Here is a 121896-nt window from a genome sequence, read left to right on the forward strand (position 1 = left end):
ATTCACCAGCTGGGGGAACATTCTATCTACCCATCACACCCTATAGAACTTTGTAAGTTTCAATGAGATTACCTCTCATTCTTCAAAAGAATACAGGCCAAACTTCCTCAATTTCCCCTCAAGACAATCCTGACATCCCAGGGATTAGCCCAATGAACCTCCATTGCAAGTATATCCTTCCTTAGATAAGGAGACCAAAACTGTACACAATACCCCTGGTGTAGTCTCACCAAGTCTCTATACAATTACAGCAAGGCATCTTTACTCTTCTACTCAAATCCGCTTGCAATGAAGGCCAACATACCATTTACCTTCCTGATAACCTGCTGCACCTGCATGCTAGTTTTTAGTGACTTATGAACAAGGACACCCAAGTCCCTTTGCACACAACACTTCCCAACATCTCACCATTTAAGAAATATTCTGCCTCAGTTTTTTTTCTACAAAAGCAGATAACTTCACACTTATTCCCATTATATTCCATCAGCCATTTTCTTGTCCATTCATTTAGCCCGTCCAAGTCCCCTTGAAGCCTTCTTGCATCTTCAACTCTCATTCCCAACTGGTTTTGTCTCATCAGCAAATTTGGAAATACAATATTTGTTTCTCACATCCAAAACAATTATATACATTGTGAACACTGTTGCCCCAGCACTGATGCTTTCAGTACCCCACTAGTCACAGCCTGCCATGACCCATTTACTCCTACTGTTTTCTGTCACTAAATCTATTTCCTAAATCACTGCATCACTACACTTGGGGATTAAAAGCTCCTTTTACTTCTCTCATTTTCATAAGTTAACAAAAGACTTTGTTACATTAAAAGTGTTTTTTAAAATTTTTTTAACTGATTTATCTTATTTGCATATAACCTTGCAATAAATAATTTATGGCTTAGCCTGGAACATATTACTTGTTTTTCTGCCAGTTGGAAAGATCAAGAATATATGGAAGACATCAGGTATACATGTTACCTTATATTGCTAGTATAATTCAAAAAAGGTACAGGTTTAATCCTGAGGCAAACAACAAAACACAAGTTGGTTTCAGTTCATAAAAAGACTGCTTATGGAACCTGCTCTTCAGCGTTCAGCAGTAATACTTAATTGCAGCAGAGGTGGAGAGGAGGAAGTAGGCTGTTAAAGCAGGGGTAGAGGGTCAAGTTCAGCATTGTTAGCCATACATGTGAAAACTTGCTTGCTGCTTACGATTAGTGTTGCAGACAGGAAGTTCTGGTGTGAATAAAACAACAACCAAGGATGGAACCCTGGCTGTGCAAGTGCAGGAGAAGCAGCCTTTCCAGGCGATCCACTAGCTACTTTGAGACAGGCATGGATCCAAATCACGTTAGCATTATGTAAATGAACAATAGGTATTGTATTCCTGATCACCATTTAGTTGTACAATAAGAGAGAGGTAGCAGTTTATTTCCACATTTGATTCAAAGCCTTCTGGACCAAGTATTGAGTGAAAGCACACAATCAGACAACACAGAATAGCATTATTGCTCCTTATTCTCTCACTTCAGGGTCAACACCACTCCTTTCACTTCTGGATAGGAAAAACTTTTCACTCCTGTACAGATGCCAAGGTACACATCTATAAATCTTGATCATGATTGGATCATGAATTAAAGCTAAGCAACATTTTTCCAAATTCTTGTTAGCTATAAGTTGCAATACATTTCATCCACATGCCCATACCTAAACCTCTATCTTCTGAAGTTTTATTCTTGGATGCGCTCCATCAATTATCCAGAAAATGATTTCTCTGTAAATGGGAAATTTTTTTCGTCACCGATCTCGCTCCATAAACCCAGGCAAATCTCCTGCTCCTCCAAATGCTGGAGCTTGTAAATGCATTTAAATTTCCATTCTTACAGCTTCAATCTCCCATGTTACCCTTCAATAGACAGCTTTTTTGAAAACCATCTCTACATCCCCAAATTTTTGATTTGGTGTTAGAGTGGGCTAAAACTGATGAACTGTCAAATTAGGTGCGATGTCAAGAAACAAAGTGTGTATTGATATTAATGTAATGGAGACCAGCAGCAGAGATTTATTCAAGAGCCAGTTGTGTAACATGGTGGAATCATGAAGCTTTTTTTTCACTGAATGAAAAAGATAGTTTGAATAGTCTCCTTTCCTGTATTTGCCTTGCAAAACTAACTTCATGAATATCCTTTCGGTTAAGTTTCTTGCACCAAAATCTGGACACCTATCCACAACCAACTCCCAAACAACGGAGGGTGCTTTTTGTATTTTGGGATTTTTGCTCATTTTTCCATCGAAAAATGTTATGTATTTTGTTTTAAAAGTAAAAAGGAGTTCATATGGGTTTAACTTTCAATTACAGTAACAGCTTAAATATCGGAATCTGGCCTCATCATGCTCAGGTAAAACTCAGTCCACCTGCTGAAAGAGGTAGCATAATTTGCAAGAGAAGGTATCTAGTTCAAATCACATGGAACACCTCTTGTGGTTCAGATGACATTATATGAATTAGATATTAGATAGCATTGGCAAAGACTTGGAACACAAATTGCAGAGGCTGCTTACAGGAGTGACAGGTGCCATCAAACCCAAGAGGCAAACTCAAAATGTGGAACAATAATCAACACTTAGGAGGAGGAAGAATGCCACTCCCATTTAGATTTGTAAAAAATCAAAAATAGACTTACCCACATGAATCTCTCAAAGAGGATCCATTCTGCACTGGAGATCCAAAACATCAGATCTCAGCAAAACATTTATGCCAGAGGAAGAGAACACATTTTGAGCCAGGGAGGGACATTTTCTGCTACTTCAAGGATCAAAAGTATTTTCCCCAAACCACTGTAGTATTTCCCTTCAAGTGTTTCTTTCCCGTTTGCACATTTTTCCAATTTGTCATTTCCTCCATTTCTTTAAATATTAGCTTTAATGCAATCTTAGGTTTCCTATTTAACCCATATATTACCATACAACGCAACTATTTAGAATCTATAATGTTAGATAGCACTTGGTTTATCCTGACTGTAACGTTCCTTCAACGCTCAATCTTGTTCGAAAATGGCATTAAGCTAATGATGGAGTAGCAATTTGGTTCTTTTTTTTAATAAATTGATCAGAATACATTGTCCATTGTTGCTTTGAAATGCTGGATACTGTTCCATCATACTGTACTCCAAAATATGTAGCTGTTGTAAAATGTAATATTTTCATCCATCCACACATCTCACCACTGCTATTTACCCCTTCTCACGCCAGTCTTCCTCCAACCCAAAATCACTCTGGGCAGGTTAATTTTGGACACCATTGCTTCTAAACCCCAGTCTACCAAGTGGAAGAAATCCACAGCATCATTTGCTGAGATATTTTGGTAACGACAAATTTCTGAACCCTACTGAATTTCAGATTTCATGGCAAACTTCCTCACTGCACTAAAGAACAAAGTGACCATTTCATAGAAAAACAAGATGCAAATGAGATTTTATTTTTTCCCTCATTTTTACATAGGACTTATTTACAGTTCATAACTTTTTATTAAAATGGCAGCTCCTTAAATGTAAATAGTTTCAATTCTACTTTAAAGAAAACAGTAAAATATCAAAGCAGCATCAATTTGAACTGTTTACCCCTTTTCTCCCCCCCATAAACCATTTTTTTTAAACTAGCAGCTTGGGTATGTAGCCACAAATGCCTCCAATGCACCACAGGTCAACTGTATTTCAAGCCCACTGAACAGAAAAACAGTTTGTACCATTAAGTCAGCAATAACTGAATATTCAACATTTATTGTAGAATGTTACTATTCAACCCTCAAAAAGGGACATGTATAGTAATCAACTGACATACTGCTGTCTACATTAACATTTCATCAGGCCACACAGCAGTAAAAACAGTAGTGCTTTACTGAATGAAGCTTCAGTCTTTTGGCTGAGAAACAAGCATCCCTTTATTTAGATTAACTCTTAGAAAATTCTTCAGATTTTCTATGTTAGCGACAACATGGAGTGTTTAATGCTGAAAATTAACAGATTACCCCAAAAGTCTAATTTTAAACCCAAAAGTAAATGTGCCACTAGAATTATTTTTAGCTCCTGGTTCTGCCCAAATTATATTTGCTGGTAGTCAACATTGGCATTTAGCAAAAAATTTAAATAATTTCTTTGCGTTTAGGAATGTACAGACAGGATACCATGTTTTATAAAACTAAAAACTTTCAAGCCGCCTACAATATTTTTTGAATCAGTAGTTTAATCCAATATTTAAAAAAAAACACAAAAGTAAAGCTCTATTCAGTGTTTGACAATTAAGAAGGGCGAAAAACATAAATAAGGCTTAGATTTGGCAAATCAAGGTGCAAACCATAGCACCATCTTCAAACAGAAGCTCCTTCCTTCAGCACTTCAGTTACCTAAAAAGCAAATGAAAATAGGATCTTAGCAGTTACTTCTTAAAGTTTTACAGGACAATTTTACAGGACGCATGATATGTCAATAAAGCAGCAGACTCAACCCATGACTTAATAGAGGTGAAGTGTCAAAGCATTGATTTCACAATTATTACTGGGGACAGAGTGCAAAAACCCACCACCATATTTAAAATTTCTAAATAAATTCACTAGACAGGTTCATCCAATAAGGAGTGTATACTCCTGTCACATTGGAAGTTGCCCCATTTATCCAAGTCCAGAGAACTTGGCACAAATGAGCTAGAGACAAGGCTTAGGAACAGGCTTAAGTGGAGATACTGTTAAAGACATTAGCTAGCAAAACCACAGTCTACCAACAGAGTACTGTTAAGTTTTCTGTCAGTTGACCAGCCAATTCACTTGTCGGATTACCAGGAGTTATAAGGGTCTCAGCCCCAGTGACAGTTTTATTACTCCAGATTCCATAGGTGAGCCAGGCTGCTGGTCAATTATCAAAGGACTCCAGATCTCCCCATTTCAGGTATCAGATTACAGAGCTTGCCCCCAAGGGTTAACTTTATTCCAAACATCCATCATCAATGTGTCATCTTGGACCACTGCAACCCGAAAGAAACTTCTTTTCCTCTTCCCTCCCCCCCAAACCATAGTCCCCGATTTGGTCATGAGGAACCAAAAGCATGGGTTTGAGCACTCATTAGGTATACAAGTATCAGCAGCTCACAAAGCAGTACAATTCACCATCTGACCCCAACATAGAAAAATCTGTTCCATTTTATAAGCAGAAAAGGAATTCCAGTCAAGATAAATTTCAATTACTCTCCAAAGGGAAGTTCTCCACATAAAATAGGTTTTGGTAATTAACACATGGTAGGCTCATGACTACAGCACGTTGAGTGCGTGGCTCAAAGATTGGTGTGGAAAAAAAATGGGGCACTGCTACCAGTATTGGGCAAAGTAGCAGCTGTTGGGAGGAGCTTCACCAGAAACATGCTGGCAAATCATGTAACTCGGGCTGTGGAGAGCATTTTAAAATAAATAGGTTGGGTGGGGTTGGGGAGGTTTCATGTTAAAGGGAGATTTGGAAAATTAAAGAGAAAGGACAAAGTAATTGTGCAGGGTAGCGATATGGGTAATAATAACCAGAAGTGACAGGAAGGACAGAACCTACAAAACAGAGTGCACCAGCAAATAAGGTAGCTGTAGGGAAAAATGTAAAAAGACAGAACTTTAAACAAACAATCACTAGAGAAGTGCAAGGAAAACTAAAAACACTAAAGGCTGAAAAGTCCCCTGAAGCTGATGGCCTGCATCTTAGAGTCTTAAAGGAAGTGACTGCAGACGTGCTGGGTTCATTGGCTGTATTCTGCCAAATTTCCCTAGAATTTGGAAAGGTCCCAGCTATTTATCTGAACTTTCGGAGCATTTGTAACCAGATGGATTAATTGATAGCACAAATAGAAATAAATGAATATATATATGATAGCCAGAGACATGGTTGCAAAATGACCACTACTGAAAATGACCACTTGAATATTCAAGGGTACCTGACATTTTGGAAAGACAGGAAGAAAGGAAAATGAGGTAAGATAGCTCTGTTCATCAAGGATGAGATTAGTACAATGGTGAGAAATGATCTTTATTCGGAGGACCAAAATGTAAAACCAGTTTGGGTGGAGACAACAGCACAGGGAAATAGGTCATTGGTGGGATGGTTCATAGGCCACCTGATAGTATCTACACTGTGTAGAATATTATTCAAGAAATAATGGGATTTTGTAAGCAAGGTATTGGGAAATTTCAATCTTAATGTAGATTGTAAACAACTCCTCCAGGCTACTTTTGCCAATTTGATTTGTCCAGAGTGTATCCAGGGCAATTTCTTAGAATCATATGTTCTGGAACCAACCAGGGAACAGGCTATTTTAGACCTGGTAACACCTAATGAGACAGGATTAATTAATGGCCTCATACTGGACCCTCTAGGTAAGAGTGATCATAAACTGAATGTGAAATTCGTCATGTTGAAGGTGAGAAATTTGGGTCTGAAACTAGTGTCATAAAGGTAATTACAAAGGTGTAAGATTGAGTTGGCTAAAATGGACTGGGTAAATAGGTTAGAAGTTAATGCAGCAGAGAAATAGTGACAGACAATGAATGAGTGTTTCATGACACTCAAATTTCATTAAGAAAGGATGCACCATCCATGGTTAACTAAGGAAGTTAAGGATAGTATCAAATTTAAATAAAAGATGTCCAATGCTGCAAATACTGATAGCCCAGAAGATTAGGAAATATTTTTAGAAACCAGCAAAGGATACCTAAATAAGAATAAAGAAGGGAGAAACTGGAGCATGAGAGAAAACTAGCAAGAAATATAAAAGACAGTAAAAGTTTCTACAAGTATATAAAAAGAAAGAAAATGGCAAAAATAGAAAATTAGTGAATGAGGCTATGGGATTAATAATGGGAAACAAGGGCAGAAACTTTGAATAAGTATCTTGTATCCATCCTCAGTATAAGACACAGAAAGCATCCCAAGAACAGTAGAAAATCAAGAAACAAAAAAATGGGAGGAACTTAAAACAATCACAATCACTTCAGAAAACATGCAAGGAAAACTAATGGGACTAAAGGTTGACAAGTCCTTGGGACCTGATGGCCTGCATCCTATGGTCTTAAAGCAAGTGATTGCAGAGATCATAGATGCATTGGTTACAATCTTCCAAAATTGAGTGGATTATGGTCCCAGTGGATTGTAAAATTGCAAATTTAATACCACTACTCAAGGAGGGAGACAGACAAAGTAGGAAACTATAGACTGGCCTAACATGTATCGTTAGAAAAATGCTGGAATCCATTATTAAGAAAGGAATAGCAGGACATCTAGAACATTACAATAAAATCAAGCAGAGACAACATGGTTTTGTGAATGGGAAATTGTTTTTGACAAAATTTATTAGAGCTCGAGGATGTAACAGTCAGGGTGGATAAAGGGAAACCAGCAAATGTAATGTATTTGCATTTCCAAAAGACATTCGATAAGGTGCCACATAAAAAGGTTACGGTGTTGGGGCAATATATTAGCATGAATAGAGAATTGGCTAACAAACAGGTAACAGTCGGCAGAAATGGGTCATTTTCAGGGTGACAAACTGACCAGTGGAGTGCCACAGGGGTCAGCCTCAATTATTTACTATCTATACTAATGACTTGGATAAGCCAACTGTATTCTAGCCAAAAGCAAAATACTGCAGATGCTGGAAATCTGAAACAAAAACAGAAAATGCTAGAAGAACTCAGCAGGTCTGACAGCATGTGGAGAGAGAAACAGAGTTGATGTTTTGAGTCCATATGATCCTTCTTCAGAGCCTTCAACTCTGTTTCTCTTGCCACAGATGCTGTCAGACCTGAGTTTTTCCAGCATTTTCTGTTTTTGTATTGTAGCCAAACTTGCTGACGATACAAAGATAAATAGGAAAGCAAATTGTGAGGAGGATACAAAAAGCCTGCAAAGGAATATAGATAAGTTAACTGAGTGGGAAAAAAACTGGCAGATGAAGCATAATGTTGGAAAATGTGAGGTTCTTCACTTTGGCAGGAAGGAAAAAGCAGGTTGTTTAAATGGAAAGACTACAGAATGTTGCACTACAGAAGAATCTCTGCAGGGTGCACAAGGAGACAGGCAAGTGGGACAGAGAGTGGGTGAGCAGCGAATTCACATAGGAATTCAGTGCACTGTGGAAAGAGAATAATTCCAATGTATACCACATCTAGGTTAATTGAGTAATTTAATTAAATTAATTAAATAACATAAGTAGCAATGGCAGGACAGGTGTTATGCTGAAGCTGTGGAATGTGGGGCCTTTTGGACACCAAGACAATCCAGGACAAAACACATCTACAGAAAGTGTAAGCAGCCTGAGGAATTCAGGATCAGGATTATTGATCTGAAAGCCGAACTGCAGACACTGTACAACATAAGGGATGGGGAAAAATACTTGGGACACTTTGTTGCAGAAGATGGTCACACCTCTTAAAATATGGTCATCTGTTCTGCTTAGCAGTGAGGGACAGGAGGATGTGGCCGTGAGTGAGACAGGTAATGGAACCGAGCAGATAGTGCAGGAGCCTCAGAGTTTGCAAATGTCAAACAATTTTGAAGTGCTCACAAACTTTGTGGACAAAAGCAAGATCTGCAAGATGGATGAGCAGGTTTGTCATAGCACCATGGTACAAAAAGCCATTCAAGTAGGGGAAGCAAACAAGAATGTAGTAGTAGGGGATGGTTTAGTGAGAGGGATTGACACTCTTCTCTGCAGCAAAGAGCAAGAGTTCAGAAGGCTGTGTTGCCTGCCTGCTACCAGGGTTCAGGACATCTGCTCAGGACTGGAAAGGATTATAAGGATTGGGTACTGAACATTGAGGGGTATATGACATTCAAGAAGAATAGGAAGCTAAGTAAAAGGCAGAGGGGTAGCACTGTTCATCAACAATGGCATTTGTGCAATAGTTAGAGATACCTTGGTTCAGGAGATCAGGATGTAGAATTGGTTTGGGTGGAGATGAGGAATAATAGGGGAAAGAAGTCACTAGTATGAGTGGTCTACAGGCCCCCTAACAGTAACCACAACTTAGGACAAAATGCACATAAAATATTGGGTGCTTGTGACAAAGGGACAGCAATAATCATGGATAACTTTAATCTAGATATAAATTCGAAAAATCAGATTGGCAGTAGCTTGGATGAGGAGTTCATAGAATGTTTTTGAGGCAGTTTCTTAGAACAGCACATTCTGGAACCAGAGGGCAGGTTATATTAGACTTGTGACTGAATTTTGCGCTTGTCAGACGGGAGTGATTGGCAGGCCTTGGAGCAGATGGGAAACGGGCCCCTGACTGCGATCGGTCCCCCGACCATGATTTCACGCTGGCTGGCCAATTAATAGCCAGCCAGCATGAAACGCACCAAGGCAGGCTCAGCACTGCCAGTGGGGCAGGAAGAGGGCAGGCGCCAACCTCACCACAGGTACTGGCGAGTGCTTCCACCGAGCTCCCCGAAGGCAGGTGGCTGCAGGCCTCCAAATAATAAAAGAAAGCACAAAAATGCTGCAAAAAAAATGTCCATGCAGCACAATCAAGCACCTGAAACCATACCTCAAAAATGCTGCTCCTAGGTATTTCTTTTTATTTTATATCCTAATGGAGATTTCATCCCGCCCTGGGATGAGGAAAGGATTAAAATGTGAATTCTGCCCACCTGTTTTGCCTGTGCGATGAGCCAAAAATCGCACGGGGATTGTAAAATTACAGTCAATAGGTTTTTTAATAATCTTAATTGGCCCTTTAATTGTCGACAGGCGCTGCTCCCGACTCCCAGGCCTGCCTACTAACATCAATATTGCACACGTGTGCGATGACGTCAGGACACACGCCTGACATCCTTTCATGCAATCTTACGTGCATTTGGGTCAGGCATGCAGCTGGCCTCAGGACACAAGATTCAGGCCTTGACATTGTGTAATGTGACAGTATTAATTAATGACCTCAGTGTAAAGGCACCCGTGACCACAATATGATTGAATTTTACATCCAGTTTGAAAGGGAGAAGAGTGGGTCTAAGACTAGTACTTTAAACTTAGTTGTCCTTATTTATGAAAACTGAGCTAGCTGAAGTGAACTGGGATGCTAGACTGGGGGAATAGATCGATGGAGAAGCAATTAAGGGGATATTTCCGAATACTCAGAATAAGTATACTACTGTAAAGAGAAAAATTCTAAAGGGAGGACCCACCATCCGTGGTTAACTAAAGTAATTAAGGAAAGCACCAAACTTAAGGAAAAAGCATATAACTGCACATCAAAGGATATTGTAGAAAATAAATGCTCATGGTGTAGGAGTAACGTATTAGCTGGCTGACAGAAAACAGTACATATATGGGTCTTTTTCTGATTGGCAGGATGTAGCGCATGAAGTCCGCAGGGGTCTGTGCTGGGGCCTCAATTTTTCACAATTTACATCAATGACTTAGATAAAGGGAGTGAAGGCATGATAGCTAAATTTGCTGATGACACAAAGATAGGTAGGAAAGTATGTTGTGAAGAGGACATAAGGAGGTTGCAGACAGATATAGATAGGTTCAGTGACTGGGCAAAGATCTGACAGATGGAGTATAACGTGGGAAAATGTGAAGTTGTTCACTTTGGCAGGAAGAATAAAAAAAGCAGAGTATTACTTAAACGGAGAACAGCTGTAGAATTCGGAGTTACAGATGGATCAGTGTGCAAGTGCATGAGTCACAAAAGGTTAGTATGCAGGTACAGCCTGTAATCAAGGCAGCTAATGGAATGCTATCCTTTATTACGAGAGGTATTGAACATAAAAGTAAGGATGTTACGCTTGTTATACAGGGCATTGGTGAGGCCACATCTCAAACACTGCAATTTTGGTCTCCTTACTTAAGGAAGGGTGTAAATGCGTTAGAGGCGGTTCAGGTGATTTATTAGATTAATACCTGGAATGAGCGGGTTGTCTTATGAGGAAAGGTTAGACAGACTGGCTTGTTTCCACTAGAGTTTAGGGTGACTTGATTTTTAAAAAATTCATTCATGGGATGTGGGCTTCGCTGGCTGGGCCAGCATTTATTGCCCATCCCTAGTTGCCCTTGATAAGGTAGTGGTGAGCTGTCTTCTTGAACCGCTGCAGTCCATGTGGTGTAGGTACACCCATAGTTTTGTTAGGAAGGAAATTCCAGGATTTTGACCCAGCAACAGTGAAGGAACAGCAATATGTTTCCAAGTCAGGATGAGGAGTGACTTGAAGAACTTCTAGGTGGTCGTGTTCCCATCTATCTGCTGCCCTTGCCCTGATGGTAGTGGTCGTGGGTTTGGAGGGAGCTGTCGAAGGAGCCTGAATTCCTGCAGTGCATCTTGTAGATGGTACACATTGCTGCTACTGTGCATCAGTGGTGGAGGAAGAGAATATTTGTGGATGTGGTGCCAATCAAGCAGGCTGCTTTGTCCTGGATGGTGTCAAGCTCCTCGAGTGTTGTGGGAGCTGCGCTCATCCAGGCAAGTGGGGAGTATTCCATCACACTCCTGACTTGTGCCTTGTAGATGGTAGACAGGCTTTGGGGAGTCAAGTGGAGAGTTACTCATCACACGATTCCTAGCCTCTGATCTGTTCTTATAATCACAATATTTATATGGCTAGTCTAGTTCAGTTTCTGGTCAATGGTAACGCTCAGGGTGTTGATAGTGGGGAATTCAGTGATGGTAATGTCATTAAACACCAAGAAGCAATGGGTCGATTGTGTCTTGTTGGAGATGGTCATTGCGTGACACTTGCATAGCGCGAATGTTACTTGCCACTGTCAGCCCAAGCCTGGATATTGTCCAGGTCTTGCTGCAATTGGACATGGACTGCTTCAGTATCTGAGGAGTTGTGAATGGTGCTGTACATTGTACAATCATCAGCAAACATCCCCATTTCTGACCTTTTGATGGAAGGAAGATCATTGATGAAGCAGCTGAAGATGGTTGGCCGAGGGCACTACCCTGAGGATCTCCTGCAGTGATGTCCTGGAGCTGAGCTGATTGACCTCCAACAACCACAACCATCTTCCTTTGTGCTAGGTATGACTCCAATCAGTGGAGAGTTTTCCCCGATTTCCATAGACTCCAATTTTTCTAGGAGGGCTCCTTGATGCCGCACTCTGTCAAATGCTGCCTTTATGTCAAGGGCAATCACTCTCACCTTAAGTATGAGGTTTAGAAGATCCTGAACAGTACTGACAAGGTATAAAAAGGCCATTTCTTTTTGTGGGTGAGTCCAGAACTAGGGGGCACTGTTTTAAATTTAGGGCTTGCCCTTATAGGACAGGTGGAGAAATTTCTGAGGGTTGTGCAACTTTGGAACACTGCCTTAGATGGTAGTGGAGGCAGGGTCATTGAATATTTTTAAGGCAGAGGTGGATAGTTAGGCAAGGGAATCATAGGTCATTGGGGGTAAATGGGAATGTGGAATTCGAAACACAAACAGATCAGCTGTGATCTTAATGAATGGCAAAGCAGGCTCGAGGGGCTGAATGGCCTACTTCTAGTCCTATATCATGTAAGTTAGCATGGAGGTACAGCAGGTAATTAAAATGATAAATGGAATATTAGCCTTTATTGCAAGGAAGATGGAGTATAAAAGTAGGGAAGTCTTGCTACATCTGTATCGGGGCAATGGCGAGACGGGACTTGGAGTACTGTGCACAGTTGTGGTCTCCTTACTTCAGGGATGGATCTATTTATATTGGAGGCAGTTCAGAGAAGGTTCACTAGGCTAATTCCTGGGATGAAGGGGTTGCCTTTTGAGGAAAGGTTTAACAGGGTGGCCCTATGTTCATTGAATTTTAAAAGAAATGAGGGGTGGTCTTATTGAAACATACAAGATCCTGAGGGGTCTTGACAAGGTAGATGCTGGGAGGGTGATTTCTCTCATGGGGGAATCTACAACGAGGGGGACACAACTTAAAAATAAGTCACCTATTTAAGATGGAAATGAAGAGGAATTTCTTCTCTCAAATGATCCTTATCTCTTCGCCAAAGAGCAGTGGAGACTGGACCATTCAATATATTCAAAACTGAGTTAGACAGATTTTTGATCTACAAGGGAGTCAAGGGTTATGGGAGCAGGCAGGAAAGTAGAGGTAAGGCCACAATCAGATCAATCATGACCTTACTGAACATCAGGGCAGGCTTGATTGGCCATATGGCCTGCTCCTGCTCTTATTTCTTATGAAATTATAAGTCTGCAGCTGGATAGCAAATTTGGTAAAGCAAAAAATGAAGCAGAAAGAAAGAGAGTAGTTAATCAGATTGGAGGAATATAGTTGTGGAACAGCACTTTCTATCAGAACTGGGACGACTGTTATTCATAATTTACATCAATAATTTGGATTTGGGAATTATTAAACTGGAGGGTATAGCTAAAACAGAGGAAGAATGCAATATAATCCAAGACAACATTAGAAAAATTGCATACTGGGCAGTTAAATAGCAAAATGAACTTTAATAGCTACATTTGAGATGATGCATTTTGGCAGAACAGACATCACAAACAGGAAATTTTTAAAAATGAGTGGGGTGGAAAAGCAAAAAGATCTGAGAAATGGTTGAACAAATCATCAAAAGCAACTTTGCAGAGCAGCAAAACAATTAAAATGTGAACAAAACTAAAATTTATTTCTATGAGCATTAAATTTAAAAGTAGCAGAGTTTTGGTCAATTTGTATGGGACCCTGGTCAGGCTATAATTACAGAGTACAGAGTAGAGTTCTGGTCTCCACAGCATAAGCAAGACAGAATTGCTGGAAAAAATGCAGAAAGATTTACAAGGATAGTATCAGAAGTGAGAGATTAATGCTGTTGGAAAAGCTTGAACAGTTTGGGGCTTTTTTACTTTAGAAAAGGAACGACCCAATAGAGGGCTTTAAAATTATCAATGGGTTGGATCAGATGTGAAGAGAATATTTTCATTCATGGGAGAAGCAAAACTAGGGTCATAGATACAACATCATTATTAATAAACACAATACAGAAATAAGGAAAAACGTCTTTACTGAGTGGAACTCACCAACACAAGCAGTTGAAGAAACAGCATAGATGCTTTCAAATAGAAACTAAACATGTTCGTGAGCAAAAGGAAATAAAAAGACATGCTGAAAAAATGAGGGGGGAATGAGAGGTTTGCATGGATTATAAATACCAGCACAGACTAGTCAGGCTGAATGGTCTATTGCTGTGCTGTTTAATCTATGCAATAAATTAAGAGAATTTTTTAAAGCAACTTTCATAAGTTTCCACGACTATGTTCAGGCATCTTAATCACATTATCTGGTTTATTTTCTTCTAGCAGAGATGATCACTAACACAAAAGGATCATGTATTTCAGCAAAAGATAAAACATTTGCATAATTCTATTGCTGAATAGAAAATCGACAATTGAGCGCCCAATGATATCCGAAGCAATAGAAGGTGAAACAGCACTGGGAAAATTAAGCTGTAACACTAAGATTAATTGCAGTGTATAGTATATGAACTCAAGCACTATACCAGGATTGCTAAAACTTGCAACAATAGCACCCACTTCTTACCCAGTGCTCCCAATTAAACCAATTCCTAAAATAGAAATAAATGCGCTCTTAAGGGGCTGTCCATTGAAGCAGAGTAGCTTACGTTAGATTGCAAAAATTGCCACATAGGCATGACGTTTAAGTACTTTCTAACAGAGGCTGCCAAAAGCACCCAATGCAATGGATCTGGCAGTACTTGATTAAATAAAAAAGGTCCTAAATCAAAGAAACAGCTTCAAAAGGGAAGTTAATTTGCTGTTTTATAACGTTGTTGCCGTAAGCTCAGCTACTAAGTGCCAGAACACAGAAATTTTTTGACAAGGTTATCTTCAATCGTGTTTGAAGAGGTGAATAATTTTGTTTAATTTCCATGAGACCATGAAAATATGAATTGAAACATGAAGTCACATTCTTTAATTAGTAAAAGTGATGCTCAAGAGTCCAGATGAGAACAGATGTTATACTTCAAATAAAGCAACGGAAATAAAATTGAAGAAAACACAACAGCCACAATTCTCTTTTTGCTGTAGGAAGGGGAAATGAAAGAGAATACAGTGATGATTAGGTATCCTTAAAAAGGTACTGCTCAAACATGAAACAATTGGTTGGCTGCATTTGATAGACATGGTTGGAATCATAAAAAAGAAAAGAACAAGTTTTATTCAGGGTGCAAGTATAAGCTTGGAAAAACACTGGTTAGGCCTCACTGGCATACTGTGCCTGGTTCTGGGTGCCAGACTAATCTCTAATACCTTCACATTTTTCCTAGAATTTAGAAAATATCCACAAGAATGGTTCTGGGGATGGGGAACTTCAGTTTCGAAGATAGATTGGAAAAGCTGGGGGTGTTTTCCTTGAAGAGAAGACTGGGAGGTGATTTGATAAAGGTTATTCAAACTCATGAGGTGTGTGGACAGAGTAGATAGAGAAAAGCTGTTCCCACTGGCAGTAGGGTCATGACCAAGAGGACACAGATATAAGGTAATTGGCAAAAGCAACGGACACATAAGGAGAAACTTTCATGTAGCAGGTGGTTAAGATCTGGAATGAACTGTCTGATAGTGTGGAGACTGGTTCAATCGAAGCATTCAATAGGGAATTGGATTATCATTTGAAAAGCAAGAATGTGCAGGGTTACAGGGAGAAGGCAGGGAAATGGCATTAGGTGAATTCCTCATTTGAAGAGCTGGTATAGATACAATGAGCCGAATGGCCTCCTTCTGTGCTGTAGGCAACATGATTCCATGAAGCAAGGTTTGAAATAGTATACAACAGACTAAAGGCAGCACAAAGGAGGAGCTAAAAAATGTAGGCCACTTGATCCTCGAGCATTCTACATAATCGTAGCTGATCATCTAATTGAACTCAGCTTTTCTATACCAACCCCCTATTTCTTTATTCCTTTAAGTCCAAAAATCTACTGAATTCAGTCTTGAATAGAGTCAATGACTATGCATCCCCAGACTCTGTGATTAGGGCTTTCTAAAGATACACAACACTTAAGTGAAGAAATGTCATCTTGGTCTTAAATAATTGACACCTTATCCTGAGACAATGAGCCCTAGGTCGAGATTCTCCAGTCAAAGGAAACAAAGTCTCATCATCTACCCTATAGAGCCCAACAATTCTATATGTTTCAACTTGATCACCTCTCTTTTCTTCTAAGCACAAGAAAATATACAACCTCTCCTCACAGGACTACCCTCGAATCCCAGGAATCAAGCTCGTGAATCTTTGTTGCGACCCCTCTAAAGGCAAGTGTATCCCTCTTTACGTAAAAACACCAAACTGTACACACTACTTCTGTTGTCTCGCCGAAGGACTACATAATGGCAGCAAGATTTCCTTAGTCTTACACTTCAGCCCCCTTGCAATAAAGGCTAACATTCTATTTGCCTTGCTAATTGCTCGCTTTGTGTGCATGTTGTGTTTGTATAAAGGAGCCCAGGATCCCTCTGAATAACAAACTTACTAACGTAACATTTAAAAAAAAAATTTGCTTTGCCATTTATCCTATCAAAGTGGATAATTTCACATTTCCCTGCAATAGAATCCATCTGTCACTTTCTCGCCCACTCACTTAAAGTTGCCTATATCCCTTCGCAGCCCTCATTGCTGCTTATTTTCCCACCTAGCTTTGTATTGTCAGAAAAATTTGAGACGTTACACTCGGTCCCTTCATTTAACATAGTGATGTAGATTGTGTGAAGATGGATGTTATTATGTTAATATTTTTGGGAATATGGCAGTGTTCTGCAAAGGAAGCAGTATGTGTCTATGATTAAGCAAACTGGGGCAGGTGAGTAGTGGGGGGGTATTGGTTAGTAAAGACAGTTTGTCTGTGGGAACTGAGAGATGAAAGGTAAAGGTGCTTGATGCATACATTTGTAATGAGAAGCTATGGTGAAGTTGGACTTTCAAGTGACTTGGTTGGGTTTTAAACATTTGCATTAGGTGATGGGTAGGCACTTGGCTTTTCAGCTATTAAATTTCAAAAGGGAGTTTAGAAGTGACAAGATGCTTCCACAACTTACAAAGATTACATAATTAAACAAAGGAAGGTTGTTAAATATTATATGACCCAAAAGTAGAGGCAATAGGAAGACATGAAAGATTTTTATATTCGGAATAGTTGAGTTAAAAGAGGTGTTTGAGAACAATGGAATCTAAGATGAAAGGGGAAAAGATATTTAAGAAAAGGTGCTTAGTTGAGTTGGGTTGGCTGTGTGAGGGGAGATGTCCTGAGACCAGCTCTGTGCTGAGGAAAAGGTGTGAAATCAGAAGCAACCATCCAGTTTTAAGCCAGAAAAGTCTGTTTCAGAAAGCACGTTGTTTGAATTTTTTGAATTTCCACAGCAGACTGGAAGAGTATGAGAAGTCATGTGGTATATCTTTTGCAAGAGTGACATCAGTTTTTGCCTTGGGTAATATTACTGGATTTTTTTATGGTTAAAAATCTAAGGGAGCTGTTGCTAAGTGCTTTACTTGTGTATTTCAAAACATTCCCAGAAACAATGTTTTAACTGTAACTCTAATCTTGTGTGGTTCATTTTTTTTTTCCTTCTTGTTATAATTTTAAAATCCTAAAACTGCTCCTGGGATTCTCTGCTTCTAGGTTCTTTCCTTCGTTTTCAAAATCCAAAAAAAAAGTCATGATCACTAAGACAAGTTTCCCTCTGGAATTTGGCTTGCTCAGCAAACAACAGTGGCTATGGGTGTAACAATTAATAGCTGAGGCCCAAGAACAGACATCATTGCACCCCAACTAATTACAACCTGCCAACCCAAAAATGACCGATTTATTCTTAATCCATGTTCAGTCCAAACTAATCTATTACCCATTTCATGAACCTAATCCTGTGCAACAACTTTGTGTGGCACCTTGCTGAATACCTTTTGCAAATTCAAATATACTCCATCCAACCAGTCTTCCTAATCTACCCTGCTAATTACAACCTCAAAAACTCGAATTGTGACACACTGCTTCCCTTTCATCGAACTATTGACTCTGCCTAATCATATGATTTTCTAAGTGCTTTATTAGCATGCACCTTATAACAGATTGCACCATTATCCCTACAATTGATGTCAGGCTGACTGGTCTATAAATTCCCTGTTTGACTAGCAGGATTATATTTGCTACTTTCATATCCATTGGGACCACAATTGAATCTATAGACTCCTGAATAATCAAAATCATATCCACTAACTCTGTCACCACCTCTTAAAATCCTCAGATGCAGGTCATCAGGTCCAGGAATTCTGTTTTTATAACAAAGTGCTGGAAAGATTCAGCAGATCTGGCAGCACCTGTGCAGAAAGAAACACGGCTAAATTTTCCAAGTCTGATATGACTCTTCTTTGGAAGATTTCCAGTTCCAAAGAGGAGTTATATTAATTTTGAAACCTTAACTCTGTTTCTCTCTCCACAGATGCTGCCAGACCTGCTGAATCTTTCCAGCACTTTGTTTTTATTTCAGATCTCCAGTATCAACAGTATTTTGCTTTTGTTCCAAGGAATTGGTGGCCTTTAAGCCTATTAATTTGTTTTGTTTACTCGATTAATGTAGTTCCTTACTCATTAGATCCTTAATTCTCCACTATTTCTGTTATGGTTTTTGTTTTTTTTACCATGACGACAGATAAAATATTTAACATCTCTGCCATTTCCTTATCACCCATTATAATTTCTTCTGTGTCTGCCTCTAACTGATTCACATTTACTTTTGTTAATCACTCCATTTTTACATTTTGTAGAAGCTCTTACAACTTTAACAATTATTTCTTGCTAATTTACTCATGGTTTTCCTGCTCTTATTAGGAAATATAGATAGCTTAAGTTATATTGGTATTTGTGGGTGCTAAACATTAAAGCGAAAACTCATTCCTAAGTTTGATTTGTATTTCTGCATCTGTGTGTTAAGAAAGGTCAAATGGAGTACTAGTTTCACTTTAAAAGGTACCTGCATTTCTAATGAGAGTTTACAACTGTAAGAGAAGTTAAGCAAACACAAGAGTAGAAAAACTGGGCTAGCATTAGGGGTCCAGAGCTGCAAGTTCCTCCCACAGACAAAAAGAAACAGCAGTTTGATTTGAAAGCTTTTGAGTTAGTTGGTTTTGAGGGCAGATGCAGCCTAGAAGGCTCAGATAACCAGTTCCAAGCTAAGGTTGACTGAAAGGAGCTGCCAGGAAGAGACTAAGCAAAGGGGACAGTTAGCCAATCCCAAACTAAAGAAGAAAGTTCCCAAAAATCCAGGAGAGTGGAAGGGGAGAAAGTCCCAAGACAACCTTCTAGTCAAAGCAAGACAGGAACCTGGAAAAGGTCCTGTTATGTGGAAGTGAAAATAAGGAGCAGAGAGAAAGGGTCCAAGCTTCAACCTTAAAAACAGATAAAAGCTTGTGAAAAGTCAGAAGGTCCAAAGAGACAACTGAAGGCCTGTAACTTTGTGCTACGGACATGTGAAGCAGTGGTGTCCTGTTGGCAGCAGAGTCAGTGAGAGTGCGTGGAAGAAAGCTTGAATGTGGTGACCCAAGGGAGAAGAACACCGGAAAAGAGTTCAAAAACCCTGGAGCTGAAACCTTGCAAGTGTCTGAGAGAAAGCATTGGTTTGGGAGAATATTCTAAAGCGAGTTCTTGGTGTGAAAGACAGAGTTCAGTGAGGCTGGTTAGCTCACAGTGGGACAAACATCTGGAGCTGGGTGGAGGATGGAGTTTAGGAGTGATACATAACATCTAACTGGGGTAGCATCTCCCACTTGGTTTCAGAGTGTGGTGTGCCTGATCACGACTCACCTAGTGGTTTACATGGACTTTGTAGTTACTGTGGGCATTAGTGTATAAGATAGCTTTTGTAACTTGTTTTATCCTTACAAATTTGTATTTATCAGTAAAGGTATAGTTGTGGGTGAAGGGGTATTCTAACATAGTTCATCATTTTGTGTTTAATAAATGTTTTTTGTTAAAACCTCATTAGCTGACTCCAGTGACTCTGTTCTTCAGCCACTCTCCACGTAGCCAAACAATCAAACAAAAATTTTAAAAAGTTAGAATCTATCAAGCTGGGTTCCACCCTGGGATCAGGCTTGTCCAGGGGAAGCCTCAGCTAGGGATCAAAACACTATCAATATCTTATAATTTCTAAACCCTTGTAATTTTGAGGCTTACTACTCTTCTTTGGCTATATTGGAGGCATCTTCTTTTAATCAAATGCTATCCTTAATTTCTCCAATTAGCCATTGTTGGACCACTTTTCCCATGGAGTATTTATTCCTCAAAAGATTACAAGTCTATTGAGAATTATTTCTTTAAATATTCACCATTGTTTATCTACCATCATGTCTTTTAATCTAATTTATCGATCTACCTTGGCCAACTTGCCCCTTATTTACATAATTTACTTTGTTAAAACTAAGACCCTAGTTTTGGACCAGCAACACTTTCAAACTTGATATGAAATACTGTATAATGACGCTTGCCCAGAAGATTGTTTGTGATAAAAAGGTAATTATTTAACCCTGTTTCATTACACAATACTAGATCTCAAAATAACCTGCCCCCCTAGTAGTTTGTAAATCAATATGTTGAGAAACTCTCTCGCATTGCATGAACCTGTCTGCCAAACTACTTATGCCAATTTGGTTTGTCCAGTTTATAGTATTTGATCTTTCTGTTCAATTAAACCATCTTTAGCCAAACGTAAATGTGTTTTCTGACTATTCAATTATAAATGTTGACTGAGTGAATTTATACATGTTGAGCCCTTTGAAGCAATGTTAGAAGATAACGGAACAAAATTTTACTGTTTGATACACAAATTAATTTAAGCTCACATTATTGACTCAGAGAAAAAAATAAGATAGGTGGTCATTCAGCCCTTCAAGCCTGCTCCACCATTCAGTACTGATCCTCCACTCAACGCCATACTCCCGCTCTTTCCCCATACCCCTCGACTCCTTTAGTGTCTAGAAATCTATTTCCTTTTCCAATATATTCAGTGACTTGGCCTCCATAATCTTCTGTGGTAGAGAATTCCACAGGTTCACCACCCTCCGAGGGAAGAAGTTTCTCCTCATCTCAGTCTTAAATGGCTTACCCCATATCCTGAGATTGTGACCCCTTGTTCTAGAATCCCAGCCAGAGAAAACATGATAAAAACAAAAAACTGCGGATGCTGGAAATCCAGAACAAAAACAGAATTACCTGGAAAAACTCAGCAGGTCTGGCAGCATTGGCGGAGAAGAAAAGAGTTGACATTTCGAGTCCTCATGACCCTTCAGCAGAACATCATGCCTGCATCCAATCTGTCCAGCCCTGTCAGAATTTTATACGTTTCAATGAGACCCCCTCTCATTCTTCTAAACTCCAGTGTATACAGGCCTAGTTAATCCAATCTCTCTTCATACAATAATCCTGCCATCCCAGAAACCTTCATTGCATTCCCTCTATGGCAAGTACATCCTTTCTTAAGAGGCCAAAATTGCACACAATACTACAGGTGTAGTTTCAACAAGGCCCTGTGCAACTGCGGTAAGACATCCTTGCCTGTGCTCAAGTCCTCTTGCAATGAAGCCAACATACCATTTGCCTTCCTAATTGCTCACAGCACCTGCATGCTTGTTTTCAGTGACTGGCATACAAGAACACCGAGGTCCCTTTGTACATCAACATTTCCCAAAATCTCACCATTTAAATAAAACTCTGCCATTCTGTTTTTCCTACCCAAGTGGATAACTTCACACTTATTCACACTACACTGTATCTGCCATGTATTTGCTCGCTCACTCAACTTGTCTAAATCATCTTGAATTCTCTTAATATCCTCGTCACCACTCACATACCCACTAAGTTTCATGTCATCAGCAAACTTCCAAATGTTACATTTGGTTCCCTCATCCAAATCATTGATATATATTGTGAATATCTGGGGCCCAAACATAATCCCTATGGGATTATGCCACTCTAAAAAAGATCCATTTATTTCTACTTTATGTTTGGTCTGTTAGTCAATTCTCAATCCATGCCAATTTATTACCCTAGTCCCATGTGCTTTAATTTTGCACACTAACCTCGTGTGGGACTTTATCAAAAGCTTTCTGAAAAACCAAACACATCATATCCAGGGGTTCTCCCTTATCTATTCTGCTAGTTATGTCCTCAAAAAACTCCAGTAGGTTTGTGAAACATGATTTCCCTTTCATAAATCCATGTTGACTTGGTCTAATCCCGTTGGTATTTTCTAAGTGTCCTGTTATCTTATCCTTTATAATACTCGAGCATTTTCCCTACAACTGATGTTAGGCTAACCAATCTGTAATTCACTGATTTCTCTCTCCCTCCATTTTTAAATAGAGAGGTTACATTTGCCACCCTCCAACCTGCCAGGACTGTACCAGAAAATATAGAATTTTGGAAGATGACAACACATCCACTATTTCCACGGCCACTCCTTTTATGTCCTGGGATGTAGGTCATCAAGCTTTAATTTCTCCAGCACTGCTTTTTTTTTAGTACTATTAGTTTCTTTCAATTCCTTCTTCTCACAAGACCTTTGGCTCCCTAGCATATCTGGGAAGTTATTTGTTTTTTCCTCTGAAAGCACAGAACTAAAGTAGCTGTTTAATTGCTCTGTCATTTCCTTCTTCTCCATTATCAATTCTCCCATTTCGGACTGTAAGGGATCTACATTTGTCTTCACTAATACTATTCTTTTTACATACTTATTGAAACTTTTACGTTCCTTGCAAGTTACCCTCTTACTCCATCTTCCCCTCTTACTCCATCTTCCCCTCTTACTCCATCTTCCCCTCTTACTCCATCTTCCCCTCTTACTCCATCTTCCCCTCTTACTCCATCTTCCCCTCTTACTCCATCTTCCCCTCTTACTCCATCTCTTGATCCTCCTTTGCTGAATTCTAAGCTGCTCCCAATCCTTAAGTGTGCTACTTTTTCTAGCAACTTTATATGACTCCTCTTTGGATCTAATACTATCCTGAATTTCTTTTGTTAGCCATGGTTGGGCTGCTTTTCCTGTTGTATTTTTGCACCAAATAGGAAGTATAACGATGCATTCGTTCTTTAAACATTAGCCATTGCCTATCCACCGTCATGCTTTTTAATGAAGGTCCCCAATCTATCTCAGCCAACTCACTCCTCATACCTTCGTAGTTTCCTTTGTTTAGATTTAGGACCCTAGCTTCGGATTGGACTACTTCACATTCCATCCTAAAGAAGAATTCTATCATATTATGGTCACTGTTCCCTAAAGGACCTGCACAACAAGATTAACTAACCCCATCTCATTGCACAATACCAAATCTAGGATAGCCTGTGGCCTAGTTGGTTGCTCAACGTACTGGTCTAAAAAAAAAAAATAATAATCTCGTACATACTTCAGGGATTCATCTGCTACAGTATTACTACTAACTTGGTTTGCCCTGTCTATATGTAGATTAAAGTCACCCATGATTACTGTAGCACCCTTGTTACATGCATCTCTAATTTTCTGTTTAATGCCATCCCCTACCTTATCACTATTCTTTGGAGGCCTATAGACATTTCCCACTAATGTTTTATGCCCCTTACTGTCTCTTAGCTGTACCCAGACTAATTCTACATCTAGATTTTGAGCCAATATCCTCTCACTAATGCACTGATTTCATCCTTAACTAAAATGCCAACTGACCACCTTTTCCTTTTTTCCTGTCCTTCCTAAATATCGAATACCCTTAGATATTGAGTTCCCAGCCTCGGTAGCCCTGCAGCCATGTCTCCGTAATCACAATCATATCCCACTCATTTACATCTGTGTATATCTTATTGAGAATGCTCTGTGCATTCCGATACAGTGCCTTTAGGCTTGTATTTTTAGTGCTTTTACATTTTTTTTTGTACTATAGCCCTATTTGTTGCAATCCTTCGTTTCCTCTGCCTTCCACTTTTGCTTTCTGCTTTTCCTCCCCGACAGTACGAGCAAATACCCCTGCGAGGATATTGGTCCTGATCCTGCTGGGGTGCAACCCGTCCAGCTCCAGTACAGGTCCCATCTTTCCCAGAATTAGTCCAAATGCCTCAGGAATCTAAATCACTCAATGCTAGACCATCTCTCCAGCTACACATTCATCTGCTCTATTCTCCTATTCCTGATCTCACTAGCACATGACACTGGAAGTAATCCTGAGATTACCACCTTTGAGGTCCTGCTTCTTAATTTATTTCCGAGCTCCCTATATTCTGCTTTCAGGACCTCACCCTCTTTTACTTATGTCATTGGTAGCATTACGGACCAGTTCTCGGCTGTTCACCTTCTTCCTTCAGAATGTCCTGCAGCCACTCTGACATCCTTGACCCTAGCACCAGGGAGGCAACATATCATCTTGGTGTCACGTCTGCAGCCAAAGAAACGCCTCTGTTCACCTTACATAGAATCACCCATTACAATTGCTCTCTCTTTTTTTCCCTCCCTCCATGCAGCTGAGCCACTTGTGGTGCCACAGACTTGGCTCTTGCTGCATTCCCCTGAGAAACCTTAGACTTGGCATTTCTTCAAGTACAGATGCACTGAATATTTTTTCTGCCCTCTTATCCTCCATGTCATTGAGGCACCCAAAGTTAAAGGAAACTATCTTGGCTCCTCCTTGGTATGCTAAAAAATAATAATTGAGGAGAAAAAAGGCCATCAAGTTGGCGGGCTTGAAAACCAAGTCAGAAAATGTAAGGAATTCAATATTTATATTGTACCTGTTGCTCAAGCTGCAAAGTAACATGTTGAGAGTTTTCCCTTCCTTTTGAGAGCTGAAGAATCAGAGTTTTTAGTAGTTGTTGCAGTTGAATTATATTCTGATCGAGATCCACAGATGTTTTCTTAGTATCTATCTGTTCCAGTAAAAAGTTATAATTAGCAAAGAGTTATTAAACTATGAGTACACAATAGGTTCATTTCCAGTCAAATATTCCTGGTTATTCTGATATTCAAGATCTATAACAGTACAAAAGAAAGCCCACATTCTAGCAAGGTAACATGGGCTGGATACTAACACAACGAGTGAAACTCAGTTGTATAAACTCAAAAGTTAACTATTATTGTTACACAAAATTTATCATCATAGTTACTGTTAATTACAAACAGAAATTTTTCCTGCCCTTTTACCACCAAATGGCCTCCACCAAATGGAATGTAACAATTCTGGTTTTGTGATTACTATTAGGAAAAAAACCAAAATGTCCACTTACTTATAAAACACTTAAAAAGATCAGACCCAAATAAGACAGTTCAGCAGAAACTAATAATTGTTCAATTAACACCAACACTATGCTTTTTTGGTACAATATAATTGTTACAAATATATTTTCTGCATAGGATACTAAACAGATACTTTAAATGATCAATAGTTAATTTAGTTAACTCTGAATACGACTGCTTTCTAAGAATTAAACAATACTGATGTCAACTAAGAAATGAGGCCAGGGAAGTTACCGCTGACAAACACAGCTTCGTTATCCATAAAAGCAAACAATGAAATGCCAGCAGCAAAGATCAGCCATAGGAAAATCTTGATGTGAAGTATAAGCAACAAAACTTTCACAAGGCATGAGCTTAACTCGAATTCAGTTCTGAGGAGGATCAACTTGGCTAGTCACCTGTTAGCTTTACCAACGGTACTGACCTAAAAACAAAACTGCACCACTGTCTTTTATGCCATTCATCTGGTATGTTAAGCAAGTGTCATTTTGTTTTAATCATACATACCTTCACTTCTGAAATGTCACTATTATCTATGGCATTGCCATCTCTTCGGGTTCTTGCTATTTCTGCCTGAATAACTTTCAGTGATTCGTCAGCCTGTGAAATAGAACTTCTAAAACTTTAATAAAAGAAAGCTCTGAACATTTTTCTTTTTTTTTAAACCAATGTTAAAAAGGAAGAGGTGTTAGTACAGAATGTGAATAAGATTAGCCTGTTCAGTTACACATGTCATGTTTTCAGTCCACCAGAGTTCTGAAAGACTTGAATTGTTGGGAAAATTTCTGCTACAGCGCATCTGCAGTGAGATATAGAAAACAGAAGTGCTCTAATAAATCATCCCTCCTGCTTTGTCACTTCAAGTTGTGTTAATAAATGCTCTCTATGTAGAATTTATAGCAGAAACAGGTCATTTAGCCCAATTGGTCTGGCCAGTGTACATACCTCAGACAAGCCTGCTCCCACTCTACTTCATCCAACTCTTATTTGTATGTCCATCTCTTCCTTTCTTCCTCGTGTACTTATTCAGGTGCCTCTTAAAGGGATCTATGCTATTTACCTCAACTACTCATATCCTGAGAGCAAGTAACATTCTAATCCCAAGAGGTTTCACCTGAATTCTTTACTGGATTTACTATTTATTGCCACCGGTTTTGGCTCTCCCACAAACCATCTTTACATCTACCTTGGAAAGCCCTTTCATAATTTTTAATGACGTCAATTAGATCACCCATCTCTCGAGAAGAGCACAAAGCATGATCAGTCTTTTCTAATAGTTATCTCAGTTTTAGTACCATCCTCCTAAATCTGTTTTGCACCATCGCCAGTGTTTCTATGACTTTTTTTGTAATATGGAGACCAGAGCTAAACTCATTTGGCCTAAACAAGGTTTTACACAAGTTTAACAATTTCCCTGTTTTTCCAATCTATCCCTCTAGAAACAAGCCATGGTGATGGTGCTTTGTTTGTATATTTTCTCTTATTTAAATGTTACTTCAGTTGCATCAAAGATCACAGTTTAGGAACATATGATAAAACTGCAGACTAAATAGAAAAAAAATAAACATTTGGGTAGGCTCAAGAAAAATGCTTATAATTTGAAGTATGCGGGAGGAGGTTTGTCTTAATTACATACAATATATTTGATGCAGCAAATACAGTATTTTACCTTAAACAGATTGGAAACCACATTCTGTGCCTCATTCTGTTCAGTCTTCAGTTTCACTAATGTTTCAGCTAACTGAGTTTTAAGCTGTAAATAAAAACAAGACAAATTTAATTTGGCTAATTTGTTTCAGTTTCTGACAATTTTCTCCCTTTTCCTGCCTGAAGGCATTGACCCCTTGCTGAAGGAAGGTCTCTGGGTGCCCAGCAACATTCAGTACTTCAGGTGACCATTCTTCTTGTGTGACCCTAGACAGCAATTGCCAGTTTATTGAGGCTAGGGGAAAACATCAAAACAAACCTAGTTTGCTCCTCATGCTGTTCCACTTGTGTACTTCAAACAGAAGTTCCTAAAAAGCAGAAGTAATGGAAACCTTGTCTAATTTTCCCCACAGTAACTCAAGAAAAACTAAACAGATATACTATTATCCACCCCCAATAGATTTGGAGATCAAAATCAGACAGACTCCCTTCCTAACACCACTGTCGGTGTATCTACACCACAGACTGCAGCAGCTCACTACTGCCTTTTCGTGGACAGAGATGTGCAATAAATGCTGGCTTAGCCAGCAATGCCCACTTCCCATGAACAAATAAAAAATAGGTTAGTAAGATAATTGAAATTGGGGCCTTTCTGCTGTGTATGACTCCAACTACAGCTTTTAAAAAGCAAAGCCACAACGGGGAGCAAGCTTAAGGAGGCATCCAAGAGAAGCAGTTATGTTATGCTTAATCAATTACAGAAGCCTATTGAATTTATTAACGCCACATTTAGCAAAATATTTTTTTTTTTAAAAAAAACAGCATTAATTAATGCTAATTGCGCAATTCTTAAATTCTAGTCATACTTCAGAATGAATTGTTGAACCCGAGAGCAATGCAACTTCATTTCTGTCCAGGCTTAATAATCCTTTAAATTGATTGCTAAATTCTACTTTACTTTGAAGTTCACTCAATTATCTTCTCCATACCAAAACAAAAACTTTAATTTTGCTTAAACTGACGTTGTATTACATCTTGATTATATTAAATGCATTAATTTGAGAGAAAATTAGAGGTGTTAAGTGATGTGAAGCTTGCTTCCATTAAAAAAAAAGTTTACACAGATGTCACAGGTTAATGTCTTGAAGCCTCATGAATTATAATACAAATTTATTCTAGAAGTTAGAAACGGTGAAAACACATTGGTCATTGATGTATTAATTGAGGCAAGTTAGTACAGGACACACTGCACACTATTGGCTGCTATAAAATTTAATAAGCGTCTTTTGGAAAAAGTACGAACAACAGTTGCAAGGAATTTCTTACCAAATTTAGTTCTTCATTCTGCTTTATTGCTTCAGCACAAGAATCATCAAGTTTTTTCTGTAATTCAGTCAACAGAACTTTAAGCTGAAATGAAGTTTAAAATCCAATTTAAACTGTTCTTGGTACTGTTACGCAAGTGTTTAAATTAGGCTAATAAATTGTTGAAGGCTTAAGACTTCCTGATTGTTGTGTGTTGGAAGTAACTTCTGAACAAAACCTTTTCTGAAAATCTAAGGCCACCACTCATTTGGTTTGGTTTACTTTCCACAACTGCAACCCATAATTTTAAAGGATTGTTGCAAAGTTGTGAAAAATGTCAGAACTCTAAGATAGCCAATTAAAATAAGACATACTTCTCTGACTTCAGTTACACAAGTGGCTCTTTCCGATTCCACCTTTTCCAACTCAGATGCAAGATGAGTGCTTCGTTTTCTAAGCTGCAAAAAGTAAATTAAATTGGTTTCAGTAAGGACAGCATGCATTTTAGGAATGTTTACTTACAGCAGGAGTGCAGAGTGGTCAATACCACATAACTTTTGTGGTAGTTCAGTTTACTGCAAAATAGGTTTTTAATTACAAAAGGTATAATTGTCTTGAAAACCATATGTTAAACAAAGAACTGAGAACTAATGTTGAGGGCAAACTGCCTGAGCCCGACTGAAGCTAATGGGCAAGGAATCAAATTATTTCAGGTCATTGAAATCAGGAACCTTCAGATGATGATACATCTGAATAGCACAGGATGAGGCCTTTCAGTCCATCAAATTCATGTCAGCTCTCTGTTGGAGAATCCAGTCAGTCTCATTCCCCTTGTCTAGCCCTGTAGCTCAACAAAAATCCAAACAAAAAAATACAGCAACCAGAATAGGAAATTTATCCCAATCCTTTTGTATTGATCATGAGTGCATTTATCTGCCTATCCATTTACATTCCTCAATCCTCCCTCAAACTCATTTAGGCTCAGCTTCACAAGAGCACAAATTCTTCATCGGGCTTGATGTTTAAGTCAGCCTCAAATGTTGCACCAAAGTTTTGTGACAGAGATCAATATATACATCTCACCATACAATGCCATTTTGTTACCTAGTCCACTGGACACATGGTACAACTACATTTTTAGTTGCTCTGTTCATCATTGCTTTGACTACAGGATTCTGGCAGAGTTTGAGTTTATTGTTCAAACTCCAAGCACTCATTGTATTTTGCCAAGCTCTCTTTTAACCACTGCATAATTTCTAAATTAAAGAGCAACTCAATGTTTCTGCTACTCAGTTCATTTAATACAGACCCAATGAGTTCTACAAAAACTTCTATTTTGAAAGTACATTAGTCTCTTCCATCAACATACTCTCCACAATTTCCTCCGTCTTCCTTCTGAATCTCCATCTTTTTCTACCACCTTTTATTTCTCCCCTGATAAAATGCCCCAGTAACTCTTTCCTCAATCTACTACTGTCTTTTTGTATTCCTACTCTTCAGCCACTGTCCTAAGCTTAGGTTCACAATTCTAGGTTTGGATTCCCACTTCAGTAAAGTCACAACCATACTCTGTGCTCTGCCATCATTCACCAAAAGAAAAATCATCACTGCCTCCTTAAAAGTAGAAAACCCAACTGCCTTATCCCTCTTATTGACCTTCCCATCCGATATACCCATTGGGCTATACTTTATACCAACTACCCAGCCCATGCCGCTGCAGTGACAGTGGGGCTATTACCAAACCATACCTTGGTCTCTTTCTTTATTGCTCTCTGACCTGCTCTGAGAGCACCTAACTTACCTCCACAACTCTTCTTTAAAACCCTCATTTCCTACCACCAACTTTCAAACCATATTCTCAAATTTCCGATATCCTATATCCTTTCCTGTGTCAGCAATGGGCAACTTCTACCTAGTGATGTCAATTTCCGATTAAACTGACTTCTCTCCTGCAGATTTTACTGCCTTCTGCCCTCCCTCATCCTCTCCCTCCGTAAGGTTTCTTATCCATATTCATGGCCATCCCTTTGACTTTGCCTTCTGACACTGCCTCGCTATGTACATCCGATCCTAGAAAAAACTATTTGACCCCTACATTGTATCCCTCATCTACATCCCTCTAACCCCAATTCTTTCTGAACCTGCCCCTAGAATAAAATCCCCTCAAAAATCATTTAGTTATGTTTACAAACTCAACCGTCTGTCATATGTATGCGATTGACATACTGCTGCAGTCATCAATTTCCTCAACCACGCCCTCACCTCCATCTTTGATGACCTTGTCCCCTGTAAAACCCCGATTCTCTCGGTACCTTATAAGGCCCAGAAGATGATACCTCCACATACAAGAATTCAATGTGGACAACAGCTTTTGTTTCTTATGCATACAATAGCAATTCACCTACACTTTCAGCTTCTGTGCTTTCACGTTTCACCCTTTCCAATTCTTGTTCCAGCGTGCGAGCTGATGACTGCATCTGGAATGTAATATACAGAACATTAAAAACTATGAGGGGAAACACATATTTCTAAAGAATGTGTTCAGTGCTCTTTTACTTGCATAATTGAAAGACAAATTTCGTGTACAGGTAAATAAGAGCACAATCCTCAGCATTGTTTTGTTTTCCAGATTCTCTTGTGGGTTCCTGAAATCTATCCCAATGATTTTCATTGAGTCCTAGTAAAAATTAAACAACTAGTATGTTTACAGCAAAATAACACTGGTCATTAGGTAATCTTATCCATTCTGGTCCTGCTTCCTGAACTGCTTGCATTGTTCTGGCAGAGATGCAGGGACATTTGCAGATCCACTTAGTCCTGTTGGGAAAAACTTACTTTCCTTCTAGGCTTCTCTTTCCCCTCCAAAAAAAAAATCCCAGATTTTGAAACAAGGAATTAACATGTCCATATGCTATGTATGGGTAGAAGAAATATGGATATTAAAATTTAAGACAGGCTGCAGTACTTAAAAAGGCTTTCAACAATAGATGGGGAAAAGCACCAAAGTTTTATTGAAAGGGACTACTCTATTTAGTTGAAATGGAGAAAATTACATGGTACAGCCTGACAATTTGCATTCACTTTCTTGGCTATAGTGCTTTCCTATTCCTATGAGCAGCACATGAAGACTGACCTACTATTAATTGTGTACTACAGGCTTAACCCAAGGATCAGTGTGTAAAGTAACTCAAAACATTTTACCCAATTTATTAATTCTTCTCTCCAGTGAGAGAATTGCATAAACTGGCTACCTGCATCAATGCCTGCTGGGATTCTTCTAGTTTCAATTTCCATTTGCCTTCCTCCTCTTCAACACTGCTTTGCAATCTCTGTAAAATTCCTTCCTGTGGGTAATACCATTAGGAATGTTATTTTTGGGGGAAAAAAAACATCCAGGACCAAACTCTGCTGGGGGAAAAAAACTAAGTAAAACTTACTGTTTCGGCAAGTACTGTCTTGTACTTTTCACACTCTAACTGCAACATTGCATGCATTTCCTCACCATCTTTTTCTTTGTGTTCCATGACCTAGATTTTGAAGACAACCAAATAACAGCAATAATTTACATTTTACATACACCTTTAAACAGAAATATTTTAAGGTGCTTCAAATAGATGTGAGGAAAGACAGATACCGAGCAAGAGGAGGAGAAATTAGGAGGGGGTGGTGGTGGGGGGGGGACCAAAAGCTTGATCTAAAATGTGGGTTTTAAAAAGGGTATTGAAAAGGTGAGCAGAGAGGGGTGTTTAGGGAGGAATTTCCCCAAGAGTGGACCTGAATAACTTTTTAACCTGTTGAAAGTATAGGTAAAAATTAAAAGGGAAAGGCACAAAATGACACACTTAGGGTTGTGGGGTTTTTAAGTCAGTGCATGGAGTACAGATCTAATGATGAAATATAATGGCTTCAGTCTTCCCAATTTTTAGCTGATGAAATTAAGAATTATCCAAGTTTGAATGTTGAATAAACAGACCATCAGCAGAAGGGTTAAGAAAGGAGATGCCCAATGTCTGCAGGTGCCACCATGAAGCAACATGGAAAAAAGAGGAAGGGGGCAAGGATGGAGCACTGTAAGGCTCCAAAGGTAATGGTGGCAAGTGGAAAGAGAAGCTATTGCTTACTTAATTCTCTAGCTACAATTCAATAGTTAAGAGTGAAACCAAGCAAGGGAGTACCTGTCTTGTATCAAGGAGCTGGTTAATGAAGGGATGACAGTGGAGAAGGATTGTGGGGTTAACTCCGTCTAATGTTGCAAAGGAGTCAAAACTGGGATAACACATCATGAAAATTTAACTAAATTCTGGCAGTAAATGTCATCAGACTTCCCAACACCACAGAGCACTATGGCAGATGAAATTTAATTTGTAACACTACCAATTTTCTCTATAAAACACACATTCTTATTTCTACCATCTTTTGTGATAAGGCTAGGGTGGAATACATACTTCATTTTCACCTAGCAGAAATCAATAAAATATATGTAGCAACCCACTAGGCATTAAGCTAGTAGTTTGTGTTCACATATTTGAAAATACGTCCACTTCAGCTTTAATTTTTTGTTGCACTCAAGGTAACTTTGTTATGCCAGAGCCAGCCACTGCCTGAAATGTGCCTTGGCTCTAACTTCAGTGCAATGCCCATTACAATACATCAGCTTGGCTCAATTGGCAGCATTATGATCTGAGCCAAAAGATTTCACCACTCCAAGACTTAAGGAAATGCACTGTCTCAGGTGCCAGTCTTTGAAAGAGTGTGTTCCAGTTTGCTTGTTCTGCTAGTTCAGATGCTGTCAAGATCTCATGGCATTATTCGAAAAAAGGCAGGTAATTTTCCCATGTCTTGATAGCATGCCATTTGGCACATTTGGGTTGTTAAAGGTATAAGGGAACTAAACAGTTCCTAATCACACCAGCAAAGTTTCATTATGTTATAGTGACCCAAATGAATTCTCATTCTAGTTGAAAGATAAATAACCTCACTGAACTACTGATCAAGTTCCTTTCTGTTCATAGCTTTTAAGAAATGTATAATCAGTCAGGGAGCTTCATTAATGCAACTAGCATTTTACTGGCTTGTCAGTTAGCACTTGCTGAATAGGAGAAGGGGCTATTCTCCACAAGCCTCATAACTGTCCCCCATTTCTACCAGATGTAATTTTGCTGCATCAGATCACTATATTGCTTACTTGAAAGGTATTTGACAGTGCTCCACAGAAGCAGTCAGGCTAACAATTTAAAAATGCTTGAGAAATTAAACTAATTCCAAATGCCAGTGAATGAATTTGCACAGTTCTCATATACCCCTTTAACAAATATCCAGGTAACACAATAGTTCCATCATTCAAGTTCATATTTTCTACACAAATTTTGCCATGACCTTTACCACACAGTTCAAATTTCTAACTCAACTGCTGGCCAGAAAACTTGAGGGGTAATGTGAAGAAAGAAAATCAACCAAATTAATGAAAAGCATATTTTGCTATAATACAACAGCCTTTCCCAGAATAATTTAAAAAAAATATACAAACCTTTGTTTGTTCTGCTAGCAATGAAGACAAAGTTTTTTGTGCTGCAATCTCAAACTCCTGCAACCACTCTGAATATTCCTATAAACATAAAGAACAGCTGCTTTTCATATTGGGGAGAAAGTAATTTTTCTGCTTCACAAAGCACAAATCAGAATTCATGCTGAAGTTGAAGACACTCAGTTTTTCTATTTATAAACTTTACTTCACAAGGCTGACTAGTTTTGAGTACGGTCTTGAATTTGCCTTAACATAGAAACTTTTATTTAGTTGCATTCTAAATCAAGACAGGAAACAAATAATGGTGCTTAAAAATTACCAATGTTTCAAGGCAAAACAGTATTTCTTTACAACTCATTGAAGAACATACAAAGTACTATGTCAGAACCAAAATGTCCTAAAGAAGCTCAAAAAAGAGAAATACAAAACAAAAACAAAAAAAAAATCACAAACCACCAAAATACTATTTAAGTCAAATTATTTTTGCTCATTTGGCAAAAGCTGCATTTGCTGCCAACACCATACATAAGCAGTTCAAGTGTGTTACACCATGAGGCCACTGCAAGCAACATAGATGACAGACGCCAGGACCAAAGATGGCGCTGCTCAAATCATCACACCCGATTTAGGTGGCGGCATCCTTTATGACTCCATAAAGTTAACAACAGTTCTAAATCCACTGGGCGAAGAAAATACCTAAAAAACCTGTGAACATGCATTCAACCAATTTTTTAAAATCACAGCACCACAGTTTTAATCCCCAGTGGGACAGAGGTGGATCAAATAGACAATTTGGAGAAAAGTCTCAGATTGTAACCTGTTTCATTAAATGTGATATTTTTCCTGTATATGAACTTTCTCCAGTTTCAAAATGCATGTGCTGTATTTATACAATAATATAGTTTCACTGTGCCTCTGAAGACGATGCGTATGCGCAGAGGTACTGGCAGGCTGGGGCTGGGCACAGCGGAGTAACGTCATTGGTTTTTTGCACATGTGCGGACCAGTTGTCAGGGGACAAACATTGACAAAAGCACAAGTAGTTTTATACAAGTTAGATAAAGAACAATTACCGAGGTAGAAGCCACCAGCACCCTGGGAAACAGTTTTTTCAGAACATCTCTGGTCAATGACTGTACAGCAACAACTTGTTGATCTTTCTCCTGTTCCAAAAGATAAATACATTTCGAAGTTACATAATAATTCATTAAATTATGTGCCTTAAGTGGCTAACAAGCAAGCAAGCAGTGGCACAGCACACCGGTATACCAATACACCATGCCACAATGACAGGGGTGCTATTTTCACCCTTGATTTTTTTTTCCTCAGCTGTGCACTGGGGATGTATTTTGGGGAGACGTTTTCCCAGTGAGAGGAAAGGGAACAAAAAGCACAGCAGTCTCCTTCAGACACCTCCAAGCAGCCAGTTACAGAGCAATATTGGCAGAGGTCTGGAAGCACGCTCGCTAGCTGACTGTCTTAGGATGATGGGGCAGCAGAAGGGGAGAATGAGGAAAAGAAAAAAAGTAAGAATGAGCCCAAGGAGGGCAACAAATAAAAACTGGCAAGCAAACAGCATAAGATCCTATATGTTAAATTTAAAACTAGACCAACAAAACAGACATGCAGACATGAAATCAAAGGTCCAGGAAAGGAACAGAACAAGCAGAGTGTGGAATGGTTAGGTACAAGTGTCTTTAAATTTAAAGTTATTTTGATTTTCAGATTGCAGCAGAAATTATCTACTGTAAAAATTTTCACATTTATTACAACCTTGGCTGTCTTGTTCACTTTGTCCTGCAACATTTTTTCAGTTGATGTCAATGCTTCCATTGCTTTCCAGTTTTTCTCCCGCAGTTCCTAATTATTTTTAGAAAGAACTATTTCAGTTCAGCCAAGAAATTTTGTAATGATTAGACTTTTTAAAAAAGATCTGGGGATTAACAATTGCGAATTTATAAAGTAAACTGCTAAATGCATATGAAGTACTTTGCACCATTCATCAGAAAGACAAAGCTGGAAAAAAACACTTGATATCTACTCTTGAAAGATTGTTAAAAATGAAGGAAACAGATTTTCACAATGTTACTTAAATGTTAGCTAAATCCAAGACAACAGGACTGCAGCACAGAACAGAATAGAAAAACAAAACTGCAAAAATGCTAGAATTACTCTCAAGCATCTGAAAGACATGTTAACATTTCATCTATCTTTCTCTTTCAGAAGCCAACCAACCTTTGCATTTCCAGCATTACAGTTTTATTTCAAGATGAAAATGGAATAAGTACAGTAATTAAGTTAGGAAAAAGTATCAAAAGAATCCACAGTAGACCTGCGAAAGAATGCATAACTAGGGAGTCAGCCGATGGTTCCCTGCAGCAAGGTGAAAGACTGGTAAAAGACTCATTCTGTGATCAAAGGTCATCCAAAGTGTTGCTGGAATGTTTATAAAACATTAAATGCTAACAAGTTTATTATGGCAACAGTTTAAGAAAACAAACCACTTCAATTTCCACTCCCCCCCCGCCATCCTCCTGAAGGAACGTAGTCTTGTTGAGAATACAATCAGCTCTTCAGTACCTCTCTAAAATGGCCATTATTTATGTGTAAACCACAATGGGAGGATAGTCAACCTTGGTGAGGCAGATCCTATGGCAGGAGTACACGGATAATGTTCAGAATTGAAACCCCAAGCAAATTTCTCCTTCCAAATCCTGGATGCCACTTCCAAATGTAGCCCTGGCTAAAATCAATACACACAGAGATCGAACCAAAAGTGTTCTTCATCTACACAACTTGATTACACATGAAACCATTCGTATAGGTAGAATTTACAAGATGGAAACTGAACATTTGGCCAAAACATCCATATCAGTACTTAATCTCCAATGGTCATATTCATATTTAATTGCTCTGTTCTTGAATCACATTATCCCTTTTAATTCATCCATCTATCCAATCTAATCTCAAATGCTCATAGTTCCTGTCTCAACAATTAAGTCAGGAAATGGGTTTCTCCCCTCAGCTGCATGTCTTGCATTTAGTCTATCTACAGTTCCCCATTCTTGACCATGAAACTTTTGGAAGCTGTCTGCTTCACTTTACCAGTCTTACCTCTTCAAATTTAAACACTACCATCATAATGTTGGGTTTTTCTAACAAACAGACCCAACTTTCAAGTCTTTGTTCATTTGTTTTCCCACACCAGACAGCATCTTAGCGAATGGTTTTACAGAGGGTACAACGCAATGTTCTTCCTATAGTTTGAAATCAATATTGCACACAGTCCTCCAATTAAGGTCAAAAGCATTCTAGAGGTTCATTAACTCCTGGGTTTTACTCCATAGCTTGTGACGAAACCTAGAATTTCATTATTTTTTTCGGTTACAGCCTTACCAACTCAAGGCGTTATCATGTCATGGAAACCTGTATTCCCAAACCCTTCAGCTCTTCCACAGCACTGCACCCACTTCCAATTAAGAGTATGATTACCGCATCTTTTAAAAAGTCGCTATTACCTCACACAGTGACAATGAATTCCACCTGCCATTTTCTAACCCATTCTAGTATCTAATCAATATCCCTTTGGTCTAATAAAGAATCAACCATATTTTCTACTTTGATATCATCTGCAAACTTTACATGCACTTCCTGTAGGTCTATATCCAAAGCACTAATATGCACATTGAACTAAAGTGGTCCCAGAACTCAGTTGTGTGACTTCCCACCACACAAAAAAAACCCCTCAATTCTTATTGTTTTCTGCCTTCCAACTCATTTTTAAACCCAGTTTTGTATCCTCCTCTTAATTACCTTAACTTCAACCATGAGTTCCATTGAATTTTTTAAAATTGTATTTAAAATCTTATTAAATTGTGGCCATCACACCCACATTTAGCTGGCCTATTTAATTTCTCATATCCAGCTTCATTATCTCCACCTCTCTAGGTCTACCAATATACTATGAATAAGCAGCCCTATGTATTTTTAATGAAATCTCTTCATTTACTCTCTGTCCCAATATGTGGGTAGTTATAACTTCTGATTATTCCTACATGTTTGACTGTAGGTTTCCTTATCTAATTCCTTCCAGAAATTGGAGGTCATTCATACACTTGCGTTAAAGTACCAAGCCAGTTCTAACCTTTGTGCTCCATCCCTATTGATCTTTTGTAGCCCTTCCTTGTCTATCTCAAACCCTCGCTGCTTCATGTAATCTCTTGTGTCAATACTGCCACACCATCACCTAGTTTCATACAGGATATACTTACTTTCTAATCTTGACCAGCTTGCAGTAAGGTTTCTGTTCATGCTAGTCTAGGTCTCTCAAAGAATGGCTTCCAGTTTCTCTAGTTTACTATGTATACTCTGCATACTGCAATAGCTGCATTTTAATCTTTGCTTTTTTTTATTCGAAGGGTAGTTTTTCTCCATTTGATTGCCTTCCATCTAAGCTATCAGCCATTACATCAGTTTTTGCTCCATTAAAACCCAGCCCATTTGATTTTGTTTCTCAACTTCATATCGCTCATGCTATATTTTTCTGCATCAATATTAGCCTTTTCTAATTTTACCTTCTGATGCAGTTGATCAAAAATTGGTTCCATTTTCCTCATCGCCCCCTTCCTTCCTAGTTTAAGAACCTTACCACCAACATATATTGATTTGTCCCATCCTCCTTATTTAGATGTAGATCATCCTTGCAGAAGTTTGTCAGCCCAAGAACTGGAGCTAATGCCTAAAATGCAGTTTCTCATCCTTATTTAATATCTTTAGCCATGCATTGATTTCCCTCATCTTATCCTCCCTATTCTAATGCACGCTGACAAAGTAATCTTGAGATTACCAACCATGAAGTACTGCTCCTTGAGAATTTTCCTAATCTCAAATTCATGTTAAAAGAGTTCAGATCTTAACTATGTTACTGGCTCCCACACTGACCACAATGACTGATTTTCCATTCCCTACAAGTTATTTTACACTATGCGAGATGATCCTTAACCTAGCACCTGGGAAGCAACAGAACACCTGGGTCAATCTGGTCTGCAAAAGATTGCATCAATCCCTTTAACAACTGAATTCCTAGTTATCTTTGATACATGCAGGTACAACAGCAGAGAAGGAAAGAAAATAAAGCAAATCCTGTAGTCCAGACCCCACTACCTCATCAGATGTCCTGCCTCACATGCCAAAAGATCTCAGGTCAAGAATGTGCCTGCTCAGTCACACAAAGATGCATGTCAGAAATCCTGAGTGGATGTCATCCTCTAATAGAGGCAGCCGACAATGACTCATTAAATATTGAGAGCCATTTGTTAGTTTCTGTTATTGTAAAACCTTACACTTCATGTTAAGTTTAACTTTTCAGGAAATGCCAAGTTAATTAAAATTTACATATCTGCAAAACCAGAATATACTGCGTGTGGAAATGACCATCTTTTCTAAATAAGGTGAAGTTAAGAAACTTAATTCATTGAGGTGAGCAATTATTCCTCCAAGCCCAACAGTAGCATACCAAACTCCCACTTCCGTTTGTTAGAGGAAGGCGCCATGTCTGCATTACTCCACAAAACATGACACTCCCATAAACTTTCAGTGGATGGTTACAACCAATATTATATCAGGTTGAACTTTCTTGTCCTACTATTGTACATCCCAATCTTTGCAATGAGGTCAATCAATTTTAATGAAAAAATAAGAAATCACTTGAGGGAACAAGGTTTTCAAAGTAATTCTGAATCCAAATTGCTCAGAACCAATTCAAACCTTAAATACTTATCTGTACTCAGAAGTTTAGAGGATTGTGGTGTTATTTATGTCTTTTTGTTTCTTTCCTTTACATAAGGCTTTATAAAAATTAACTTGCTCAGAACTCATGACATCTCCCATCAACCATCCCCATAACCCCACCTGTAGTCTCTGCAGTGATTTACAATAAATCATTTTGAGGTAGGTTTTTTTGTCCTTCTCCTGCTATCTGGTCGATGGTTTAGTATCTTAAGATAAACTCCTCAATAAAAGTCATTTTTCCTCACCAAGAGTACTTCAGCTGGCTTAAGCTCTTCAACATCAAGGCAATAACAATGACACTGCGCTGATGCTGGTTATACCTGAGGTAGCTTCAATGTTTACAATATATACCTCCATATGAAAAAGCTGAACTGCACTGAATACTTCTGAGCTATAGAACATTGTCTCAGTGTTCAGAAAGTTGGCCCTCCACTGCCTTTCAATTGTCCAAATTGCTGGAGATATTGCTGGTTGACACTTTGGCCATACTGAATGCAAGGGTCCAGTCTCCTCTTCTGAGGATATGTCTTTTGAGTAAGTCACAGAACAAATGGGTCTATTGAATTGAGCTCAATGTAAAATGCCCTGCTATTCATTTGGAGGGCGTGCAGTGTTTGACATTGATAGGAGTGGGTAGGGGAAAAAAAAAATAATTGTTTAGCGGACATACATGAACATGGGCATTATTAATTGTATCAGCAATTCCTAACCAGAAATGGTCATCTTTCTTTCACTTGTTCTATTTCTCCTCAACTCTATCCTGAAGAACACAAGAAATATGGTCCATTTTATGCTCAATGACAAATATTTAATATGATTTGCCTTTACAATGAACACATTCACCAATTCATGATCAAAGTACTTAATGCCGTCAACAGAAGTTGACAAATCATACAATATGATTATGTTAACTAATATTGTTAATGGTGCTCTCACTTCAGGTGTTGCCCCTCTCTCCTTTAAACCTGCTATCACCCCTCTCAAAAAACCAACACTTGACCCCACAGTACTTGCAAGCTACCACCCCATCCCCAACCTGCCCTTCTCTAAAAGGTGCTTATATGTTTTCATGTCCCAAATCTGTGCTCATCTTTCTTGGAACTCCATGCTTGAATCCCTCTGATAAGAACTGCTTTGGTACCGTGGCATGGGGAAAACCTGATTAAAGTCACAAATTACATCCTACGTGATTGTGACAGAAGTAAACTATTCCCCCTCGTCCTTTTGATCAGTGTGGCCTTTTGGCACAGTTGGCCACATCATCTTCCTCCAACACCTCTCCACTATCATCGAGCTGGGTAAGGCTGCTCTCAATTAGGTAAGAATGGACTAGGTATCAGGATATCACTTGCAATGGCTTCACATCCCATTCCCAGATCATAGCCCAAGGATGTTTCCTTGGCTCCCCCTCCTATTTCTCAACCACATACTACCCTTTGACAACATCTGAAAGCACAAGCTGATGACACCCAGCTCTACCTTACACAAATACACAATTTAAGAGTAGGCCACTCAGCCCCTCGAGCCTACTCTGCCATTCAATAAGATCATTACTGATCTAATTGCAACCTCCCAGCTACCTTTTACCCCCTTATCAATAACCTACCCACCTCTGGCTTAAAAATATTCAAAGACTCTGCTTCCACTGCCTTTTGAGGAAACGCGTTTCAAAGACTCACAAACCTCAGAAAAATTTTTTATCCCCATCGCAATTCTAAATGAGCGACCCATTATGTTTAAACTTCTCCACCACCTCGACTCCAGTGTTGCTAAAATAAGTCAGCTTATCTAGCATCCAGTGCTCGATGAGCAGAAATTTTCAATTAAATAGTGGGAAGACTGAAACTATTGTTTTCAACCCTGACACCAAACAGCATCATCTAGTGAGTAACTCCATCCCTCTCCCTGAAAATAGTCAGACTAAACCAGTCTGTTCACAAACTTGGTGTCATATTTGACCCCAATATGAGTTTCCAATAACATATGTACAACAGCAAGACAACTTATTTCCACCTCCATGACACTGCAGCCTCACTTTGCCCTTATTTCAGCCCACGTGTTGCAGAAATCCTCATTGATGCCTTTGTGCCCTCTAGAATCAACTATTTCAATGTACTCCCAGCTGGTCTCCCACATTCTAGCCTCTAAGTTTGAGGTCATTTAAAACTTTGCTGCTGGTGCCTTAACTCGCACCAAGTCCTGTTCTCCTGTCACCCGTGCTCGCTGATTTATATTGCAAGACGAGTCTTGATTTAAAAAAATTCATCCTTGTTTTCAAATCCCTCCATGGCCTCGCCTCTCCCCATCCCCTCCAGCCCCACAACCCTAAGATATCTGCACTCATCTAATTCTGCCCTCTTGAGCATCCTTGACTTTAATCACTCCGAGTGGCCATGCCTACAACTGCCTAGGTCTTAAGCTCTGTTTCCCTTCCACCTCACTTTCCTCCTTTAAGAAACTCTTTAAAACCTACCTCTCTGACCAAGTTTTTGACCACCTGACCTATCATCTTGTGGCTCGGTTTTATTTTGCTTTAGAAGCACTTTGCGATGTTTATATTCAAGAACAGGCCAGTTAAAGAAAAAAGGGATTACTACTACTGAAGCTCCAATTTTCTGTCTTACGTTTGTTTGCTTTGCCAGCTTTTGCAGCTCTATTTGGTGGATGATCATTGGCATGTGCTCCAGGAAAAGAACAACTTGCAGCTATAAGCAAATTCTGAGCACCAATATTACTTTATTCTTAAAAAGGACAGCGCTGTTTGGTTATTCATTCTGGAGGTTCATTCTGATGATTGGTATAGATGCCTCAATTCCAAGGACAAAAGCGAGAAAGCAAGGACAACCCAGGAGGCCCACTGCCTTCCTCTGCAAAGACTGCCAAGCCAATGTGTTGAGAAGGTGCATGATTCGCTGGCCTAATTCTCTGGGCCCTCTTCTTGGCCACTTGAGCTTTTCGTTCTACTCACCTCTTCCAATGCTCTTCCCAACAGTCAACCTCCAAAGATCATGGCAGTCAGCAACTATCTCCCAGTTGTCAGTGCCAATATCCACCATCTTCATATCTCACTTGCAGGTGTCCTTGTAGCAAATGTACAGATGCCCAGGAGGTCGTAACCCTAAAGCCAGCTCACCGTTCAGACTGCTGTCCATTCGAAGAACCTGGCCGAGCCAATGCTAATGTTGTTGACATAGCAATGAATGTATGCTGATGGAATTATCCCACTACAGGACCTCAGAGTTGGTGCCAAGAGATGCCGAGGACATGACTGGGACAGTGAAGATATAAACTGTTCTCCTTTCCTCCTGCCTAAGATATGTTGTCCATGTCTCACGACTGCAGAGGAATGTGCTGAGGCTGCAATCAGGTTCCTACTGTTCCACTCTTTCCCAGCTTGGACATACAGCTGCAGCTTTTGCTGCACGCACATTGATTTTAGCATCAAAGGTCAGATTACTTGTGATTGTGGAGCCTAAATATGTAAAACTATCAAAGCCTCCAGTTTCACATGGTCAATGCTGATAGGTGGTGGCATGGCAACATCCTCAACCATGACATTTGTCTTCCTGATATGGATAATCAAACCAAACTCTTTAGAGGCATGAGGGAGTCTATCCATTTGCTGCTCAAGGCGTTCATTGGCATGGAATGCTAGTGCATAGTCCGCACAGGGAGACTGAGTACTTCGTATGCCTTTATCTTGAACCTCCGGTGAGCAAGGCTGAACAGCTTGTCAGTCAGTTCTGGTACGTAAGCAGACATCCTCCGTAGATGACCTAAAGACCTATATATTGCTATATACCTATATACACAGTGCTTGCAATAGATACAACTGTAACATGGTAAAACTGTTAAATTACAGGAGGATAAATCATGAACAGCCATATGGCAAATTATGACCATGAAGGTGAACAAATTTTTTTTTTTTAATTCCACAAGTTTTACTCCTCTTTCAATGAGCAATAATGCCTGCTGTTCACAGAATCAAATTGTGCCGCATGTATTGTAATTCATGTTTTTGGAAGGCAAAAACAATAGCTCCCAGTCAGGAATATTAGATCTGTCATTCAAAGAACTATCACATATTACTTAAAGTTACACTTACATTGTTTTTCTTCCTTTGCTGATTAACCGCTGCCTTTAGTGACTCCATTTCTCGATGCAAAGAATCAATCTCCTGGTCTTTTCCCGAAAGTCTAAAGATAATTACAATTAAAATGTTGGCATAAAATTCCATCCCTTCTCCAAATGATTGTTCACATTCAGTACTGTAGAGTGTCATGTTTTTACATTTAACTTCAATGTAGTACCACCAGCTCCTTCAATTAACCTATTAAGCACTGAAACAAATGAAGAATATATCAATTTGTGAAAAAAACCCTTCAACTGACAAGACTACGCAACCTAATTACACAAATGTAGTGTGCTATTAAGTCGTGCATTATTTAATTAGGACACATTCCGCCATCTGTTAGCATTTAGCACATGCATGGAAAAAACTAAGCTAGTGTCTGAAGAAAAGGTAAAAATACTAAGTGCCGGAAAAACTCTGGGTCTGGCAGAAAGAGAGTTATGAAGCATCATATTCTATTTAAAAAAATAACTTTTTCCATCTCCACAGATGCTGCCAGATAAGAATTTTTCCAGCATTGTTTTCTTACATCCAATTTCCAACATCTGCAATATTGTGCCTTCACTATATGAAAAGGTGGCTATTGAAAACTGATATTAACTTATCAGCTTTCTTTATGCTAAATAAAAATTGATGAACAGGGAAAAAATAAAATTGCGCCTGATGGTTCACTTACACATTCAGCAATACTTCACTCTTGAGCAGTGCAGAGTCCTGTTTCAAGGCAATAAAAGTGGTTTAAAATAAAAATATTAACGTATATGTACAAGGTACAACGTACCTCCAAAATGCATCAGTAACTTTCATATCAGAACAAATATTTGATAAAAGCAACATAACCTGCATATAATTTGCTTGTGTTCATACTCGAATTAATAATATTTTTAAATAAACTTACATTAAGTAAAATATAAATTTAGTCACTATACAATGCTATCAAATACATTTGCACTTTAGGCTATCAGCCCAGATATGTACAAGTTGGAGCAGTATGCCATTTTTTTGGGGGCATGTATGTGTGGAATGGAGCACTTCAAAAAAGACAAATATTCTTCTTTGGGCATGGGACTGAGATACCGTAGGCATTAAGGATTAATGGTTTATCAATTTGATCAGCAATTATAGCCAAGTAGGAAAATGGAAATATCAAGATTCTCAATACTTCAAACTCATTGTGCAAACATAAAATGATAAAAAGATACACAAGGGAGACAAATAAAACTTACTACCATCTTGTCTAAAACCTTACCTGTTCATTGGTTTTATCGTACAACTGTTGAATTTGAATTTTTAGTCCTGCGTTTTCATGCTGAAGATCCTTTTTTTTTCAGAAAAGGGAAATTCAATTAGAGAAATACAAACTTGTAAGTTCATATACTCTAAAATACAGTCATTGAAAAGTGCTCCGATTACCTGCAATTTTGTAACAAAGATAGCAACTTCCTCTCTGCTGTTGCAAAGTGTAGCCTTCAAGTTATTAATTTCTTGTTCTTTACTTTCAATTCTGTAAGTAAAATCAAGGTCAGATAGCCTGTATATTACTTTCGAAAAATTAACAATTTTGAAATATACTTACATAATTTGAGATTCCTTTATCAGATTTGTTTTAGTGGAAACCTAAAGATGCAAAAATTCACAAAATACATGTTGAAATATCACTAATATGGACAATCTTCCTAGGTCAGAAAATAACAATTATCCTCGGAAGGTTTTACAAACTAAAATAAGGGAGCGACATTCAAAGATCAAAATACATTTGCCTGACCTCCAACGGTTTCCATCAAGAATTTAAACAGTATTAATCTGCATGACATGCAATACCATATCACAAGTTGTTTAAAAACATTTGCTATCCCTATTTATTTTTACTACAACGTATATGAAACAGACCTCAGATTTCTAAAAATTCAGTAACAAATACGAATGAATAAAACAATGAAAAATTTTACTTGTCTTAAACTTGGGCAGAAACAAATTGATGAAACATATTCAGAAATAATTAAAGCTTAATTATTAAAGAATGGTCCAGATTTAGTTGGAATATGTCCGCTTAGACTTGCTAATGTTTTTTGCCCACAAAGTTGCTGCAAGTGCAAACTGACAGTGAGGGCAATACTGCATCTGGGACCTTTGTGAACACTGGGACAAACAACCTATCTCCTTAATCTATGTGAAATAAACGGGAGGATTGGGATGCAAGGAATTAGAGTAAGTGAATCCGATGTCAAATCAGCTACAAAAAAAGAAGGAAGAAGATAGATTATATTGAGACACAGAAGCACAAGAGTGTAAAAATGTATATTTGGAACTTTACATTGTTAAAGTCTAAAATAATTCGCTACCTGAAAAGAATCAAACTCCACACTTTTATTGCCCACTTCTTTAATAAGACAAGGCTGATTGGCAAATAAACACGACAAGAAAAGAATACTTGCGCTGTTAACTACTAGACCCAACTGTCCCTCAAGTGTGCTACAAAGTTAACATGCAAATGCAGCACCTTCATGAAAGTCACAAGGAGGTCAAGGGTGTGATGCTGTTCCTGCAAAACTAACAAAGGGGCACAAATCAGCCAGCAACTTGTAGCGAGGAAGAGACTCCATGACATGAGTATTGCTTCCTCTCTACAAGTTGCTGGCCGAATTGCACACTAATCAGTGTGTGTTGCTCACACGCAGTTATTCTTCTAGCAAATTCTGGGCCATTATTTCTAGTTTACGCCCATTAACGTTTGTACGCATGCCCTCATATTAGCAATACTTTAAAAAACCATCAAAAACAAAATAAGTTAATTTCTGGAATAGGGCCCCAAAGTAAATAAGGAACTAGAATAACATAAATGGCTTAAAGAAAAATGACTATCCTGATTCCAAATAAGTTTTTTTTTAAAGATACAAAGATTTTATTAAATAGACCAGTAATTATTTTTCCTAGATAATAAAGCCCATCTAGATATGCAGTATCCAGGGTATAACTATAAGAGAATAAATGCATCATGTTCCATGTCAGCTACTTCAATAGGGACAATTTAAACAGATGTTTCATTCCATTGGATGCTGACCCAGTAACAGCAGTCTAAACTCGTATAGAATTCGAAAACAGCAAAACATCCCCATGGCCCTTCACTAGGCTGTGGAATGAACTGAGCAATTATAGAACATGACTGCAAATCAGAGTGACTGATAGCCAAAGGTAAGCCTCAAGGCGATTTTTGATGATAGGGAGTGATGTAGCCAGCTGAAACTATCCAGAGAGCATTGCAAAATTCAGCGGTTTGACAACTAGAAGTTCACCACTGATGGTAAAACAGAGGCAGGAGACAGACAGAGTCACTAGGATAGAGAGTGCAATCTGAGAGTGTAGGTTTGGTCTTCTAGCGCTATTATAAAGCCTCAAAGCTCTGCTAAATATAAACATCAAGAAAGCAAATTTCATTTTTATAATTGGCTAATTACCTGCTCCGCTGTTTGAAGCTGGACATTTTCTACTTGCTTCTTCAGCAAGTTGTGATCTTCTTGCAAATCCTTTACATAATGACAAATGGTAGGAATGAACCACAGTAAAACATAAAAGACCTAAATAACACATAACTTGAAGGCACATATACAGCACTACACGTTTAAAAATAATGCAACATGACATACGTAAGTCAACGAGAAAAATTCATATACCTGAAATTTTTGCTCATTATTTTCTAACTTAAGCAGCTCCTTTTCCAACTGGTCTTCAACTTTTTTGATCTCTCTAGCCTTGTCAGCAAGTCTGTAGAAGTAGAAATTGCTGTTAGTAATCATGTTTTTTTTTAAAAAAAAACTTCCTTAAATTATTCTAATATAGGACTTACGCTTTCTGGAGTTCTGCCACCATGGATACAGAATCAGCCTAAACAAACAAAAAACAAATAAAACCAATTTTCTCAAAATTGGATACTACAGTAATATTCTTCATATTATAAAAGACAAGAAATTTAGGACATAAGGTGCAATGATCAATTCAGCAAATGAAAAATATTTACTTACACATATAGCAAAATGTAATATTCAGGGTGAGGGTTAGAAACAGCATTTTCTAAGGCATCAAAATAGGTCAATTTTGGCAAAGTCTTCAGCCTACAGTTTATGCTCTTGATCATTTAGTGATTTCTGTTGAAATCTGTACATGTAGGCTGGGGGAGGAGGTGGAGGGTGGAAATCAAGGGGAGAAAGGATAGTGTTTCTCTGGGAGCACGCCCACTGTGAATAACTGCAAATACATGCTGCCATGGCTCATATTAACAATGGTTACTTGCGCAAGGTATTAACATGCATTATACCCAAGTAGTCAACACCTTAAGGAATAAAGGAAATTGGCACACAAAAGTGTAAGAACCTAAAAAAAAACTCGCACCATTTTTTCAGACATATTCACCATTCTGCTGAAATCATGAAATTTAATTTGCAGAAAATTGGAGTCTATTTTATTATTGTGGGATGATTATTAATTTCCACATTTAGTCCAGGCAATTCTCCCTAAGTACTAAATATTGAAGATACAATTCTCAATTGCAATCAGCTGTAAAATATGTTGACCCATACTCAAGTAGCGATATGTGGATTTATCCACATGGTTAGTGTTCAGAGAAGCAGTTCACAGCTATATCTGATACTTCAGTTCAGACACACTGAAGTGGAATCCTATTGTATATTCCTGTTTGTGCCTATCCAATAGGCCAGGGCATTCGAACCTTTTCAACATTAAAAGTTTAGCATCTTCACAATTGAATGGGGAAGCTGAAAATTTCCCACAAGATTTATTTTCCCAAGAAATGAGACCGATAACTTCAAAACTTTTACCCTTTGGATTCAGTGTTTCCTTTTGTTCTTCTTTAAAACCAGGTCCTACATTGTTATCAGGGTGTTGACTTTTTAAACTCAGTCTTTGGATCATCATCTTCAAATTTGACCTTTAGATCTCCATTCACTTTCAGAGCTGTATGTTTTTTAATGCTCAAATTTGAAAAAAGTCTCAGCTAGCCAACCACCCAAGTTGTCTTTCTCCTGTTTAAAGGTAGGATTAAGTTTCGCCTGCTTTTAAGAATATCATTCAGGTTTCATCGATGTTTTGATTTTAAAAAATTATTTTTTAAAAAATTTAAATTTTTGTCTGCCCACTTAGCACAAGCTCTGTCCAATTCCTTCCGAGCAAGAGACACAGCTTCTTCATTTTGAAGTTTTATTTTCCACTGTAGGATTCTAATCCGTCCTTGTAGTTTCATTGTAACAGCGGCAGTTAGAGCCAAGTCATTTTCGTTTAAAGCACCATCTCTCTTTCATTTGCCTATTAGCCTAGAATTCTGCTGCTATAGTCTATTTTGACAACTGTGACTAAGATTATTCAGGTAAGTTTAATTGAGACAGATCCAACTTCCAGCTTGTTTCAACACTTTGCTGTCAGTCTGAGGCTTCAGTACCTTTTTGATTTCAGAGCTTTGAGCTTTTGACTCTTCAGGCACCCCTCGAGTAAAATCATTGGTCTTTTGGAATAAATTCACAGGCAAGTATGTTTTTCAAAGCCCACTGATCTGGCTGTTACATCCTTATCTTAGCGCACTTCAACAGATTTTGTGGAAACGTATGGACACAGGGCAAGATCTCCAGCAAGATCATTCCCCAAGATGAGATTATTAATAGGTCTTTTGGACTCCACTCCCGCACTGACAGACCCACTGGCTGAAGCACAGTTTAAATTCATTCCACACAATGAAACACGTAAACAATTTCCATCAATGCCCTGAATATACTTTTATTTAATTAACTCTCTGGAGGGAAATTCACGTCTTTTGCTAACATCAAGCTTTGCGCCAACCCCATATCCATCACCATGGCTCCTTTATCAGACAAAAATATGTCACCCTCAAACATAAAACTCCCATAATCTATGTTCCAATTTAAAACTACTGTAAATATGTCAGATGCTTTCAGTTTGTCACAAGCTTCACTCATTGGTACAGCATTTTCTGAAGAAACACTAGACACTCCAACAAAAGCTTCGGTCTTAATTTGCAACTTCCAGCAGTCTGCCTTCACATGCCCTGTCTTATGGCAATTGTAACATGTTGATCTCCTTGAATCAGATTCATCTTCCCCACTGTCTCTTTCACTGCTTGAGAAGCAACTTTCATTTCTACTCTCCCCTTCATTGTAATTAAGAGTTCTGTTCACTATTATTTCTCTTACCTCTCCAGTTTGCAAACATTTGTCTGCAAACGCATACAATGCATTTGTGGGATAATTCGTAACCATCAGCAAAACACAGCTGCCTCCCCTGTTTTACAAACTTTACAGTCTTCTAGGTGGGATTTGATTCCTAAAGGAACACTTTTTAAAATCCTCTATTAACAGCACTTCTCTAAGTTTTTCAAAATCTTGATCCAGCTTCACAGCATTATACCACTAATCAAACCATTTATTTTTCTCTAACAAATTCCACAAAAGTAAGATTCTCTTTCAGATTTCTAAATTTTTGTCTAAGCTTCTGGAATTAACTCATATGCCTTAAGCACAGCAGTTTTAACTGTATCAAAGTTACAGACAGTTCATCAGAGAGTAAATTTCGAGCACTTTTCCTACCAAAACACGAATAAAATTGCCCAACTTTTTTCTAGGCTATTACAAATTTGTAGTAATTTTCCCCAAGAGACAAAATACATTTTAACTCCCTCCTCACTGGATTTAGCCACTATGCGAATATCCCTTGCCAAAACAATACCAAGAGTTAAATATCATCCATCGCCAGAGAGGTGGGAGGGGGAAGTGGACATAAAGTTAATTCAAAATTAGTTAACTATTAAGGGATTTGGGGACAGGGGTAAAACAAGCTTAGGTTTCTATGCAACGTTGAGCCAAAACCCCTCCATATACACTAATCTTTGAGAGGTTCATCATCGAGCGCATCAGAATTCCAGAAGGTACTGATAAAATACTTACTTGTTTATTGATTTCTGAATGTAACTGGTGTACCTGCAATTTCAATTCATCATTTTCTTGCAAGACATCCTATTAAAACCAAAAATAAAATTTAAAACCAAAAGCAATAAAAATTCCTGGCAAAATGCACACAAACTTCATGAACTAACAAGGACCACTGCACTATTTTGAAGTCAAGTTCTTGAACCAAGCAGGATAGAATTCATATGCACAGTGACAACATAATTTGGGTTGTAAACCTAAAGTGAGACGAATTAATAAATGATATTTTGTTTCCAGGTATACAACTTCCCCAAAAGCAGTCTTCCCTCCTACTGAGGGATGGACAAATAAAGCCAAATGAGAAGTATAAGGCCTGAATTATTAAGGGCATAAATATTTAAATGTCAGTGAACAAAATAAATTGAGCTAAGTTCATACAATAATTAATATTTACAACTTTCAAAACAATTTTTATGTAGTATGAAACATCTTGAAAGACACTAACTTGACAGCATTTCAAAACTTTAATAATTTTTTTTTAAAAATCAAGCTTGCAATAAAATATTGAATGTAAAATACCTAGTTAAGAATATATAAACAATCCACTTAACAACGTATAAACAAGTTTATATGGTTTCTATATTGTCCATTGAAAGAATGAAGGCAGAGAAAATTTTAACTTTTCTTCAAAAAAGCAAAGACTGAGGTCAATGTGGTGAGGTGCGACACTGAAGAACCAGTATGCTGCATTAGAGGTTTGCACAGAAACTTTCTGCTTATAAAGTTCCTAACCTCTGAATAATGTTTGGATTCTCCCTAAAGGAAGCATGGATATGATGAAGTCATCATATTATTGCATGCAAGTTAAAAGGCCAATGTCACAGACACCATATTACTTCTCTCAGTTCTGATGAGAATAGGAAAGAACAAATGAAGATATTTGTTCTGTCCTGCTTTGTAGTTTCTTTTTTAAAAATAAAAGCATAGAAGCCAGAAATCAGATGGTCACTGGTTCTGTCATAATGAATTCAGGTTACCTGAATTTCAGACATCTTCTTAGCAGCTGCTTCTCTACTGTCTACCAATGCAGCTTTCAAAGAGTCAACTTCTTGTTCTTGCATTCTAATTCTTTAAGCAAAAGAAAACTCAAGTCAGAGAACCTATATTATTTATGAATTAATGCTTCAACATACCGAAAAAAAAACTTACGTTTCCTCAAGATTTTCCAGTTTTGCTGCAGTAGAAACCTATGGATTCAGAATGAAGTTACATCAAAATTCAGTGTCAAAATCTTGGAAAGGTTTTTCTTAAATGCAAATTCACATCACAGCAATCTTCCCAAACAAAATGCAAATTCACATCATTGCAATCTTCCTAAACAAGAAAATAAGAAAATATTTAACTGGAGGCAACACCACTAAATGCAGCTTAAATTGCCACATTTTTAAGTACATTATTGGACACAAAGAGCATTTATGCAAGACTTTGGTGTATCATGGCTACTTTAATATCCATCTTACTGGAAATCTGCAACAAAAAATGACCAAAGCATAGAACATTGAGGAAATTCATTACCTGTTGAGCATTTTTTGCTTGCTCTCTGAGCACATCATTGTCATTTTTTAAAGCCTTTGAAGACAAAAACATTTTTTATTTAACCAATAGTGCTGCATTAACAACATGTGAAAACTTGGAAAAACACGGTACAGGGAAATTACAAGAACATTTGGAATGCATTATGGCTGAGGTCAGTGGTGGCAGAAATTTAGAGATGGAAATTAAGCAACAGATTAGCTCGGACTGGAGTAATTGGAATAAGAAGTGCAGTGGAGCATTATCTGATAGAAAAGTATCATTGAAACTGAAAGGAAGAATCCACAACGCAGATGTGAGACCGGCCTTGTTATGTAACGATGAAACTTGGGCAACATCAAGAAGAAAGGAACAACGACCGGATAATAATATGAGATGCAGATAATGAGATGGATGGGTGGAGTAACGAGAAAGGACAAAATCAGGAACCAGCACATCAGGGGGATCAGTGAAGATCGAGAGCATATCAAAGAAAGTACCTGAAAAGAGATTGCAATAGTATGGCCATCTGTTGCAGAAAGAAAGAGGGGAAATGTGGTGAGGAGAGGAATGGAGATGGAATTGCCAGGGAGGAGGAGAAGACAGCAACCTAAGACCAGATGGAAAGATGCGAGAGATTTAAACACAGCGAGCCTGGAAGAGGAATGGGTGACTGACAGGAGGCAGAGAAGAAATTAGTTGATACAAAACACTTTTCAAATAAGTTAAAAGACAGAGTACCTGCATTGTTTTGTCATTATTTTCAATTGCACACAACTGTGACTGCAACACACTTTCAATAGAGTCAATTTTTTCATTCTTCTCATGAATTCTATAGTTGAAGAAATAGGAATGAGCATGTTAAAAAAAAACAGCCCTGAAGTATATTGTGACTGCTCAATAACATAGTACTTACGTTTTCTGAAGTTCTGCCACCATGGATGCAGAAGCAACCTAAAAAGTTCAAGGTAGCAAAACAAATGCTGCATTATTTCACAGTAAAATTAAACCTATTACTAATAGTCAACATCTTGGGCAAACAGATATATTGCTCAAATAAATTCACCTAAAGGATGGGGCAAATAAAAAATGCAAAGGTGAGGGAAAATCCTCATGCAGAAGCTTTAGAAAGCTAACTGACTTCTCCATCATGGATCTAGGTAATTTTACTACTTAAACGATATTTGCTTGATATAATCTGGGAACACCGCAAGGAACACAACCTCTGCATTTTAAAAAAAACCTTAATTCCAGTAATCACTTGAAGAGTCCCTAAATTGTTTCAGCATCCCTGAAAACAATGGGAAAAATATTTAAAGCAGTTAAGTGTATTTAACTACCACAAAAGCCTGTTTCCAACCAGTATTGGAACACTGCTTTTCTTTCTGCTGAGGCAGGGTTCCCAAAAGGGTCCCATGACAGATGAGGAATATCCTATTAGAGTTCAGGGCACCAGCTGTGGAAGTTGATGGTACAGGGAGTCAGATGAGACAAGAGACCAAGTGGTTCTTAGGTGGTGAACAAAGCACCAGATAAATTGGAGATAGGAGGGCAAAAAAGGTAAACAAAGATAGGTATATTCCTGATAAGACAAGGAAAGACAAAAATGGTTCCAGAAAAAATAATTAAAGATGATTAAAATGGAAGTGCAATCATGAGATTTTTTTTGTATATCCTTTGTCAAAGAAGCCCGCTTTGTGGCATTGCCTACAAAAAGATGTCAATGCAGTTTGCCTGCCAACCAACCAACCAGTCAGTGGCTCGTTCACTGCTATTTGCACAGCAAATTTAAAGCAACATAACTTACAATGAACTAAAATAATATTGCATACCTTACTAGCATTGAAAAATAGCTTGATATATAAATACTAGTTGTTTTTTTTTTTACAGAGCAGTCTGTAACATCAAGTTACAAGCAACTATGTTCATCACTTAAAGACCTCAGTATATATTTGTATTGTGTGGGATGAACTTATTGGAAATGTTTTGATCAAGAAATGGTCATTACAAATTCAATTATATAATTGTGTTCTCCAATGAAATTTCAGTGCATACTTGCCAGAGTGAAAAAAATTCACAGCTCAAATTAGCACAAGTGATTTGATTGCTTTGTGGTAGCTTTTGGTTCAATTGAAAAAAATAAATGAGAGATTGCACAAATAGCTGGTTCACAATTAGTTTTTATTGTGCGTATATTAACTCATGATTGGCAACAAGTGAAACAGTATGAATAACGATGGTTATTTGAGTTATTGTGACTGACACCTGCCTAATATGTTTTAACAGTGCTATATTTGAAATTGCCAAGAAAATAAATTACACTTCACCTGTTCAGCATTTGTCATTTGAAGCTCTTGAATCTTTTGGTTTAAAGTTTTATTTTCTTCCCTCAAGTCCTTGAAAATGGAGTGTAAAATACAAAATAGAGAATTTAGTCAGTTCATGTGTCCAGTTCAGAATTACAACAATCAGAAATTTCTGGGTTCAAGCAATACGTATCAATTACCTATTGAAATAATTTCCACAATGAAGGATACTCTCAAGAATGGTGCACTCAACCCATTTATCCCACAAAGATTCAACAAAAGTGCATCAATTTCATCATATATTGCCAGTAAAATCAAATGAGGTTACCACAGCAATAAAGAAATGCAATATCCTTGGGCCACTTCATTTCACAATAATGCCAAAAAATAAAAGTTTTTGTTTCAACCTTTGAGAGTTTGGGCCACGAATAGTTGAGCCAACAATCTAGATTCTATGCTGAATTAGCTATCAGACAGAAAACAAAGCTCCACGGTAGCAAATAATGTTTTTTAAATTATTGGCCTTGTATGCTTTCCAGTGACCCTGCAAGGAATAAGGGGCAAGGATAGGAAGCCTTTTATTTGCCTGGGAATAGTCAGAATCTAGATTCAAGAGTAGGCCATTTAGCTCCTTGGGCCTGTTTGCCAGTGAGATCATGGCTGAGCTGAGGCTGAACTCCATCTACCTGCATTTGTCCTATATCCTTAACAACTTTGGACAACAAAAATATATTAAATCAATTAGAATTTTAAAATTAACAATTGACCTATCAATTGTCAAAGAGTCCCAAACTTCTATCACCCTTCATGAAGTGTTTCTTAATTTCACTCCTAAAAGATCTATCCGCTCATAAATTCAGTATCTTGTAGTCTTCAATAAAATCATCCCTTAACCTACTAAATTCTGAATTATAGTTCGTGTAATCGAGCCTTGTAATTTATCCCTTAGAGCGCAGACATCATTCTGGTAAATGCTAACGCATGAAAATGCTCAACATGGGTAAAACTAATTTTGCAAAGCAGATGGAGAAGGGGGATGAAAATTGGCAAAGGAAAAAATAAAACATTGACTATAGCAGCTTTTGTTGTTAGCTTTTAATTCAGTATAAAATGACTTCTCAATGAACAGATGGGTGCTTACACAAGTTTGACAAATTTATTTTTTCTTCACTTCCACAATTTCACACAGGCATAAGTAGCGTGTATCATCGAACTAATCTGCATAGTTAGCTCCACAACAAAAAAGGACATGTATTAATACTAAAGGTGCCTGTTACCACCCAAGGACCTTTATTAGCTGGAACTTTGTAATGTAAGAAACAGGGCAGCCAATTGGCACACAGCAAGGTTGCACGAATAGCAATGACCAGTATTTGTGACACTGGGCAAGGGATAAACATTGGCCTGGGCACCAGACCTCTTCTGCCCATCTTTGAATAATGCCACAGTAACTTTTAATTCCGTTTGAGAGGGTAGACAAGGCCCCTGTTTAATGTTTCATCTGAAAGGAGGCACCTTAGACGATTCAACACTCCAACAGGACAAACGTCAGCCTGGAATGGATTATGTGCATAAAGCCCTGGAATGGGACTTGAATCAAGGTCAAGATGCCACTACTGAGCCAAGGTTAATGCCATTAAGTAATTTAATGCAGTTCATTGTGTTTTTGGTTAAGAAACTGTTTCCCTGTTCAGGTCAGGGAATGGTTGAGAACTTCACGACAAATGTTGTTTATTTTGAATGGGAGCGAGAGAGCTCAACGCAGCAGGATACAAATGTACTGATTACTCCTAGAATGGCATAAAGCACATTTCTACTATGATTAACTTACTAGGCATGGGCAGATACTAACAGATACCACTTGCTCCTTTTATTGCTGGTTTAAGAGTATCACAGAAGTTTAAATTAACTCATAGCAATTGTATTGGTCAGAAAACATCTTTTCTCCTCTTGGTTCTCTCTCCTCTGCCTCTACCATGTCGCCACCCCGTACACTAATTATATTTATAACCTGAGTCCAAACCACAAGGCGTCTCAAGTTTTAGTAGTTAATGTTACTTCTATCATCCAAGCAACCAAGGCTAATTGGGTTATATTCTCATGTCTGAAATTAAAGCTGCTTAAATCCTAAATAAGTTTGTAAAAGGGGTCATATTCAAGATACAACAAAAGGTGCAGATTAAAGCATACAAGGTGAACTCTCAAAGCTGGCATGCAAGTAACAATAGGACCATAATTGATACTTGACTTAACTAATCACTCATTAACTTCACAAAGAAAAATTCAACAAAGAAACCAGACTTCTTAAATTACAACTGAAGTGTTGTTCTCTGTCATGGGTAATTTGAAATACTTGGCCTACCTCAATTTCTTCCCTTTTGTTTGCCACTTGAATAAGTCCAGTTTCTAATAGCTCTTCAACTGTTTTTATTTTTTCATCCCGTTCTTGAAGACTGGTTAAAAAGACATATCAAACTGATGCAAGTGTAACAAAACAATGCTGGTTTAAACTAAACGACAAAGGTGACTCACCCTTTTTGCATCTGTTCCAACATGCATAAAGCTGAAGCCTGCATACAAAAAAAATGTAATATGAATTGGCGTTTAAGAAAAATCTCCAAAACATGCAAAAGTGAGTAATTACATTGATTGGCGTCTTATATAATAGTGGGAAATTTTTCAATATACTTGCTTCTTCAAACTAATATGCTTAATTCCACATGCTACATTTTAAATAAGTTTTCTTTTAAGGAGTTGTTTTTCTGAATGTAAAGTAAGTCTATCAACACTATTTGCATATTTTGCTGTTCTGGAATAAAATATATAACATAGGCAATTCTGAACTATAACTCCAGAATTTTGTTCATTGGTCTGAGACCACTCTAGCGATAGGAAAATATGAACACAGGAATAAACACAAAAACCCCACACCCTCCAGTGACAAACAAAGAATCTAAAATGGGGCACTTAGGATGTGAGTAATGGCAATCATTTGTTTATTATTCATTGCTTGATCCCGAGAATATCAGCAATAAACCACAAGAGACTGTATTGATATTGTTACCCAGGTTGGGAAGGGGTGGCAGATTCCCTTCCTTGAACCATGGATTATTCGTTCAATCTGACAGTTTTAATAGATATTTTCCCAGGTTTACTTATTATCTGAACTCTCAAACTCTAGGTGCCGGTCCATTACCATAACAATTATACTACCATACTATTCCAAAATCAGGCTAGTTAAACTAATTCAAATAAAATTTGGAGAAACTCCAAATTTTAGAACTCAAGTTAAAATATATCTTACCTGTTCAGATGTCTGAACCTGCAACTTTTGCACTTCAGCTGTTAAAGTCTTTTTCTCTTTCTGCAAACTCTAAGTATTAAAGAAAATAAAAGCATAGTATATTATTAGTTTATGAACATTCCTTTCCCCATCCTGTGTAAAGGTAAGTGAAAAAGATGGAATATTTATTTTCAAATGCGACAGGTGAATGTTGGGAAAATACACTATTCCACTGATAATACCCAGAATTACATAATATGTAAGCAAGGTCCACCTGCTTGCCCTCAATGCGTCCTACCATCAAGAGCGTCAATTCCACAAGGAGTCAAATTAACAGTTTGAAACTAATTTTCCTCAGGTCCTTTTTATCATTATAGGTCAGGCAAGTTTTCTAATTTGGGATTTAGAAACATAAGAGAACTCATAGACATGGTCTCACCAACACCCTGTACAGCTGTAGCAAAACATCTCTACTTTTATATTCCATTTGCTTTGCAATAACCAACATTCCTTTTGCCTTCCGAAACACTTGCAGTACCTGCATACTAGCTTTTGTGATTCATGGACACCCAGATCCCTCTGTACTGCAGAGTTCTGAAATCCCTCGCTATTAAAATAATATACTGCTTTTTTTATTCTTCCTGCCAAAGTGGACAAGTTCACATTTTCCCACATAATACTGCATCTGCCAAATTTTTGCCCACTCACTTAGCCTAGCTATATCCCTTTCCAAACTCATGTCTATTTCACAACTTACATTCCAATCACTTTATGGGTCATCAGAAAATTTAGCAACCATACATTCAGTCCTGTCATCTACATCATTGATATAGATTGTAAATAGTTGAGACCCAGGGTGATGCTCTGGGCACACCGGTTTGGGTCCTAACACAGCAGATGGAGGGGTTTGAATTCAATAGAAAATCTGGAATTAGAAAAAGGGGTCTGATGATGGCCATAAAACCATTGTTGGTTGTTGTGGGGGCCCATCTGGTTCGCCGGTTTCCTTGAGGAAGAAATTCTGCCGTCCTCGCCTGGTCTGGCCTACCTGTGGTTCTGGACCCATGACGGTGTGATTGGCTCTTGGATGCCTTCGGGGGCAGCCTGGCAGGCCATTCAATTCTTGGGGACAATTGAGGATGGGCAGTGGATGCTGGCCTGGCCAACAGATACTGGCATGGCCAGTGACACCCCCATCCCACAAATGAATAAAAAAGATTTTGTTTCTGTCTTCACTACAGGTGATACAAAAGGCATTCCAGGAATACCTGTCAATCGGGAGGTGGAAAGGAGGGGAATTTTGTGAAATTACAATTACTAGGGAAGCAGTACTCAACAAACTGATGGAGCTGCAGGCTGAAAAGTCTCCCGGTCCGGATGGACTTCATCCAAGGGTCTTAAAAGAGGTGACTAATGATAGTAGATGTGTTGGTGTTAATTTTCCCAAATTCACTAGATTCTAGGAAGGTTCCATCAGATTGGAAAGTAGTAAATATAACCCCTCTATTCAAGAGGGATGGGAGACAGAAAGCAGTAAACCATAGGCCAGTTAGCTTGACATCTGTCATGGGAAAGGCATTAGAATCGATTCAAGAGGTTATAGCAGGGCACTTAGAAAAATTCAAGGCAATAGAGGAGAGTCAGCATGATGATTTTGTGAAAGGGAAATCATGTTTACCCAATTTATTAGAGTTCTTTGAAGTAGTAACATGTGTTGTGGATAAAGGGGAGCCTTTTGTACTGTACTGTTGCATATACTGTATTTGGTTTTCCAGAAGGCATTTGTTAAGGTGCCACATCAAAGGTTATTGCAGAAAATAAAAGCTCATGGTATTGGGGGTAACATATTAATATGGATAGAAGATTGACTGGCTGGCAGAAAGCAGAGAGTTTGCATAAATGGCTCTTTATCTAATTGGCAGGAAGAGAGGAATGGAGTCCCACAGGGGTCTGTGCTGGGGCCTCAACTTTTTACAACTTACATCAATGACTTAGATAAGGGTAGCAAGGCATGGTAGATAAATTTGCAGATGACACAAAGGTAGGTAGGAAAGTGTGTGAGAAGACAACAAAGAGTTTGCAGGTGGATTTAGATAGAGTGAGTGGTCAAAAATCCAGTAGATGGAGTATAATGTTGGAAAATGTGAAGTTGTTCACTTTGGCAGGAAAAATAAAAAAGCAGAGTAGTACTTAAACAGAGAACGACTGCAGAATTCTGAGGTGCAGAGGGATCTAGGTGTTCTAGTGCATGAGTCACAAAAAGTTAGTAAGCAGATACAGCGCATAACCAAGACAGCTAACGGAATGCTATCCTTTATTACAAGGGGAATTGAACATAAAAGTAAGGAAGTTATGTTTCAGTTATACAGGGGATTGGTGAGACCATATGTTGAATAGTGCGTGCAGTTTTGGTCTCATTTCAGAAAGGATGCAAATGCATTGGGGGAAATTCAGGAGGTTTACTATATTGATACCTGGAATAAGCAGATTGTCTTATGAGGATAGGTTAGACAGGCTAAGCTTGTTTCCACTGGAATTTAGGAGAGTGAGGGGTGACTTGATTGAAGTATAAGATCCTGAATGATCTTGACAAGGTGGATGCAGAAAGGATGTTTTCTCTTGTCGCTAAGTCTAGAACTAGGGCGCAGTGTTTTAAAATTAGAGGTTGCCCTTATAGGGCAAAAATGAGGAGAATTTTTTTTTCTGAGAGTTGAGACAGTTTGGAACTCTGTCTCAGAAGGCAGTGGAAGCAGGGTCATTGGGTTTTTTTTAGGCAGAGCTAGATAAATTAGGCAAGGGTTATCAGGGGTTAATGGGAATGTGGAATTCGAAACACAAACTTATCAGCCATGATGTTATTGAATGGCAGAGCAGGCTCAAGGGCCAAATGGCCTACTTCAGCTCTTATTTTGATGTATTCAGGCCTCAGCAATGATCCCTGTGGTACTCCAGTCATTACATCTTGCCAACCCGAAAATGATCTATTTTCCTGTTAGCTAACCAATCCTCTCTCCTTGCTAATGTGTTACCCCCTACAGCACGAGCTCTTATTTTGATGTGGCATCCTGTAAAATGCCTTCTGGAAATCTAAATACACAACATCCACAGGTTCCCCTTTATCCATATTGCTTGTTACCTCCTCAAAGTCTAATAAATTAACCAAACATCACTTCCCTTTCACAAAACCATGTTGATTCTGTCTGATTACATTGAGATTTAAGTGCCCTGCTACAACCTCATTAAAAACAGATTGCAGCATTTTCCCTATGACAGGTATTAAGCTATATGGCCTGTAGTTTCTTGCTTACTGTCTCCCTACTATCTTTAATAGAGGAGTTACATTCACTATTCTCCAATCTAATGGGACCTTTACAGAATCTAAGGAATTTTAGAAAAAACCAATGCATCCACTTCTTTTAAAACTTTAGGATGAAGTCCATCAGGACCTGGAGACTTACCAGTTTTTAGCCTTAATAATTTTCAGTACTCTTTCCCTGGTGGCTAATTATTTTAAGTTTCTCCCTGCCTTTCACCTTTTGATACACATTTATTTCTGGGATGTTAATTGTATCCTCTACTGTGAACACAGATGCGAAATAACTGTTCAACTCGTGCACCATTTCCTTGTTTTCCATGATTAATTCCTCAGGCTCTCTCTAGAGGGCCAACGTTCACTTTACTTATTCTTTTCCTTTTTAAATTCCTGTCTGTTTCATTTTTCTAGCTAGCTTTCTCTTGTACTCTAATTTCTCCCTTATTATTTTTAGCCATTCTTTGCTTTTTAAAAAAGCAAATTCGGTCCATCTACTGACCTACCAATAATCTTAACGGAAATGTACACTTTTTCTTTCAATTTGATACTATCTTTAACTTCCTTAGTTAGCCACAGAAGCAAAGTTCTTCCCCTAGAATCTCTCTCACTGGAAGGCATATTTGCTGAGTGTTATGAAATATCTCCTTAAATATCTGCCACTGCATCTCTGCTGACTTATCCCTTAACCTAATTTCTCAGTTCACTTGAGCCAGTGTTGACTTCATACCCTCATAATTGCCCTCAAGTTCAAAACACAAGTCTTAAACCCACTTTTCTGTCTCTCTCGCAAATTGAATGTGAAATTCAATCATGTTATGATCACTGCTACCTCGGAACACCTTTACAGAGGTTATTACCTAATCCTGTCTCATCGCACACTGGAATAACCTGCTCTCTGGTTGACTCTCGTACATGCTGCTCTAAGAAATTGTCCCAAAAACACACTATGAACTCATCTTCCAGGCTGCCTTTGCCAAACTGAATCACTCAATCTATACATAAATAAATAGCCCATGATTAGCACTGTACCTTTCTCGTAAGTTCCCATTATTTCTTCCTGTATACTCTGTCCTACAGCACGGTTACTGTTAGGGAGCCTATAAACTACTCCCACAAATGCCTAACTTTACTATTTCTTATCTCTACACAAACTGATTCTACATCTTGTTCTTTAGAACTAAGGTCATCTTTCTCTATCCTAACGTCATCCTTAGTTAACAGAGCAAACCCTCCATCTATTCATGGCTCTCTGTCCTTCCAAATGTCGTGTACCCCTTGAATATTCAAGTACCAGCCTGAGTTATCTTGCAGCCACGTCTCTGTAATGACTCATCAGTTTTGTTACAATGCTATGTGAATTAAAATAGAGAGCCTAGAGTTATATTTTCACTAATCACTGGCACACAAGTTTGTATCCCTTCCTGCTGCACTCTGATTATCACTTCTCTTATTGCTACCTTGCTCTTTTGCCTGGTCTTCTCTATTTATTACCTCTTCCCACACTTGATTCCCCTGCTTCAGAAGCATCCAAAACTGAAAATTTAGCTAACTGTAAAATTTCTCTTTCCTTTTTCATCTCAACCTTTCTGCAGCATACCCTTATTATGCAAGCTGCTAAATATTTTCATTCAATCTTTGTTCCTGTTACAACTATTCAGGCCTCTATTAAAATGGAGCGATCAGAGATGTAGTCCACTTACTCAAATGACTGACTACAGGAGCAGCCACACAGGAGGACAAAAACCCCCCAAAGTGGTTCATCTGTATTTGGGGCCAAACATGAAGTTCAACTTTTGTTTAAAAAAAAAAAATTCTGTAATGACCTACAGGAACTTGAAATCAGTGTTCCACTATTTATTACCTGATGCTAGTGGAACACTAATTTTACCAGAAGATGTTCCCCAGACATTTTCCTTACTCTTCAATTTGATCAGTAGGCTTCAAATTAATGAAACATAGGAATGATGTCTTGAAAAGAAAACCTATTTGCACATGACCAAAGAAATGCTGCAGTCATTGAGCATTAGGGGACCAGAGAAGAGAGAGTACCTCCATCTGGCTGATCTGACCAAGGTCATTTGAGGTCACTATTCATTTCCTTCTGGATATTAATTTCTTAGATCAACTTCTTTCACAGATCATGATACTGATGGTATTTGATCTTTGCTGGCTAATTGAAAAGAAATAGAATTTTACATATACATTCTAACTTTAAGAAAGCACTAGCTTTTAGCAACTTAAAAATAACATGTAAACTGTACAAGCACTATTTCTGCGTAAACATTCTGACAAAATATCAAACACATTCCCAAACTGATCAGATTTTATAACATACAGGTAGGAAATAAATGTTCTGACAAGTCCAACCAGAAATATCAATGGAACTTTTAGGCAGAAAAGTCACAGATTTCTTAAAGCACAAGCATTAATTCTTTCCCAATTTTTCCCTATTGGCTGAAAGGAGCGTACTTCTCTTAGTTGATAAATGGAATTCAAGCCTCTATTATTTTCAGATTACAATAAGGCCACAAAAAGGTACCAACAGCGAGAAACAAATCTGATGGAAGCCATTTTGTTTATTTGTTCATCAGATAACTATAATCATTGTTCTAACAACTCCAGCTCCCAGGTCAAATCTCTACCAAGGTGACCTACCCTTTTCAAATATTACTGCAGAACACAATGTCACTTGACTCACTGCATCCTTGAATTTTTCTTCACAAAAAGAATGTAAAGATGAAGGGCTAGAGAGGTTTGATAAGGTAGATGCAAAATTTCATGATTTAAAGAGATCATTTTTATTTATGTAAAAGGGACAGACTGCTGAACTGATCAGATAAACCTACACAATAATGCACACTGAGGAACTAGTTTTTTTTTTAAACAAAATATTTACTTGTATATCTTGTTCTTTGCTTGTAACATGAAGATGTCTGTCTTCTAAAGATTCCTCCATCATCTTTATTTGTTTTTCTTTCTCTGCGATCCTTTAAATTGAAAAATTACATTAATGATTCATTAATTATACATGAAGTGACAAATTAACCTCTCAGGTTCTCATTGGCATCGATCGCTGCAGCAACAGCAGCCAAATCTGTGAACTTGAATTACCTTACTGGCTTTGCAGTCAGTAAACCAAAGAAGCCAGAATAAGGAAAGGCTGATCAAGTTAGAACAATGAACACAACCAGGCTAATCTTTTTTTTTCCCCCAAGGCACTGGCACTTGACTCTATTGGACCAATAAGTTAACCCTCCAGTACCTCACACCAGTTACCATTCTCCATTTAATGAACCCTGCAACAGGACCCCAAACAAGCCCATCCTGCCCCTCAACAAATATCCATCCCAGTTAAGATTGATTAACAAACACACAGAGACTGAACCGGGAATTTTCCTGGTCTGTATGGTTTAGTATCATAACATACTCACTTACAGCATCAGGCTTGCTTACACTGAAATTTTAATGCCCAATAACAATACTAGCTGTAAGTCAGGTTTTGAATCTGGTGGTTCCAGCTTTCGAATAAATAGCAGGCCAGTACAGGCAAACAACCACTAGTATCAAAACCAGAAGGAAAAGTAAATATCGATTAGAAATACATATTAAACTTAAAATCGACAGGAAAAAAATTAAGCACTGCTGAGTAGAACAGATTTACATTTAATACTTCTTTTAAAATGTACACGTACCCAAGGTTCCCAGGAGAAAAAAGTGTTTGGGAGAGGAATTTAAGTCAAATGATCGAGGCAGTGTATTATGTTTTAGTCTCTAGGGATCAGTTAAACCCGGAAATAGGTTAGAGGCAACCCTGCTTACCAATGGTCATGTTAAATTGCTGCCCTTCATGATTCCTAGCTGAATTGCTGTGCTAGGGGAGGGGGAGGTTTGTGCTAAGTGAGCCTTCAAGGAAGAAGCCTCACACAAGAAATGTTATTTCTCCAGTTCCACCAAAATCCAAACCCCACTCTTGGATCAGGATATGTCCCACATGTTTGTGGAGAGAACTGCACTTGACCACAGAAGGGGATGTAACTTCCAAAGGACTCCCCAGCCATCTGGTGGCCATGTCTAACAAGCAAAAGCAGGGTCCTCTGTAATTGAAAAGGTCAGTTGTGTATGCTATTTTTAAATAAGTATGAGACTAACAATAAAGAGTTAACTAGACTTACGTTTTCTGCAACTCGTCCACTACACATACTGCAGAAGCCTACATATTAAAACAAGATGATGATGTATAATTTGGCAGATTGCATTTTTGATCACAACCTGAATAATTGAGCACACATAATAAATTGAAATTCATTCTGAATATTGATTTTCTACAGAGAGCAAGACAAAAACATGAATAAATGCAAAAGTTATATTAATATGTATACACTGAAATTGCTATGTAAATGGCTTAAAATATTTTTTTAGAAAAGTTGTTTTACTCAAAAGTACTTTGCAGATGAATGTTAGAAGTTTGTAACATACAAGCAATGCAAGCACTCCTAATTAAAGAAATATGAATTGAATTACAAAGATGTAAAAATTACCACAGGAACAAAGTGGATTTTTTCCATTAGAAGTGAAAGTTCAGATTTAATATTTTAATCTCAAAATTTAGTGCACAACAGTTTTTTCTTAAATAGTGAGAGTGGATAATCATAAAACTAACTTAAAACGTACAACAGCATTTCCACTGGCAAAATGAACATCCATTAAATGTTACTATTAAGAAACAGATCCATAACCATGGAATGTCTGCCCCAAATCTTGGTTGATCACATACTTTTTCCATAAACTTAACATCCCTCTGTAGGATAGTGTCAAAGTTTTGCAGGTGAATGTCAGCTAACATCCATAATGTGTTAGATGCTTGGGCAGCATATCTCCCCCACCATCAACTCCTCCCCTCAACACCCCCAGAATTTTCTCTCCCTCTCCTGAAGGCAACAGGTCATGTTCCAGAAAGCTGTCAAAAGCTTTCAAGTACGTTACCCAAGAGGAGACAAGATTTTAGGTAATCAATATCAGTATACAACTATGGAAGCATCACAACCTAACTAACCTCTTTACCCTCCAACATCCAAGTGTATACACTTTTCAGGCATAATCGACAGATTCAGCACACGATAGGCCAAATGGCCATCTTCTGTGCTGTACGATTCCTTAGATGTGACCAGAAATAAGAAATCTGGTCAACTTCACTCAGCAAAGCAACTTCATTGGATCATAAGAGCCCTAGTTTGCTGACTATTAACTACTGTAATGTAACAAAGGTTAACAGCAAATGTGTGGAGTTTAGCATAGGTTATTTAACTAAGTCTGATTCTTTTTTAAACTTTTAAAGCTTCAAAGACAATTCATTTTTAGATCTTGATAAACTAAAATTCATACCTTCAAAAAGATCACTATACCTGTGATGCCATTTGGGCATGAAGATTTTGTATCTGAGCTGTCATGGCTTGTTTCTGTTCCAAAAGATCCTATTATTTTAAATTAAGTGCAGCAGAGAGAAAAATAAGTGAAAAAGTAATGACAAAAGAAAAATGCAAAACTTCATGAAAATAATTAAATATATAACCAGTTTTAATGCCCCCTCCTGAACATGTTGATTATGTTCATCCCTGCACTGAACATTATTTCCTAATTCTTATTCTATTTTCAGCAGGTGCAGGGCTCCTCCTGCACTTTCCCTGCCAATTTACATCCAAAATCCTCAAAGACATGAATTTTGGTTAGATTAGGCAAACACTTTTTTCCAGGATGGGGAAAAAGTGTCACACAAGATATGGCATATTCATAATTTAAAAAACAAACCTTATGGAATGTGGGCATTGATCAGAGAAGCTGTTCAAAATATTGGTTTAAAAGGTTATTGCTTCCACAAAATGGTCATTGAACATCAGGAAATACTGCTGTGTGGATTCCATTACCCAGTCAGGGAACTGACTCTGTCTCAAGGACAAAAAAATGCATTCCAGCCAAAACGGCATTAATTACACATAACCTGAAAAATCCTCGGAAGGCATTACTGAATTGGATGGGTCTTTTGAAAAAAAATGATTGTTTTAACCCATCAAGGTATATGTCTTAATCAATGGAACATTAATCCAGAAACAATAAAGCAGAATATGACTCAGTCTAAGAATGCCACCTTATCTAGTGAAGAAACCACAGCTGCAAGGTGGAACAACCATGTTTGTCCTTTTGAATCTTTAAAGAAGAAATGCTGTTTGCAGCAGAGAGAAACAAAAAAGGCAATAATACTGGGGATATTGACCATAGCCCCCAAGCCTGTGCTTTCTCCAGACTGTGCAATGGACCATTGCCTACCTTGACATCAACCAACACAAGCACTGTTCATCAATTAAAGAAGCAACCAGAAACCAACCTCATTCCTTTAGGAGAACTCCACAAACCTCTTCAAACCGCAATTGCTGAAATCCTTTAACCGACTTTTCAATTAAAGACAACCCCTCCTCAGGCCTGCAACCTTGATCTTCAAATTACATCAGACAAGGGGGAAATTAACATTTCTTTTTTTCCTTACAAGTTGGAACTTTTTTTTTTAAAACCCCTGTAACTTTTCCAGAGTGTGTATGACAATATGAATGGGATTGAGTGAAGTAGCATTCACTGTTGGATTAGTGTTTAAAAATAAACATGTTGAAAAAAAGAAATTTCCAAAATTCTGCTGCTGTATAATTTCTTGACTACCCATTCAGGAGGTTAAAACAAATACATACACCATTCCTATTCTTTAAATTCACTGATCACAGGCAGTTTGAAATGGCGTTAGAGAATGTCAGCAGTTCCCTTTCAAACTGACCATGACACAGAAGGGTTGAGATCTAACAAGATCAATAAAGTATAGACAGGGCAGAAAAATGAGTTTGCAGTTTTCTTAATGCAGACAAAGTTGCTTTTCCACACACTATAAACCAAATTTCTGAATACAAAAGATACATCTTAGTTGCTAAGTGTTTTATAACAAGGTAAACACAGGTACACAAGAGGAGGATAGTAGAAATCAGTTCTATTCCGGCTAGCTTTCGATTTTCCTCCCACGTAAAATTTATTTTAAAAATTCCTTCAGAATTGAAGCATAAAAGCACAGCTTGTGGAAATGAAACACTGTTCAAAAATTTACTCCTTCCAGCAATTGCTCCAAATTGTATTATTTTTCTAAAAAAATGTCAGGTGTTGGTGCTGCATGCACCTGGCAAAGGTTCCCTGCTCATCAGCAAAGTGCATTCAATTTATTTCTGACTAGATTTCTTTTTGGTTAAGAGATCTACTAGACTATAGAAGTTCTTCCAACTAAACAGCAATAACTTCCTATACAAATGCCAAGATGAACAGTTAAACATGAATGCATTACAATGTATAACATACATTTCACATTAAAAGTATTATCTCTTCAGGATTCTGTTCATTTGCCAAAAAAGCTGTATAGTGACATTTATTTTACTTAATGGAAGTCAAGTTTTACATCAGTTAATAAAGATTAAATTGTCCCAAGTTATTTTAGAAAACCATGAAAGCTTGCTGGAAAATAAAAATTTGTGTATAGGATGAGGGGAAGCAGGGGATTACAAACCCACAATGCATCATTCCTGCCCAAAAAAGGCACCAAGTAATTATTTGGCCTCTGTCAATATTGTTCCCATTCTCAAATTTGAACCAAACTCCAATTCTTCTCTTACGCAACTTCAGGCAACTGGAACAGCACATCAAATATCATAGGAACAAGTTCTGAATTCTCCACATCATAAAAAACAGATGATGTTTTCATTATTTTTAATCTATATGGACTAGATAGGAAATCTCTGCTTTAGAAAAAAACTCACTAAGAATCACTGTTCAAGTACAGTCACTTACAACAGCTTGAGAAAAATTTTCATGCTGTATTCTGTATTTGTTTTGTGGGTGGTGGGGGTATATGGGAAGCGTGGAGACAGAATGTGAAAACACAAATGGTCTCTGGAAGGAAAAGAAAATCTAAACAACCTCAAATATGATTTTGCCACCTAGATCCAGGAGTGCCAATACCTGCACTTGCTTCTTCAAGGTCTCATCTGCAGTAGCTCGCTTTTGCTCTGCCGTTACCATCTGCATAATCTTTTGTTCGAGTTGTTGTCTGGATACCATGGTATCAGTGAGTTTGCTGTGCAAGCTCTGGACTTCTTTGGTTTTATTACCAATTTCATTTTCGGCAACCAGAAGTTTACTTTGTAAATCTATAAGAAAATATAACAATATAGCCACAATTAAAATTTAAGATATACTTTTGTTTGAGCTGGTACAAAGCACTAATTCAAAGGCATTTTCTCATTACTTGCAGTAGTGCCAGACTGTTTCCTAGCTGCCTAGTTTAATATCTGTACAAAGTGCTAGCACACACTTCTTCAGCTGAAATATATGGGTCACTAATTTAGCTATCTGCAAATTTATAGCAATATTTATATCGTAGAACCCCAGGCGTTATAACAAGCAATCGTTGTCTCCATTGCTAACTGATGTACAACTTAGCATTGTCAGGTGCACAGAGAATACAATGGCCCGGTTTTGCATGTGAAGATAATGGAGAGGCTACCAGCATCATAAAGTGACTGGGACAGTAACATGCACTGTCTGCACACACATGGTTAAACGCAGAAATCAGGAACCTGCCGCTTGGTTTGTCCTGCACCTCCACAAACATAACACCAACACCTTGAAGAGATTTAACATTCAAGCACACAAAGAATGAGGAGTCATGATATTTACCCACCAGATATCTAGTAAATATGCTAGAAAAAAGTTAGGCTTTGTCCATGCAATTGTAGGTGACTTTTAAATTCTGTGGTGAACTTTAAATTACTATGAAATATCCTCTCTGGCACAAAAATCTTTTTTTAGTGTGGAGTACCATTATCAGATTTTAGTTATCATTAGATATATAAAGCAGCAAAAAATGAACTTGTCTCTTCTCTCAATTCCACTGTCACAGACAGAATATGTTCCTTTTTATTGCCTGCGATCAATTTGTCTGAATGCAAAAGATGTTTAAGGTGTTTTCTTATACTCAGTTATTGTACCAATTTAAATAATCCCAGCCAAAAGCCTCAAGAGCTTTTTTAAAAAGGTTATTTGTTCCAGTTATTTAAAAAGTGATGTCTCACTCACATGAATCTCACAATATCACACAAAGATTAGATACAAATGAAGGTAAAACAATACAATTACAATTTATGATCTTCTCAGTCTCTTTTGTGACAGGCCTGTAGTTTTAGATGAGTTGATCCTTTAATTGAAGAGAAAGTCTTGTAAAGCAGAGAATTCTCAGTAAGCTATGATGCTTCCTGTATTCAAATTTCCAGGAAGTTGGTTTTCAGGTGACCTCCAAGTTGGAATGGGGGTGGGGGGGTGTGTGCAGGGCGAGTCCCTTTCCAAGTTATTGCTGTTTATTGCCTGGGCTGAAATTACTTGGACTGGTTGGATGGCTGATGGAGCTCTGCATCAAAATAGCTTCTTGCTGTTATTTTAAAAGTAGACAACAAAATGGGGTTTCCTCACCATGTGATTTGTACAAGTTCAAAGTCCTTTTTCCAAAAGTGGGTGGGTTGATTATGCATCATGTTGTCATTCAACACCTCAAAATTCACCCAGTATAGTTTGGATAGGGACCATCATAACTCAATGGAAGATTGATAGGATCCATCACATTTGTCTAACACATTGAGCTTTGATGTTTTTGTTCACAATGAAATAGAAAAACAAGCCAGCTGATGGTCCATCCTTAAAAGGGATATGCAAATTCCCCAGATGTCCATATTTAATTATGCATTTGCTTGAGACTCAGGACCTCTGGAGTTTGTAATGCCAAAGGTCACATGACTTGCTGTGGCCATTTTTAATTGTTTGTGGTCAACATTTTAAAGCATTGGCTGAAAATTCACAAAATGCTAGAACATGACAGCATCTTGCCCTCGCTCTCTCATTCTGTACATGATTTTACATTGAATTAAACAGTCTAACTTACTACATTCCTGGTTCAGACTCTTCAACCAATCAGATTGAACAATCTTTACTGAAGCATGGTGGCACACTGTTGCTTGATCTGTTTACACAAGTCCCAGATTCCCTGCATAGAGGGAGCTGCGCTGTATTGTCATACAAAAGCTCACTAAAACTCCACAGACAGCTGCAAGTGTAATACACAGCAAATGTTGTTCATTCACAATTGACCACAAAATCCAGACCATTATGTTGAATCTAGAGTTAACAATATAGATTAAAATCTGCATGAATTTTAAGAAAAAGATACATAAAACTTGGTTTGGGCTGAGAAATACAGAAACAACACCTTTAATGGAGTGGGAATCACAAACTGATTGATTGTTCCTGACCCCTCCCTTACCCAACCTAACATGACTTACTAACATGAGTCAATAAGTTGACTGGACTGTATTGTTTCTTAAACAGTTGGAGTGTGGGTGCAGTACTATGCAACAGTGACAATATAAATCAATGAAGAAGATGATGATAACAAACACTGTCTGAAAGAATGGTGGAAGCAGACTCAATACTAACTTTCAAAATTGGATAAATATTGAAGGGGAAAAATTTTGCAAGGCTGAGAGTCTAATCAGATAGCTCTTTCAAAGAGCCAGCACAAGCACAAAGGGCCAACTGGCCTCCTCCTATGCTCTATAACCCTGACACTTCAAAAGTATTTCAGCAATCCCTAACATTTTGGAAAAGATTAGATGAAAAAGGAACGTACTTTCTTGAATATACTGACCAAAGAAAATTAGAAGCATAGGAATTTCTGAATGTGTGCAATTTGATTCTTCTGCAGTAGTTGATGTCTAGACTGCTGGATTTGGAGAAAAAAATTGTGACTTGATGAAGTGGTTTTTCAAAAAGCCCATACTTCGGATTGGTTACGAAACCTCACTCTACTTGGTTACATGGTAGACTGGATACTCAAGTACAACACATGCTAATTTTATATGAAACAGGGAAGATGCTGTTTGTTCAAAATGTTAAAAAAAGTACAAATCCCAAAAAGGTATATGTGACCTGTAGAATCCATCAGCCAATGGACAGAAGTCCATAATCACCAACTGCTGGAAACTGCGTGCTCAGCTTAACTGGGTGAAAGGATCAAAAGGTGATTCTACATGCATTAAAAAAAATCAATTGTAAAATAATAGGATGCAGAAATACAACAGAAAAATAATCTGGTACAGGGTGTGGAGAAAAATACATTATTGGACACATAAGGGTACCACAGCAAAACGTGGAGCCACCCCAGATTACCAATCACCCAATTTCTGCCTTCTCCAAGGTATCCAGTTAAGGAACAGCACCTCAGTCCTTCCCCAAGAAACTAACCCAAAACATCCAGCACAACAAACAGCAGGCTTCACATTTCCAGGTGGAATTCAAACAAAGCAACACCCAAAATAATCTCCCTAAACCTAAAAGGGGCCCAGCCATCCAATATTGACATGCCTCAAAGAACAAGCAGACATAACATTTCTTCTGCAGCCGAGTCTCTGTGATCCACTTAACCCTTGCATAATACGCGAAGCTCATAGGAGTCGAGTGGTACAGACCCCAGTTGCCATGTGAGGGGGAATAGGAAGATGACTGGCGATCTACATGAACAGATCCATTTCCTTCACCTGACAGACTGGCCACCCCCATAATGGGCTGCACAGCAAGGGAATAGATTACAATGGTAAACGCCTACAGCCTGAATACAGACATTTCTGCAGCAGCTACTTTCCTGACGCACATCCTCATGTCCCACACGAATCTAGGTGTGCAATCATCAGATGCTGTTCCACACCTGTTGTACAGCTCTGCTGTACGCCCTAAAGATAAATCGTTAAAATATCTATTCACATGTATACCTTGATGGACTGATATGGTACTGGATAGTGACCAGCAACCAGGGATCTATACTGCTGCAGAGTTGCCTCTCAAGGAGAACAGAGAAAATTTAGAGAAGGCATGAAAGGGATTAAATGATACTCCCAAAGAGTATCAAATAAGTGTTTCAGACAATTACCTTGTTTTGCACCCTGAACTTCTGTTAGCCTTTTCTCATGCTCTGTTGTTATGTTCCTGAGAAATTTCTGCATATCCTCTTGTCTCCTTTCAACTTCCTCCTGCAGCTGAGTCTGTGAATAAAAGCAGAAACTGTCAATGTAGCTTTTATCTCTTATAAAAATATAAATAGAGAAATTAGACAAAAAATATTTTTAAAGAGGCTTTTGATATGATAAACACATTACACAACATAGCACATTATAAAATCAGCAGAAAGGATTGATGGATTTCAAAGTCACATTTAATCTGCTAAGTCAAATGTGAATGCATTTGCCCCATTGCTTACCACAATGCAGTACTCCATTTATCTATAGAACAAGAATGAGGGGCACAGGATATCTTGCCCCAGAACTTGAAATACGTCTCAGTTTCTTATGCCACATTTGATTGTATTTACTTTGATACTTTCACTAATTAATTTGTAAATAGAAAATTTTGGAATGTTCATTGGGTAGATAAAAGGGCAGATTAAAAATACAGGGTTTCCTTTTGAGAGGAAAAAGAACACATGCACAAAAGTATTGCTGAAACAGAAATTTTGTCGAAGCTTTTTATCTTGCACTCAACAGGACAATCGTAAGAATATGAATGTCAGGGGAAGCAACAACTTTATACTTTATGAGGAGTGGGTGCTGATTGGTCAGCAAGTGGACTCTGATTGGTAGAGGCATTGCTATTGAGAATGCACCAGTTAATGGTGACTGAGCAAACTGCCAAATATTATCAATGACTGTTTCAGTGCCGCTTCATGCTCTCATCTGGGCCAGGAAAAATTATCAATTTTGCTTCTAATTTCCACCCCTCCATCACCTTCACATGGTACATCTCTGACACTTCCCTTCCCTTCCTTTACCTCTGTCTCAATTTCTGGTGATGGACTGTCCACCAACATTCATTATAAGCCCACTGACTCCCATGGCTACCTCGACCACAGCTCCTCACACCCTGTTTCCTGTAAGGGTTCCATCCCATTCTCTCAGTTCCTCCACCTCCGTCGCATCTGTTCTGATGATGCCACTTTCCAAAACGGCACTTCTGACATGTTTTCCTTCTTCCTTAACCGAGGTTTCCCACCTACGGTGGTTAACAGTGCCCTCAACCGTGTCCGACCCATCTCCTGCGCCTCCGCCCTCACACTTTCCTCTCCCTCCCAGGATCATGATAAGGTCCTTCTTGACCTCACTTTTCACCCCATCAGCCTCCACATTCAAAGGATCATCCTCTGCTATTTCCACTAATTCCAGCATGATGCCAGCACCAAACCAATCTTCCCCTCACCACCATCACCCCTACATCCTATTACCACATTCTTTCTTACCTTAATGCTACTATCAACACCTCCTTTAGCCCACACCACTACCCTTAACACCCCCTTTGTCCTTTTGTTCATGACATCTTTGTCAATCTCTCCTTTGCCCCCACCTATCGCTGGCTTTCTATCCAGCTTCACCTGCTTCCACCACCCTGAAAAAGTATAAATGTCATCACATTTTTACTTCTCTTTAGCTCTGAAGAACAGTAATATAGACTCAAAGTGTTAACTTTGTTTTTCTCTTCACAGATGCTGTTGGCCTGCTGAGTTTTTCAGCATTTCCCGTTTTTGTTGTCACGCTGCTGTGTAGTAGCAACACGAGTGGTATTTGCCACTAACATCCTGCCGTCGAGCCAAAAAGACGCTCTGCCTTTCTCACAAATGAGTAATGTGGTATATGAATTTCATTGCCAGTGTGATGCTAGATATATAGGCTGAGAGTCCCAAAGACGGGCAGATCATATCAATCAGCACGTCCCTTCCACTGCTCGCAATGGGCAAGGTACAGACTTACCCGACTAGCCTCACTTACAACAGTATCCAACATTAGACGTGATTCTGTGATTGGACAACATTTGCTAAATAATCCTCAGTATGCTAAAAATTAGGCTGACAACCAATTTGAGATAGTCAGTCGGGCTCACTGTGGTGCATCGGCATATACTGGAAGCTACAAATATTAATACACAGGGTCCTGTTCTTTGCAGGCAGAAAGAACATGTACACACATTGCACCTGTTTCAGTAGTGATAACCATTCACTGGTTCATTCCTCAGGGCAATGCCTTGACCAGAATCAAGCTGCTTGATTTAAAATTTCAAACAATGCTTGGCAGTTAACTGTCAGTCACCATTAACTGATGCATTCTCCATGGCAACACCTCTACCAGAGGAGTCCACTTGCCAACCAATCAGCACCCCTCTCACACAATATAAAGTTGTTGTTTTCCCTGACATTGGTAGTCTTGCAGTTGTGATGACTACAAAATGAAACGCTTCAACAAAATGTCTTTTTTTTTTAAGCAATACTCAAGTTTAGTACTACCAAACAAATACATATATACAAAATTTAAAAACTGCTTTTCAAAGTAAGGGACAGAAAAGACTTTAGGGGTTCAGGTACACAACTGAGAACAAGTTGATAAAGCTTTAAAAATGCATATTTACATTCTTAGCTTTATAATTTAGGTCACTCAGTATTAAAGCAAAGAGAATGTTAAATACATGGAAATAATTCGTTAGGTTTCCACTCAATGATTGCTTCTTGTTTTGGACATTCTACTTGAGGAAGGACGACAAGGCTATGGAGAAAAGAGTCACTAGTTAATGCAAGCAATGTGACACTTATTCATTAGGAGAAATGAGAGAAACCGAGTCAATATTCAACAGAGTAGGAGGGTCAAGAGGAGACCAATGGTGTTTAAAATTACAAGGGATTTTGATGAAAAGGTTAATCCAACTCCACCATGATGCCACCACCAAACACATCTTCCCCTCACCACCCCACCCCTGTCAGCATTCCGTAGGGACCGCTCCCTCTGACACCTTGGTCCACTCCTCCATCAGCCCCAACTCCTCATCCCCTCCCCATGCAATCGCAGAGAGAGCAACGCTTGTCCCTTTACCTCTTGCCTCCTCACTGTTCAAGGCCCCAAACACACTTTTCAGGTGAAGCAGCACTTCACTTGCACCTCCTTCAATTTGGTCTACTGTATTCTCTGCTACCAATGTGGTTTCCTCTACAGTGGGGAGATTAAATGCAGGCTGGGTAACTGCTTTGCGGAACACCTTCGCTCAGTCCGCAAGCATGACCCATACTTTCCTGTTACTTCCCAATTCAACTCACCATCTTGCTCTCATGCCCACATGTCCATCCTTGGCCTGTTGCAATGTTCCAGCGAAACCCAACACAAACTGGAGGATTGGGCACTTTCCGGCCTTTCAACTTAATATTGAGTTCAACAACTTCAGACTCTCTCCATCGTGACCCCTTTTTTAATCCAATTTTTATTTTTGTTTTACTCTTATTTATTTGTTTTTAATATCCTTGTTCCCCAGCACTCCTCCCTCATAGGGCCATCTGTCACTTGTTTCTATATTGTACTTTCAGAAAGCACCAAACCTTGTTCTGCTATTAACACCCTCTGCTATATTATCTTTATGCCACTATCAGCACCTCCTTTACTCTTCATCACCATTAACACTCCCTTTGTCTCATGTCCATGACATTTTTGTCAATCTCTCCTTAACTATCACCTTTCCCTATCTTGCTCCACCCCCTAAACAGTATAAAAATCCATCATATTTCTATTTCCCTTTAGCTCTGAACACTCATACAGACTCAAAAGGTTAACTGCTGCTCTCTCCACAGATGCTGCCAGGCCGGCTGAGTTTTACCAGCATTTTCTGTTCTTATTTCAGATTTTCAGCATTCCCAGTATTTTGCTTTTATATATGATAAATTATTCCTACTGATCAGTGAGTCAGATATGAAAGGGCATGAACTTAATGACGAAAAAAGCAAGTGGAGAGCTTAGGAGATATACTTTATGCAGCAACCTATTGCAGCATGGAATTTCCCAGCAATCACAATGGAAGCAGAAATCATTTTTAAAATCTTTAAATGTGAAAGGGATAAATATTTGAAGAAAAAGGAAACTTCACAGGACAAATGGGACTAGGTGGATGGCTCTTTCAATAAGTCAGTACAGGCACAAATGGGTTGAATGACTTCCTGTAAAAGAGGAGTTAGGCAATCTTTACAGCTAGGTTACAATGGGTTTGATAACAGCAAGTCAACATAAGATAAAAACAATTTATAATGCACCTTTATAACTGAATAAAACATCCCAAGAAGCTTTTCAGGAGAACATAATAGGACACTAAGCCAGATAATGAGATTAGGTCAAATGTCCAAAAGCTAAGTCAAAGAGGTAAGTTTTTTTTTAAAAAAAGGAGTGTCTTAAAGGTGAAAACCGAGGTAGAGACATTAGGGCTGAGGCAACTGAAGGTGTGGCCTCCACCAGTGGAGTAGTTTAAAAAAAACACAATCAGGGATGCTCAAGAAGCCAGATTTAGAGGTGTGCAGATATCCGTGAGACGGAAGAGATTAGGGGGATAGGAAGTGGCACGATCATGAAGGGATTTGTAAACAAGGATGAAATTTTTTGTTTTAAAAAAAAAGTCAAGGCATTGAGTCCTATTCAAACAATGTAGGTCATTGAGCACAGAGGTGATAGGGGATAAGAACCTGCTGCAATTTAAGACATGGGTAGGGTTTTATATGACCTCAGTACGGAGTGTAGAAGGTGGGAGATCAGCCAGGAGTATGTTGGAAGAATGAAGTTTAAAGGTAGCAAAGATACAAATGAAGGCTGCAGCCGCAGGAGTGGGGAAAGGGGTAAAGTCAGGTGATGTTATGGAGGTGAAAATAGGTGGTCTTACTGAAGGCACGAGTAAGTTGCTGGAAGCTCACCTTTAAGTGTGACATGAACATTGCAAACATACTGCTTCAGTTTCAGACCATCACCATGGAGGGGGGTGGAGCTGGTAGCTGGAGAACAGTGTTTGGAGCAGGGACTGAAACATTGGAAGGACTGAAGCCATTGTTTTAATTGGATGAAATTTCCACTCATCCAGGACTGGATGTCAAATAAACAGTCTGATAATTTGGCAAGTGGAGGAGTCAACAGTGATGGCAATGAGGTAGAGCTGTCATGCATGCAGATACACGTGAAAACTAACACTATGTTTTTGAATGATGTTGCTAAGGAGTGGCACATAGATGAGAAATAGGAGACGGGGGGGTAAGGATGGATCCTTGGGGGACACCGGAGGTAACGATACAGGAATAGAAAGAGAAGCCATTCCAAGTGACATTCTAGATACAATTACATAGCCAAGAACGGTGCCAACATAGATAGCCGCCAGTACAGAGGTATTAGATGAGGATGGTGTGGACAACTGTGTCAGAGGCTACAGATAGGTCGAGAAGGGACATGGAGGGAAACTTTACCTTTGTCACAGTCACACAGGATGTCATTTGTGACTTTGATAAGGATTGTTTTTACTGTAGCAAGGGTAGAAGCCTGATTTGAGGATTTCAATGGCAAAGATGGCAAGCATTCAAGGACTTGATAGGAACAGAAGGTTGGAAATGAGACGGCAGTTTACAAGAATAGTACGGCCAAGCATAGTTTTTTTGAAGAGAGGGTGATGACAGCAGATTTAAAGTGTAGGGAGACAACACCTGAAGAGAGAACTGTGAACAATATCGGCTGCCACGGAGACCAGGAGGGAGAGTTGGGTGCTCAGCAGTTTAATGGATACAGGGTCAGGGAGCATGAGGGGGGTCTCAGACAAAAGTAGTGGGTTAGAGTATGAGGGGAGATGGAAGAGAAACAAGATTTCTACATAAATTGCACAGGAGGCATAAGACTGCAACTGAAAAATTTCTGGTATAAGCTATAAAAGACAAGCTTCAGCAATGCTTGAAGTTATCATAAGCACCAACACAGAATCGGTTTTCCCTTCCCACCCGAAGTTTAACCCAAAAAAAAAAGCAAAAACACAAGGAACAAAACTGATTTATCAAATTCTTCATAATCCAGGAGATGTCAATAAAGAGAATATTATTCAGGAAAAACTCTCCACATGAGTTAATACATTATAAAATTAATAATTCATAAGCTTAGGAAATAATTCAAGTTAACTCTCTCTCCCTCCACAGATGTTTCCTGACCTGCAGAGTATTCCAAGCATTTTGTTTTTATTACAGAAAATAATCAACTTATAAAATACATGTAATAGCATTAGGTCAAAACTAGCACACCAAATAACCACATTCTGCAGCAGTTTCTTGGTTCATATTATGAAAGTATACAATGTTAAATATACAAAATGCCTGTCTGAGCATTTAAGTATGTTTCTTCGAGATTACCATTTATCAGGCAGGGAGGAAGCAAGTTCGTATCATTAAATTTTTACTCGTTTATTTTCAATTTTTACTTTGGCAAAACTGAAATTCCCTCCAATAATCTCTACAACCACTGATTTAATCCATCAAACCACACATCTCAAATTCCTGTTTGCATGAAATAAAGTCTGTTTTTATACCTTAAGTTGTTGAACAGTCTGTTCATAAGAAACCTCCAAGTTCTTTTTCTGTGCCTCTTCCTGTTGAAGGCGATTTGTTTTCTCTGTAAGTTCATTCATTAATCTGGCATAGTCCTGACGCAGCTTGTTCAGTTCTGTTGACTGTCTGCATTCAAATTTATAAACCAATTAACGGCTTTATAGTTTTAAATAGTATATTGTGCAGTTCTAAATACTTTTTTTTTCATTTCTTAATACATTCTAGAGAACAGGCATATGTGCAAACTTCATACACTACTGTGTTAGCAGTTTTGCATTTCACAATGCAATTCAAATGTCTGAGCTTCCACACATTGGTTCAATTCACATCAAACTTTAATACAGAATGAAAATACATTAGGGCGAAGACACACCATCAATGACAACAGATTTGGAGTACGGTGACAATCACCAAGTTTGTCCAAGGAGAATTTTGACGGAAAGAAAAATTCTCTCTCTCATAATTAGGCCTACTTATTTCACAGATTCCTTTTGGCTATTTATCTTCTGGAGGCAGCACCAAAATGTGTCAGGGTGGGGTTTGCGTTTGAGTGTGAATGTGGACAGAAACCCAGGTTACTCTGGAAGCTAAATCATAAAAACACTTCTGGAATATCTCCAGCCAATTCCAGAATGTGGTAATAAGATGCACATGGCTGGGGGGGGTGGCGGGCGGTGTGTGTGTGTGTGTGTGTGTGTGTGTGGTGGTGGAGAAGTAGCTCAGACCAGTCTGGAAGGCGGCGGCAGTAAGGATCTGGTATGTTCTGATGAAGCAAGAGCAAATGGGAGAATTTTGCTACATTGTTTTTTTTAAAAAAGTGATCCGGTGACAGCAAATGAGTGATCACAGCACAAAGTTATCTGGACTAGACCAAATTGTTAAGACCAAAAGTGTTCACTTATAAACTAAAGGTGCAGAGCAGACCGCAAGTCAGTAGAATCATAGGTGTGAACAATTAGAAGGTCTGCTCACATTTCTGAAACAAATCCTCTGGAATCTAAGGTAAAAAGGACACTTTGGCTCAATACAACAAAATATTCTTTTCAAACGAAAGGCATCTTTGAGGAACGAGACATTTAAATTACACATAAATATAGCCAGACACACAACATTATTCTGATTATAAGCATAGCTTCTGTGACGTAAAACTAATTTGCTAGCACCAGGAGAATTTAACAAAAACTGTAGTGATTGTCAAACTTCTTAGTTGAAAAACTCCTTTTCAAATTGATTAATAATTGCAAACCCACCCCCATCTAAATTATAATACCCTTAATATGAAAGCATTACATGTAAAAGTGAGTTTAAATAATGCTTTTAAGCAAACAAATATTTACGTACAGCTATCAGTGAGGCGAGTGTACCCACTTTTCACTGCAGAGCAGAACCTATGCTTAGTGTGATGTTTGATAATGACTTATGTAAACTGCCAGTATTTGTCAAAGCAATCATTTTCTGTTGTGGGAGCAATGTTGGGAAGGGTAGCATACTTTTGTGGCTTCTTTTAGCAATTCTAAGTATTCCACAGAAACGGACAGTAAAACTGGAAGGCTGTTTGTTCTTGAAACTTAATTCCCAGCAGTCATGGAACAATTCCTGTTTTTCCACTTTTGCTATATCATCTTGATGCCAATGTTCAAAATGGATTCCAAACCCAATTGTTATCTGTGTATATATTATCAAACTAAACAAAGTATTCTGCCAATATTGCAAGATGAACAATGGTCCTTTCTTTCACACACTGTCAGTGTTTGCATTCAGAAACTCAAGTCAGTAGTGGGGACATAGCTGAAACTCCATTGCTCAGTCTAGCTTTCTAAATCTCAATTTGAACCAAACACATCTATTTTGTCACTAACTTGAGCATAGTTGTAGTTGTTAACAATAGATTAAATAAATTTAACAGATTAAAAACGTCAGCAAGATTTACAAGTTTGATCAATAATTGGTCAGAAGTTTTCCACTAATACAGGTTTGTGCATGGAAAGAAAACCCAGCAGTTCTATATGAAACTCAAAGTCTCTTTCATGGACACTGTGGCAAGATAACCAAAGCACTAAGTGAGAGTCAAACTTTTCATATCCTGTACCCATTTCGGAATACGAATTTGCATTCACATGAATTTACGAGCCTGGACTTCACAAAATTCACATAGCATATAATTCAGATTCCATTCTTTTTGAAGGCCTTGACAATGCAACATATGTATCACAATTATCTGTGGGTTTATGGCTCTTATTCATGCAATATGGCCACTCTTATTGCCTGTCGTAGCAGCATCATCGTCTGTGCAAACAGCACAATTTTCCCACTCGAGCAATTCTGATTTCCTTAAATTATCCCATAACTTCAATATTTCTCACTTGTTGCCTGTTCTAGTAATGCAAGATGCAAGATTCCACCCAGCCAAACAGAAATAAATAATTGTGCTAGACTGCCTAAGTCAGTTGTCTTATCAAGCTGAATTGCAAACTGTTCTCTATTCATGAAGCCCGTCCATTTACACTTCATATCTCTTTAAAGCTCCTCAATTCTTACAATGCCATTAGAAAATGGTATGGTCAACAACTTTTGGGCTGCATCTTCACTCACCATCACTTTGCACATTTCTACACAGCTGGAAGAATAATTCCTCTCAGAAAACATGCATTTGCTTCTAGTATTCAAAAACGCTGTTAAGGAGGATACTTTCTGGAACTTATGCTATCTTTATTCTTGGAGATTTGACAACTGTATTGGTCTTCTCATTCAAAGTCTTTCAATTTATTTTTACATTCCTGGTGCCTTACTTTGAAGTATCGCTTCAGTTTGCAGGTTTCATTGCTTCCCATGATAAAATTTGTAAGCATCTGTCCATCACTGAGCTCCATAAAACCAGAGTACTTTGTTTAGTTTGATAATATATACACAGATAACAGTTGGGTTTGGAATCCATTTTCAAAGTGATATAGCAAAAGTGGAACTGTTTTGAGCAAGCAGCTGGGAATTAAGTTACTATACAACCTCTCATATTTTCAGTTTTTTTTTTTGTTTCTTGATACTGGATTCAAAACTGCCCATGGCTTCATCTGAACTTGCAACAGCAGTATGAGGTTGCTTCTAGTTTAAAGTAATTTACTGTCATAATTCAAAGTTACCAAGTACCGTGAAATCTTGGCCAACTGCAGATGAGCAGGCAGCCAGCAGCGACTTGCTTCCTTTCATAGTAGAGTACCCAGAGCAAGACAACAAGTTAAACTCTCAGCATGTGTTATAACTGACAGACTAGTCCAAAGACCTAGGTTAAAATTTAGTGCTCTGCAATGAAGCAGATACTCCTTATCAGCTTCTGCAGCCAAACCTTTATTTTCTTTTGTCACCCCTTATGCCCACAGCAAAGGGTATAGAGCAGCATTCAAACTGGCCGCATCTGACTATTGCCAATATATTGTATGGTGGCTGGGTAAGAATCGCTTTATGTCAGATAAGCACCGTCATATAAATTTGAACTATTCCCACTTAAATGTGGCGATGGTTGTGGGTGAGGATGCATTCTTGGGAGCGATGAGCAGTTACTGCCATAACTGTTTCAACCAGAGACTTGCAAATACTGCCAATGACTGTGCTTACTTTGTGAACCTCTTAGAAAGGCTCTACAGACCCTAGTTTAAAAACCACTGTTGTAGAATTTACCTTCTGCTTATGAAAGGAGCATTTATATACTAGCACTAGAATCTTCAAAGTATGCTATGTTTCACATAAACTCTCCATCTTAGTCAACTGGGAGAAAAACTATTAGGGAAGTTTAATTAACCCAAGCCACTCTTACTAACCTTCCAGTATCTTGCCCCGAAACACTGGAAGCACACAATCCACCCTTGCTCTAAGAATAGGGTATTCATGAAGAGACACACAAGAATAGCCTAATTTGGAACTGAAATAACAAATCCTTTCCTCTCCGGTTCTCTTTGGACAGGACCAACTTATCTGTATACATTCAAGAAAAATATGGCTCCTTTAAATGATCTAGAAATCAAATTTGCTTCAACTTTCCTCTTCTCTCTCACTTCACTCCCTACCCACAAAAGAAGTCTGTTTCCTCAGTGCAAGCAGCTAGCTAAATGGGTTGTCCTTATGAAACCAGTCAGTCAAAGCAGGAATTCAATCCTGACACCAGTCAGCAGTGAATCATGTAGAAATGATTAGCAATAAATCAGTAATCAAAATTACTAATTTGCACTTAACATTTTAGCTCTTAGGTTCAGGACAACTCACTTGCTCTCCATTTGAGTGGGGGCCTTGCTCACAGCATCTCTCAGGATCCTGTTTTCTTGTTTCAATGCTTCTGTTTGATCTTGAAGCTGGCGAAACTGAAGGAAATATTTTTCAGTAACTAAATTATAGAAGTTATGTTCAGTTTATCTTTGAAGTAGAAAGCTACAGTCAAAAAGGTCAACTTGAGATTATACAACAAAATTGAAAGCAACAACCTTTAGCCTTTTCACATGGCTTGCTTTCTAACAAAATTTCACATTGCAAACCAGGAGGGTTCTGACAGGGCCATTCAGCTACAGAATTAATTAACATGGTAAAAATAAAAGCTGAGTTCCAGAAGTGAGGTGAGAGCGACTGTCCTTGTCATCAAGGCAACATTTGACCAGGTGTTGTGGCACCAAGGAGCCTTAACAAAATTAGTGAATAGGAATTGGGGGTGGGGGGTGCCAGGCAATGACCATCTCCAACAAGAGAATCTAACAATCTGCTTTTAACATTCAGCAGTATTACCATCGCTGAATCCCCAACCAATATCCTGAGGGGGTGATCATTTACCAGAAACTTGAATGGACCAGCCATAAGAGCAGGTCAGAGGATGGGAATTTTGCAGCAAGTAACATCTCCTGACTCTGCAAAGTCTGTCGACCATCTACAAGGCATAAGTCAGGAATATAGTGTATTACTTTCCACTCACCTGAATGTGTGCAGCTCCAACAAATCAAGAAGCTAGGCACCATCCAGAACAAAGCAGCCTGCTTGATCAGTGCCCCATCCAACATCTTAAAATTCATTCCCTCCACCAGTGCAGTGTTGTACCATCTACATAATGCACTGCAGCAACCCACCAAGGCTCCTATGACAGTACACTCCAAACCAGTGACCTCTCCCAACCTAGAAGAACAAGGGCAGCAGATACATGGCAACATCACCATCTGCAGGATCCCCTCCAGTCGCACACCATTCTGACTTGGAACTAGATCGCCATTCCTTCACTGTCATTGGATCAAAATCCTGGAACTCCCTCCCTGACAGCACTGGTGTACCTACACCACATGGATGACAGTGGTTCAAGAAGGCAGCCCGCCATCATCTTCAAGAACAGTTAGGGATACATAACAAATGCTGGCCTTGTCGGTAATGCTCATATCCCATGAACATATTTAGAAATGCACTCTCAAATGATTAATAAAGAATTGATATGCAGGATCTCTCCCAGCTGTAATAAATTATAGTTGACGCTAGTGTGATATTAAAATATGATACAGAAGAGTAGGTATAGGTATGGTGCATCTATTTTGTGTAGGCAGTGTATAATGCCAAAAATGCATCTCTTAACATATCTGGAGATTACAGTTCTGCATTATAGTCTAAAATTATTTTTCTTCAATGCCAACTGGTACAAGCTCAATATTTTTCTATTACCTCAGTTAGTGAAGTATTCAAAAATGTTAATCTCACTGCACTGTTTAATTATAGCTCGTGTTAAAATGATAGCATTTGTAGCACTGCAAATATCAAACATTTACTATGCCATATGAAAAATATCCCCTAGGGGACTGTGCAATGCAAGGCTTAGCACTCCTTTCCTTCACCTCTGGGACCAAAGTCTGAAACCAGTCCAGAATGAAAAAATCTATACATAATCTCACATATAAATTTCAAGCCCCGTGGAATGCTGAAGATGTGCTAGAGTAAAGCCATCAAGAAAAAACGATTGTTATTCCAGGATGATTGGTCTATCATTGGTCTTGAGATTAAACCTTGATAATCACAATCTATATTTTTAAATTAGCCTGCAACTATAATATTCTCCAAAAGACACAAGCATTTATCGGTAATTACTTGTTGCAGTTAAAAAGGTACTTCACAATGACTGAAATATTTAATCATAGTTTATAGCAGTTTACCATTGATGGCTTAGGAACTATATCTCCATGAATATTGCTGGTCATCCCTATAAGCTTAGTAATTATATTCATGAGGACAAAGCAAAATAATTCAAATATAAATTAGCAAAAAGTGCTACCTTTTTAAACACTGAACAGTAAAGATATATACAATTCATTTGTTGAAACATGATCTGCTAAGAGGAGGAAAAATTGGATTTGACCACCTTTGCCATAACATTCTATTAGAGACACAGTTCAGCATACTTCTCACTAGAAATATCTAATAGCCACTTTAAATATACTGCACAAGACTGCATAAACTGTTCCTTATCTTTACTCTTGGAAACTATTATGTTCCTACTTTCAAGTTAAGGATGAAGTAAATAAAATCTCATTACTGAAGTATATTTTTGTTTAAAATCTCAAGTGAATGTCTTACAAACCAAACATTAGATACACGTACACATACAAAGGATTTTTGCCTTTATTTCTGCTGAGTCATCTCAGGGCAATAATTTAAATTTATGCTACAAAACGATTCTAAAAGCAACATAGTGAAGGTAGTGAATTGTGAGCTTTTTAACCAAGAAATCACTTTCTTCATAAACTCCAGCATTATAGTAGAATCAACTGAAGTTTACTGTTGCCAATTTGTGCTATTTTACAGTAAAAACAAATAATCGAGTAATGAATTGAATTATAATTCTGCTTTGGATAAAAGAAGAGATTACAAATTTGTTGCACCACCTGCAAAAACCGTCTCCTATAGATTTTCTCCCGTGTTGTGCCTCCCACCCAGAAAATATGCTGGCATCTGTACAGCACAGTAGTGATAACAAATAAACAGAACATAATTTTTTTACAGTGTAACAAATTTCAATTCACTACTTGCCAGGTCAACTGGTTAGAGATTATAATTAGGAAGAGTAGGTTCTTTTGACTTACCTGCATCTGAGTTTCATTCATATGATCCTGGTAGCTAACTTGCAACTTGTTCTGCAAAGCTCCTAGTTCTTTTTCGAGGGCAGTGCGTTGTTCCCTTAGTTTGGTCTCAACTACATTGGCTTTCTGCTTTTCAGTCACTAACTCCTACCGAAATTTAAGAAATTATGACAGCCACAGCTTAAAACAACATGCTCTAGTTAAACCACCAAGCCAAAATTGGGCTCAATCAATCCTCATTATTTTCATTTATGGAGGACAAGAGAGATGAAAAATGAAGTAATGCTTGCAATCTTTAAACACAGATCTTTCCTACCACTTGGAAAGTCACGGTCACAAAATTATCCCACAGTTTCTAATGCACATGACACATTATCTTATTAAATGCTGCCAAGGTAAATGCTCAAACACAAATAAAATAACACTAATAAAATAAGACCTTGCGAGTGAAAGATATCCAGAGTTACAGAAGGTAAATGGGTCATTGGAGCCTCGAGATTTGCCACTCTGGTCTGCAGGAGCTTGCTCAATTTTCATCAAGCATTGAAGAGAAACTTCCAAGATATTTTTTTCCTACATTGGCCAGAAGGTTTTTTTGACTCCCAAGACCGCTGCATGTCTGGTGGGGGGTGGGGAACTGTGGATTTTTCTGATATTGTATTTGTTGCATCATGCCAAAATAGGATTGGATTAGTCCTTTCTTGGGTTAATTATCTTAATGTTTTCACAATAATTTGACAGCAATGAGTTAACAGTTTGGATTTAATGGCAATAAAACTAAATACAGTAAATCTGAAGTTTTTGAATTATTGATTTTGACTGGTGCCATTACAAGGCACATTATGTAAATACGTGGTTAAATGATTCATACAATTTTGACAGTTAAATCTTGATTTTTCCTTTGATCACTGTCATTGAGAAATGACAATTTTGAAAGTACAAACTTGTATTAAAGTTTTTTGTTTAATGAAAAGTATCAGAATAGTTTTCTGGTGAGATGCACCTATTTCTTACTATTCCAGGTACCATTAAAAATAGTGTTGTAACTCTTCCTCACTAACTCACAAGTGCTCTGTTAAAGGCTGCAAGACTGACTTGAGACCAAGTCTCAGACTGCCCCTGAATAAAAATACCACCCTTACTCACCTCCATTAATTATTAGGTACACATCACTTATAATGTCTGCTCAGCTAAGTCCCCTGCTGGGGTGCAATAAAAATGTGACTATTCTATTGGAAATAACTAGCAATGTAATCAAAGGGCTTTCTACCATCTTAAAGCTAACGTAACAGACAGAATTTAATAGCTGTTCTATCTAGGGGTTAATTGTTCAATTGTTTTTAGTTGTACACAGGTAGCAAGCATTAACTAAGGATTCACTTGAAACCCTAAGAAATACAGAATAAAACTGTGTTTGTTGAGTTAAGTGTATGCTTTTATATTTAAGAGTTGCACATACCAAGTGTGTAAAGATTGGTGCCGGTTCTATCCTTCAACTGGCTTTCTGGAATAGAACAGGTTTGTCTAATCATTCTAAATGGTTAGTGCATCTGATTTAATCCTACGTAACCTTACTTTCAGTTATTACATTCAAGTAGTAACCCAGAATTCAGAAACACTACTTTTTTCAGATTAATCAAAGTTCTGCAAAACAGAGGCCAGATTGCTCACCAGGGACATTGCAATGAACTCTATAAATAATGGCCACAGGTATTTTATAAAGTGTATTACCTGGTTCAACTGTTTGCACTTATCATTTGAGAGAGTAACCTCATCTTGTAAAGCTTGAAGTAACTTTTCTTTATCTTGTAACTGCTGCTGTAATCCAGGTACTGGATCACATTTTACTCCAGGCTGGAAGAGATCAAGAATATCTCAGTCCTCTTAAATAAATACAACATATCCCATACCATAATTTACAATGCAAACAATGCTTTTGCACTGAGACCAGGACTCAATAAACAAAATAAAATGCTCAAAACAAACCAAGAATATTGTAACCAAAATACTGGAAATACTCAGGTCAGGCAGCATCATTTGAGTTAGGTTAATGCTTCAAGTCAATAGCCTTTTAGGAGAATAAATCTATCCAAACCATTAACTGTTCCTCACTCAACAGATGCTGAGCATATATAGCATTATATGCTTTTACTTCAAATCTTTAGCATCCCACAGTATCTTGCTTTTGTAATATCTTTCAAATGCTCGATAGATCCACTGCCTTGACTCTTACTGGTTTTCCCAAGAATTTTGTCTTGAATGCAAGTACAGCAGATTCATGCTTTTCTAATTTTCTAATCTGTCACACTGCTTGTGTAGATGCCTTCACTTCACAAGAAGTGGTTTCAACAAGAACTTCATCCAAATTAAAATGGCTAAAATAATTCCACTACTAAACAGTAATATGAAACAATGATTGGAGAACTGAAAATCTAGTTTTATAGCTGCTTTCAACTTCAAATCAACTAAGTCCCATCTCCAAGCTCATCTACAACCAGGATAGTAGAATATTAGTTCTGTCGAAGGGTCATGAGGACTCGAAACGTCAACTCTTTTCTTCTCCGCCGATGCTGCCAGACCTGCTGAGTTTTTCCAGGTAATTCTGTTTTTGTTATAGTAGAATACATGTTGGTCAAACTTAATACTGGTGGTCAAACTTAATATTGGTGTTCGGTGTTGGTCAATACCCTTCAAAAAAATACATTGCAAAGAGTTTGGTGACCAGCAACAAGATTAATTACAACTGCAAGAGGATTTTTAAAGGAGGAAAGATTACAAAATCCTGTTTTTTAACTGCACTGCTCCTAGATGTGTAAGGCATTTAGGAAAAAACAAAATATAAATTAGTTAAGTTCAAATAATTAGGTAGGCTGCAAAAGTGGGACCAAACTACTCAAAAAATATAAATAATTTTACTCAGAAGAAATATTTGCAATGTTCAGGCAGGAGCACACAGGCAAAATTATTGGGACTGTCCAAGCTATGTTTGGGTGCTGTGATGCAGGAGTTCGAGAACTCGAAGAAAAGGTTTGAAAAAAAGATTCAAAACAGCCATTTCACATAATACCAAGCAACATTTCAAACCAAACCAGTTAAACTAGCTCAGTGTCTCCACCGTCAGCAAACATTAAAAGTGTACAAGTCATTCTGCCATAAATATGTCAGTATCATCTGAATTCTAATTTAATGCCTATGGCAAAGGAATAAGGAAGGAAAAAAAAAAAGCAGAAATATTTGGAAACACTTCCACTATAAATTGGATCTATATATGAGAGATGGGCTGCGCTTTTAGGAACAAAAGGTTAAAAAAAGGCAGCAATCCAGAGTCATCCAGAATAGACAGGAGGGGCAGATGGTAGAAAGAGAAGACATTGCAAGCGCAAGAAATAGAAGCAGGAGTAGGCCAGTTAGCCCTTTGAGCTTACTCTGCCATTCATTGCTGATCAACTCCACTTTTCTGCAATATTTCCATAGCCCATTGTAGTCAAAAAATCTATTGACCTCTGTCTTGAATATCATGAACTGAGCATACACAGTTTCCCCAAGGTAGAAAAATCCAAATATTCAGTACCCATCTCTTATTCAATGTGGCGGCATGTTCTAGATTCCCCAGCCAGGGGAAAACATTTTTTCAGCAGCTACACTTTCAAGCCTCTTAATAAAAATTAAATTCAGTTTATTAGTTGAATTTTTAAGTTCCCCAGCTGTCCTAGTGGGATTTGAACTTATCTCCAGCACCTCGACAATACTAGTCCAGTAAAATAACCACAATGCTATCGTACCAGAAGGCAGCAGGGAGGAATCAGGATTCCAGATGAGAGATGTGTAAGGTAGAAAGAGAAAGATAGTCAACAAGTGGAGAGAGATGCAGATACCACCAGAGTCTTGAAAACTGCACACTAAGGAGGACCTGAATAAAAGCAAATCTGTAGCACACACGCACACAATCCCCAATAAAACACTGAGCATTCAATGTAACATATTAGGTATCTAGAGTGTTCAGAAGAGACAAAAAAGGAGGTATTTCCCACCATGTGAACACTCAATGTTAGAGAAAGTGAAAGCACTAAACATTCAAGGGGGGGGAATCTTAGATATATTAGACAAACTGTAGGACATTGTTGGATGGATGACTTAAGATTGGCCTCCCTCATCTGTAATAATTTTAATTGACTAAGAAAATGAGTATACCACTTACTTTCTGCCAAATATCTTGAAGCACAATAGCCTTCTCTTTTAGAATATCAGCAACATAGATAGCCTCTTCCTCAGTGAATGTCATAGTTTTCAAAGAAGAGAGAAAATCCTTAAATTTGATATCTGCATTTTCTGAAAAGTATAATTAGCACCACAGTTAAAAGTTTGTTTAGTATCTCAGGAGGCGCACAATCTACTAAAGGAACTTTTGAAAGATTCTATGAAATTGCATTTATTCAACATTTAATACTCACATTGAACACCATAACTACTACAAACTAATCAGGTTAGTATGTAATACAATTGACTTTTTTGTGCGGTGGGCACTGGGTTAAACTTCTGTAACTAATCAGTGCAAAAATATGTCAGCACATTTGTACTGGGAAATTGAACATTTTGTTGACTGGGCTCTTAGTACTGAAAGAGAATACAAAGCACAAGTCAGGTGAAAAACGTACTATTGCCTGTGCTCTGCTCAATATCCTTAAAGAAAAGAAATTCATGAGAACACACGCCAACTCTGCTCCAACATTTAGTGTTAACTAACTTGACTGTTGGAACAATTGGAGCTTGGAATCCAATGTGTACTGATTTCCAATTTGCCAGAATAAGTTCACCTTCCATTAGTTTAGTGGAACCATAAGAGAGTTCGACATAGCCAAGCGAAGCTGGCAGCACATACCTATTGCCAGTTTCCTCATATGGAAGATAAAATAGATACATGTCCACACATGTAATGGCACAGGTAGCAATGGAAACTGGAAGATCACTGTGGGTTGCAGCTGAGCTGATGCACTGCAGCATTGTTAACTTGCAACAGCTGATGAGTAATAAGAGCATCAGTGAAGCAGAAAATTTATAAGTTTTCATTTACTAATAATAATCAGATGATGCTATTGCATTGGAATAATCTTTATTTTGACAAAGCTTGATTTTAAGCACCAATGGCCCGAAAAGGAAATTAGGATAATGCTACAAGTACATTTTTATGGCAGAATAAGCTTACAATGGGATGTCAAGTTTGGCTGTCGATTTGATGACCTCCTGAGATGCAAAGTGGAGAATTGAGGTGCCTCCCACAATAGATCTTAATTGGGAGGTTAATGCAATGTGTCCCATGGTCCAGGATTCTTGGCCATAGTCACACTTCTGGTTATCCCTCATCTTGAGTTTGTGGAACAGGTAGCTACATCAATGCCCTGTGCAGAATCAAGTGAGTACTGTCCACTTTAAGCAAGCTCCAAGCCAGGGACCTCAGCTGTTGGGTCAGTGATGTGCTAGTTCTTTATGCTGTATATTAATGATAATTTTTAAATTAAAGAACAGTGAATACTACATTTTTGAGGTGATGGCAACTCTTGACATAGTGTCCCATATCTGGACTGAAATATACTGGCAGTTCTTTACCCAGACAAGTACAATCAACAACCTCTTCAGGTGACACAATGCTTATGGATGGGCTGATTAAAAACAAATAAAAAGGTAGCTATTCAACCCTACGAATATAAATGTGCAAAGTATGTGGGAACATTATATGAAAATTAAAGATTTTAAGGAATGAAATTAATGGACAATTAATGAATGAAATTATGGACACCTCCTCAGGGCTGGAGAGGAAGTTGGAATGGGAGGGGAGGGATCCAGTTATCATCATCCACACTGGTACCAACTACATTGATAGGACAAGAAAGGAGGTTCTGCTGAAAGAATTTGAACAGTTAGGAGCTAAATTAAAAAGCAGAACCTCCAAGGTAATGATCTCAGGATTACTATCTGAACCATGGGCAAACTGGCATAGGGTAAAGAAGGTCAAGGAGTTAAATGCATGGCTCAAAGATTTGTGTGGGAGAAATGTGTTTCAGTTCGTGGGGCACTGGCACCAGCACTGGGGTAGAAGGAAGCTGTTCCAGTGGGACAGGCTTCACTCGAACCATGATGGGGCCAGTGCTCTGGCAAATCGAATAACTAGGACTGTAGCGAGGGCATTAAATTAAATGTGGGGGTGGGGGGAGAAGAGAGATGTTCTGGAAGGGTATGCGTAGGCTTACAAACCAAGCGGAAATGGCAGCATTGCAGGGCAGCTATTTAGGTAACAATACATATGGAGAGTGACAGGAAGGGACAGTGTACAAAAAAAAAACCCAGCAGCAAATAGGGTCAAAGGGGCAAAAAATAGTAAAAAGGCAAACTTAATGGCTCTTTACTTGAATGCGCATAGTATTCGGAACAAAATAAATGAATCAATGGCACAAAGTGAGGTTATTGGATATGATCTTATAGCCATTGCAGAGACATGGTTACAAGGAGATCAAAGCTGGGAATTAAATATTCAGGGTATGTGACTTTTCAAAAGGACAGGCAGGAAGGAAAGGGTGGTGAGGTAGCTTTGTTAGTACGAGATGGAATAAGTACGATAGCAAGAAATGATCTTGGATCGCAAGATGTAGAATCCAAATGGGTGGAGGGAAGACGGCACTGGTGAAAGTAGTCTATACGCCCCTTAATAATAGCTGTACTATAGGACAGAGTGAATAAGGAGATAAAGAGGGCATGTAAAAAAGGCAGTACATTAATCATGGGTGACCTCAATCTTCATGTAGATTGGAAAAATCAAGTTGGCAGAGGTAGTCACAAGCAAGGATTCATAGAGTGTATTCAAGACAGTTTCTGAAAACTTTATGTTGTGGATCCAACTTGGGATCAGATAACATGTAATGAGGCAGGTTTAGTAAATGATCTCAGGGTAAAAGATCCCCTAAGAAACAGTGACCATAACATGGTAGAATTTAGCGCTCAGTTTGAGGATAAGAAACTTAGGTTAGAAACAACTGTGCTAAACTTAAATAAAGTTAGTTACAAAGGAATGAGGGTAGTGTTAGCTGGAGTGGACTGGGGAAGGAGTTTAGCAGAGAAGGCAGTTGATGAACAATGGCAGACGTTTAACAAAATAGTTCATGACTCGCAACAAATATATCCCAGTGAGGAAGGATGATTCTAGGAAGAGGATAAACCAACCATGGTTAACCAAGTTAAGGATGGTATCAAATTGAAAGAAGAATCATTAAATTTGGCAAAGATTAGTGGTAAACCAGAGGATTGGGAAAGTTTAAAAAACCAAAAAAAATGACCAAAAAATAATAAAGAGGGAGAAAATAAACTCTGAGGGCAAACTAGCAAGTAATATAAAAACAGACAGGGAGAACTTCCTTAAATATATAAAAAAGGAAGAGAGGCCAAAGTGATCATAGGTCCCTTAGAGAATGAGGCTGGGGAAATAATAATGGGGAACCAGGAAATCGCAGAGGAGTTGAATAAATACTTTGCATCAATCTTCATGGTAGAAGACACTAATAGAATTCCAAAAATACTAAGTAATCAAGAGGCAAAAGGTTGGGGGGGGGGGGGGGGGGTGAGTGTGAGAGTGTGTGTGTGTGTGTGTGTGTGAGTGATAGTGGTGGGAGGAAATAAATGCAATAACTATCACTAGAGAAAATGTCCTTGAGAAACTAATGGCTAAAGGCCGATAAGTCCCCAGATATTAAAAGAAGGAGCTACAGAGATAGTGGATTCACTGGGAGTAATCTTGCAAGAATCCTTAACTTTGGAAAAGTCCCAAAGGATTGGAAAACCACCAATGTAATATCCCTAATCAAAAAGGGAGGGAGACAAAAACAGCTACATATAGGCCAGTTCGCTTAACATCCGTCATTGGGAAAATGTTAGAGTCTATTATAAAAGGATGTAAAAGCATAGCATAAAAAATACATAATATGATCAAGCAGAGTCAGCATGGCTTCATGAAGGGGAAATCATGCCTGACAAGTTCATTAGAATTCTTTAAATAACAAGCAGGATAGATAAATTGGGACCAGTAGATGCAATATATTTGGATTTCCAAAAGGCATTCGATAAGGTACCGCATATAAGGCTACTTAAGATAAGAGCCCATGGTGTTGGGGGTAGTATATTAGCATGGCAGGGAATTGGCTAAATAATAGAAGACAGAGAGTTGGGATAAGAGGGGCATTTTCAGGATGGCAACCTATAACTAGTGGAGTGCCACAGGGATCAGTGCTGGGGTCACAATTATTTACAATATATAATAATGACTTGGATGAGGGAAGTGACATGCTATCGGCAAGTTTGCAGATGACACAAAAATAGGTGGGAAGGCAAGTGGTGAGGATGACACAGAGTCCACAGAGGGATATAGACAGGTTAAGTGAGTGGGCAATAACTTGGCAGATGGAATGTAATGTGGGAAAATATGAGGTTATGCACTTTGACAAGAAAAATAGGAGGAGCTAAATATTATTTAAATAGAGAAAGACTGCAGAAAGCTGCAGCAGAGAGGGATTTGGGGTTCCTCGTGCTTGAATTACAAAAAGCTAGCATACAAGTTCAGCAGGTAATAGGGAAGGCAAATGGAATGTTGGTTCTTATTTCAAAGGGAATGAATTAAAAAATAGGGAAGTCTTGCTAAAACTATACAAGGCACTAGTTACTACACCTACAATGCTGTGAACAGTTTTGGCCCCCTTATCTAAGGGGAGATATACTGGCATTAGAGACAGTCCAGAATGGGTTCACTTGGTTGATTCTGGGTATGCAGGGATTTTCTTATCAGAAGAGGTTAAGTAGGTTGGGCCTGTACTCATTGGTGTTTAGAAGAATGAGGCACAACATTATTGATTCTTAAGGGGCTGGACAGGGTAGATGCTGAGAGGTTGTTTCTCCTTGTGGGAATCTAGGACCAGGGTGCATCTCAGAATAAGGGGTCACCCAATTAAGACAGAGACGAGGAGGAATTTCTTTTCTCAGAGGGTAGTGAATCTGTGGAATTCTTTACCGCAGAAAGCTGTAGAGGCTGGGTTGTTAATTATATTCAAGGCTGAGATAGACAGATTTTTAATCAGTAAGGGAATCAAGGATTATGCTGAAAAGGCAGGAAAGTGGAGTTGAGGGTTATCAGATCAGCCATGATCTCTCTGAATGGCAGAGCAGACTCGATGGGCTGAATGACCTACTTCTGCTCCTATGTCTTATGGTCTTAAGAAAATCTGTTCAGGTTCTAAAAGGTGCATAATTTTGACATCATAACCTCCTCAAAAAGAAGTGAAAAAGATCATCTGTAGATGTTAGGCTCAGGGATACAAAGATTCACAGAGCATAAAAAATACATGGTATTTTGCAGTAAACTTGATTTATTTAAGCTATGAAAGCAAACACCTTTAGGCCACACAAAGGGTCAAGAAGGAACATGCACAAATTCATTAAAAGCAAAAGTCTGAAATGGCAAACCAATTTCTTCCACTCCTGTCCACAGGATGGTTCCCTTACCTCTTTGCCTTTGAAAGATAGATAGGAGGTTGAAGTAACACAGAAAACCAACTGAGCAAAGAAGTGTAATTCAAAATGGTTGAGATACTAGAATTGAGAGAGTGATTATGTTGACACCACAGGAAAATTGTTTCACTTTTCAAAATGACAGATGAAATGCTAAAGTATTTACTAATGATGGCAAAAATTGCTCACCTAGTGATCTATTTCTCTGTATGTATCATGTCATTGAAGGCTCAGTGTAACAACCAGAACTGACTTGTCAGAGACAGCATTTCTGACAAGGTGAAGCAGCACTGAAGGTTACTCAACACTCAATTCCAGCAGCTCAAAAGGCATGCAGCCCACTGAAACTGCTTCATCATCTCTAACCTTTAATCCTAAAACTCCATCTATCATGTATTAAGAACAATGAATGGATCACATCATACCTTCTTAGAATGTTCAAAAACCTTAAATTTCAGGCTTTGTCAATGGGAAATCAATTTTAAATGTGTCAACATTTATTTGACTACCAATATACTTTGGTGTAATTGGTATTTTACAACATTAAATTCCTGTTAGGTGATCTTCGGTGCAAGTCCATCAGTAGAAAAAGTTAGCCTGCAATGCCAGTACAAAGCCACTGGGTGTCAGCATAAAGGGTCTTTAGCACAAGCCAGCAACATACAGAGACAGCTTAAGGATCTCTGGGGTGCTGGGCACAAACAACATTATGAACTGCTCGGCCTGCACAACACTGCCCCCAATCATAAAGGGAAAATGAAAAGTTCACGAATAATTACACCCACAGAGTGTTTTGCATCACAATAATGAAACATATCATGTCCTAATATGCTACACTTAAATTGAATAGCTTAATTTCTGTATTGTAATGATTCTGTCGAGTCTGCCAACTTCTTTGACAGTAAACTCAAATATTTTGATCCAGTTGAGCATTTAGTTTCGTTCCTATACAAGGGGAGGATGTGCACATATTTTTAATAAATCAATACATTAAATGTTAAAAACCTACAGCTTGGTGCACAGAAAAAGTATTCAAATCAACATTTCCAGCAAATATTAAGCGCATAAAGAGGAGGGCTGAATTTGGTCCATCCCCTCAGCACAGAGAAAGACTGACTTATCACTACTATACGTTAGTCTTTCAATATGCTGTAACCCTTTCCCAAAAATTAATCTATTCATAAAAGCAAACTGATCAAGGTTAACATACAAGTCTTTAGGTGATCACGTTTAGCAATTGAAAGCATACAACAGGTCATAATAAAACATTAGGCCAAACTATGATCACATTTTTGTAGAACTTCAACAGTTAAAATATTGAAAAGTTTGGCCAAACTGGTCAAAATTAACTTAATTTCATTTTCTCATCCAATATGCTCTAAGTACTAATAAAGATAGTTACAAAGAGATTTACAAGGTTCTGTTACAGACAACTCATCTGATGACAATAACTGATCCAGAGGTTATAGCAAGTCATTTCCAGTTGGTTTAATGATATGGATTAATCAAGTTACAAATATAACAATGCTATAGAACAAATATCAAACATAAAAAGCCAATCAACACTTCTCTCAGATGATTGCAAATTAACAGTCTACACAATTACCATTTTAATGCAGGAGAGGAATGCTCCCTTAAGACCAGCACATTTGCAACATTTAAGAATCTAAACTTCATTCTTAAAAATACTGTGCTACCCTCTAACGTAAACTTATGAATTGTTGCAACTTCTACAACTAGATAAAGCAGATACAGCATTCAGCAAAACACTCAAAAGACCAGCTGAATCTAAAATGTTTTACTTTACGTGTTTCTGTCCTAGGATATAAAGTATTCAATATAGAATAGTATTTTGGGTATACGAAGTATTGAAACTGCTGCAATTTCTGCCAATAGATAGGAATGAATAGCAGATTACCTTTATCATATTCATTTCTCTGTTTCTTGGCAGCAGGTTTTTGCATTGCACTGCTGATCACTTCGCTTTTGTCATCAACCACAGCATCCCTCTTTTCAGCATGACCACCACCCTCAGCATTATCCAAAGCAATGTAGACTGTGGACTTCAATGGGAGATTCTCCACTGAAGCTGAAACTAAAACAGAAGCTTCAATTTGATGTATACTCCACTAAAAAAAAAAAAGATTTTTGAAAAGTGAATATTCAATACAAGAATACTGACCTGGTTCTATTCTTTGTTTTTTGGGTGCAGTTTTTCTTTTCCCAAGTCCACTTTCATGTGGTTTAGTCTCCATTGAGAGAAGCATTGGTTCTTGCTTTTTGGTAACGGATTGAACAGATTCAGTGTGTTCTTTGATATTACGAATATCCTGAGCTGGTTCATCTGCAAAATTCCAATTAAAAAGCAAAACTTAAAATATAAAAGTAGGATAAGGGTAACACAAAGAACTGTTCACCAGAATCTCAATGTCAATTATATACTGAACATAAAAGTCTAAAATATCAAATTATTTCTCAAACAAAGTTATATGATTTGTCACAAATGGTGACAAATATTCACTGCTAAAAATGGGGAACACATGTGGATGCAAAGCAAGAGCCAAGATCATACATTAAATAATCACAAACTTGAAGTTCATTATATTGTGCAGTTCGTCAACTCCTGTAGATTATATCTTCAATGCAATATTTTCAAAGCTAAACACACTCAGACTTACTCCAAGATATATTACCGTTTGCTACAACTGGAAAAATGCTCTGCACCAACAAAATGGCTCACCCAATTTTTCAGAGTAGGAACTAAGTTCAAATTACTGATCCGTACTAAGTTAGCTACTCTCAGGACAAGAGAGAAATAAACATGTCTAAGTATTGATCACATGATTCAAAATATGTGAACAAAACTTTATTGAACATCAGATCGATCTCAATTGCTACGCCCTCATCCCTCACCATGTCTAAGCAGCCTGCCAACTCTGATACTCAAAAAAATCACATGGGCAAGGGACTTGGGATTGGTCAGAAACTATACCTAAAAATCACACCCCAGGCTGAATCATCCTTTTGAACAGGAGAAAAATTGGTAAAATATGATAAAAAGCTGCATCAGAATATCACTTGTCCATACATGCCCATCTAGAAAAACTGAAGGATTAAAATTTTGCATTTTTGACATCAAGGAGGAAAATGGTGTTCTCTATTTTATTCTGGATTACAAACTTATTCAAGACTTGGTTAATAACAAACCCTTGCCCTGTATCTGAACACCAAGAGAAACATCGAGAAATATGATAATCCCACCTCTGACAAATGACTGGTGTGATGTGCAGAACAGCTTTTTTATTTTTATTTTTTTAAAAACAGACACCCAGCAGAACAGCTTTTTCTTTTTGTGGACATACAAATAGGAAATCACTCTTCTCAAACAAGATCTAGAGGTCAAGTACTTAAGACGAAAAGTTATCTTAAAAAGTTACAAATTAGTTGGTCATCTGATCAATAAACAGTAAATAAATGGCTTCTCATCTCATGTTATTGATCTAGCTTCTTCAGAATGAAGACAAAATGCAAGTGAGATTATGGCTGATGAAATGTAATGTAAGCAAGTGTAAAGTATTGCACATAGGATGTAAAAATAAGCTGCTGGCATACTGCTGAAATGGTACCAAAATAGCCACAGATGAAGTTGAAAGTGTCCAACGAGTTTCAGTGGACTCGACTGTCAACTGTTCGACATTGGTTGGATATGTTAACAGAGGAGAGAATGTCCAATCACAAAACCAAAAATAAAGTTACTGGAAATTATGTTCAAACCATATGGTGCTCCAGTATGTATCGAGTTCTGCCTAATTCTCTTGGCAGAGATATGAAAGAGATTCAAGTATTGAAGGTGTACAGAGAACAGTCCTTGGATGCACCTTAGTGTTTGAGGAAAGGCTAGAGAACCTTAAGCTTTTCAGCCAGGATAGGTGCTGCCAGAGAAGTAATCATCGAGATGCACAGAAAAATACAAGAAATCAGAAAAGCAAATCCAGAATACAATGTTAAGAGAGTGGGACAAAGGAACACAAGACTCAAACCAGCTAAAGGAAACTTTACAACTCAAGAGGAATTCCTTCTTTACATAAAAATGATGGAGCATTTGGAATGGATTTCCAGAGTCACAGAGCCAAACACTAAAATGATTTAAGAAATAATTGTTTGTCATAAAAGGAGAGAATTGTAAATTATTTTCAGACAGAAAATAAAAATGAGCCCAATGACCTTCCTCATCCATCAAAATCTTGTAATATTGTACAGAAGTCAATGTGACTAAGTCACTATACTTGAAACTGCAGCACTCCAGATACTGGCAACTTAAATTTCACCTCACTAATTCCATCTACATATAAAAAAGAACCATGTAGAAGGCTTACATAAAGGTTTCAAATTTAGATTTGAATCAAAGGCCTATTTCTGTCACTATTACCAGGATGCATTCCTTGAATATAAACACATCAACGATGAAGTATATTTATTTTAATCTGATCATTTCTAAAAACCAAATAGAAATTGTGGACTGATTGGCTAACATGATCAATTGGAATAGTTACACCAAGATTACATCAATGTTGCATGGTGACTATCATTCCAATTTTTCTTTCTGGCTTAAGAGGGGAAAGTATCGAGTTTCCATGAGGTGCTTTCCACCCAAAGTAAAGGGTACTGAAAGGCCCATTGTGCTTCTACAGGGAATCCCACTTTTGAAGGGATTTACATGTGGAAAAACTTGCAGATAAAAATTAATGAAAAGAATAGTTCAAATAGGTCAATTTTTAAATAATAAATGCACACTCAAAACATATCAAGTTGTCATTGTGAAGCAAAGGCCTCCAATGGATGAAATGAAATCATTTTAAAAATGATTCTAACCAGCTAATTGACACAAATACATATTTAGCAACTAATGTTACATGTAACAACTAAACAAAGGGTAGTGGCATTTTAATTTTCATTAGATTAAATGGTGCTTTAAAAACTGCAAAGTTTACACTTCTAATGGACACATATGAAATATCAAGATAGCATCCTGGCTCCAAAAAAACTTACTGTCCTGTCTCCATAAAGAGGATACATCCCCTCTCAGCTCTGCAAAATGTGCAGTAGTTTCCAATCTGTCTGGATAAATCTGGTAGCTATCAAACTGCTCAGAGACAGTAGCAGCTAAAAATAAAGCAAAAATCCTTTTTTAACAACTCAACTTGCTAAGCTAGCAATTCAGTTAATTCGCTCAAATAGGTGGTGCAGCTAAAATAGTACAATGCAAACTGTTCAATCTCTACAACAACTATGAAGTTTAGAAAGGTTCTTGTTCAGGTGAAAGCTTTTATTTGGGGTAGGGATGCACTGGGAGGCGGGGTCAACAAGGAGCAAGACCACATCCTCATCTGATGCTGCACTTAGACAACCATCGGTGGGCTATTCTTGTCTGCTCACCATCCTTAATTAGAAACTGTATGGACAAATTTAAACTGCTGATCCAATCAATGCTGAAAATATTTCAGTACCATGCTTCATATTTCAGGACAAAATATTCAAAATAGGTTTCTGGCACGGGCTCCCCACGTTTCTGATGTCCACAGCATTTAGTGAAAACGTTTCAGGATTAGTGCCACTATAGGGATAATATGATGAGTAATCGTTCTTTCAATAGTCAATCAAGACTTCAATAAGCTTCATCAAAAGCTCTAGTGATGATACAAGAGTTTCTGCTGAAAGCACACTTGACCCTTGTCATTGGGCATTTGGGCTGGAAATGGGGAAAGTGTTGATCAGTTTACATTGCAAGTGTTAAGTGATTTACAGGAAACCTGAAGAATGCTGCTTCTCAAAATTGCTAGTTCAAGAAACTATAAAAATATAGTAGGCTTGTAATAAAATATACCCCAGCTTAATTGTTACTTTTTCCTTCCATTCTATAGGTACTAGAAGGTTTTTAAAGTTGCCTTTTTCTTTCACAGGATTTAGATGCTGCTGGTTAGGCCAGCATTTGTTCCCAATCTCTAACTGCCTGAGAGAAGATGGTGTTGAGCCACCTTCTTGAACCACTACAGTCCATGTGCTGTAAGTAAGTACACCTACAGTGCTGTTAGGAAGCAACAGAGAAGAAAGGGCAATATATTTCCAAGCCTTCCTTGCTTTTGTTACCCGTCAAGAGCAGCCCTCAATACAAAACCAAATACCAGGATTTCTTAAAACAGATGTCTGGGAAGTCTCAGGTTTTAGCAAATTACAGCACTTTGATTTTGTGTTTGCAGATAGCTGCTCCAAATTCATGCATCAGAATTATTACTTTGGGTAGTCCTGTTGACTCAACAAAAGTCACAGGGCATAACACAAATTTGTCAAATACTACAGAAAATTTAGTATTCTTTACTTTATTCTGTTCCAACAGGTTCACTCCCTTAGATTTCTGTAAATATCAATTCAAAAAAATGGAAGTAACATCATACATGCATTACAAAGAAACAATTGAAAACTATGTTTTACCCTTTGTTCTAGATTCAGATAAGCAAGCTGAGATACAAATGAAATTCACCCTTGACACTTATGCCCAAGTGCATTTACAGTCAAAACAATTATTTCAGGCAGGTACGAGAACCATAGCAATGATTGGTACCACTGACCTATGTGTTACTGGAAGTGGCAAAAAGTTTTGCCTTAATGGTCAAGTGAACTGGGTCAGCCAATGGCATCAGAATAGAAAGCTCAACCTAATTCACAGTCCACTAAGCATATCAAAATTAATAGTTTTGGGTCTAAGAATGGGTTAGCTATTCAAGGTGTTACATCCTCCTGCAAGGTAAGATTGATGTTGAGGAAAATAACACAAATGAAAAATTACACTTTTGCTGTGCCTCAATTAGGAATATCTCCAGTTAGTCCCTTGTTTCCAATAATGCAACTAATCAGCTCCTTGAACCAAAGATACCTTTAAGCCCTTTTGTTTGAGAAAGGATACCATACTTCTCCTGTCTTTCATCCAAAACCTTGTGATGCTCCTGACAAAAACACCTACCAATAACTGAAATTAACCAACATTTTGGGTCAGATTAGTTTTGCAGCACATAAGTGTATATAAAATCAGGTCTTGTTTAAATAATGTCTTAGGCGCAAAGGAACAGAAGCAGGGCATTCAGTTCCTCGAACCTGTTCTGCCATTCTGTCAGGTCACAGCTGATCGGTAACCTCAACTCAAATTTATCCTCTCTATATTTCTTACTAATAAAAAAACTCCATCTATCTCAGGCAACCCAGTAGCAACAGTCACTTGGAAAACGAGTGTTCCAGATTTTCACTCCCTTTTGTGGTGATTTCACTCCTAAATGGCCTAGCTGCAATTTTAAAATGTGCCCCTTTGTTCTTTATTCTCATACTAGAGGAAGCAGTTTCACTGCATCTACTCACTAAATTCTGCTGTTGTTTTAAATACCTCAATCAGATCACCCCTTGGTCTTCTAAACACAAAGGAATACTAATTAAATTTATGTAAATTAACCTCGATTTAACACTAAGCCCTGGTATCATTCTGGTGAAACTATGTTATACTCCTTCCAAAGACGATGTCCTACAGTTTACAGGTCAAAACTGAATCCAGTGCTATAGATGATGTCTGACCTAGGCTCTGTACAAATGAAGCATTAATTCCTCACTTCCATATCCCAATACCCTTGAAATAAAGCTAAGCATCCCATAAGTCTTAGTTTTCACTTTTTGTACCTGTGCGCTAGCTTTTAGTGATCTATCCAGTCAATCCAATTGGCTGCTCAGCCTGCTTGATTACCTCCCTGTTCCTGGATGCTAGAGATCCCCTACAGATGATGCCAAAATGAAAGAGACATCAAGATGGGGAACGTGACACCATAGAACAAAGCCCCCATAAAGATTTAATGGGCTCTAAGTCAGCAGAGTACTATCCTTTGTTGCTGATCACAAAATTTGGGTCAACATGTTTTTATAAGTCTTTGCCCTATACCCCAAAGCAAATCAATAAAAAAGCAAATTTAAAAAGTTCAGATAGCTAAGTACCGAAGTATATGCTTTGCTGTCTTTTTAAGTGTGCAAATCCAGTCTATAATTTGCTACATCTTGTTATATCACATTAATGTACATCAATTTGACAAAGCCTACATTCAAAGCAAGATATTTTTGTACATAAAGTTTCAAAAGCTGCAAATTTCACTTATGAAAATTGAAGGCCAACAATGCACATTTGTTTTTACCTGTGCCATTCTTATGCTTCTTGTGCCCAGTCTTTCTTTTAGAACTTGACATTTCTGGAGGAGTAGGCTGCTTGGTAACTGGGGGGGGTTCATTTTTCTTTGCTGCAGGTTTTGATCCTTCAAAATCCCTCCCCAAAGGTTCTTCTTGCATAGGTCTCGATGTTTTCTTATCTTTCTTCTTCCTCTCTTTTAATCCAGCTGAAACTTCGACTATAGGTGACACAATATGAATGGGTGGCTCATCATCAGGTGTCAACGTATCCATCAATTCAAAGTCTCGCACTGCACTCTCTGAATCAGATTCATGCAAGTTACCATTTGGGTTCTCTTTCTTCTTATTCTTTTTCTTCTCGTTTTTCTTCTTGTCAACTTTTGCTGGGACAAGTTTTACATCTCGTTTTTGTTTAGCAAGTATTTCATCATATGAAGTTTCCTTCATAAACAGCCAGAAGAACAGAAAAATTACAGCAATCACCACTGCTGGGATGATGATGAGGAGATACTGAGATTCATAAAATTCCATGGTTGCCGGCTATGTCTCCTGCAATATCTAAAAGAAAAGAAATAGTTTCATTAAAAAAAAAATCACAATTCCACAGGATTTACATGTAGTTCTGAGGAACTAGGATGGAGTAAACCTTTGTTGATTTATCCAGAAGATGTAGCTTGACATGATCTCAAAAGTATACTTGTACTGCATTGAAGTAGCATTTGAGAACAGGTATTGAAAGTTAACAGGTTTCTTATTCACATACAATATTAAATAAGCAGTTAAAAAAATTTCTTCAAAATGTTGCTTTCCAAAAAGTCAAATATTAGTTTCTAAATTTTTGTTCATGATATAAAATGTGAAGATTTTCATCATCATACTGCTTAAACATCATACTTGCTGATAACAGATCAGCAAATTGCAGGAAAACTGCACATCTGTCCAAGTTTAAAGTTCCTTTACACAGGTGGTGTTGAGAAACTGTAAACTGAAATTTTTATTTTTTCACGTGACTTGGATGTCGTTGGCTAGGCCAGCAAAGCCCGTCCCAAATTGCCTTCGAGAAGCTGCCTTCTTGAAGTACTGCAGTCCATGTGGTACAGGCACACCCACAGTGCTGTTAGGAAGGGAATTCCAGGATTCCGACCCAGAGACAGTGAAGGGACTGTCATATAGTTCCAAGACAGGGTGCCGTGTGGCTTAGGGGGGAAATTTGCAGCTAGTGTTGTCCCTATGCATTTGCTGTCCTTGTCCTTCGAGGCGATAAAGGTCGTAGGTTTGGACGGTTCGGTCAAAAGAGCCAGGGTGATTTACTGCAGTGCATCTTATATGTGGTACACACTGCTGCCACTGTGCATTGGTGCGTGGTGGAGAGTGTGTATGTTTAAGGTGGTGGATAAGGTGCGAGCCAAGCAGGCAATATATTTTGGCCTGGATGGTTGAGCTGCACTTAAAAAAAGTACATTTGTAACTCTGCTTTATATGACATACAAAAATAAATCCTGCCCTATATCTTGATCTTCAGCACAGAACCATTATAATATACAATCATTACTAGAATCTCAACCACAGTGGTGAGGAAGCGGACAGAGGAAAGGTTTTCTTTTCTAATGGAGGAGTTATGCTGAAACTTGTGTTGACCAAAAGCATTTTCATTTTTAATTAAGTCTAAATGTGAACCTCCATAGAGAGAAATGTTTACACTATTTATGGATACATTTACCTGAAATTCTTATGTTAAAATTAATTGATCAGACTCTTAGAAGTAATGATTCTTCCTGTTAACAGGTATTTAAATGGGAAGTATTTGCTTTAGATTTTCTAGTATCAGTCTGTGATTATGCACTGTGTATAATCCAACAATTAGCTCAGCAGTGTAAACTAGGATGAATTTAAAAAGGAAGTTCATGCTTTGGCACTTGTTAAGTTAGGAAAAGACCGACAAACCAGGAAAACATTAGAGACATACACAGAAAATATAAATAGACTGCAGGCAATTCCCAATGAGGGAAGACTGAACTTGGATCAAGGTTTGCTGAACTACCTAGAAATAAAAAACATTATCGCAAGGCCATGTAGCCCTTCAAGTCTGCTCTAGCATTCAATACCATGGATCATCTACTACAACTAGAACATGGAACGTGTATGCTTTTAAATGTAGTTTTAAAAAATGTTCAGTACTTCACAGGAGTTAACATAATTGAATACCAAGACATCACTTCCACTTTCCTGTCCTATCTTTCAATTCCTTTCCCTACCACCAACACCATCTGCAACGCCCCCCACCCCATGTCCAAAAATATTGATTCAGTCTCAGTTTTGAATATTGAGTTTTGAAAAACAAAGCAAACAGGCCTCTGGGGTAGAGAATGCCAAAAATTCACAACACTCTTCCTCATCTCAGTATTACATGGCTGGCACTTAACCTAGTTCTGAACTTTCCAGGCCAGTCAAACACAGAGAACCTACCCTGTCAAACCCTCTAAAAAGAATTTAGGGTTCAATAAGATTATTACTCATTCTTCTAAACTCAAGTATACAGCCTCATTCTGTGTAATCTCTCAAGACAATCCTTTCATGCCAGAAAGCAAACAAGTGAACCATCTAGTGCGTTAAGATTGCTTTCTAAATTGCAGAAGGCTAACTTTGCCAATCTTCAATATACTTCAACATTTCCAAAGATGAATGCATAATCATGCCATGTTAAATTAAACCCAATTAAAGGCCTAAACTGAAGTATTGTATTGACAGCCCAGCTAAATGCTATGCTATTGTAATTCAGGGAACCACTTGCATAGGGGCTGATCACTGTTGACAATTATGCAGTCTGTGCAAGTCTAGCAAAAGAAAAAAATCGGTGTCAAAAATTATTTCTTCAAGTCCTGAATGTATGAGCTAACGTAAATTTTAAATCAACAATACACTAATTAAATCGGCTGGCATACAAGATTGAGCTGAAGTTTCACAAACAGGCATCACAACAGAAGTAGCACAGAATCTGAACCTGGACCATTCCCCTCATGAAAAAAACTGAATATGTTTCTAGCTACAAACCTCAAAGTATTCAATATGGTATGACAAAGCTTACCTTGACCTGAAAAATTTCAAATCCCAATGTTTTTAAAGAGTACTCATCCAAATTAACAGCTCTAGCATTTACAGTACCTTTAAACTTGGCAAACTATTCCAAGATGCTTCACAGTGTGGGTTTTCAGGTACACATGACCAGGGGGCATTGATGACCAAAGCATTAAAGTAGTATGTTTTGAGGAAGATAGAGTTTTTGAGCAAGATAGTTGAAAGTTCGGCCACCAATGGTATTGTGCAGGAAGGACATAGTACAAAGTTGGAAGAATGGGGAATGAGAGCACAGGCAAGGTATGGTGCAGTTAGGCCAGGATTGAAGGGGTTGTAGCAAGAAGAATTTTATAGTCAATGCACAGGGATGAGGAGTCAAAGTCAACACAAGTCTTCATTTGACATTATGTTGGGTGATTACAAGAGGGTGACAGAGGTGAGAAAGCCTACAAAATACCCAAAGGTAATGGTATCAAAATAAAAAAATGAACATGGCTTTGTAAAATGGTCATGTTTAACCTACAGTAAACAAGGGAAACCTAATGGATGAGATATATGGGCTTTCAGAAGGCCTGTGAGATGCCACAAAAGATTCATGACATTAACAGTGGAAAAATCCAAGTGACAGCATAATCAACAGAATGAATGAACTTCCAGGTCTGGATACTGCAATTTTGATGGGGTAGGTGAAAAAGAGAACTGTAGGCTTTTGGATGAGGATGGACTAGCTTTGCTCACCAACTCTTAACATTTTGTTGAGCACAAATTTCAGTGCAAGGAATTTCTCAACTTTTATTCTTACAGAATTATTTCTGGCAAATAGTTAAAATGTACCACTGTTTGAAGAATTTGCAGCCATTTCATTGGAAATTATGGCACACCTCATTTTCTTACAAAACAGTTTAACCACAGTCATTATCTACAATTGCTACAAGTTGCATGCACATTTTGAACACACAATAGTGGATGGCAACATGTTTAAGGTGATTCATTAGATTGGAGTTTCATACATAAAACCAACTACACAGAGCCAAACAAATAGGTATGAAGGCTTCAAGCACTAGAAAGCTCACTGAAGTCCATTGCTTCTTTTCAGCAATTGCATATGCATAATTACACCAATATTCCAAAAATAAAAAAAACTGGCCATCTTGCTTTATTTCAATTCAATTGGTTTTAATAGCTGTCACCTTCATGAGATTATCCAAGTCTTTATCATGCAAAGTGATTGAACAGCCCTCTATGCGAACCTCTGGCACTTAACATCCAGTAAGAAACAAGCCGGCATACCTAGTCAAACACTTTAAAAAGAACAAGTGGAAAACATAATATATACAAGGAAAAGTTATAAAAAAAAGTTATATACAAATACAGTAATCAGAGTATTGAATCAACCCGCCAAGTCAATACCTCTCATTCTGAGCAAAGGGGTCAATCAGTAACTCAAATGACATTGTTTAAAAAGTGAGTGATATTTCATTAATACTTCCTTGAACGTGAAGAAAATTGTACAATGACAAATTTCAAACAAATCATCAGATTCATCACTATCAAAACTCAAAAATCTGCTATCCTAGAGAAATTCATGTACATATTATAACCTCAACATTTACAGTACTGTAAATATGCAAAAATAAGCCTCAGCAAATTTTATCAATAAAACACCAGAAAAAGCTTCATCAGTTTTGAAGGCCTAGCTTGCAGCATTTCTTCTTCTAACAAATTTAAGCGGGATGCTTTTAAATGCAATACAACAGCAGTGACACAACTGGAACAATTTAACAGCTGGTTGTTGCGACTTTGACATTGTGGAAAGAGAAGCGAGATCTACAGGTTCTTCCTGGGTCAGCTTTGCTCATCATATCCATCAAGTAGAACAGTCTGACATAGTGATATTAAGTTTCAAAATTATTTAAATCAAATGAAGCCACATTTAAAACATCTGCAAGCCTACCTTTAAATATAACTTGTCGGTATAATGTTTTAAATTTTTGAGCTTTCAAGGATTAGCCAACTGGAATAGATATACTTTTAAAATCCAGGTTTGCTGGCTCAAGCAATTAATTTGCGCAATTTATTTAAATATGCCATCTTAGATAAAACAAAAGACTGGCAAGTTGCATGGATTTCTGAAACCAAGCAAAACACTCCAAGAGGATTACTTGCAAAAGGTAAAGCTGCTTCAATATCTCAGCTCTATTCACCGAGCACATAAGCCTCAAGGTCAAGTACAACCAGCTTTAAGAACTCGGAGGTGAACTATATATCAATTTGGGATTTAAAGTCTCCCTAGATCTGCTCTAAACTGGTTTGAAAAACCACCTCAATATGGATATAGAATGAATGTGTGCTGCATGTATTTGCGTGGCAGAACATAACTGCACGCATGATTATTCACAATCATGCATTTGATTTGACCATGAGAAATACTAAGAAAATAAATTTGCGTGGAGCTTGGTAGTATAGAATAGGAAAGAAGAGAGAAGAAATCAATGGCAGTGCTAAAGATGGTCTAGGTCAGTGAGGAGAAACAAAAAATTGCCCAACATATGAACATTCTTTTCCTCTTCCCAATGTACTTTGCACTAAAAGGGGAAAAAGTATGACTAACATTCAACAAGGTCACCTACTCTCACCCCATCTCGAACTCCCCATGTGCTGCAGCATTAACACAACAAGAAGAGTTGGAAAGGTCAGAAACTTGAGCAGCAGGAACCAGAAGAATTGAAAAGGTGCCAAGTATGTGGTATATGCTTCAACTGACCTAGAGACAAATCGTAAATTCAGGCCAAAGAACCAGGTTTATCCGTCCCATGAGGGTGAACTGGTTGTCCATGTGGTGTTTTACACTTTCTTCAGAATATCTCTGACTGCTTGCTTACCACACTGTCTTTTATGCTGGCTTATGCTTAAACAAGTCTATGTTCAACAGTCACAAGACTGCATGCAACCAAAGGAATTACAACACAGTATGGCAAGACCTAGAAGGTCCCAGGTGAATCCTCTAGCATTGCATGACAGCATTCTGAGCCATAAAGTTCAGGAAGGGCCCTAGGCTGCACAAACAAGTTTCTGTCAGGGAAGTTGTGGTGATGCAACAATTTTCCTTCATGCCTGTGTTCTTGTAGTGGAAAAGGGGATGAGCGAATAAAATACAATAGACTATAGGAAAATAGTAAACCAAGCTTCCCACTCGCAGTGAGGAGGACCCAGCAATTCTTGCTGAAAGAGTTAATGGGAAATAAACATTCAGCTATAACTTGAATGTCATCAAGTATCATCTAGCTCATGTTTGTTCCTGTAAGCCAACGTTAAACCATTTTGATGGTCAAAGACCCAATTGAACACTCCCTAACTTGGTTACTTAACCCTTCTCATGATTTATTTCACTGGTGCAATATGATCTCTCTCTATTAGCAGGATAATCACATTCTACATCTAACTCATTATCACCACATTCTCATCAATTTATTACCAATGCAAAGGCTACCTAAACCTGATTTAAAATCACCATGGACAATTTGTGAATCAATGTCCACTTACAAATCTGCTTAAAAGAAATTAACCGAACACTGTTCCAAGAACTCACTGCTGTCTGTGCCCCGATGGCTGCACAATCATCTTCAACATCAACTGTGAATCTCAGAAACACTTAATGCTTTGTGGTCTGATGTGATCCCATACTTCTCTATCAGTGAAGCTTCTTCATTTGTGTCATTTAGAAACTTCCTATACTCCTGACAAACGTTTCATGATGCCTTGGTACAATACTGAAGTTTAAGTTGCAAGAGCTGATGAAGAATTTTCAGACTCTAATCCAACGTTTACGTACAACCCAACCACTGGTGCATGCAACATCCATCAGTGCCAGTCCTGAGCCCAGATTAGCAGCAGTAGGGGCAACCAGCTGTAAAACCATTCAAATCTAAAATGGTTGATATGAAGGTGTGATCAACCAGCATTGTGGTAACCACCTCACATAACATGGGAAAAGCCAAAAGAGAAAGGAAGGCGGCGGTCCAAGGTTTAAGTGCTTGTTTCCAAATGACAAATCAAAATAGGAAATCTGTGCTTCAGATGAACCATTTTTCTGCTGAACTTCTTGAACATCTTCCCTTTTTTGTTTCTCTTTAAAAATGACTACCATATCACTAGAATTTTGTCACTTTTTTGGTAGTGGCAAGGATTCTTGTAGTTTCCAAAAGGCATTTCTTCTTTCCTCCCGAGGTATTAAAAATAACAAAGTCTCTCTAGCTTCTGCAATATGCAGGAAAATTTGAATCTAACAGCAAATATGGTATCAAGCTTAAATCTTTTATGTTTGATCAAGTCTTGCAAGCAGCAAAAACGGAAATAAACAATTTACCCCATTTTCCACCTGCATGGAGATAACTTTCATCAAGTTTTTCATTCCCATCTCTCTACGAATCAAGGGAAATTCAAGATCTTTTTAGGACTCTAGTCACACACACTATTTTGGATGATGCATTGTGTCCTGAAAGGTTACTGTGAACAACCCCAGAAATGGAGCAGTTCCTCCAAAAAACACCAAATGCTAACTGCTTTACCATCAAGCCTGTAACTAATCCTGAGCTTAAATTGTCCCATTTCTTTACCAACATTATATTGTTTCCCAATATATTGACAAAGTTCAGTTAAGCAGACACAAATCACACATCCTACATATCAGTTGGCGAGCTAAATTGCACCTAGACACATCCAAAAAGGCTAAGCTGTTTCAATATTTCAATCACTGAGATGAAACCCAATCCTAATCTTACATATATATGTAATCACGACTAGGGTATCTTCAGCAAGTTTTATTTAAGTGTCCAATAACAACTTGCATTTATATCATCTTTTATCAGAAAAAAAATGAGGGTTTTAGAGGAAAAATGGCAAAAAGCTTTGGTCAATTAGCTTTTTTTAAAAGAAGGTCTTAAAGGACAGAGGGAGATGAAGGTGTTTAAAAAGGAACAAACTCAATTGTGAAACCTAGGCATGATGAAGTGAAGGGAACTGCAAAAAAAGGTCAGAAGGTATGGGGTGGGATAGTTAGAACAAATTACATAGATAGGGAGCGGCAAAGCCATGGAGGAATTTAAACATTTCCAATTTGAGGCACTGGGAAGTGATGACGACTGAATGTGAATTACTGTGAGATAAAGGGGAGATCCAAGATATTAGTGGATTGTAGTCACTTACTATTGGTAGCAAATTCTTCTTTCCTTCAGTCCTCTGTTCCATCTGCATTCTTCCAACTCACCATAATCACTATAAACTTCTATGACTCCAATTGCTGCAAGCTTTGATCCTGTTTGTCTGCTGAAGGGTTTGGACTGTTGTTCAACCCAACAGGTATTTCCAAAAATACCTCCAACAACTCATCGACACCCCACACCCATCTAGGACCCTCCATCCCTGCCTGTCCCTCCGTCCCCACCCCGTCTTCCAATCCCAGCCCCAGCCGTGTATTCACTATACCCCCTGACCTTCCCCTCTCCGATGCTGAACGTTCAGTGCTCAGCAAAGGACTTAGTTTCATACCCCTACGCCCTCACCTCAATGAATTTCGGGCTCAGCATGATGCTGAACTCTTCTTCCGCCATCTTAGTCTCTGGGCTCACTTCTTTGGGCAGGACTCCTCTCCCCGTTCAACGGATCCTTTCACCCACCGCCAATATTCTCCCTCCACCTGGACCCCTCCCTCTGGATTCTTACCTTCTCTTGATCTTTTCATTGAGAACTGTCGGCGTGACATTAGTCGTCTCAATTTCTCTGCTCCTCTCACCCATTCTAATCTCACTCGCTCTGAACTTACTGCACTCTCCTAGTTCTGTTGAAGGGTCGTGAGGACTCGAAACGTCAACTCTTTTCTTCTCCGCCGATGCTGCCAGACCTGCTAAGTTTTTCCAGGTAATTCTGTTTTTGTTTTAGGTATTTCCAAAACACTTTCAAGTTGTAGGTCAGAGCTCTGTTGGTGATTTTTACCCCATTTCCTCAGATATTGAAACTCAACTTGTGCGTGCGCACGCATGTGTCCATCTATATTAGAACTGTCCCATAAGTATTTGGCTGTAGATTCCACATCCACATGTTCAACAACAAACATGATCTGCTTATCAAGTTAATCCAGGCTTTGTTGGTGATGGGCTTTTCCCAATTCTTCAAAACACAGTTGTGCACTATTTCTCTGTCACTTCCCCTAAGTACGTATAGGACTCAAGAAAAATCATTAGTATTAAAATACTATAGTTGAAAACAAAAAGAGTGCATCACTAACAAATTCTGAATTTGTACACATTTATAGTGTGAGCATGGGCCTAACTGTAAACTCACAATAAAGAAATTCTCACCACATCCAGTGTAGTTTGCATTTAACGAAACCAAAAGCATCATTAAGAACTATCGCGCTTGAAAAATATGTACTGCAGATTCACCTGTCCTGCCTGATTTGACTGTCAATTTGTAATGCATCTGCCCCAAGAGTTAAGCATAGCACTTATCAAAAGATTCTCAAACTTATGACCATCTGTTGAACAGTATAAGCAATTTGATTGTTTAGATACCACACAAAGGCAGCAAGGTAGTACAGCCACCCAAAACATTTTATAATGGAGCCTTCAAAGCCTACTTCCACTTTCATTTGACAACTCTAATTTCAAGCAAGTATCTCAATGACGATGATACCTCACACCTGCTTAAAATAATTTACATAATCTTGCACAAAGAAAATCTGATTTACAAATATGATTCAAACATTTCCTGTTCATTCAAATTCCAACCACAGCCCAATTTATTGCCATAGGCTTAGTATATAAAACTGCAGGTCATTTTTATCGTGCTACAGCAATCTGGTATTTAATTTATTAAAATGCATTAAATGCCTACAGTACATTCCTGGTAGAAACACATGACAGAAAAAACACTGACATAACTTAATGTAGTTAATGTCCAATAGGTGCAAAATGTTTGCAAAATAAATCCATGCATCAAGATAGATGACTGGACTACCCAGTGGACACTGTGCCGTGAAATAGTGCAAATCCTTATGTCAAATTGTCAGCTCTTGGACTCTTCAGTTAAACATTAACCAGCTATTTTTGTACTAAAGTGCTTCAGGTATGAGTTTTCATTCAACAACAAAATACTGTATTCTATCCAGTTACTGTATTAATAGCTAGCACTCCCTGGCTCAAAGAAATGCTTCAAGAATAGCAAATTAGTGAATGGTTTGAACTATAAGCACAAACAGCAATGCCACAAAGAAGATCGATTTTGAAAGCAGAAATTCACTTTCAGTACTCAAAATCCCTGTTCAAAAAAGACAATGGAGATAAACCTCCATCAACAAGCTGTGGCGGGGGGACAGTGGGAAAGGGAAGGCCAACACTGGTCATAAGCTTAAGAGTTCTCTGCCCGAAGACAAGCCCTTTGCAATGGTTCGGTGAATAATTGCCAAGTGCCATAATCTTTTACTGTGGATGGAGCAAAAAAGCTCGAAACTCCCCATTCTGGCTGAGACACTGAACCCACGTGGTTGGTGTTCATCTGAAAGACATGCTAGCCGCCTAGCCAACTGAGCAAACCAGCTCCTCGTTCATAAGCCACAGAGCCATAATTCAGATTCAACAGTCAAAATCAGAGTTTCCCATTTCACAAGTCAGTGTTTGTCTACTGTGCACCCAAATCAAAGCAAAGACAAGCACAGTGCTAACACACAACATATTTTCTCTCTCTTCCCATCACTGACCTTGCCAATAACACTTTGATAATGTGACAAAAAGGGACTGATCATGGTAACTTACAGGGAGGCAAACTGGTCACAAGAGAATAGTATGGAGTTTGAATTATGCTTATCTGTATGTTTATGGTGGCAAATTATTTGATCAATGTAGAGAGATGTGATGCAAGGTAGATCTTATTGGCCAAGGTGATAAAGCAGTCAACCAAATAATCTGTAGTACCAGCAAAAAGAAATTTGGATTTCTGAACTTGTATCGCCTTAAAATAACTTTTACAAAAATCCAGACCAGCATTCACCTTGGTTTAAGTGCCCATGATGACAAGAAAATTTTTCAAGTAGAGGGGAGGAAAATAAAGATCAAGGAACAATCATCTCTACTTAAAAATGCATCTGTATAAAAGTTAACACAGCTCCATTTTAATTCCCAACCCCTCTAGTCAGCTCATAGTATTCAAAAACAAGTGTGCAACTTCCAAGGTCTCCATTAACATCGCTGAATGCTGCCTACAAGAGTGCACAGAAGCAACCTAGTTTGGTCTCCCACATGTAATGGCAGAAACTGAATTTTTAAATCATGAGTATGCAGTTCAATCATATTATGGTTTATGCTGAAGGTATAAGGATGTTCAAGTCGTGGTGCTACTTTTGGCAGGTAAATGTATCAAGGACTCAATCACAGGAATTGAGGGAGGATTTCAAAGCAAGATGTCTTTCTAAAAAAAATTCTTGTAATGTCGACATCACTGGTAAGACTGGCATTCAATCATTGGTTTAAGATTGCATAGGTAGACTACCTTCTTGAACTGCAGCAAATGGTTGGGCAATTCAGAAGTCAATTAGAGTCAACCACATAAATTTCAGGTATGGACAATAGATTTCTTTCCCCAGAAGACAAATGTTATCAAAACCAATTATTTTATTCCCAGATTGCTTAAACAAATTTCAAATTCTGAAACTGGCAAGGTGGGATTCTAACTGTCATAGTCTAGACTACTTTACATCAGCATTGACTTCATTGCTCCACTATCATTCACCTCATCCTTAACTTTACATCTACTCCTTATGCAAATGGCGTGAAGCCAAAGGTCTTCACACATTTACCCACTCCTTCCTTCTTGTCCCTCAAGGAATTGTGAAACAAACAAAACCTCAACTTGGAAAAAAATAGCAAAATCAGAAGACAAAACTGGGCATCTGCCTTTGTGTGTCAAAATGCATCAGTCAGGGTGAGAAAGGAAAATCAGTCTCAGTTTTAAGTGATGCAAAGACCAGCATTAATCAAAAAGTTGCTAATTACCTGGTTTCAAAATGTAACCAATTATTTTTAATTTGGTTTAAAGAACAATGTAGATATGCATTTTTCTTCAATTGAATACATTTGATAATATTTATAGAACATACAGGGATAAACTGTAATATGGAGTTATTTGATTCCCTTTCACCCATACAGCATTGTGTGCTCAAATCCCACCATTGCAAGTTGTGAGACAGAATCCAATAACTGTGGTCAATTGTGGGTTGGTTTCAAGATAAAAATGAATGTGAAAGCTGCCAGACAGCCATTAAAAACTCAACTGGTTCACTAATACCCTGCAGGAAAGGGAGGCTGCTATTTTCACCTCGTCAGGTCAGTCCCACACTACAAGATAGACTCAGTGCCTCCAAGCAACTAGTAACATTATTTGTCCATTCCCTTTGTGGTGTCAGCTGCAGCCAAGAACAAATACATATAAAAAAAAACTAACCTCTTCATGGGCGATTCAACCCATGCAGCCAAGTGCAGAATCCCTAAGTTTCTGTCCTTGGTCTTTTCCTTTTCCTTACAAACATGCCCCACAGTGACATAAGGCACAGGTTCAACTTCAAAACATATGGTGACAACAGCTCTCAACAAAACGTTCACTTCCATGCAGTTAATTGTGAAATCAAATCACGGATTAACCATTTTCCTCCAATTTACCAGGAAGACCTAAGCCATTATTTTAAGCCCTACAACAAATTGTACTCACTTGCTGATATTGAATTGGACAGTTCAACCAGGGGTGGAGCTTTAAAATCCCACATCTCATCCAGATCAAGACTATCTATTTCCACTTCTGCAACAATGGTCCCCTCCAAACCTGAAATGTTTAGCCCTTTTTCACCTTTCTGGCTCCATTCTCCATCTTGCCTAAACTCCAACTTATCAAAATGCATCCTGTTCTAAACCAAGTCTCGCTCGTCTGATCAGCTCCTTTCTCATTAATTCACACCAGCTTTCGATAACAACATATTCCAACACTTCCTGATCATCTTCAATTCCTTCAAAAGCCTTTAACTGTCCTAAAACAAACATTTTTCAGTCCTTCCAACTCTAACCTTGTGTCTCTCACTGTCCCTTCGCTCCAACATTGCTAATAAATCCTTCAGATACCTTGTTAGCATTCTTGCAAATTGTCTGTCTGAATACCGCCAGTTGTTCATTTCTTTACAAGCTTTCTCAAAACCTATCTTTTTGCTGAGACTAGCAGTCACTCCAATCTCTCTCTATAACTCAATGTCTGTTTTCATACCTACTTTCATATGCAAAGCACCTTTGGGCAATTTTATATGTTAAATACAACACATAAAATACAAATTATTATTACACCCAAGAATTATCCTGATATCAAGCTGTCAAATAAGTCAGCGCTAACCCGAGATTTTAAGTTTTGGCTTTGAAACGGACAGAATAGGTCTGTGCCAGGAAAGCCACAGTAACCAAATCAGAAGCAACAAGCAACTGAAGATGGTAAATTCCAAGGAACACACCAGATAAGGCCACATTTGTGTGTAAACAAACAATAGAACATGGGGTCCCCAAATGGCTAAGTTTATTCAACATTGAGTGAATCATCCAAAAATGGAAGATCCCAGGTTTAATCAACAGTAACCTTTTACTTCACCACTCTGTCCTGTCTTCAATTTGTCTAAAAAACTTTGTAATATCTTGTTGCTATGCAACTAGCCCCTCCCCACCCCTATCAACCTGTATGCAAGGTCTTCAAATCTAATTTCCACCCCATCTACTGGAAAAAATAAAAACCTTGGAAGATTATGTCCAAAGCCTCCTGTGCCCCCTCAACATCTTGCTACACTGAACATTCCTTCTCAACCAAGGTGTAAGTGAGAATCCAACACCCCTACAGTAAGAGCAAGAAAATTGGACAGTTTTCACATGTGATCACTATCAACCAGCCCTTGAAGTGCATATGCTGACAACAGATGACAAGATCACGAAGAGGAGTCGTCTGAAGAAGAGACATACGGACTCGAAACGTTAACTCTGTCTTTCTCTCCACAGATGCTGTCAGACCTGCTGAGTTTTCCCAGCGTTTTTTGTTTTTGTTTCAGATTTCCAGCATTCGCAGTATTTTGCCTTTATCTTAAGACAAGATCACGCTCGTTTATAATGCAACACATTAAGCAACCCGTTTCCAACAGTCCAACCAGAATCACAAAAATGATTACCATTTGACGAGAGGTGCTAAAGGACATCCATTAACAGTGTGGTATAAAGGAAAGATTGAGTACTGCAAAGCAACAGAAAATTTTTAACAGTTTTAACACTTTCACTTTACTGCAAAAATCCAAATTGTTCCTCTATGTTCACCAACACTGTAATAGCATATAGCAGGAGGCCCAAAACAAGAAACTGCGTAGTTCTCTAAATCAGTGCTTTAGCAAAAAAAATATTGGCGAGTGCACTGTATATAGCCGAGATAGACGAGGAAGAAGAGCAAAGATAAACACTGTGCCAAAACATGCAATATTACAGGGCGGTGCTCGAGATAGAAGGGAGCCTGACTTCTGGGGAAGTGAACCAGAAAGACATGCAGTCTCTTTCAATTGGAGGAGACACGAGGGGAGGGTGGGGAAGCCCGCGGTCCACCAAGGCGGATCCCCTCAGACCCTCGAGCGGCCCAAACACTTCAGCCACCGTTCTCGCAGAACAAACCCCGACGATCCCCTTCCCCGCAAACCTCGAAGCTAATTCCCACACGAATGAAACCGTCCGGACAGGCGGATTCAATCCGAGTTAGGTCCGACTACAGCTCCGAGCCTGGGCCTGGTGGGTGACCGATTCTAGACCCACATGAAATCACAGCCACTCCCGACCGCAGCCCTGACCCGAAGCCAGAGCCGGGCCTAAACCCACTCAATCCAACTCTACTACCCCAGGGAGGGGTCTGTCCGACTCGCTTCCCTCCACCGCCCCGCCCCCGCTTAGCCTCCTCACTCACCACGCAACCAGTAAGACCGGCTTCCAGCGGCTGTCACTCTCTCCCCTAGTCAGCGAAAGGCGGAGACACTAGGCGCAGTCGCCGCGTTGACGTTCACTTTATTGCAGAGGCGGTCGCTCGTGCAGCTTCCACCCCTCACCCAATGGCAGCGCAGTTTCCACCCCTCACCCAATGGCAGCGCAGATTCCACCCCGCACCCAATGGCAGCGCAGCTTCCACCCCTCACCCAATGGCAGCGCAGCTTCCACCCCGCACCCAAAGGCAGCGCAGCCCACGCGCTTCAGCTCCATCTCGTAAAAAGGAACTGCACAGTTAAATAGAAACTGCTCCGAATCTCATTTCCACCAATTGTAATAAGTAACGTTTTTGGAGAAAAATGTTTTTCACAATACTTCTAGAGCTATTTGTGAGCTCTACTAAAAAAATGTTTATTTTCTTGCTCCCCGTTTCAAAATAGTTGGATTACCCTAAAACCAAGTTAGTCTTTTCCCCAAAATGGAATGATTAAAGTTGAAAGACCTTAGTATGTGATCAATTACAATACTCAAGCAAATTCTTCATGGCACGGTCGGATTGCAGCGACTTGGTTCAAGGTGTCTTAAATCAAAAATAAAAACGACAAATACTGCAGATGTTAAGTTTAAACTTTAAATACATATTGATATAGGTAAAGGCTATAAGAATATAAACATTATTTAAGCAAAGTTACGATAGGTTTACTTGAATATGTTGTATATTAACAAAACATACAAAGGTAGTGAAATTTAATGTTTTCAAATTAAAAATAAGATGACAAATTAAGCAAGCTTATTTATTAAAACCTAGTTTCACTAACACAAACAGTAATTCTATTATTAAAAAATTCCCCCATGTTGCATAATTAATGTAGTCACATTTGCTTGCAGTAAAGTTAAATGAATGTCCCGTACTATTATAGGCAGCCTGCATGTACAACAAAATACAAGTCCCGAAAACACCCAGCAAGTTTTCTTCGATATTTCCACTTTTTAAAAGAAAACCCATTTGCTAGTCTTGTCCATCTAAAAAGAATTGTGCCATGGATGAATCTTTCCGACAGCGTTTCAAAATATTGGCCTAAAAAGTACAAATAGGAATTTCTGATTTAATAGACTAAGTACAAAGTTAGTCATACGGCCCATTTAAAGACCACCTGCGACCCCGGGACAAGACTCTATTTTTATACTTCTTATTCCTTCTTGAGATGAGGGCGTCGCTGGCAAGACCAGCATGTATTGCCCATCCCTAATTGCCCTTGAGAGGTGGTGAGGAGCCATCATTTTATAACCTGGGGAAAAGCACAGGGGAAGGAAACTGGTACAAAGGCAGTAAATATTATCGAGATAAAGACCTGCATAAAATAATTTAATCCGAGAGAAAACATTCCTGTTTGAATACAAAAATTGTTTCAGTTTTATTTACACATTGGTAAATTTGTCGCCCTGTGGATAAGTTGATCATTTCTTTATTCAATAGCATGTGCGATTCGTGTAGGACAGATCAGACCCGTTGAAGTCGGATTTTGTCGAAGGTGTCCGATTCTATTTTCAAGGGGCGAAAATCAGGTGAAAACATTGAGTAAATTAAGAAAAAAAATTAAAAATTGCTATTTATTTGGAACATATGTGAAAACTCAAGTAAACAAGCTGAGAAACGTTGCCTTACGGATGAAAATTTGTATTGTAATCCGTAGGACGATTGTATTCGATATATCCTCGAATAGTCTATAATCAATCATTTGAACGACTGCGGTATAATAAGATCCCAATCACTATCATGCTGACCCATAACGCTGGTTTGAGCCCTTAATTTGATATTTAATAAAACGTATTTAGTTTATTCTATACTGATCTCATACTAATTAAGTTTTCTTTTAATATTATTTTAAAAGGAAATAAATTATTCAAATTAACAATGGAATAGATGCTCAATGAAAAGTTTCCCACCAAAATGTAGATTCAGTCCTCAAAGAAAAATAACTGTATTTCTATGGCGCATTTTAGATTTCAGGATATCCAAATCATGTTACAGCCAATAAAGTACGTTTGAAGTGTGGTCACTATTGCAAACATAGGATAGGCACAGCCAGCTGAGCACTGCAAGGTTCAAATGTCATAATGAGCAGATAACCTCTTTTAATAATGTTGGTAGGGGGATAGATTTGGGGCAGGGCATCATTATAAATGATACATTATAAATGGCTAAAATAAAAGCAAAATACTGCAGATGCTGGAAATCTGAAACAAAAACAAAAATTGCTGTAAAAACTCAGCAGGTCTGACAGCACCTGTGCAGAGAAAGACAGAGTTAACTTTAAGTCCA

General features: G+C 38.3%; 1 protein-coding gene across 9 annotated transcripts; it reads right to left on the reverse strand.

The window, feature by feature from the left end:
- Positions 1-3453: 3453 nt before the first annotated feature.
- On the reverse strand, positions 3454-119665 carry ktn1 (kinectin 1). 9 transcript variants are annotated; one of them, XM_041213854.1, is made up of 46 exons: positions 119296-119503; positions 118784-118845; positions 108738-108848; positions 104481-105030; positions 98441-98602; positions 98177-98353; positions 90914-91044; positions 88447-88569; positions 86719-86862; positions 83885-83979; positions 79612-79756; positions 73145-73256; positions 69133-69320; positions 66495-66563; positions 65265-65302; positions 63989-64079; positions 57801-57869; positions 57029-57066; positions 56859-56949; positions 54518-54586; positions 53107-53144; positions 52932-53022; positions 52194-52247; positions 51828-51865; positions 51656-51746; positions 50637-50705; positions 47516-47553; positions 47343-47433; positions 47127-47195; positions 45248-45288; positions 45085-45175; positions 44921-44989; positions 44348-44385; positions 43645-43735; positions 35523-35609; positions 34823-34912; positions 33753-33830; positions 31663-31752; positions 31477-31569; positions 30631-30702; positions 28600-28683; positions 28247-28330; positions 26943-27026; positions 25781-25873; positions 24772-24906; positions 3454-4398 (listed from the first exon to the last, which is right to left on the reverse strand). In XM_041213854.1, the coding sequence occupies exons 4-46, from the start codon at positions 105001-105003 to the stop codon at positions 4363-4365; spliced, it is 4200 nt and encodes a 1399-aa protein (XP_041069788.1). In that variant the 5' UTR covers positions 105004-105030; positions 108738-108848; positions 118784-118845; positions 119296-119503; the 3' UTR covers positions 3454-4362. The 9 variants fall into 9 exon arrangements, with proteins under 9 accessions (XP_041069788.1, XP_041069794.1, XP_041069793.1 ...); XM_041213860.1 differs by having other exon boundaries at positions 50670-50705; positions 119296-119502; XM_041213859.1 differs by having other exon boundaries at positions 28247-28303; positions 119296-119502.
- Between the last annotated feature and the right edge of the window lie 2231 nt (positions 119666-121896).

Source organism: Carcharodon carcharias, chromosome 20, assembly GCF_017639515.1.
Source record: "Carcharodon carcharias isolate sCarCar2 chromosome 20, sCarCar2.pri, whole genome shotgun sequence".
Classification (NCBI taxonomy): domain Eukaryota; kingdom Metazoa; phylum Chordata; class Chondrichthyes; order Lamniformes; family Lamnidae; genus Carcharodon; species Carcharodon carcharias.

Coding starts and splice junctions, on each gene's coding strand:
- ktn1 (XM_041213857.1), bottom strand. CDS start 105,003: ATGGAATTTTATGAATCTCAGTATCTCCTCATCATCATCCCAGCAGTG. Junction 88,570..90,913: donor TTCAAGATATTTGGCAGAAA/GTAAGTGGTATA, acceptor GATCTCTTCCAG/CCTGGAGTAAAATGTGATCC. Junction 28,684..30,630: donor AAAGCACAGAAGCTGAAAGT/GTAGGTGAATTG, acceptor TACTTTTTGCAG/CTTAGAAAACGAAGCACTCA.